The sequence below is a fragment of the Oncorhynchus mykiss genome, chromosome 17 (genome assembly GCF_013265735.2).
Source record: "Oncorhynchus mykiss isolate Arlee chromosome 17, USDA_OmykA_1.1, whole genome shotgun sequence".
NCBI classification, from domain to species: domain Eukaryota; kingdom Metazoa; phylum Chordata; class Actinopteri; order Salmoniformes; family Salmonidae; genus Oncorhynchus; species Oncorhynchus mykiss.
Window position 1 is genome coordinate 79,276,483 of NC_048581.1, and position 138,030 is coordinate 79,414,512.

General features: G+C 43.0%; 13 protein-coding genes and 1 pseudogene across 41 annotated transcripts; 10 read left to right on the forward strand and 4 right to left on the reverse strand.

Annotated features, from left to right (window-relative positions):
* Positions 1 to 818: 818 nt before the first annotated feature.
* LOC110493266 lies at positions 819 to 12,168 on the forward strand (annotated as a pseudogene).
* Positions 12,169 to 15,963: 3,795 nt separating this feature from the next.
* Positions 15,964 to 21,246, reverse strand: LOC110494643 (probable glutamate receptor). Its single transcript, XM_021569887.2, has 10 exons — positions 20,980 to 21,246; positions 20,719 to 20,804; positions 18,971 to 19,002; positions 18,664 to 18,843; positions 18,254 to 18,477; positions 18,044 to 18,141; positions 17,701 to 17,918; positions 17,320 to 17,539; positions 16,886 to 17,130; positions 15,964 to 16,768 (listed from the first exon to the last, which is right to left on the reverse strand). Exons 2-10 carry the CDS (start codon positions 20,786 to 20,788, stop codon positions 16,667 to 16,669), a joined length of 1,389 nt encoding a protein of 462 aa, XP_021425562.2. The 5' UTR covers positions 20,789 to 20,804; positions 20,980 to 21,246; the 3' UTR covers positions 15,964 to 16,666.
* A 791-nt stretch (positions 21,247 to 22,037) lies between these two features.
* LOC110494644 (bromodomain and PHD finger-containing protein 3) lies at positions 22,038 to 38,392 on the forward strand. 2 transcript variants are annotated; one of them, XM_021569888.2, is made up of 13 exons: positions 22,038 to 22,380; positions 30,160 to 31,729; positions 31,951 to 32,107; positions 32,211 to 32,342; positions 32,532 to 32,660; positions 32,780 to 33,092; positions 33,287 to 33,562; positions 33,722 to 34,267; positions 34,447 to 34,516; positions 34,625 to 34,701; positions 34,877 to 35,007; positions 35,490 to 35,644; positions 35,793 to 38,392. In XM_021569888.2, the coding sequence occupies exons 2-13, from the start codon at positions 30,210 to 30,212 to the stop codon at positions 35,986 to 35,988; spliced, it is 3,702 nt and encodes a 1,233-aa protein (XP_021425563.2). In that variant the 5' UTR covers positions 22,038 to 22,380; positions 30,160 to 30,209; the 3' UTR covers positions 35,989 to 38,392. The 2 variants fall into 2 exon arrangements, with proteins under 2 accessions (XP_021425563.2, XP_021425564.2); XM_021569889.2 differs by having other exon boundaries at positions 34,910 to 35,007.
* Positions 38,393 to 38,717: 325 nt separating this feature from the next.
* On the reverse strand, positions 38,718 to 44,529 carry LOC110494645 (vacuolar fusion protein MON1 homolog B). 14 transcript variants are annotated; one of them, XM_036948236.1, is made up of 7 exons: positions 44,284 to 44,511; positions 43,741 to 43,769; positions 42,933 to 43,033; positions 42,097 to 42,726; positions 41,165 to 41,957; positions 40,121 to 40,268; positions 38,718 to 39,744 (listed from the first exon to the last, which is right to left on the reverse strand). In XM_036948236.1, the coding sequence occupies exons 3-7, from the start codon at positions 43,015 to 43,017 to the stop codon at positions 39,523 to 39,525; spliced, it is 1,878 nt and encodes a 625-aa protein (XP_036804131.1). In that variant the 5' UTR covers positions 43,018 to 43,033; positions 43,741 to 43,769; positions 44,284 to 44,511; the 3' UTR covers positions 38,718 to 39,522. The 14 variants fall into 14 exon arrangements, with proteins under 14 accessions (XP_036804131.1, XP_021425571.1, XP_021425566.1 ...); XM_021569896.2 differs by having other exon boundaries at positions 42,097 to 42,771; XM_021569891.2 differs by lacking the exon at positions 43,741 to 43,769 and having other exon boundaries at positions 44,358 to 44,529.
* An 81-nt stretch (positions 44,530 to 44,610) lies between these two features.
* LOC110493267 (T-cell leukemia translocation-altered gene protein homolog) lies at positions 44,611 to 59,594 on the forward strand. 2 transcript variants are annotated; one of them, XM_036948259.1, is made up of 11 exons: positions 44,611 to 45,178; positions 45,324 to 45,410; positions 45,528 to 47,920; positions 48,368 to 48,400; positions 50,233 to 50,374; positions 53,894 to 53,991; positions 54,403 to 54,469; positions 58,015 to 58,131; positions 58,250 to 58,405; positions 58,567 to 58,656; positions 58,845 to 59,594. In XM_036948259.1, exons 1-2 carry the CDS (start codon positions 44,968 to 44,970, stop codon positions 45,380 to 45,382), a joined length of 270 nt encoding a protein of 89 aa, XP_036804154.1. In that variant the 5' UTR covers positions 44,611 to 44,967; the 3' UTR covers positions 45,383 to 45,410; positions 45,528 to 47,920; positions 48,368 to 48,400; positions 50,233 to 50,374; positions 53,894 to 53,991; positions 54,403 to 54,469; positions 58,015 to 58,131; positions 58,250 to 58,405; positions 58,567 to 58,656; positions 58,845 to 59,594. The 2 variants fall into 2 exon arrangements, with proteins under 2 accessions (XP_036804154.1, XP_036804153.1); XM_036948258.1 differs by having other exon boundaries at positions 45,324 to 45,378.
* Positions 46,742 to 53,017, reverse strand: LOC110494647 (glycerate kinase). 2 transcript variants are annotated; one of them, XM_021569902.2, is made up of 5 exons: positions 52,831 to 53,017; positions 50,722 to 51,100; positions 50,480 to 50,631; positions 50,182 to 50,357; positions 46,742 to 50,055 (listed from the first exon to the last, which is right to left on the reverse strand). In XM_021569902.2, the coding sequence occupies exons 2-5, from the start codon at positions 51,075 to 51,077 to the stop codon at positions 49,159 to 49,161; spliced, it is 1,581 nt and encodes a 526-aa protein (XP_021425577.1). In that variant the 5' UTR covers positions 51,078 to 51,100; positions 52,831 to 53,017; the 3' UTR covers positions 46,742 to 49,158. The 2 variants fall into 2 exon arrangements, with proteins under 2 accessions (XP_021425577.1, XP_021425576.1); XM_021569901.2 differs by lacking the exon at positions 52,831 to 53,017 and adding an exon at positions 51,354 to 51,501.
* A 6,988-nt stretch (positions 59,595 to 66,582) lies between the features above and the next one.
* LOC118936427 (twinfilin-2-like) lies at positions 66,583 to 74,100 on the forward strand. The gene is made up of 6 exons (XM_036948434.1): positions 66,583 to 66,592; positions 66,668 to 66,801; positions 71,142 to 71,267; positions 71,430 to 71,580; positions 71,735 to 71,854; positions 72,496 to 74,100. The coding sequence occupies exons 1-6, from the start codon at positions 66,583 to 66,585 to the stop codon at positions 72,669 to 72,671; spliced, it is 717 nt and encodes a 238-aa protein (XP_036804329.1). The 3' UTR covers positions 72,672 to 74,100.
* A 1,189-nt stretch (positions 74,101 to 75,289) lies between these two features.
* Positions 75,290 to 79,027, forward strand: LOC110494652 (cytokine-inducible SH2-containing protein). 3 transcript variants are annotated; one of them, XM_021569908.2, is made up of 3 exons: positions 75,300 to 76,641; positions 77,735 to 77,895; positions 78,086 to 79,027. In XM_021569908.2, exons 1-3 carry the CDS (start codon positions 76,622 to 76,624, stop codon positions 78,580 to 78,582), a joined length of 678 nt encoding a protein of 225 aa, XP_021425583.1. In that variant the 5' UTR covers positions 75,300 to 76,621; the 3' UTR covers positions 78,583 to 79,027. The 3 variants fall into 3 exon arrangements, with proteins under 3 accessions (XP_036804150.1, XP_021425583.1, XP_036804151.1); XM_036948256.1 differs by having other exon boundaries at positions 77,721 to 77,895; positions 78,086 to 78,979; XM_036948255.1 differs by having other exon boundaries at positions 75,290 to 76,641; positions 77,721 to 78,979.
* Positions 79,028 to 79,411: 384 nt separating this feature from the next.
* Positions 79,412 to 82,572, reverse strand: hemk1 (HemK methyltransferase family member 1). Of its 2 annotated transcripts, XM_021569906.2 has the most exons (12): positions 82,488 to 82,572; positions 82,219 to 82,314; positions 81,899 to 82,072; positions 81,677 to 81,768; positions 81,447 to 81,540; positions 81,066 to 81,203; positions 80,894 to 80,958; positions 80,750 to 80,799; positions 80,524 to 80,629; positions 80,333 to 80,428; positions 79,820 to 79,930; positions 79,412 to 79,704 (listed from the first exon to the last, which is right to left on the reverse strand). In XM_021569906.2, exons 1-12 carry the CDS (start codon positions 82,497 to 82,499, stop codon positions 79,641 to 79,643), a joined length of 1,098 nt encoding a protein of 365 aa, XP_021425581.2. In that variant the 5' UTR covers positions 82,500 to 82,572; the 3' UTR covers positions 79,412 to 79,640. The 2 variants fall into 2 exon arrangements, with proteins under 2 accessions (XP_021425581.2, XP_021425582.2); XM_021569907.2 differs by having other exon boundaries at positions 82,219 to 82,549.
* A 223-nt stretch (positions 82,573 to 82,795) lies between these two features.
* Positions 82,796 to 89,655, forward strand: nprl2 (NPR2 like, GATOR1 complex subunit). The gene is made up of 11 exons (XM_021569905.2): positions 82,796 to 83,361; positions 86,259 to 86,350; positions 86,660 to 86,828; positions 86,937 to 87,045; positions 87,131 to 87,267; positions 87,749 to 87,846; positions 87,988 to 88,024; positions 88,122 to 88,215; positions 88,304 to 88,421; positions 88,617 to 88,759; positions 88,912 to 89,655. The coding sequence occupies exons 1-11, from the start codon at positions 83,287 to 83,289 to the stop codon at positions 88,977 to 88,979; spliced, it is 1,140 nt and encodes a 379-aa protein (XP_021425580.1). The 5' UTR covers positions 82,796 to 83,286; the 3' UTR covers positions 88,980 to 89,655.
* A 4,681-nt stretch (positions 89,656 to 94,336) lies between these two features.
* LOC110494653 (ras association domain-containing protein 1) lies at positions 94,337 to 105,807 on the forward strand. 4 transcript variants are annotated; one of them, XM_021569911.2, is made up of 9 exons: positions 94,337 to 94,526; positions 94,660 to 94,791; positions 95,362 to 95,470; positions 97,769 to 98,147; positions 99,489 to 99,601; positions 103,592 to 103,699; positions 103,919 to 104,210; positions 104,348 to 104,463; positions 104,567 to 105,807. In XM_021569911.2, the coding sequence occupies exons 4-9, from the start codon at positions 97,790 to 97,792 to the stop codon at positions 104,744 to 104,746; spliced, it is 1,167 nt and encodes a 388-aa protein (XP_021425586.1). In that variant the 5' UTR covers positions 94,337 to 94,526; positions 94,660 to 94,791; positions 95,362 to 95,470; positions 97,769 to 97,789; the 3' UTR covers positions 104,747 to 105,807. The 4 variants fall into 4 exon arrangements, with proteins under 4 accessions (XP_021425586.1, XP_036804147.1, XP_021425585.1 ...); XM_036948252.1 differs by lacking the exons at positions 94,337 to 94,526; positions 94,660 to 94,791; positions 95,362 to 95,470 and adding exons at positions 96,814 to 97,156; positions 97,249 to 97,300; XM_021569910.2 differs by lacking the exons at positions 94,337 to 94,526; positions 94,660 to 94,791; positions 95,362 to 95,470 and adding an exon at positions 96,815 to 97,156.
* A 127-nt stretch (positions 105,808 to 105,934) lies between these two features.
* Positions 105,935 to 111,069, forward strand: tusc2 (Tumor suppressor candidate 2). 6 transcript variants are annotated; one of them, XM_036947904.1, is made up of 6 exons: positions 105,935 to 106,206; positions 107,863 to 108,103; positions 108,218 to 108,338; positions 108,459 to 109,191; positions 109,502 to 109,593; positions 110,223 to 111,069. In XM_036947904.1, the coding sequence occupies exons 2-4, from the start codon at positions 107,952 to 107,954 to the stop codon at positions 108,522 to 108,524; spliced, it is 339 nt and encodes a 112-aa protein (XP_036803799.1). In that variant the 5' UTR covers positions 105,935 to 106,206; positions 107,863 to 107,951; the 3' UTR covers positions 108,525 to 109,191; positions 109,502 to 109,593; positions 110,223 to 111,069.
* A 1,681-nt stretch (positions 111,070 to 112,750) lies between these two features.
* Positions 112,751 to 116,698, forward strand: LOC110494654 (hyaluronidase-2). The gene is made up of 4 exons (XM_021569914.2): positions 112,751 to 113,052; positions 113,592 to 114,574; positions 115,541 to 115,630; positions 115,899 to 116,698. Exons 2-4 carry the CDS (start codon positions 113,636 to 113,638, stop codon positions 116,295 to 116,297), a joined length of 1,428 nt encoding a protein of 475 aa, XP_021425589.2. The 5' UTR covers positions 112,751 to 113,052; positions 113,592 to 113,635; the 3' UTR covers positions 116,298 to 116,698.
* Positions 116,699 to 122,157: 5,459 nt separating this feature from the next.
* Positions 122,158 to 125,403, forward strand: hyal1 (hyaluronidase 1). 2 transcript variants are annotated; one of them, XM_021569915.2, is made up of 4 exons: positions 122,158 to 122,467; positions 122,720 to 123,639; positions 123,767 to 123,856; positions 123,942 to 125,403. In XM_021569915.2, the coding sequence occupies exons 1-4, from the start codon at positions 122,464 to 122,466 to the stop codon at positions 124,260 to 124,262; spliced, it is 1,335 nt and encodes a 444-aa protein (XP_021425590.1). In that variant the 5' UTR covers positions 122,158 to 122,463; the 3' UTR covers positions 124,263 to 125,403. The 2 variants fall into 2 exon arrangements, with proteins under 2 accessions (XP_021425590.1, XP_021425591.1); XM_021569916.2 differs by having other exon boundaries at positions 122,720 to 123,564.
* Positions 125,404 to 138,030: the final 12,627 nt, after the last annotated feature.

The window sequence follows — 138,030 nt, forward strand, 5'->3', positions numbered from 1 at the left end:
AGGGTTTCAGCCTAGTACTTTGAGGAATACTCTTGTATTTCCACTTTGTCTACATGCAACCATTTACCAGTCCAATTCCATACACAATGTGCAAATGACCATACTGCATGTGTGTATTAGCTACCACCTAGTTTCTCATATAGATTAGACCAGTATGATATGTTATGTTTAGTATCGTTACATAAGACAGAAGGTTAGCTAGTTAAGGCAGAAATGAAAGGATGGTGTGTTGGTTGGGGTGGATGGGTAGGTGTATGACAGGAACACCTAGCAACCCAAAGGTTGCGTGTTCAAATCTCATCATGGACAACTTTAGATAATTAGCTTAATTATTTTTAGCTACTTTCAACCCTTTCCAGAACCCTAACCTTACCCCTTTAACCTAAATCCTAACTTTAACCATAACCTTAACCCCTGTCCCTAACCCCAAGCCCCGCTAACGTTACCCACCTAGTTAATGTTAGCATTAGCCACCTAGCTAACGTTAGTACAACAAATTGGAATTCGTAATATATCATACCTATTGCAAATTCGTAACATATTTAACAATTTGGAATTCGAAACATATCATACGAAATGGGTGATGGACATCCACAAATGAATACATACCATAACATATCATAATCATTTGAGTGTCCTGGATTTTTGTTTACTATGTTTCATCTATCCCTGAGTCCGGGTTGATGAAATCGGTTATTACAGCTAATTTACTGCTGTATTGTTATGTTTATTTTCTTTACCTTTATTTAGCCAGGGAAGTCATTGAGAACACACTCTATTTTACAATAACGACCTGGATTCCATTCCTGTTCACTTTAATGTTGTTTCTCCCCACTCCCAAGTCCATCTATGAGGCGTGTGACGGGAAGAGATCTGAGATCTTCCAGCGCCATGCCGACAGTCGCTTTGACCACAGCTGCTGCTTCAGTATTTACCATGGCGACCATGTGGAGTCTCTTGACCTGGAGATGAGGCCCACACCTGGATTACTGGCCTGAATTACCCCATGGCTGGCATCAGTGCCGAAGACAGTCTGGCGAAGAGACAACGCAAAAGGGACCAATATCCTTTACTCTGTTACTGTGGAGCATGTCACTCGTAGGGCACCTGTGGCCTCATGAATGATTGGTGAATATAGACTATAGACCGCGCTAAAAGAGCAATGAATACACACATTTGACAAATAGAATAGGACATGAATATTATCAACCTGTGGTTATTTAATTAGATTAGGATACTTTCCAACATTAGTGAAAAATCATGTGAAGCAACACATGTAATTCCAGGGATGTCATGTCACATAGGATGAATTTCGATACACACTAAAAGTAATGTCTTGATGTCATTGGTCACTGGTCTCCGTGTCTCATCCTTAACTCTTATTCCACATGGTTACAACAGACTGTCACACCCTTTCCATAGAGAGCTTTTATTCTCTATGTTGGTTAGGTCGGGGTGTGATTTAAGGGTGGGTTATCTAGGTGAATTATATTTCTATGTTGGCCTAGTATGGTTCCCAATCAGAGGCAGCTGTTTATTGTTGTCTCTGATTGAGGATCATATTTAGGTAGTCATTTTCCCATTGTGCTTTGTGGGATCTTGTTTATGTTTAGTTGCCTGTTCGCACTGCATTGTCACCACGGTTCATTTATGCTTTATTTTGTTTTGTATTAGCTTAAGTTTCACTTTCATTCAAATATGTGGAACTCGAAGTACGCTGCGCCTTGGTCCGACCATCATTATTACGAACAACGTGACACAGACCTTCTCTGAGGCAGACAAAAACGGGGATGGCAATTGGAGAGGTTCTTCAGCTGATCCACAAACTCAAGGTGAACCTGCCCAGGCAGAAAGTCAGAGAGCTGTTTAAGGTAAGATCGTATTCAGAAGATCCAAGATCTGGGGTATCTCAATGTTTCTCATTACAATATAGTAGTTTTACAGAAGATAATTATACACTGCTCCAAAAAATAAAGGGAACACTAAAATAACACATCCTAGATCTGAATTAATGAAATATTCTTATTAAATACTTTTTTATTTACATAGTTGAATGTGCTGACAACAAAATCACACATATTATCAATGGAAATCAAATTTATCAACCCATGGAGGTCTGGATTTGGAGTCCAGACCTCCAAAATTAAAGTGGAAAACCACACTACAGGCTGATCCAACTTTGATGTAATGTCCTTAAAACAAGTCAAAATGAGGCTCAGTAGTGTGTGTGTGTGGCCTCCGCGTGCCTGTATGACCTCCTTACAACGCCTGGGCATGCTCCTGATGAGGTGGCGGATGGTCTCCTGAGGGATCTCCTCCCAGACCTGGACTAAAGCATCCGCCAACTCCTGGACAGTCTGTGGTGCAACGTGGCGTTGGTGGATGGAGCGAGACATGATGTCCCAGATGTGCTCAATTGGATTCAGGTCTGGGGAATGGGCGGGACAGTCCATAGCATCAATACCTTCCTCTTGCAGGAACTGCTGACACACTCCAGCCACATATGGTCTTGCATTAGGAGGAACCCAGGGCCAACCACACCAGCATATGGTCTCACAAGGGGTCTGAGGATCTCATCTCGGTACCTAATGGCAGTCAGGCTACCTCTGGCGAGCACATGGAGGGCTGTGCGGCCCCCCAAAGAAATGCCACCCCACACCATGACTGACCCACCGCCAAACCGGTCATGCTGGAGGATGTTGCAGGCAGCAGAGCGTTCTCCACGGCGTCTCCAGACTCTGTCACGTCTGTCACATGTGCTCAGTGTGAACCTGCTTTCATCTGTGAAGAGCACAGGGCGCCAATGGCGAATTTGCCAATCTTGGTGTTCTCTGGCAAATGCCAAACGTCCTGCACGGTGTTGGGCTGTAAGCACAACTCCCACCTGTGGACGTCGGGCCCTCATACCACCCTCATGGAGTCTGTTTCTGACCGTTTGAGCAGACACATGCACATTTGTGGCCTGCTGGAGGTCATTTTGCAGGGCTCTGGCAGTGCTCCTCCTTGCACAAAGGCGGAAGTAGCGGTCCTGCTGCTGGGTTGTTGCCCTCCTACGGCCTCCTCCACGTCTCCTGATGTACTGGCCTGTCTCCTGGTAGCGCCTCCATGCTCTGGACACTACGCTGACAGACACAGCAAACCTTCTTGCCACAGCTCGCATTGATGTGCCATCCTGGATGAGCTGCACTACCTGAGCCACTTGTGTGGGTTGTAGACTCAGTCTCATGCTACCACTAGAGTGAAAGCACCGCCAGCATTCAAAAGTGACAAACATCAGCCAGGAAGCATAGGAACTGAGAAGTGGTCTGTGGTCACCACCTGCAGAACCACTCCTTTATTGGGGGTGTCATGCTAATTGCCTATAATTTCCACCTGTTGTCTGTTCCATTTGCACAACAGCATGGGAAATGTATTGTAAGTGTTGCTTCTTAAGTGGACAGTTTGATTTCACAGAAGTGTGATTGACTTGGAGTTACATTGTGTTGTTTAATTGTTCCCTTTATTTTTTGTAGATAAATATATATAAAACAAAACCCAGCATCTCTTAACTAATTTGGAAGAGCTTGCGTTTCAGGTTTCCTTACATGGTTCTGCACACAATGTACCCACCAAATCGCTGTCATAACTCATGAGGACGACCTTAGCAGAATCACCAAATTTCTTTCCATTAAATATCCTGGCTGGTAAATTTAGTGTCACGATCGTCGTAAGGAGCGGACCAAAATGCAGCATGGTATGTGTTCATGATGATTTTTTAATTAAAGAAAGCACTGAACACTGAATACAGACTATACAAAACAATACACAACCATGACGCTATACTGAGAACTGTGCTGCCACAAGCAACTAACATAGACAATCACCCACAACCCACAATGACAAAACAGGCTATCTAAATATGGCTCCCAATCAGAGACAACGACTAACACCTGCCTCTGATTGAGAACCATATCAGGCCAAACACAGAAACAGACAAACTAGACATCCAACATAGAATGCCCACTCAGATCACACCCTGACCAAACAAAACATAGAAACATACAAAGCAAACTATGGTCAGAGTGTGACATTTAGAGTAATTTTTATCAGTGAATGTAACAGATTAAAGGCGTATTATTATAAACTATTTGCATTGTGAAAACTAATGCAAAATTGCTTATAATACCATTTATACTCCCAACTGTAATATTATCTTTCAAAGAAAAGGATTATTAAACATTTAAAAAACAATAACAAATTACGAATGCCCCCATCAGAACACAGTTGGGAACCACTGCCCTAGGCTACTTTTAAAGTCAGCAACAGGGTTTTACTGATGACAAGACTTTTCCAAACAGGTTTTATGGGTCAAATATCTTGACCTGACAACTTGATCTCCAATCCTAGCTTGGAGCTAGTATGAAGGATGTGATGTCGTGTGTCAGAGTTTCCTAGCCGTACATTGAGAGAGCGCAGGTTGGTCGCTGTACAGGAGGAGCACGCTAGAGGAAGCCCAGGGCATATGGCCACCGCTGAACAGAACAGATGGCTTTCATTGTAAAACTGTATGTGTTCAGCATTATGCTCCAGTAATCCATGCTGAGGCACTTTGAGTGCGGTTTGTTCCATTACATTACCTGTCTTCTGTCCATCTTAACTCCTCATGTCAAACACAGTTTTGTTTTGTGCCAGTCTGTGGCTGTGCAAGTAGAATGTATATTAGTAGTTGTGTTCTTTAGAGGATTTGTTTTCTGTGTTTATCTTAGACAAACAGTGACATAAATCTAACCAGCAGCAAAATCACCATCCCAGTCTAACCCTAAACCCAACACTTCTCATCCTAACCCTAAACCCAACTCTTCTCACCCTAAACCTAACCCTAAACCCTAACCCTAAACATGAACATTTTCTTTCCATTTTCATGGAGCAGACACAGATGATATCCAGGGTTTGTTAGCATTTGAAGAATTCTGCACCTTCTATAAGACGTGCAGATGACCTTGTCTGGTTCATGGAAATTGAACAGAAGGTCAAACTTAATTAAAGCAAAATACGTAAGATATTTTTTACGTTCTTCAGTCATTATTGCTCTCTTTTCTTCTGTTTCTGTTTGGTAGATGGCGGGTGTCACCAGAGATTATTGTCTGGAGATAATGGGTCAGTTTGAGCCATGTGCTCAAAACCTACAGAATATAGTTCTGGGCATCGATGGTGATTTTCATGACACAAGCACTTGTATCTTAAGTATCACAGCCCACAGAAATATCAAAATACAAAACAGAATGTCAATGACAGAAAGGTCACGCATCCCCAAGTCTTGCATCAGGTTTCACCAACCTGCAGGGGATATCTTAAACCCAGACCACCATCATGTGCACCAGGACATGACCCAGCCCATGTGTAACTACTTCATAGCCTCGTCCAACAACACCTACATGACAGGGGACCAGCTTCTGTCTGAGTCCAGGGTAGACATGTATGCCAACGTGCTCCAGGCTGGCAGTCGCTGTGTGGAAGGTAAGCTTAGGCACTATCCTGACCCTTTAACTGCCTCCCTACTGAAAACATTGCAGCGCTGTTCTCTTACCAGTATATACCATCCTCATCACTCACTTGATCTCTCACTCGATCACCCGATCACTCACCGTGTCTCTCAGTGGACTGCTTGGATGGACCAGACAGGGAATCTATTATTCATCATGGCTACACACTGACAAGATCCAAGATCCTCCTCAAAGACTTCATTGAAACCATTAACAAATATGCATTTGCAAAGAATCAGTAAGTACCTTCATTTTGTCACCATATCCAGCCCAGGTATAGATAGCAATACCAAACCATTCATGGGCAATTCACTTTATATTCCAATATGTTGAGCCCATAGAGATGGTTAGAGGATGCAACATTGTATCTGTCCCATTCTGGCGTATGTGAGAGCATGTGCAGCACCATTGCGGCCATCTCCATTTTGAAGTAGTCCATTTTCGTCTTCTACTACTTTTATGAGTTGGTAAACAAACTGTACACTGCCACGTAGAGTGTGTTATAACAGGTATAAAGCAAAGGTTGGCGATTTACTGCCACCTCCAGTTGTGGAATGTTTGCTCAAAAAGTATAATTCATTGGCTGATCACTCCTGATGACCTGGGTGGAATTGTGATCCTTCCTTAACCCATAGGAAGTCCAACCCAGTTGACTACTTAAATTGTGAAAGTCCTCAATGTCCTCATGCTAAAACACTAGAGTATCTATCTCTATGGCTGTGTCATACATCCCCAGGTACCCAGTTATCCTATCCATAGAGAACCATTGCACAGTGCCCCAGCAGAAGAAGATGGCTGAGTCTCTGATGGAGGTGCTCCAGGGCAAGGTGGACCTGTCTACAGTCAATATGAATGAATTCAGAAAGCTGCCCTCCCCAGAGCTCCTGAAAAGGGAAGTTCTAGTCAAGGTAGAGCCGTCTTTTTTTTGTCACTTTGTTGTTCAACCAATGGAAGCACTGAGTCATTTTTATAGCGACAATTTCCAAATCATGAAATGTTACCCCAATAAATATAACATTACTGAACATCTTCTGTTGAAATAATAAGTTAGGGAAAGAAGCTCCCAGCTAACATTGACGATGATGCAGAGATGGGGAATGTGTCGGATGAAGACCGTGGGGAAGACGAAGATGACATCCAGATGAACACAGATGTAAGACTGTTACTACTGTTTAGGCTAAAATAGACTGAGAGCAAAATATAAGTTTTGAGTAGAAATATCCCAGGACATTTGTTGTGTTCCTTAAGTTCCCCTAGGTGGCATAATAGCCCAATGTCTGGAACTTTTCAGGGGGGGGGTATATAAAGTAGCTATGTCTTATACCACATGATACTATCAGGTGCTCTGTCATAAGATGATGATGAAGCCATTGGGTATTCCATCAGACAGTGAGATAGTGGATGGCTGATAGCTGGTGGCTGTGTTTCTGCAGGGAGTCTTGCTTTGCTACCCAAAGTCCTTGCTCCAGCCAAACGCTCCACCATGCCCACAGACATTAGTTTCTTCTCCACAATGAGTCTGGATCTGATTACCTTCCAGACGATTTCTAGAATTCAGACACATTCTAACTGTTCTGATTGGGCCCAGAAACCGATGGGTTGGGCCAGAGCCAGAACATGCTTGGGTAAATTTTGAAAATGTGTCATTGGCTTTGATACTTTGAATGGTTAGAGATAGTCCAATTGCTGATGACTTTGTTTTGTACAACAGCCCATTTTGATGTCATCACAAACGACATCAATGATGGCAGTCTCAGACTGAAGTACGCAGCGAACATAGACTGAATTATTGCTCTGTCAGGCCGTCTAGAATCTGGAATAGGTTCTACTATTTCAGGGCAACACAGCTGGTACTGCAGATGATCCCAAACCCAAGAAAGGCAGCTTCAAATGCAAGGTCAGCTGATTCTCTCATACAACTCCCCCCTCCCCACCCAGTCTTCGCTTCACCACACCATGCTTTCCAATCATGTTTATGTAAATTAACATCTCTCCTCTTCACCATTCCCTCCAGCATGCAAATTAGTCTTTCCTCACCAGCGCAAATGCAAATCACAAACTCCCTTCAGCACCTTTACTAGTGTGTAAATGTAGTCATGATCATACACTCTCAGAAAAAAAAGGTACAGAATTGTACTTAAAGGGGTACAAACACTTGTCACTATAGTGGTGCCCTGTAAGGTGTGTCCATTGTACCATTAGTTATAGGTACATAATTGTACCGTTGCAGTTTGTACCTTAAAATAGCAAATAGTGTACCTTAAGGGACAAGAGAGTACCTTACTTACATATTGTCCACAGGTACAAAACCTCTACAGCCTACATCTGCTTTCCTGTGTGATTCCCTGGCAGTGTTCTACTGCTCTAACATCTTTCCATGCTCTGGTTAGAATACAAATGTCCCCTTCTGGAAGACCCTTGTTGCACTAAACGCTGACTGTTCATATCTTGTATTTAGAGGGGGGGAAACAAAGGTAATGTGTACAACAACAAGTAAATCCAATCAAACGTGACATACTATTATCAAACCATTTACTTTAACTTTGAAACTGGTGTGTTAGATTGACCCCTGTATCCAGCTATATCTGCCCATCCCCTATTCGCCCTCAGGAAAGGGAAGCCAATGAGGTTATTCCGAGCCCTATTTGACCTCTAAGTACACCAAGGCTGTCCGGGGTCCATGACATTGAAACACAAGGGGGGAGGAGTATCCATTTTCAGACAAAATAATTTCTTTGTCATTCAACATGCACAGCAATATCACAAGTTCTTTCAGCATGGGAGTCTTTCTACCTCCTGGTTGGCAGTGTGTGTGTGAACCTACACGTATGTGTTTTCTAGTTGGCAGTGTACAGTATATGACCAGTTGGCAAGTGTCTTCCCTCAATGAGAGCATTGTGAACCAGATCATGGCTCTGAAGCCAGCTCATTTGGTGTGCATCAACCAGAGACAGCTCTTACCGTGGGGACTCCAGCAACTTCAACCCACAGCCTTCCTGGAACACATGATCAGGGTCAGGGCAGGCAGAAAAGGTCAACACCGGGAAAACGGGAACAATCAAGAGGCAGGAACAGAGGAGAAAACGCTGGTAGGCTTGATGAAACAAAACGAACTGGCAACAGACAAACAGAGAACACGGGTATGAATACACAGGGGATAATGGGGAAGATGGGCAACACCTGGAGGGTGGTGGAGACACTCACAAAGACAGGTGAAACAGATCAGGATGTGACAACGAGAGAGAGAGAGAGAGGCAGGCAGCATTTCTCAGACAGTCGAAATCATGAATCAACTGGCATCATTTTTATGGATATAAACAAAGAAATGTCAATTGAAAAAAGGTAAAACGAAACGAAGTGCAGCTAATTTGCAGTCTTGTCAGCTTCAGTTTGAAGTTATTGTGTTAGCGCTGTTGTTGGCTAGCTCCTCTGAACAACAGTATCCTGACCAGTGGCGATTTTTAGCATGTAAATCTTGGTGGAGCAAAAAAAAAGTGGGATGCATTCCAGCAAAGCCACTACACAAGAGAACACTAAACAATACATTAATTGCACTATAACTGTGACAAACGGTACCCACAAAATGTTAGGGCCTAGATAAAGCTGTCCGAACAACAGTCCCAACATCTTACCACTGCTACACCTGGATATCAGCGGAGCCTTGGCTGGCAGTGAAACAGTTCATTCAGCCTCATTTACTGCATTAAAAAAACACTATGGCTGACTTGCTTGAGATGAGATGTACAAACTACGGCATAAGGAGGTGACAAGCAGATGAGAGGCAATCTGTAATTTCGATTAAAACATTAATGAGCGAGCTAGGACGGAAGTAGTCTATATAACTATTTGTTTAGCACTTTTGAAATATACAGCGATAGAAATCAGAACATGGGCCATTCTTACAGTGTTCTCCCTGTACACCAAGTCAGAACCGTAGGATAAATAAAGGGGGTATACAATGAAAGCTCTTACAATATTTGATTACTTTTCTCCAAAACAGGTTATAGGCTACATGTGCACCACCAAGTCAGAACAGTAGGCGAAATTAAGAGGGTTAAATAGACAAAATTATTAGGGTGAGGCACATGGGCAACAAACATCTTACTACACAACATATACTTAGTATTACTTTCTTAGCTACAGTATACATATCTCTCTGGCATATTACATAATTTATGCAGAAGCATACAATCCATTTTTGGACTCGCCTTGTTGTGCTGTGCTCATTTGAAAAGGAAGGTGGTCCTTCGTGGGTAAATTTTGTCATCAAAGTCTTGCAGTCTCTGCATTTATGGTATTTTCAAAACAACTGGAAACTCTGGGGGGGAAAAAAAGTTTGAATTATGATGACGTTATTGATTTTCAGGTCGTAGCTCTAGAAAGAGGACAGATTTACCATTCCGAGTTGGATGACTGTTAAAAAACGTATTTTCCCAGTCAGAGCTCATTTATTCCCGACTTCCCAGTTGTCTTGAACTCACTGAATTCAAGTTTTTGCAGTTCCGAGTTAATAGTTGTTTTGAGCGCGGCACAAATCATTTTTCATTGATAGTTTTTCCAATGTTGAATGTTTATAATTCTAAACTTGTAAAAGAGCCCCTTAATCCCAGATTTGGGACCACACAGCCACTCTACTGAATAGCAGGCTAGTGATTGCTTTGCAATGCTTGCAGTTAGCCAATGTCACTGATTCCTTCCAAATAACTTATTGTTGAATTTGCGATTTCCAACTTGTGTAATGTTTATGTCCAATGGCAAAGAGCACCGATACGTTTTATTTATAATTTCTCATTATTTCTCTACATATGACAAGGATTAAAAAGGATTTGCCAGTAGATTGTCAACTTGATTCATGATGATGACTGCTAGCTAAGATTTTAAAAGTATAATGTTGACATGATCAGTTCAATCAAAGCTACTGTATATATAATGTGATTTGACGTCATTGTATCTGTGGCCAATGACCTTGAGCCTTCTTGGATGGGCACTTCTAATGCAACTCTATGGCAGCACCCAAGGGGCTAGAATGTTCTATCTCTACCCTTAGACTTGGCGGTGACGTAGTGTCCCCATGAGTGACAGAACACTGAGCTAATCACGGTGCAACGTGTCGTGGAAATTCAGTACTGAGAGAGACTTGGTCTTGGTCATTTCTTCAAACAATCATCTTTATTTAATATCAATTAATTATTGCAATAATGAGACCGTCAGCCCACCAGTCTTGACTGACTGTTAGGCTGAGTCTAGCCTTTTCAGATGATGCAGTTTTTATATAGCTGACACCAAGATTGCTCAGTCAGAGACCCTGTTTGTATGCGGCTTTATTAAGTCAATGCTATATTTTTTTTATACATTGTTTGCGAACTGATATGTGACACGTTTTATTAATGCCAAAATAACATGCAAAACAGGCAAGTCACCCCCCAAAAATGTTTATTTTTTATTTATTTTTATGTGGGGCTCAAAACAGATGGGGCTCTGCCTTATTAGCTCATTGTTATGGATGTATCCAAATAAATGTCACTAGAAAACAGCTTAAACAAACTCAAATGCAGCTACTGTTATTCTGGCTGCACTGTTTGACGTGACTGTAAGTTAGCCGTGATTGGCTAGCTGGCAAGCAAGGAATAAGAACGTTGCCAGCCAGTACGGCAATGGAACATTTAGAACAAACGACTGGGACACGTCCATAGATACAGAACAAAAAGACTGAACATCTGGGTCGCATCTCTGGCAATCGAACCAATAGAACAAAGACCAGCCGGCTTGGGTAGCAACCCAAGATTTGTTTCGGGACTATGTCTTGTGGAAGGATGAAATAGTATGAATAAATTCATCAGAATAATGTTTTTAATTCAAATCTGTCAATCATTATTTGAATATGTTCTTAACCTGTTGTATAATAGTGATAATGCCCTCGAAGCTGCTGTTTGGAGAATATATTGGCATGATTTGCCAATTTATCCTCCAAACACTGGCTTCGGGGGCATTATCACTTAAATACCACAAACCCCTGAGGAGCCTTATTGCTATTATAAACTGTTTACCAACGTAATTAAAACAGTAACTTTTTTTGTTGTCATACACATGGTACATGGCCTGATACACCACGGCTTTCAGCCAATCAACATTCAGGGCTCAAACCACCCAGTTTATAATTGTACTTATAAACTGGGTGGTTCGAGCCCTGAATTTTGATTGGCTGACAGCCGTGGTGTATCAGGCCATATACCACGGGTATGACAACTTTTCTTTTTACTGCTCTAATTACGTTGGTAACCAGTTTAGAATAGCAATAAGCAACCTCCGGGGTTTGTGACATATGGCCAATGTACCACAGCTAAGGGCTGTATCCAGGCACTCCGTGTTGCATCGTGCAAAGAACAGTCCTTAGCCGTGGTATATTGGCCATACACCACACCTCGTGCCTTATCGCTTAATTAAAGCATATGACCAAACTGATTATAAAGTTTAACACTAGAAATATACAGCAGTTGTTTCTTGAGCTAAGGGTTTGCTGGCTGAATGTTACCTTCTGTGTTGCCCAGGTTTCTTTAACCCTACAGTGGAGGACCCTCTGCCAGGACAAAAGAAGACTCAGCTGGTGCTGAAGATCATCAGTGGGCAGCAGCTGCTGGTGGATTGAGGGGAGGTGAGACATATCTGACAACCTCAATTGACCTCTTTTTTTTGTTTTTTTTATTTTATTGAACCTTTATTTAACTGGGCAAATCAGTTAAGAACATTCTTATTTAAAATGACGGCCTACACCAGTCAAACCCAGACAATGCTGGGCCAATTGTGCACCACCCTATGGGACTCCCAGTCACAGCCAGTTGTGATACAGCCTGGGTTTAAACAAGGGCTGTGGTGGATGAATCAGAATTAGTTGGGTAACATAGATAATTAAGATCTCTCATCTGCATAATATGCTTTTGTGATATACTTGTTAGTAGAATATATCCCTTTGGACTCTGGTGTTGGCAGTTGCACTTCTTCCCTCAGCTGGGGCTCAGTCACTTGGGGCCCAGAGAGGGGAGAGGTCAGGCTTGTCTTTTACATGTCTCTGGTGCTATGCTGAACATCAGAAAGGGAAGAGGACAGGATGGAACATTGTTTTCATATGTGAATGTGTCTTTACCTATTCTTAAACCATGTGAAGGGATGGCGTGATTAATGGGGAACCAATTAATTGTCTCCACAATGTCCCTCCTTTCCCATTGGGGGGAGGTGTGTATGGCAGTGTCTGGAACCATTGTATGTCCTCTCTGATGTTGCACTTATCCTGGGATAGTGTATTACCTAGAGGCTCACTCCCCTCAGTGAGCTTGTCCAGGAGTGGGGTCAATAAGGGGTTTTACTTGAGAAGGGAGTATCTAGAGTTGAAAATTGAGTTATGCCATTGGATGAGTTGGTGTTTTTGTGCTATGAAGTACCAGGAACAAGATTAGAACCTCATTGTAGGGACCAAACTGAATGATCATTTATAGCGAATGTTATCTGGCTACGGGATACTCCTTTCCATTTATAAAGTCTTCCTTTGTGAACTGTTCCTAATATCTGTGGTCTGTTATGTTGACTGGGGGGGAGAGATATCTTCAATATAAAATATCTCAGTAGCCATTGTGTTGTCACTTTCAATGGTTCATTAGAAATGGTGCATCATTGAAAGTCATTGCTATTGCAAAGCTCTTATTATTAAAGATGTAGTGTAAGTATAACTCTCACTCGTGTGTTAAACTTAACTCTCCTCATTTGGTAATACAGAAATTAACCCCCACAGGTATCTGTAGTGACACCTCTAGTGCTGAAATGCAGTGCCTTAGACTACTGTGCCACACTGGAGCCCAAGGATACTACAAGGCATTTAGTCTTGTCACTCGTGTGTTGTATGTGAAGATGGTTCTTCGTTTTTTTTGTAGATTATTTATCCTTTTGTAGAGGTGGAGATTATTGGTCTGCCTATTGATTGCTGTAAGCAGCAGACAAGGGTGTTGGAGGATAATGATGAGCATTGACCTGACCAACCTTTCAATGCAGAGGGCTAAATCAGGGTCACACGGTGTGTGATAGTCTTAAACAAATTGACATTGAAACAAAAGTATATATCACACACACATGGTTATGGGCTTAAAAAATATAGACACCTCTACCATGTCAGATAAAGAGTTGAAATGTATTCCATTTTAAGTTTGCATCCCAATATTACACTTTATATACAGTACATAACAGAAGACTGAAATACTGTATAACAAAATTGTTTGATAGACACTGGATTTTTGGCATTTAGACAATTTATGTTTATTAATTATGAAATTATAACAAATATTAATAACATTCCACTCATGAGGCAATTAGATAATTTGACTGCAGGAAAGGGATCTATTTCAACAATTTATTTTCTGTTTTTTATTTTAACAAGATGCTCATTCAAGTAAGCATTTTGATGTTCTATTAGATTTCTGTTGAATGAAAAGCACGTAAAATTTTGTGGAAATGCAATTGAAGTTAATCGTCTTGTTCTTTCCCTGTGCCATTGCAGGGTTCTTGATGCCATTGATTGGGTCTCAATGTAGGCAGCAGCCTTTCTGAGTTTGATGGCCTTGAGATAGAAGCTGTTTTTCAGTCTCCCGGTCCCAGCTTTGATGCACCTGTGCTGACATTGCCCTCTGGATAGTAGCAGTGTGAACAGACAGTAGCTCGGGTGGTTCATATCCTTGATGATCTTTTTGGCCGTCTTGTGACATCAGGTGCTGTAGGTGTCATGGAGGGCAGGTAGTTTGCCCCCGGTGATGCGTTGTGCAGACCACACCACCCTCTGGAGAGCCTTGCATTTGAGGGCGGTGCAGTTGCCGTACCAGGCTGTGATACAGCCCGACAGGATGCTCTCAATTGTGCATCTGTAAAAGTTTGTCAGGGTTTTGGGTAACAAGCCAAATTTCTTCAGCCTCCTGAGGTTGAAGAGGCGCTGTTGCTCCTTCACCACACTGTCTGTGTGAGTGGACCAATTCAGTTTGTCTGTGATGGGTACGCCAAGGAACTTAACTTTCCACCTTCTTCACTGCTGTCACTTCAATGTGGATAGGGGGGTGCTCCCTCTGCTGTTTCCTGAAGTCAAGGATCATCTCCTTTGTTTTGTTGACGTTGAGTGAGAGGTTGTTTTCCTGACACCACACTCCGAGGGCCCTCACCTCCTCCCGGTAGGCTGTCTTGTCGTCGTTGGTAATCAAGCTCATTACTGTTGTGTCGTTTGCAAACTTGATGATTGAGTTGGAGGCGTGCATGGCCACGCAGTTATGGGTGAACAGGGAGTACAGGAGGGGGCTGAGCATGCACCCTTGTGGGGCCCCAGTGTTGAGGGTCAGCGAAGTGGAGATGTTGTTTCCTACCTTCACCACCTGGGGGCGGCCTGTCAGAATGTCCAGGACCCAGTTGCACAGGGTGGGGTTGAGACACAGGGCCTCCAGCTTGATGATGAGCTTGGAGTGTACTATGGTGTTGAATTCTGAGTTGAATTCTGAGCTGTAGTCAATGAACAGCACTCTTACATACAGTGGGGCAAAAAAAGTATTTAGTCAGCCACCAATTGTGCAAGTTCTCCCACTTAAAAAGATGAGAGAGGCCTGTAATCTTCATCATAGGTACACTTCAACTACGACAGACAAAATGAGGGAAAAAATCCAGAAAATCACATTGTAGGAGGCTGCTGTGCACTGGCAGCCTCCGAATCCCCCCCCCCCCCCTCCTCCCAGAACCATGGCAGTTATGGCCATCAGGTGAAGCCTGTACCCAATGCCTATGCGGCTGGGTTGGATGCGCGCTGTGTTAAGAAGCAGTACGGCTGGTTGGGTTGTGTATCGGAGGACGCATGACATTCAGCCTTCGTCTCTCCCGAGCCCGTACGGGAGTTGTAGCAATGAGACAAGATAGTAGCTACTACAACAATTGGATACCATGAAATTGGGGAGAAAAATGGGTAAAAAATAAAAAAGATGTATTGTTTTGAATGAGTTGTTTACTAGATGTGTTTACTAGAAACCATATGCTCATTCGACAGTACAAAATCGATGTTGATGACCTGGAATGATAATGTTATTTGATGTGTTTTAGTTACTCCATGTGATAGTAGTGATAGTGATAGTAGTCAGCCATTACAAGAATCACAGCAGTGAGCAGCATTGGATGAAATACACTCTAAACATATAGCATTACCTTGCTTATCTCTAGATTCTAGATGCTTGTACAAAATGTACCACCGTGATCTGTGCTGTCAGGTACACACGCAGGATCATTACAGGAGCCCAAACAAGTTTATTAGTATAATGTAATCACCTACTTTTTGACGTGTGTATTTTGATTTTTGCATCAAGATGCATGTATTGTAAACATAATGTATTACCAAGTGGTAAATAGTTCTGATTGAAACAGAATGGAACATATATTCATTATTAGACTGGTTTTATTGAAAGGTGTGCCGTAACTTTTACATCAACATCATTCTATGACAATGCTTTTTGTTGAGTTCTATAATAACCAAAACATTTAACTAACGGTTTTATAGTTTCAAAAGGAATGCGCATAATGTGTGCTGCCAATTGTACAAAAACAGTTAGGTTTACTTAGTATCTACAATATGTAAATGAATAATCTACTTTGAAACAAATGTATTGCATCATACAATTAATAGCAGTAATCTGTTCTCAGTATTTGTTCCGAACAAAAGTACTGAAATGTAAACTCTTTGAAACTGATCATTTTTCATAATTTACAGATGACTTGACTTGGATCTTCATGTTTAATTTCTATTTTTGCACTCCCCTTAAATATGTATAAATCAGTACACATTACATGTTTTGTAACAGTAAATATACATGTTGATTTTCTCAGTAAAATGCTCTGCTATCATATAATTATTTTTAAACATAGTACTTCAGTAGTATTGTTAATTTACTTCACTGTTTATGTATCACTCTGTTAATAAACATATCATATAACAGTCTGGAAGCCTTTCTGATACACTCTGTCTCACTGTGGTAGGTAGATAGTATTGAAAATAAGTGTACAAGCCATGACTCATGTCAAGACCTGCATGGAGACATTTGCTTTGTCAGGCTGTATATATTATCGTATACTATCGTGTCTCCTCATGCTTTTTCTTTGTCTGTTTCCTCACTTCTCTTCTCATTGGTGGTGGTGCCCCTGAAACGCTGACTCAGTTCTTCAGACAACACTGTGCAACATGATTTCTGTGGGGAGCAAATTGTATGGATGTTTAGAGAGATCTTGACCAGGAAATCTGCTAATCCATTCATATGAAATATTCACACAATGCTCCAGTGTTAAACCAGCAGTGACTAACTCACCCTCTGCTCACCAGCACCGTTCCGGGACTTGGCGGTGAGCTCCAGGACAGCCAGCAGCACCCCCAGTCCCAGGCCAAGGGCCAGCACCAGAAACATGCCCTTCAGGCTGTGGGGCTGCAGGGAGGAGGCCTTGGCTGGGTCTGCCATGCAGCTGCTGGCCCACCACTTACTGCGCAGGTAGGACAACTCCCCTGCCTCACTCAGCTGCAGGATGGCCACGCTCAGGTTCTTCAGCATGGGAGAACCTGAATGACACAAACAGTACCATTTGCATGTCAGCTGGCTTGTTGTCATAAAATCAGCCATAAGCCAATATGTGGATCGCATGAATATCTTGGTGCCTTGCTATTTTGATTTACAGGAACAGTTTTTAAAAGTTTTAGTCAATATGTGTTGCATGAGATCTCACTATCGGCCTAGACTACATGGCTCACCCAGGGTGCCTGCAATGCTGTACCCTCTCATGCCGATGACCTCATGGACACGGATCAGCTCACAGTGACGTGCCACCGCCAAGTCCAGTGACACAGACTCTCCAATGAAGGCAAAGTTGCCCTCCTTTGCCCGGCGAACACCCTCATCCATTGACGACACAAAACTCTTGGTTCTTTCCATGTGCTCATAGATCTTGCGGTAGGTTGGGTTATTAGAGTTCTACACCAAGGAAAAGAAAAACCATGGACAGAGAGGAAGAGAAAGTCAGTATGCTGCTGAGAGAACTGACAGAACTGAGACCCTGACACGTGAGCCTAATCCTTTGATGGGAAAAAGAGGGATATAGGAGGGCCAGGTGTGGCGGGGTACACTGGCCTCACCTTAAAGTAGGCAAGTGTAGAGGAGCCAGACAGGGTCCCATACTCAATCCCTTGCTGGTTGGCCAGGTCCTCAAACCCTTTCACCATCAGTGAATTGGAGTCTGAGCCCTGAGAGGTGCTGAGGTTGGAGAAATAGCAGGCCAAGAGGACCAGACCAAACAACCACCAGGTGCAGCAGATAATGCGTCCTGATAATGCTTTGGGGTGTGGACCGGTACCTGAGAATAAGATAAAGGAATACTAAATCAGAAGACCAAACCACCAAGCTCCTCCTAAGCTCTTATGTTGTACTGCTGTGGGTAAGCTATTGGTTGAAATGCCTGGTTACATCCCTGTTAGTTACCCTGTAAAGTGAGGGCTCCAGCGGTGTACCACAGACTGTGGCTGAGAGTGAAGCTGTTTTTCTCAGTCTGGGGTTGACTCCACTCACATGGGCTGAGTCTGTGTTGAAAGAGTTTTGTGTAACCGTCTTTAAATTCTACTTGTAAAAGGCTCCTGTCAGGCACACGATAAATGTATTTTCTGACGAAAGTTCATCACAATAACCACTCACCTGGCTACTACACAGAAGCAGACAGCAGTCCCCAGGTACGCAGCGAGGATCCCCACCCAGGTATCTACTGAGAAGGGGGTAAGGAAGTCAAAGAAGCCAGCCTCTTCTGAGATGTCTTTCCTCAGGAGAATACTGATGCCTGTCTGCATGAAGGGTTTGGTCATCCCCACAGCCTTCTCCCGGGCAGCAGTAAGGGTAAGAGGAGCAATCGCCAGGTCTGCCTCCTACAGGGACAAGAATATATATTAATATTTTATGGACTAGCACATTATACATTTGTTTTTTATCTGCATTAATAACATCACACATGGTTATAGTCACATCTGTACAGTATCTATCATAAGCAGATGTGTGAGTAAATTGTTTTTGTATTATAATCACCTATGTATGAAAATGCTAGCTTTACTCACCCCTCTCACCACCTCACCGATCATCCCGTTCCAGGCCCCACTCTCATCCTGCCTGCCATAGGACCCATCTTTCACCAGGTGCACGTTGTATTTGAAGCTCAGTTTCTTGGCCAGTTCAGACAGCAGGTCCATGCAGTACCCTTCCAGCTGAGAGCCTTTGGACATGGTGTATGGATCTTGCTGAAAGATGGGACACAAAGGAACCATTCTGATGTAATCATATTTATACAGCAGCAAATGTCTTGAATTTGAAAATAAAATGCTTTCAGGCAATAAAGTATAGTGTCAGAAACACGTATCTTACTACCTTTATTGTAGTGATTGTCAAGTCTGGTCGCACTGATAAGGGAAAAAAGATAGTAAAATATAGAGGTTATCTTGAGTCAGAGCACCCACATCCAAATGAAGTTGTATTTGAACATGTCCAATTACATCCTTAGTTAAATCAATTAGGATTCGCAGCATCTCAAACAGTGGAACATTTTTAGTGCTTTCTAAGAGCATCAATGCATCAATACATAATTTCAATTTAATAAAGGAATATACACATGAGGACAACAATGTACATGCTGACACATTGAAGAGACAGAGGAGAGGGAACCGGCAGCAGGCTTGAGCAGAACTTCTCCATCGGCATTGAGATATTGCCAAAGCGTCTTTCCAGTCCCACTGAGTTTTTCTTTCAGTCTGTGTGCAATGGGAGCACCTTCCAAATTTAGCAGGCAGAATCAAAGAGCTCTTTGTGTTGTGGCCTTCTTTAGGCCTTATACCCTAAGTCAGTGACCCCTTTGCAGATAGTGAGGGTGAATGTGGGGGTGCATTGATGCCTTCTTACTCATCACCACTGGTTTCCGGCATCCCAGAGATCTGGTCAATCTATTTTCCCTCTTGAAAATGTTGAAAACCCCCAAGATCTATTTACAGCCAAAAACCAGTTAGTGAGTTAATTCAAGCCATCACAAAGCCGTGGCACTATGGGGTGGGAGGGCAGTCTAAGAGTATCAAAAGCCTTGATTCAGGCTAAGGCCTCAGGGCTCCATCAATACCATAGGGCGATCCTGACACACACATCAGCTCCTCCTATTCAAAATATGACACACATACAAGCTCTCAATGGCCCTGTCACTATTTGGCTACACTTAAACACAAGGATTTTTGTGATCATGTCAGCTGGCTCTCTTCTTTTTCTATCAGAGTGGGGTATGGTGTGTGTGTGCCAGACAGGATGCGGCCCCTCACTTTGATGCCATGCCCAGCTGACAGTCACCCCATTTATGACTCGTCAAGGCCTGAGAAACTATACCACGTCAAGCAGAGAGGACATGAGGAGTCTGGCACCAAAATGAGCATATCCACTGTCACACTGCCACCAGACAGGGATACAAGTGCAACGACTGGTCCAACGGCTAAAGAAAAACATCTAAAGTACAGATACAGTATGTAATTTTCACATGAATTTAGCCTGAGTCCCAGTTTGTTTGTGTCATCATGCTAACAATAGGTGGACTTAGCTATGTTTCATAGGTTTCAAATTAAATGGACCCCAGCTGCCCAAGGTGCCCACACTGACTGATTTTGGACGATTTTAGTTATATATTTTTCACACAAATGTCAGTGAGCCACTCACTCAACATCTTTATAGGCCCTATACATTTCATTTTTAATTGTGGGATAATAATAATCTAGCAGTACATTTATGGGGGAAATGTCTCCTTTGGGTGTTAGGGGGCCCATCAACAGAATTTTGAAATGGGCCCCCAAATCGCTGTCTGCCCCTGATGCCAACTCCTTGTCACTCATTGTCATACCAAACAAATCTGCAATGTTCTGCTCCAGCTCTTTAGAGGTTATTAACAATAGAATGTTTTTCCTGTAACGCCAGACAATAACAGCATTGGGAAGAGCACAAACACATCTGGGACAAGGCTACGGTGAATCCCATGCATGTCAAGATTCCTGTTTTACACAATTTTGTTTGCTTAAGTGAAAGACAAACAGGCAAACCACTCACTGGGTTTCTAAGCACAGTAGGATGTATGTTAAACGTTGCATTACCTGCAGCACAGCTCCCTAGGGACAGTAGAAGCACCACGGTGCACACTACAACACCCTCCAGCACCCTCATGGTTTCACCTTTGATCCTAATGATGTAAAACAATCAATGTGATTGATATTACAAACTATTAAATTCAGAGAATAAAAAAACTCAGGGAATAAATTAAGGAATACAATTAAACAGCTGACAAAAAACACCCTAGGTATGAAGCATGGCATATTAAATCTATGACAATAAACAAATGAAAAATATCTCCATACCTGACAGGATTGTTAGCTGTAAATTCAGTCTGCTGTGTTGAACCTTCCAACTATAAACTGATCCTGATGAACTAGGGCAAATGATGATCAGAAATATTCATCCCAACACAACATAGTTGCTAAAACAGCCAATGGACTTTTTTTGTGGGTGGAGAATGAGATTTTAAAGGGGGGTGGGGGACAGACAAAGAGTTTGTCCCCTGTGAATGTGTCACTTAATAATATGTTTGGAAGATTCAAACATATCCAAGCCTGTATCACAGGCTGTTATAATTGAGAAAAAATCTTATAATCTGCCAAATTAATTGTGAAGGGTTTGAAGTCAGTCACCTGTCACCTATTTACAGAGCAAGGCTCCTGAACAAATAATAAAGAAAATTAAAAAAAAAAAAAAAACATTGACAAAGAAAGGGGATGGGAATGTGTGTAGTGTAAACAGCAAAGGGAGCTGGTTAGTTTGGTGGGGGGTTTTTTTTACCTTTATTTAACTAGGCAAGCCAGTTACAGTGGGTTAACTGCCTGTTCAGGGGCAGAACGACAGATTTGTACATTGTCAGCTCAGGGGTTTGAACTTGCAACCTTCCAGTTACTAGTCCAACGCTCTAACCACTAGGATACCCTGACGCCCCAGACCCGGCTATTCCTCTTACATGTCTAACTCTTGGCTGCATATATGTGGCCCCTTCATTAATCAAAATCTATTTTTTTTGTATATGCAATAAATTGTGACAAGTTAAGTAACCATGCAGAAAAAGGCTATGCATACAGGCACAGCCTACATTATGCACCTGGTTCACCTATTTTTTTAACCGTAACCAACGTATCAAAAGGAATACAACTTCTAAGCAACACTGTACTGGACGTAACAGGTGTGAAATACTGTTGTGCGTCGATAATGAAGTTAAGGCGCGCAAGAAATGTCGATGAGTTTTTCTCAACGATTTGCGCTAATATGTGCTCCCGTTGCAACTCGATGCAATGGGGTTTCTGTGTTGGCCAATCATAATCGAATGCGCCCTGTGTACGCGGCAAAAATAGGACGCACAATTGGCTGTGCTAGTTTTTTTTCCCCCAAAGGGGCGTATTTTTCAAGCCATCTTGACTGAATATCTAGCTAGCTACATCAACCTGACATATCTTACATAATTTTATGTAACAATTAGTGTATATATTTCCAGTTGAAAACGTCTAAATCACAGATATGTAACCAGGTCGAGTTTGAGCATTTGTCTGAAGTCACCATGGAGGACTGAAGTGCTGAAGATGACGCTGTCGCCCCTGAAATTACCGGCTAGCAATGCCCTAGCTTGTTATTAGGTCCTTTTCGGTCGTATTTCAACATTAGCTATCTAATATTACCTTTCTCTGGCTTGCGCATACCATAGGATCACGTTAAACAAGGTAAACACTTCCGACATTTTGGCTGACTTGTTTGTTTTTGCTTCATAAGATGTGGCGTTCGTCATGTCGAGCTAGTTATGTACAAGCTAGTTTGCGCTAACCTAGTTATACTGAAGGGTCTGTAGCCTGCGTACACATACGAGGACTCATATATTACGGCAATCTAGCCGACATGGCAATTGTACAGTTGTGCACAGTGTTAACCTGGCTATAGTGCCCCGGTTGTGCTGTTGCCATTGTTTTTATCGGTTGCGTATCAGTTCACAATAATAGTGTTGACTGCAAATGTTGTTGAACGGATAAAATGGCTGACAGTCGGGATACTCGGTTTGGTATTTAGCGCCCCGCAACCCAACTATATCTTATGTTCAGCTGTAAGCAGAAAATAATACGAGCAGTTGATTGGCAAGAAAAATACGTGTGCAATGGTCTCGAGACGTGATTGGATGTCGAGATGTACTCTCGAGTGTCAAGTTCGCAGGTTCTAAACTCTTGTGTAATACCAAATTACTTTTAGATTAATTAATAGCATATCAGAAAAACACTTGTTTTAGATTGCAGATGACTAGTAAAATCAGTAGGCCAAATATTTTTTGCTGTGTGGCTATTTTGTCCAGAAATAGAATGTAATGTTCATGTGAGTCTCTCTTGCAGACTGGCACCAATGATGTGTATTTATACACTCAGTGGCCAGTTTATTAGGTACAACCACCACATTCACGAAAATGGTTCGGTCCTACAGACGGTGAGTCACGTGTTCGTGACATGCTATATAAAGCATGCAGACGGGCATCAGGGTATTCAGTTACTGTTAATTAAACTTTAGAACAGCCTAAATGAGTGACCTCCAAATCAAATCGTGTAGACCTACTGGTGTACTTAAAAGCCCTTAACCAAAAATTCTGTTTTTAAGAAATATTTACTAAATAAACAAGTATTAAAAAGTAACTGAATAAAATAACAATAATGAGGCTGGTTACAGGGGGTACCGGTACCGAGTCATATGTGCTGGTACAGGAAAGTCAATGTAATTGAGGTAATATGTGCAGTACCAGTCAAAAGTTTGGACGCTTACTCATTCAAGGGTTTTTCTTTATTTTTACTATTATTTTTACACATGGAATCATGTTGTAACCAAAAAAGTGTTTGAGATTCTTCAAAGTAGCCGCCTTTGCCTTGATGACAGCTTTACACACTCTTGGCATACTCTCAACCAGCTTCATGAGTTAGTCACCTGAAATGCATTTCAATTAACAGGTGTGCCTTGTTAAGTTAATTTGTGGAATTTCTTTCCTCAATGTGTTTGAGCCAATCAGTTGTGTTGTGACAAGGTAGGGATGTGAATTGATTGCACCCCATCTATCGTCAAGAGTTCATACTACTAGGTGACCTAAATTGGGATATGCCCCGGCCGTCCTACAATCTAAGCTAGATGCCCTCAATCTCACACAAATTATCAAGGAACCTAACCTAACCTCTTCAAAGGGGGAGACACTCTAGACCCATGCTGTTACAGACCTATATCTATCCTACCCTGCCTTTCTAAAGTCTTTTGAAAGCCAAGTGAACAAACAGACACCAACTATTTTGAATCCCTCTGTACCTTCTCTGCTATGCAATCTGGTTTCAGAGCTGGTCACAGGTGCACCTCAGCCATGCTCAAGGTCCAAAACGATATCATAACCGCCATCGATAAAAAGACAGTACTTTGCAGCCGTCTTCATCGACCTGGCCAAGGCTTTTGACTCTGTCAATCACCGTATTCTTATCGGCAGACTCAACAGCCTTAGTTTCTCTAATGACTGCCTAGCCTCCAAACGAGCTTCAACGCCATACAACACTCCTTCTGTGGCCTCCAACTGCTCTTAAATGCTAGTCAAATTAAATGCATGCTCTTCAACCGATCGCTGCCCGCACCCGCCTGACTAGCATCACTACTCTGGACCGTTCTAACTTAGAATATGTGGACAACTATAAATACCTAGGTGTCTGGCTAGACTGTAAACTCTCCTTCCAGACTCACATTAAGCATCTCCAATCCAAAGTTAAATCTAGAATCGGCTTCCTATTCTGCAAAAAAGCCTCCTTCACTCATGCTGCCAAACATTCCCTCGTAAAACTGACTATCCTACCTATCCTTGACTTCAGCGATGTCATTTACAAAATAGCCTCCAACACTCTACTCAGCAAATTGGATGCAGTCTATCACAGTGCCATCTGTCTTGTCACCAAAGCCCCATATACTACCCACTGATGCGACCTATATGCTCTCGTTGGCTGGTCCTCGCTACACATTCATCACCAAACCCACTGCCTACAGGTCATCCATAAGTCTTTGCTAGGTAAAGCTCCGCCTTATCTCAGCTTACTTGTCACCATAGCAACACCCACCCATAGTACATAGCATACCTGTGGATGTATTTCAAGGCCTACCTTCAAACTCAGTGCCTCTTTGCTTCACACCATGGGAAAATCGAAATAAATCAGCCAAGACCTCAGGAAAAAAATGTAGACCTCCACAAGTCTGGTTCATCCTTGGTAGCAATTTCCAAACGCTTGAAGGTACCACGTTCATCTGTACAAACAATAGTATGCACGTATAAACACCATGGGACCACGCAGCCGTCATACCGCTCAGGAAGGAGACGCGTTCTGTCTCCTAGAGATGAACGTACTTTGGTGCGAAAAGTGCAAGTCAATCCCAGAACAACAGCAAAGGACCTTGTGAAGATGCTTGAGGAAACCGGTACAAAAGTATCTATATCCACAGGGAAATTAATCCTATATTGACATAACCTGAATGGCCGCTCAGCAAGGAAGAAGCCACTGCTCCAAAACCGCCATAAAAAAGCCAGACTCCGGTTTGCAACTGCACATGGGGACAAAGATCGTACTTTTTGGAGAAATGTCCTCTGGTCTGATGAAACAAAAATATAACTGTTTGGCCATAATGACCATTTATGTTTGGAGGTAAAAGGGGGAGGCTTGCAAGCCAAAGATCACCATCCCAACCGTGAAACACGGGGGTGGCAGCATCATGTTGTGGGGGTGCTTTGTTGCAGGAGGGACTGGTACACTTCACAAAATAGATGGCTTCATGAGACAGGAAAATTATGTGGATTTATTGAAGCAACATCTCAAGACATCAGTCAGGAAGTTTAAGCTTGGTCGCAAATGGTTCTTCCAAATGGACATTGACCCCAAGCATACTTCCAAAGTTGTTGCAAAATGGCTTAAGGACAACAAAGTCAAGGTATTGGAGTGGCCCTCACAAAGCCATGACCTCAATCCTATAGAGAATTTGTGGGCAGAACTGAAAAAGCTTGTGCGAGTAAGGGGGCCTACAAACCTGACTGAGGTATGCTAACTGAGTTACGCCAGGAGGAATGGGCCAAAATTCACCCAACTTATTTTGGGAAGCTTGTGGATGGCTACCTGAAACATTTGACCCAAGTTAAACAATTTAAAGGCAATGCTACCAAATGCTAATGGAGTGTATGTAAACTTCTGACCCACTGGGAATGTAATGAAAGAAATAAAAGCTGAAAAAAATAATTCTCTCTACTATTATTCTGACATTTCACATTCTTAAAATGAGGTGGTGATCCAAACTGACCTAAGACAGGGACTTTTTCCTTGGATTAAATGCCAGAAATTGTGAAAAACTGAGTTGAAATGTATTTGGCTAAGTTGTATGTGAACTTCCAACTTCAACTGTATATCACTCCAGTGTAAATTGCTAAATTGTAATTACTTCACCAGTATTGGCCTATTTATTGCCTTACCTCCTTACTTCATTTGCACACACTGTATACAGATTGTTCTATTGTGTTATTGACTACATTTGTTTATCCCATGTGTAACTCTGTTGTTTTTGTCGCACTGCTTTGCTTTATCTTGGCCAGGTCGCAGTTGTAAATGAGAACTTGTTCTCAACTTGCCTACCTGTTTAAATAAAGTGTGTGTGTGTATATATGTATGTATATATATATATATATATTTGTTGTTGTTGTTTAAATACAGAAGATTTGGTACAAGACCAAGTCCATATTATGGCAAGAACAAACAGCTCAAATAAGAAAATAGAAATGACAGTCCGTCATTACTTTAAGACACCAATAAAAGACTTGCTTGGGCCAAGAAACACGCTCAATGGACACTAGACCAGTCCAAATTTGAGATTTTTGGTTCAACTCTGTCTTTGAGACGCAGAGTAAGTGAATGGATGATATCCGTGTGGTTCCCACCGTGAAGCATGGAGGAAGAGGTGTGGTGGTACTTTGCTGTTGACACTGTCAGTGATTTTTATTTAGAATTCAAGGCACACTTAAGCAGCATGGCTACCACAGCATTCTGCAGCGATATGCCATCCCATCTGGTTTGCGCTTAGTGGGACTATCATTTGTTTTTCAACAGAACAATGACCCCACATGCTCCAGGCTGTGTAAGGGCTATTTGACCAAGAAGGAGAGTGATGGAGTGCTCCATCAGATAACCTGGCCTCCACAATCAACCGACCTCAACCCAATTGAGATGGTTTGGGGTGAGTTTGACTGCAGAATGAAGGAAATGCAGCCAGCAAGTGCTCAGCATATGTGGGAACTCGGTCAAGACTGTTGGAAAATAATTCCAGGTGATTCTCTCAACCATACTCACAGCTGGTTGAGAGAATGCCAAGAGTGTGTAATGCTGTCATCAAGGCAAAGGGTGGCTACTTTGAAGTATCTAAAATATATTTTGATTTGTTTAACATTTTTGCTTACTACATGATTCCATATGTGTTATTTCATAGTTTTGATTTCTTCACTATTATTCTACAATGTAAAAAATAGTAAAAAATAAAGAAAAACCCTTGAATGAGGAGGTGTGTCTAAAGTTTTGACTTTTACTGTACATGTAGGTAGGGGTAAAGTGACTATGCATAGATGATAAACAGCAAGTAGCAACAGTGTAAAAATTTTTTTTTTTAAATATGCAAATAGTCAATGCAAATTGTCTGGGGAGCCATTTATTTCATTGTTGAGCAGTCTTGTCTTATGACTTGGGGTTAGAAGCTGTTAATGAGCCTTTTGGACCTACTGTAGACTTGGTGCTCCGATTCCACTTTCCATGTGGTAGTCTGACTTGGGTGGCTGGAGTCTTTGACAATTTTTAGGGCCATCCTCTGACACTGCCTGGTATAAAGGTCCTGGATGGCAGGACACTTGGCCCCAGTGATGGGCCATATACACTACCCTCTGTAGCTTACGGTCAGATGCCGAGCAGTTGCCATACAAGGCGGTGATGCACTCGGTGGTGCAGCTGTAGAACTTTTTGAGGATCAGAGGACCCATGCCATATATTTTCAAACTCTTGCGGGAGAAAAGGCATTGTTGTGCCCTCTTCACGACTGTCTTTGTGTGTTTGGACCATGGTAGTTTGTTAGTGGACACAAAGGATCCATTCCACTATAGCCCAGTCGATGTGAATGGGAGCGTGCTTAGTCCTCCTTTTCCTGTAGTCTATGATCAGCTCCTTTATCTTGCTCAGAGGTTGTTGTCTCTCACCTCCTCCCTATAAGCTTTCTCGTCGTTGTCGGTGATCATCGGCAAACTTAATGATGGTGTTGGAGTCGTGCTTGACCACCCAGTCGTGCGTGAACGGGATACAGGAGGGGACCTTGCACTCACCCTTGGGGTTGGCCTGTCAGGAAGACCAGGATCCAGTTGCAGAGGGAGCTGTTTAGTCCCAGGGTCCTTAGCTTAGTGGTGAGCTTTAAATGTGCTATGGTGTTGAATGCTGAGCAGGAATGAATGAACAGCATTCTCACATAGGTGTTCCTTTTGTCCAGGTGGGAAAGGGCAGTGTTTGAGCTGTATGCAAATTGGAGTGGGTCTAGGGTGTCCGGGATCATGGTGTTGATGTGAGCAGCAGTGTGCAGCGTTTTCCATTCTGTTTTCCATGAGTTTGCCTACAACTCCAGCACCTGCGGAAAGTAGCTGGATGTGTGTATGTTCTTCAGTTTTAGCCATGACCAGCCTTTCAAAGCACTTCACGGCTCACATCAATACCACCATCCCGGAAACCCTAGACCCACTCCTAAGCGACTTTGAGCGTCGGTGCCAGGCTTGCCGGTTCCAGTATCTCAGAAATGGCCGGCCTCCTGGGCTTTTTACGCACGACAGTGTCTAGGGTTTACCGATAATGGTGTGACAAAATCCATCAATCTACACACAATACCCAATAATGACAAAGCAAAAACAGTTTTTTATTTTTAATACATTTGCCAAATTTCTAAAAACCTGTCACATTTACATAAGTATTCAGACCCTTTACTCAGTACTTTGTTGAAGCACCTTTGGCAGTGATTACAGCCTCAAGTCTGCTTGGGTATGATGCTACAAGCTTGGCACACCTGTATTTGGGGAGTTTCACCCAATCCTCTAAAGCTCTGTGGGTGGATGGGGGAGTGTTTCTGCACAGCTATTTTCAGTTCCAGGCTCTGGCTGGGCCACTCAAGGACATTCCAAGACTTGTCCCGAAGCCACTCCTGCGTCGTCTTGGCTGTGTGCCTAGGGTCGTTGTCCTGTTGGAAGGTGAACCTTCACCCCAGTTTGAGGTCATAACCTGCTCCAGAGCGCTCTTCATCAAGGATCGCTCTGTGTTTTACTCCGTTCATCTTTCCCTTGATCTTGACTAGTCTCACAGTCCCTGAAAAAAGTCCCCAGACATAATGCTGCCACCACTATGCTTCACCGTAGGGATTTCCGTAGTGATTTCCTCAAGACATGGCACTTGGCATTCCGGTTTCATTAGACCAGAGTCTTGTTGAGAGTCCTTTAGGTGCCGTTTGGCAAACTCCAAGCGGGCTGTCTTGCTTTTTACTGAGGAGTGGTTTCTGCCTGGCCACTCTACCATAAAGGCTGGAGTGCTGCAGAGATGGTTGTCCTTCTGGAAGGTTATCCCATCTCCACAGAGGAGCTCTGTTAGTGACCATTGGGTTCTTGCTCTCCTCCCTGCCCAAGGCCCTTCTCCCCCAATTGCTCAGTTTGGCCAGGCGGTCAGCTCTAGGAACCTCCCAAGAATGATGGAGGCCACTGTGTTCTTGGGGACCTTCAATGCTGCAGAAATGCTTTGGTACCCTTCCCCAGATCTGTGCCTCGACAATCCTGTTTTGAAGCTCTACAGACAATTCCTTCGACCTCATGGCTTGGTTTTTGCTCTGACATGCACTGTCAACTGTGGGACTTTTTATATACACAGGTGTGTGCCTTTCCAAATGTTCAATCAATTTAATTTACCACAGGTGGACTGAAGGATGATCAATGGAAACAGGATGTACCTGAGCTCAATTTCGACTCTCATAGAAAAGGGTCTGAATGCTTGTGTAAATAAGGTAGTACTGTTTTTTTAATAGATTTTCAAAAATGTCTAAACCGGTTTTTGTGTGTAGATTTGATGAGGACAACAATTAATTTAATACATTTTAGAATAAGGCTGTAACGTGGAAAAAGTCAAGGGGTCTGAATGCTTTCCGAATGCTCTAAAGATAGTTTGAAAATAAATATATCTCATTGGCTGGCACTGGAGAGTGGATTAGCTACAGTATGTTGATGAGTTGGTGTTTGACTGTTTCAAATTTACTCTGGTGGGTTTTTCTTATCTGTCAACTCCTAATGTGATATGTAATCAGCCTACATTTGAAATGTCATGAATGATATCTTCTAATTAGTTCCTCTATTGACTTACTGTGAAATTCTGAATTTAGCAGATTAGGTTTTTTCTTTCCTTCTTTTGCAGAACTCCGTCCTCCTCGCCCTCTCCAATCTAGAAAGCTAGTGCAAACCCCCATGAGGAGGCTGCGGAGGAGGGGATGCAGGCCAGGAGTAGTTGGCCTTGAGATGGGCAGGGGTAGAGGGAGGGGGAGGGGCAGGGACTCCAGTGTTCAGCTGCGGCCACCTTCCCCCTATAGACTGCAGCTATCTCCATCTAGAGAAACTTTGACCTATGCTCAGGCCCAGAAGATGGTGGAGGTGGACCTGGATGGAAGGCTTCACCGGATCAGCATCACCGACCCTCTGCCAGTCATCACAGAGGATGAGATGATGGCTCAGGACATTGTTGAGTGCAACAGTAACAAAGAGAACAGCGAACAAACCCAGAGCAGAGCCAGACCAGGGCGCAAACCTCCCAACCCAAAGGGCCGCAGGAGGGAAAGCAAAACCTCATCTCACCAGAGCCGACGTTCTGGCAGTCAGCAGTACACTCAAAGCCACACCAATTCCTCCCAACACCCTTCTCACCAAAGCCCTCTCCCCGAGCCAACCTTCCGCGTGCTTGACTGTCCGTGTCCTTTAGACACACCTCCCCTACCTGTGGCCTACTACCGTTTCGTAGAGAAGTCAGGGGAGGAGCAGGACTGTGAGGCAGAGTACGACATGGACGAGGAGGACCTGGCCTGGCTGGAGATGGTCAACCAGAAGAGGGTATCTGATGGCCACGCGTCCGTCTCCCCGGACACCTTTGAACTGCTGATCGACCGTCTGGAGAGGGAGTCCATCCTGGAGTCACGGAACCAGGCCCTGTCCCAGAGTGCCATAGACGAGGATGCCTTCTGCTGCGTCTGCCTGGACGACGAGTGTCTCAACAGCAACGTCATCCTGTTCTGTGACATCTGCAACCTGGCCGTCCACCAGGAGTGTTACGGTGTGCCCTACATTCCTGAGGGCCAGTGGCTGTGCCGCTGCTGTCTGCAGTCCCCCTCGCGCCCTGTGGACTGTGTGCTCTGCCCCAACCGGGGAGGTGCCTTCAAACAGACTAGTGATGGACGCTGGGCCCACGTTGTCTGTGCCATATGGATCCCAGAGGTGTGCTTTGCCAACATGGTATTCCTGGAGCCGGTGGAGGGGGTGAAGAACATCCCCTCAGCCCGCTGGAAGCTCACCTGCTACCTGTGCAAGCAGAAAGGCCGGGGCGCGTCCATCCAGTGCCACAAGGCCAACTGTTACCGGGCCTTCCATGTCAGCTGTGCCCAGAAGGCTGGCCTCTTCATGAAGATCGACCCGGTCCGGGAGACTGGGGTCAACGGAACCACCTTCTCTGTGAAGAAGACTGCCTTCTGTGAGAATCACTCCCCAGTCGGGTCACGGCGAGATGGGTCAGGTGATGAGGCGGTGGAGGGAAGGCTGGTGGGAGGCAGGGGGAATAGGGGTCAAAGGTCATACACTCAGAGCCCCCCGGCACCGCCCAGTAAAAAGACTCCCAAAGGCCAGAAGAAGAAGAAGAAGAAAGGAAAGAAGAGCCTAGCTGGTCAGACGACCCGTCGCTCTGCTGTGCCTGTGCTGCTGGTGCCTCAAATCCCCTCTCACAGGTCTGACCTCAGACACCCCTTCTGCTAACACACCACTTCCAGTAGCAGTAGTTTTCCTTATAAACTATATTTGCTTGTAGAAAGCACATGTTTGTGTATTTATTTAGCTTGTTTAATGTTAACAGTACAGCTGCCTTATACTATTAATACTATTAATACACCACCTATACAGTGGAAGGATGCCAATGTATGATTAACAGTTATTGCTATGTCGTAAACAGGCTGAACAAGATTTGCATTGGGGTTGCTGTCCAGAGGAAGAACCAGTTCATTCAGAGGCTTCACAACTACTGGCTGCTGAAACGTCAGTCCCGAAACGGCATGCCTCTCATCCGGCGCCTGCACTCGCATCTGCAGGCTCACAAGACTGCTGAGCAGGTCAGGAAGATACAGGGAGAGAGAGACCTAAAGTCAATTATAGATCTCATGTTGATGGTAAAATAGAAATTGTGAAGCTGAATGTGTGTGTGCATGTGTTCAGAGGGAACCAGATGAGAAGCTTTGTGCGGCGAGGGAGGAGCTACGGTACTGGCAGAAGTTGCGGCAGGACCTGGAGAGAGCCCGGCTCCTGGTGGAACTCGTCCGCAAGAGAGAGAGACTAAAGAGAGAGCAGGTACTGTTTCAGTCTGAGGACAAAATGTCAACATATTATATAATCCTGAGTTACCATCTGCATATACCGTATGAAAATAATTAACTTTTACCATCACTGTATCGTTCTTATGTCTTTCCTTAAATGACTCTGCACCCTTTTTATATTCCCTCTTTCTCTCCCCCTCTCTCTTTCTCTCTCTCCCTCCAGATGAAACTTCAACAGGCTGCTCTGGAGCTGAAGTTGACCCCAGCGTTAATACTGCTGCGTTCCACCCTGGACCAGCTTCAGGAGAAGGACGCAGCACAGATTTTCTCTCAGCCTGTCAATCTAGCAGAGGTTAGTAAGGTTAGATAAATGGGTCACTTTTTGCATTGATTTAAAATTCAGCAAGTAGTACTGCAGTTGTCTCCTTCTTTTCTTGAATAGTCTGTTCATTTGTATGTTTTTAATTGAAGGTGCCAGACTATCTGGAGTTCATCTCCAAGCCCATGGATTTATCCAGCATGCGTGCCAAACTGGAGGCCCATGCCTACTGCTCCACAACCGACTTGGAGGGGGACTTTAACCTCATGGTGTCCAACTGCCTGAGGTACAACTCCAAGGAGACCGCGTTCCACCGAGCCGCCTTGCACCTACGGGAGGTGGGAGGAGCCGTCCTCCGCCACGCCCACAGACAGGCGCAGAGCATCGGGTTGGACCCCAGCACTGGCATGCACCTCCCAGACTCTCCTAACAAGCATGGCTTCTACCAATGCACCTGGGAGGACGGTGAGCAGAGCACACCAACTGGGTTGGCCTTGGAATGGCTTCCTGTAAAAAATATGCCTTTTCACAATCGTAAAACACATAAGAAATAATTATTTATAGAAATTCAATCGCGCTTTTCATTGCAGAAATGAATTTTTCTCATCCTTCATCTCATCTACCTGTTCTCTCTTTTACGGCCTTTGTGTTCTGTACAGTGGACTCTCTCCTGGATCCAGACAACAGGCTCCACCTGTCCACAGAGGAGCAGCTGAAGGCCCTGCTGGAGAAGCTGGACATGGTGGCATCCATGCGCTCCAGTGGAGGACGAACCAAACGCATCCGGCTGCTACGTAGAGAGATCAACACGGTCACGCACAAACAACAGCGCTCACAATCGCACAACGGGAAAGAAGAAGAGGAAGAGGAAGAAAATGGAAAGAAGGACAATGTGGAGAACAGTCCTTTAACATCAGCCTCTACTCCGGGGAAAGGTAAAAGGGATGTACTTTGATTGTTCATGGGCTTGTTGCTGTCCAACTCTACTAGTTTTTCTGGTATGGATGTGTTAGTTTAATTAGCTAATGATTTTGCTGTTGTGCATTTCTGATTTTATTATTCTAACAAAGTGAATGCATGTTTCCTTCTTGCAGATGCCTCTCCACCAACACTAGAGTCTTCATGCCCAGCGTCGTCACCCCTGCCAGGCGATGCCCCACCTGAGCCACCCGTACTGGGCCTTGTGACCGCAGGGCGAAGGTCACCAGGGCGCTCTTACAAACGCCAGAGATCCTCGCCGAGTGGGGGAAAAAGGCAGAGTGATGATGATGCTGAAGTTGAGGAGACAGCGACACCGTGCAAACAGAAGGAGGATTCTGAAAAGTTCTCTCCTTCACAGACTCCCAGTCCCCCCACTAACGCATGTCCTTTGATTGGAGTTGGCCGGCGGACATCTGTTCTGTTCAAGAAAGCTAAAAATGGAGCGAGACTGGCAAAGATCAGAGCAGCTCAGTTACAGTATGTAGGGACCACTGAGGGTAAAACCAATGGATTGGACAGTTCCCCCACCATTATAAAACCTCCCAGTGAGACTGCCCCTCCCCCCACTCCCTCCTCACCGTCATCCCACCGCCTGAGGTCCAGAGGGCCCAGCTCTGACAGCGAGGGAGACAAGCCCCTCCCCCTTGTCAAAGTAGAAGGTAGATACAAAAAAATGTTATTTACATTTGCTCTGTCATTTCATTAAAGCTGTAGGCGATGAGTAATAAGTTATTACTTGTTATTAAGGAAACCATGTCTTTACCCTTTATTTGTGAGTTGCATAAGGGAAGAGAGGGGTAGATCATAATGATGACGTACAGAATTTGTATTCTACTAGGCTTTACAAATGGTCTAGGAAAGCACAAAGATGACTCCTCAGACATAGCATCCAATGACCAAAAACATAGGTGAGGATCCCACTAAACACATGATACTTCTGAAATGGAGATTGATTTCCAAGATGGATATGTTCAGAAATAACATACCTGTTTCCTTTGTTCTGTCTATGGATGAAGTGTCCCCCCGCCACCCAAACGCAGCCGTGGTAAACCAGCTCTGGCTAAAGTCCCAGAAAGCCAGAATGGAGGCTCAGGTGAGTGTGTTCAGGCACCACAGACCTTAGGGTCAGACAAAATAGCTCCAATTTCAACTTCCAGTAAATCGTGTATTGGCAAATATAGATTTAAACATTATAGTAAATCCTGTCAAATTCTAAAAATCATTTACAGAAAATAATTTTTCCATCTCAACCATTTCCATTTTTCCAGTTCAACATCCCACATCTTTGTGTTTGTGCTCAGGGGGAAGTATGCTTTTGCCCTTTGATAGTGACACAGAGCTCACACCACTTGACCTGGTCTGGGCTAAGTGTCGTGGATATCCATCATACCCAGCAATGGTGAGAACATGACTTCAGTCACTTATTCATTGCAATAAGAGGGTTGGCCTGATTTTCAATATTTTTGGGGGGTTGGCACAAGCAATGGTTGATAAGTTTAACCTTTTATTTAACTAGGCAAGTCCGTTAAGAACAAATTATTATTTACAATGACAGCCTAAGAACAGTGGGTTAACTGCCTTGTTCAAGGGCAGAACGACAGATTTTTACCTTGTCAGCTCGGGGATTCAATCCAGCAACCTGTCGGTTACTGGCCCAACGCTTTAACCACTAGGCTACCTGCCGCCCCGATGTAGTTCAGCGAGTTGGTTTTGCATGACTCGTTTCCCGAGGTGAGTGTAGTTTTCATTTTATGAGCAATGGAATGGTCTAAAATGTGCAAACCCTGCCCAACCGTGGCATCGGCCAATGCAAAACCAACTCGCCCATTGTTGTACCACAGAGACTAACAGGGTACATAAACTGCCCATGTGTTTCCCCAGGTTGTTGACCCAGACATGCCTCAGGAAGGGCTTCTTCACAATGGCATCCCCATCCCCGTGCCTCCTGGGGACGTGTTAAAACTGGGGGAGCGGAGGCAGAAGGAGACCGGGGAGAGGCACTACCTTGTGCTGTTCTTCGACACCAAAAGGACCTGGTAAGAAATTCAAGACGAGTGTTCTGCCTAAAGTTTAGTCTCACATTAATTAGCTAAGGCAGTTTTTTGGGGTAGTTGATGTGTGTGTCTATTGATTGCTTCTATTCTATGTTTTTGTGTTCTTTTGAACCCTCTTTCTTACTTTTAGGCAATGGCTGCCACGGGACAAGTTGCTGCAAATGGGGATGGATGACACGGTGGACAAACTGCGCCTGATGGAGGGCAAGAAGCCCAGTGTCCGCAAGTCTGTACACACGGCATACGACCGTGCCATGATACACCTGAACCACGTTATCAACCACGTCAAGGGGAACCTCACTTTCAACCCCTCCAATTTTATATGAAGGATTTTAGTGTCAGTCTGCAAATCCACAGCAAACTGTCTGGCTAGGACTGCTCAAACCCTCACCAATAACACCAATCTTCAGTGAGAAAATAACATTTTCTTCATTCATTTACTAGAAGGTGGACATGGAATTTGAGTGGTTCAATATACAGTTTTCTTAAATAATGAACTTTCTTCTCAAATAATGTTCCTATTGGATTGTCAACATTGCTGTACACCATTTTGCTATGGGGAAACTTAAGTTAACAATTCTAATTTAGAAAAATAAAAGCAAATGGAATGGACAACATTATTGGCAGGAGCTAATACTTTGTTGCCCAGCCTTTGGCTAAGTTAACTGAAAAAGAATTAGCTTGCTGCACCGTTCTACTGGCAATTTGTCCTACGCTTCAGCTGCAGACTGCTTCAATTCTTCAATGCTTGAGTGGTGCCGCTCTCTCCATAGGTTTTTAAAGCGATTCAGTTCTGGACGTATCACTGGCCACTGCAGAACAGTTCACTGTTTTATTATTGAAACATTCCTGGCTGCTTTTTGATGTGTATTTGAGTTGCTCTGTTGGAAGACCCACAACCTTCAACAGAGACTCAGTTTTTGGACACTGGGTTGAACATCGTACTCAAACACCTGATAATCTCATGATTTGATGATGTCTTGTACACATTCGAGGACCCCAGAGGCAGCAAAGTGACCCCAGGCTTTAAACATTTTTTTTTTTAAAGTTCAATGGGGCTTTCTGGTCTCTTTCAGGAGTGGGGTCTTCCTATGTTTACCAATGACCAAATGATGCATTCAAATAAAATAACACCCTCCCTAGACTCAAACATGGGGAAGGTGTGGGGTTGCTTTGATGCCTCTGGTATGTAGGGCCTTGAATGTTTACAAGGTGTTTTGGAGTACAATGTTCAACTCGGTGTCCAAAAACTGGGTCTCTTTTGAAGGGTGCGGTTCTTCCAGCAGGACAACAACCCAAACACACATCAAAAAGCACCGAGAAATGTACTGGAGTCCAGAGCTGAATCCCATCAAAAACCTATGGAGAGATCGGCACCACTCAAACATTACAGAATTGGAACAGTCTGCAGCTGAACAGTGGGCCAAATTGCCAGTAGAACGGTGCAGCAAGATCCTTTGTGGTGTTATTTTGCAGTCAACTTGGCCAAAGGCTGTGCGACCAAGTATTAGCTTGTAGATTCCAATAATGTAGTTCATGGTATTTTGCTTTTATTTTCAGAAAAAAAAATTGTAAACTGAAGCCCCCCCCCCCCCAAAAAAAAAAATGGTTCTGCAATGTTGACAATCCAATAACATTTGGAGATCAACATTTTCTTTGGTAATTTCAACTTATTTTAGAAGACTGAGAATTCTTTAAGAAAAGTGCAAGGGTGCCAATATATTTGGCTGCAACTACCTAAAATGAGTGATGATCTGATTGACTCTGACCTTTTTTTAGGGGGAATGTTATAATTTTGGAAATTGGGGGGAAATGTGAAAGGAGGAGTTCCTAAAAGACATGGATTTTAGGATATATATTTTTTAAGATAAAATCTGATTACTCATTGATTACTTTTTAGTACTTTACACAACCACTCTGTTGCAATGAGTCTAGTAATAATATACATTTTGTTTTAGCCAGAAGTCAATCAAGACAAAGAAAGTCATTGTATATATTTTATCCTCAAAGGGGAATTTGCTTGATTCAAAGCATATTCAGATGTGTCATTGAAATGCCATGCTTCTTATACATTTTTACACATTGATGCTATTTCTGGGTTTATTTCTTTTTTTTTTATATGAAATGGTGGTGGTGTGCTTGTTGCAGCTATTTGATGGAACAGGACTTTTGAATGTCTCGTCATGACTTAGGAAATGGGTCACTGCAACCACTTCAATAAGGTCAATAACTTGGGATTCCAGTCAGTGGCAAGATGGGATTTGCAAACCCTCCAATGACTTGAAAAGCACAATGTTAGTTTGAAATGGTTTGTAGATTGAGCTCTGAAGCCATAGGTATGAAGAAAAAAAAAAGAAAAAAACTTGGTTATGTGCATATGCATATTTGTATATATGTAAATGTCTGTGTTTATAATACACAAAGTAATTTAAGGAATGCAAAAAAAAAATCTAAATATTAGATTTTAATTTATATTGTGACAATTGAGTCTGTTATTTAAAAAAATAAATATTGAAAAAGATGTAGGAAGCTTTGTAGCTCTTTGTATCAATGTTTCCTAGTGGTCAGTTGGCACAAAACCCTGTAGTTGTCTAGGCATAAGTGCACTAGCCTACTAGCCTGTTTATTAGGTGGCTCAAAGGAGTTCTGGATCTTGCAATTTGAATTATACCGCAAGATCTAAAATCTGTCAAACAATATTTTCTCAAATAAATATTGTTTAAAACGGTTGTTTGTTTTCAGTCTTAATCTAACATGCAGTTATAAAATGACAAGGTGGTTTGTGCAACCTGGGATTTATTTAGGAACTCACTGAACATAAGTCAAATCGGGTAAGACTGAACCTCCACCACTCATGAAATAACACATCATAGTTGATCCCGGTATCCGCCGGGAGAATTTGTGTCTTTAAATAAAGAACCCCACAAATTGGAACTCTAATCTAGGATCTGTCGGCCGGACAAAGCATTTAGCCTTCAAGTACTTTACTCTGGTAATCCTCAAATAACGACTATTACAGTGTGGGGAGAAAATGTGGCTCACAGATGTAAAAATATTAAGGATAGAAAAATTTAACTGAATGTTTATTACCAGAGCATTATTTACAATCTAAACAAAGACAACATGCCAGTCAAACAATTGTATCAACTGAGAACAATGAACATGTAGAGAGGTGATGGACTCTCTACATGGACTATCCAGTCATCCAGACACATACAAGAGTGGTAATCCTTCCAATTCCAGTTGTCTAGAGGATGCGATTTCAAAATAAGACATTGATACATTTAAATTCTGTTCATCCCACCAATAACCAAACTTTTTAAAATTAATTTCCTATTTGTCATCCGGTCAACATTAAGGTTTCTAGCAATAAGTATGATGGCAAGGCAGTTGAAAAGAAATTTAGGAGTAGTTCTAGGTAGGCCTTCCTTTCATTTTTGTAATGTGCTACAGTGTCAATGACCACAAAAGCTTGAATTGCAATAGTTGTATGTAATGAGTCAGATATTATGCCTTCGAGAAGAGTTCTCACCTTTGTCACAATAGAATAAAACAATATAAAAACAATTAGATATTATTGAAAGTTCCACCACTAGCCAATTTTAAAATGTTTGCTTTCTCCTTACAGTTTTCCTGACTAAGTTGGAACCTAAAAGCACTAACACAGTTACTAAACATGCTTTCTTATAAAGGTACAGAAATAATAATAGAGTCAGTTTCAAGAAGGCAAGTCATCCTTCAATAGTCCAGTGGTAAAAGTTCAATGAAGTCCAAAAAGATGTAGGATGTGGTCAGTCCCTAACACCTCTTCTAGTAGAACCGGTGTATAAACTGTTGACAGAGCCAGGGCTAGATCAGCTCTATAGTAGAGACGCAAAGCCATTATCTGTGGAGTCCTGCTGGTCAGACTTGCGGGAGCTTTTGCTGGGGTTGGGCGTGGTTGAATACTTGGGTGGGTATCGGATAAAGAGACGGTCCTCCTCCTTCTTGATCCAACGTAGAAGCTTGGTTATTGCGTTAATGGCACGGGCCTTAGTCACCAAGGGGCTGAAGCAAGTGTACAACTCAAATTTACTTGTGACCTACAGAGAAATGGACAGAGCATGCAATTAGTTGACTTAGCAGGTCCATTTCAACTATTATTAATGGTCTATTCATTTAGGTATGGACTGTATACTGCAATTCAGCTCTTAGTTACCAATGTTCTACATCATGACAATAAACTAAACCTTAAATATATAAGTTTCAAATTCCTTGAAATTACTGTTGTGTTCCATTGAGCTGAAAGGTATGCAACATGAACGCTAGCAACAATCCATCATAGCTCAAATACTGCAATGTAAACTCAGGAACAGAATGCAAGTTTGTGAGACCCTAGTCTCCAGACTAAAACAAGCTTCAGTCAATAGACCTGCCCATAGTAACACTACGTGTATATTCCATGTGGGCGTGACATACCCAGGCCAGCAGGGTTTCCCTCTCTGCCACGTGGTAGATGAGCTTGAGGGGCCGGGAGGAGCTGTGGATGCGACTGTGCATGTAACGGTACAGGTCCAGCAGCCGCATCCTCTCCTCCTCCGTGCTGTAGGGAGCCTCCATCTCTGGGCTGAAATCAACAGCACATCAAACGTCTTAAACAAGGACAGGGCAAGACCTGAGACATTATGCAGTGTAAATATCGGCCAATTGTATACATCAGAAAGAAATTGCCATAGAACAGTGTGTTTCGAAAAATAAAACATGTTTGCTTCTCCCACTTTGATCATGCTGCTCTAACGTAAGTCAGACTGTTAGCGTTTCAATAACTCAGTGTGCAAGACACAGCATTGCATGGTGAGTATTTATTTTCCCTGTTTTATTAGATTTTGGAAGTTGGTTCTCACTGGTACAGCTGGTCTAATAAGAAACCCAAAGATGGCAATCAAGATAATTAAGAAATAATTGAAGTCATGCTTCGCTTACAGTGAGAGTGATACAATCTTATCAGTGTCATCGTGGATATCATGTACTTTCAATGCATATGATTCTGTAATGTTAATATGGTTTCCATGGGTTTGATGCCATTCCATTCGCTTTGTTCCAGACATTATTATGAGCCCTCCTCCCCTCAGCAGCCTCCTGTGCTACACATTTTTTATTTAATTTAACCTTTATTTAACTAGGCAATAAGAACAAATTCTTATTTTCAATGACGGCCTAGGAACAGTGGGTTAACTGCCTGTTCAGGGGCAGAACGACAGATTTGTACCTTGTCAGCTCGGGGATTCGAACTTGCAACCTAGTCCAACGCTCTAACCACTAGGCCACCCTGCCGCCCCACAACTCCCCTTTGACATTACTTTTTGAGTAATTATGTTTGTAGGCTAATCTTTCTGCGCATTAACACAGAACCACTATTTAGTTAAAACATGTAAGAAAGTAGTAAAAGGACAAAGACGTGAATAATTCATAATCATTCACTGGGTGAAGGTTACACAGGCACAATCAAAACATACCACCTACCTGGTGAACTGGGTGAGCTGCTTGTGGTTGTCTGGGACATCAAAGGGCTTGTACATGAAGTGCCTGAGGTCTGAGACACCCACCTGGCTCACGCTGTAGGAGTGGGCATTGGCAATGAGCCTCAGAGAGCTCTGAGCCAGCATGGCCAACTCTATCCTCCTCTTGCACTCTGCCACTGCATAAAAGGCCTCCTTATCCGTGGAGAGCAGCAGCAGACACACAGTGCATTCTGGGGGGTCCAGGTAGGAGATGTAGGCATAGAAGTAACAGTCAGGGTTAAAGAGAGGCAGGCAGATGGGAGTCCAGATCTCTCCAGCCTGGAAGGCAGAGGAGGCCCCAATGAGGTTGAGCAGTAGGTGGACATCAGCAGGCTCCAGCCTGGTGTCCTCAATCACCGTCTTCTCCTGGACAATGGTGAGCAGCTGGTTCTTGGCAATGAGGATGGAGAAGACCAGGTTTGGGGTGATGGCCTTCTGTAGGATCTGGCTGAGGGAGTCCCTGAGAGAGGAAGTCAGGGGCAAGCAGTGCACCGCTGCCAGCAGGAAGCTGGGGTCTGAGTCCACCAGGTTGAGGAGGCCATCCAGGATCTTCTCGGAGCCGGCCAGTAGTCGCCGCAGGTCATAGTTCTTCTTGTGTTCGAAGATGCGTGTGATGCTGGCCTGGGTGAGCATGCTGATGATCTGGTAGTAGACGTACAGCAGCTCAGCACGCAGCTGCTGCTCTGACTGACGGCTGCTTGACACAGACACCAGCACCAGAGGACCCTTCTGCATGAACACCACCGTGTGCCCGTCTGAGGGAAGAGTAGAGGTAGAGACACAGGGAAACATCATGATGTAAAGCTGTACAGAAAGAGCCAAGTATGATACAAAAACACCTATAGTAACTTATTGTCATAGTCAAGAATGTAAGGAAATTCTAGAAATGCTCACCTGAGTAGACAGAGCGGATCATGTTGTCACTACTCTGGACAAAGGACACCAGTGCCATCATGACTCCCATGGTGGACGACAGGGCCTCTTCACTGCCGTAGCGGGAGTAGATTGGTTTCCCTGCCTCACTCAGGACAAACACATGCTTCCTGTGCTGCCTCCAGCTCTCAGCCATCACGTCTTCATCACGGTAGGATGGGTGGGCCTCTGGGGCGCCAGTCTCTGAAAGTGTAGAGGACATCCCCTTCACTCCCATATCTTGTTCCTCCAGTTTACCTCTGGCCAACATAGTGACCACAAACTCCCCTGAGTCGTCCTGCACATTCTCAGCTGAAGATGAAGCCTCTTCTGGCACAGTCTCTGGTTGACCACCTGAACTGTTATGATATTCTGTCTTATTGCACTCATTGGTCTCTTCATCTTTTACCTGGTCAGGAGCCGGTTCTAGTTCCTGGTCAGGGGCTGGTTCTAGTTCCTGGACAGGGGCCGGTTCTAGTTCCTGATCAGGGGCTGGTTCTAGTTCCTGGGTCCCCTCCTCACCCATAGTATCTGATGGAGGTGGATTCTTAGGCTCCTCTAAAGTCACATTGGTGCCTTCGTCTCCTCCCACTGGCCCAGCAGGCTCAGGAACTGTGTGATTTTCAGAGGGCAGAGCAGGAGTGAGATCAGCAGAACCTGAAAATCACACAAATGAACTCAGTAAAATAATTACAAACACTGCTGATCCCCCTACTTACTGAGTGGAGGCATGTCAAGATCAGCTGGATGTCATTAAAGAGTAGCTAACTTTCATTATAGATTAGATATAACATGCTATTAGAAAGGCATTTCATTACCAGTTGACAGTGTGCAGTCAGAGGATGGATTCTCACTCTTTATCTCCTCCATCTCTCCCTTTTCTTGATTGTCATCTCTCTCCATGTTGACATCACAAACACTGTAAATTACAGAAAAGGAAGCATTCATTGGCATAGTCATTCATTTGATATTCAGTTAACAGTAACAGACATACTACAAAAGCACACCACTAGTGTTCGAGCTACGCAGCTAGCCACAAACTGGTAATGCAAGTAACTAATGCCCTAGATAGACGGACATGCCTAAAATGGGTCATTATGGAGTGTCAAAGGACATAGAGTAAACAAAAAATTAGGAATACCTTCCTAATATTAAGTTGCGCACCCCATTTGCCCTCAGAACAGCCTAAATTAGTCAGGGCATGGACTCTACAAGGTGTCAAAAGCGTTCCATAGGGATGCTGGCACATGTTGACTCCAATGCTTCCCACCGTTGTGTGAAGTTGGCTGGATGTCCTTCAGGTGGTGGACCATTCTTGATACACACAGGAAACTGTTGTGTGAAAACCCCAGCAGCGTTGCAGTTCTTGACACACTCAAACAGTGCGCCTGGCACCTACTAACATACCTGGTTCAAATGCACTTAAATATTTTGTCTTGCCAATTCACCCTCTGAATGGCACATATACACAATCAATGTCTCAAGCCTTAACCTGTCTCCTTCCCTTCATGTACACTGATGGAAGTGCATTGACACAGCGTTGGTCAGTCTATGTCATGGTAAGTGCAGGTGTTCCTAATTTGTTGTACACGCAGTGTGTGTTTAGTTTTGGTAACAAACACTCACTGACTGGCATCTTGATCAGATTAAAGCCCCTGCAGTAGGAACATATTTAAGTAACGTTAGCCGTTTGTTACTGGCAACAATAGCTTTTTTTACTAGGCTTTGAACTTCAACTTCATTTAACTAACTAAATGAATTTCCTAAAAACAGATGAAGCCAATGTGCATCGCTATACAGACCAGAAAACATCACAGTTAACATTAGCTCTAAATTAAAATGCCTTTGTCTAGCTAACTGGATTAATACGATTAGCAGGCAAAACAATTTTGGGCTAATGAGTTAACGTTACCTATCTAGCTATCTAACTAAAACTAAATTAAGTACATAACTAGCTAGATGATTTAGATGTTATTGCAGGCTAAAGCTACCCTCACTACGTAACATTCAGCTAAATACATTCCAGTACTGTACTTCCCAACCCCCCAGTTTGCCGAACACAATAAAGCAGCCAGCTAGTTAACTATAGTAGCTTTAGCAAATACCTAACGTTATCAATGTAGCTACAATACTAACACAACTTGAAATAATGTAACAAACACATTTTACGTTTGGCTATTCCGTTGTTAAATCATCTGGGGAAAGGTATAACTAACTGGTAAACAAGTTGTTTTTCCACTCACAACAGCACATCCATAATCCCAATGGTGACGGGATTCATTGTCCAATGATAATTTAGATGGAGCAAGTATTAAACCAATGAGGGGAGAAACTCCCTCTCCCACAGACAGGGTACGTTCCAGTGCGCTTTTTCGTTTTGTTTGTTGTTTGTTTACGATTCGCGCTGGTTGCCGTCAATGCGCAGCCATGTACAGACACGATTCCCTAAATCCAGACCAAAAAATATACTTTCAGATTTGACACAGAGGATTCTATTCCCCCCCTAAATGTAGCTAACTGTACCAAGAGCTAGCTATATGAGATACTGGTTATCTCATTATAATAGTACGGTTATTTGAATTGAAAAGTGTTTCGTGACATAACAGTAAAGCAAATATTATTGCATCTGTGACTGAACATTTCCTCCTCAATCTGTTTGACGAATGGGGTAATTTGAAACAGTCAGCGCATCACCCGTTGGCTAGCTGTTACGCGTTTAGCCCCTGTTCATATAGCTAACTATAGTAAACCTCAGTGGTTTAGACAGTTACTCGGCCTTGGTCATATTAGCTAGCTGGTTTAGATAAAATATGTTTTTTGACAAAGCATACATTTTGGGTGTTGTTTTATAAAATGGAAGAGCCCTGGGATTTCGAGTTTTTATCCCGCATTGTGGACGGGTTTGTTTCGTTTCTTTCCGAATTTGTTGACGACTGGCTTGCTAATGATATGAGAGTGTCAATATTCAAGATATTGTTTAGTTGGCTCGTTGTCAGTCTCATTGCCATCCATTTCGCTTGGAAATTTTACGGAAACACTGTGAACGATATGTATTACCGACAAGGTAAGTGCTAAACTAGATAGTTATTCATATTCGAATATTTGCCACCGTCATCACGTTTAGTTCTATAACGTTAGTTAGCTATGTCTGAAAGGCATGCTGCCATGAAGTGCTAGCTAGCTAACTTGTATTGCTTTCTAACGTTTAGGTACTGGTGGAAAGAATGGAGGCACACCTGACACTGCACCTCACAGGAGCGGATGGTAGGTGTCCAAGCATCCATGTCTCCCTCCAGGTACCCCCAAATACTGACTGTTATTCTCCCCAGTCACTATACAGTGTCGTTTATAGGTGTGAACCTTTCCTTGTCTCATATCAGTGAATGGTTGTGATAATGTTTTCTATCTGTCAGGGAGAGTGCGGCAGGAGACAACCTCAAGACACATCGTGAGTGACAGACAGGACATAAGTTGGACTACATACAATTTGCTCTCTTGTCTTATCAGACAGGGTTGCTGAGTAGACACAGACTTGCTAATGTTGTGCCTTTTCAAATGGACTGGAGTTCATTGATGAGGTGGGCCTGTGGAAGCTTCCTTTGAGCTGAAGAAGTTTCTCCTTGTTGGTTGTCATGACGATATAACGATATAAACACCATGTAATATGCTAAGATATTCTCTCATATGCCATATCTTTTTTAATCTCATATCTTTTTAAATTTAGCTCCTCTGGCTCATGTACAATTTTACCTCCTTTTATTGGAGAGACATTCAAATATCCATCTGGCTACATATCCACTGATTGATATAGATTTACATGAAATGTTATTCTAATCTAGACAGAATCTGGAGAGACTCAACAACAAATGCTGTGAGAGTTGTGGGTTGGTGTGACTGCAGTTATGTTCGTAACATATTGTATGAGTAAGGAGCTGTTCAGAGAGATGGTTTCTGTTTTTATTTTTGCTGGAGCAAGGCTACATAGTAATCCATGAAGATTGCGCTGGAGCAAGGCTACTGTGGAGAGCGTGGTCAGAGATAGAGGTCTTACATCAAACAGCAGCTTTCCTCAAATTCATATTTCTTATTATTGACAGCCTGAGCCCTCAATGACTGTCTTTTGATTGTTATGAAAATATAAAACAGTGAAGACTGGGGTGCGTTCAGTTTGATTGAACATTTGCTACATTGTTTATCTGTTTGTACTAAATGACACGTTTCCCCAAAACGTTATTGAACAGATGTTGCGGTAGGTTTGCTCTGTTTCGTGGGTCTGACAGGTTGATGCTTGAAGAAAGTGAGTGACGTATTTAAAGGTAAGCCGCCATGCTGACAGCCTTCCACAACCCAACCCCTCCCCGTTTTTAACTGGCCATTTAGAACAGTACCGTTTCCATTTGATTGAATGTTGGAGTATGTTTTTTTTGTACTGAACGCAGCCCTGTCTTCTGATTGCTGTGAAAATATTAAACAGTGAAGGCCAATAATGATTTTTATTGTCTCAGGTACAGGTTGGTACCTGTAGCAGTCCAATGGAGTAGGCACATTGATTGTACATTTTATGTTATGGTCTTGTGCAGTTGATTGGTACATAAATCATTTTGTTTAAAATTCTAATTTCCTAATGTTTTGTTTTTTTCATTGTCTAAAACGATGTCTAGCACACAACTTAGTCCAGCAGATAGGTGACATAATTCTTCCATTTTATGATACAAGTATCAAACTTGGTACACTAATACTAGATACTTTAAGGAACAGTTTAATATTTTTTTGCAGCCTGGGAAGCTTGTCAGTCAACCATGGTGGCTATTTTTAATAACATGTTAATGTTAATAAACCTGTTAGAAGAAAATAGAGTAAAATCATTCCAAACAATATCAAAATAACTCATTTATCTACCCACTATATTACCCCAGATATAGACAAATCTGATCATAAAGTACTCTTAAGACCTTAATAGGGGTCATATTGAGGTCACTTTGACCATAGTCCAGCAGCTTTGTGAGAAAATGATAGAGCCACCAAATTTCACACATTGCTACGGCATGTCTAAATAACTATTTTTGTAGTGCCATCGCAGATTTGGTCAATTACACCACCCTGGCGTCATTTCCAATATGGCCACTGAAAAATAGGCTAAGAAATCCAAGATAGGGAATTAGTTGGATAGATGTCACCAGGGGTATAATTCAATTCATTTAGACAAGAAGTTTCTGATTTTTTTCAATGTTACGAAGATGAAAATAGGCTGCTCTTGAAATATTTTTGACACGTTCATCGAAGGCAATATCAGGGTCCAGAGTAACGCCAAGGTCCTTCAGTTTTTATTTGCGATGACTGTACAACCATCTAGATTTACTCTGCTCTGGTCAGAGAGCAAGGAGACAGAGCCAAAGTTCACATATTTATTATGGACTTGTGGTTGGACATGGTAAAGTTGGATTTGTGTGTGGTTCTGAAACAAAGGAGAGACATAAGCAAGTTGCATAATGTAAAAAGGTGATAAGGATGATTATATTAAACAAGGAAAAGTATTACGTAACTAAAATATACAAGGAAATAGGAAATGTACTTTTAACACAACTGGAAAGAAACTTGAGTAACTGCTTGACAGGCTCATTCACACCTTGAGTTTCTATTTAAATCCTATCAGGGCAGTCCTGATAATTAGTGACAAGTGTGTGGCATTGAGAAAGAGTCAACAGGTGAAAATCAACTTGGTTGATTAAAGTCATCTCTGTAGTATTAGAGAGGAACATCCAAAGTGAGAGGGATAACTGGACCCAAAATCTGTCTTCTCCAGCAGGTGTTTTTCATTTTTTTCTCTCTGGCCAAGCAAGGCATTTTTGTATGGAGATCAATGAGTGTCGAATTTGGTGAACAAAATTCACCACTGAGTATAATAGGTTAAATCTGCAATGGCACTATAGCTAGACATCTTTGTTTAGACTTTTACTACGTGTAAAAACTGAAAGGTCTCCTAATGGGTTACCTGTCTCTCTCTGCTGGACATAATGCATTCCTATGTAGTTTTACCTAAAGTGATGTGTACAGGGCAGGTTTCCTGTCTTTTTTAATTGACAAAACAAATCATTGCAATCAGTAGACTTCAGGGAACACTCAAATTACTTTCTAGAGTGTTTACATGTAAAACTATTGGAACTAGTCATGGAAAAATTCATTTGACATGTTTTCACCACAAGTTTAAAGGATAAGTATATAAGGTGTTTGTGAGCCATTTTGTGTTTTCCAGACCCTCTCAAACATTTGAAACCATCATTGGGCTGTAAGTACCATTTTAATTTTATGGCGACATGTCCAAGTGAATCCTGTCCAATATGGCCCCATGCAGCTGGTTATTGGTCATATGGGAAATGGCAGCCAGGGGGGTAATGGACCAAATCTAATGGCACTATAGCCAAGAATAACATAGACATGCCCCAGCTGTGAAATTTCTTGGCTCTATCAACAAGTTCAAAATGTTTTCCTGTAGTCATTGGACTAGGGTCAAAATGACCTCAATATGACCCCCTTGAAGGTCTTAATAGTATGTTATTGTCTATGTTATTTGTGGGGTTTATTTAGTGGGTAGATAACATTACAAAGTAATTTACATATGATTTGGAATGACTTTACCCTATTTTCATCTAATAGGAAATCAGAATGGCAGCCATTTTATTAGACTGCATCCAATCTTCAAAAATGTTCCTTAAGGTATCTAGTATTAGTGTACTATGTCTGATACTTGTATCATAAATTGGAACATTCTTGGGTATATTTGGTTATCCGCCTGACTAACTGCTCTGTACAGAAACAATCTCTTCACAAATAACACAAAAGTACACTATTTACTGTATTTATTCTTATCATAGACATAACTGATTGCTGCTTTTTAAATTAAACATGGATCTCCAAAAGGGCTTGCTGGAAAGAATATCATGGGCATGGTCAGCTTTGAAAAGCTGCTCTCTGAATATACTCAGTCTGCTCTGTATGGATTCATACTGAAATGTGTAATTGACAGCTTTCATACCCTTGTCTTCATCAACGACCAGACACAACTATGGGGATTGGTGGGATGAGCAGCATGTGCACATCCATCACATTGGTACCTGTTAACCCTGGTAGGAGCAGCCGCTGCCCACCAGACAGGCGTGAAAAGAAGGTGAAGGAATCATTGTTGACGAGGAAGCCATCAGGGTCGAGCCCCTGTGCTCGTGCTTCTTTGCCAAGCCCCGCGTCTGTGACTGCCCCTGCTGCCTCAGTTGGCCCGTCCTGACCATCGGTCCCACCACTCAGAAACAGGGGACCCTTCGGAGGGAGCTCCATGCCTGCCAGCTCAAGCCCTACTCTCAGGGCCAGCTCCTGGTTCCGCCCACCACGCCCCTTGCCTGTCAACTGCACAGTGGGCTCTCCCCCAGCCAGCAGACAGGTGGCTCCCCAGCCCTCCACCCGGCCCTCACCAAGCACCTGCATAGCACGGCACAAGTCCCAGCTTTCCACGCCTGTCTCGGGCCCCAGCTTCAGAATCTCAGCAGGCAACTCAGGAGGAGGCTCGTCACGGGAGCAGGCAAAGCGAGCCAGTAGACCATAAAGGCGAGAGACAGACTGTACGTTCCCGCACACCCCTGGCGACAGCACAACTGGACGGAATCCGAGCTCCCGCGCACGTCTCCCTGCGCATTCCAGAGCAATGCTATTGGAGCCAATCACAGCATTGAGAACATGTGCCGCCCTGTCTGACTGCTCTCCAGACTCCTCCCATCGGGGAGCTGAGCGTCCAAGCACCTCTTTCACCGAGACAGGGAGAGAGGAGGACAGCCCGTAACGTTCAAGGATCGACCAAATCTCCTCAGGCCACACCTCAGTCCACACTGTGGGACCACTGGCTATCAAGTCCAGGGGATCTCCAATTACGTCAGACAGAACCAGGGCCACCACCTGTTATAAAATGTTAACAGGAACATTTTATTTGACCAAATACAACCAAAATGTAAAGCTAATGTGCAAGAAGTTCAGGTCTTTGGGTAAAAGTTCTATAATGAGCTAGTACAGTTGTGCTCTTACCTGAGCAGGGTGAGCGCAGTGTGCAAGTCCTCCTCCTTTCAAAATTGACAGGGCACGGCGTACAGAGTTAAGCTCCTGAATGGTGGCACCAGCACCAGCCAGTCTACGTGTAACATCCTGTTTGTCTTGAAGAGAGATTGGTGGGACTGGTGCAGGCAAGAGTGCAGACCCTCCTCCTACACACACACACAAGGTATGTACATATTTATGGGCAACCTGTAGCTTCAGTGATTCAAATTGAGTAATGACTAGTTTGTGTGGCATAGTTACATGATTTAATAGTTTGGTATCAGTTTACCTGAAATGAGTACAAGCAACATGTCATTCTCTGTTAGTGTGCTGACCAGCTCCTTGATACATTCGGCTGCCCTCTGGGCATCAGCATCTGGCAGGTTGTGTTTAGCTCCCTCCATCACTGTGATGCGACTTCCATCCTTCAACAACATCTGGCTGAGGTGGAAGTAAAACAGATTAAGAATTAATTGACCAACCAAACCCATCCCACCCACAAACAATCTGGTTCTAGTGTGAGTTGCTTACTCTTTCCCATGCTGCCGTATTGTCTCCTGAATGCCGTGTGGCACACTGATCACTCCTCTCACCAAGTGGTCCCCCACTATCCTCTCTGCCTCGGCAGCCATGCCCAGCACAGCTTTGCCAAAGCCTACCAGGTGAAGGTTGTTCTTTAGCGTGAAGCTGCGTCCATTCACTAGGAGGGTGTCTCCTGTACGCTCCAGACCCCGCTGCATCACAATGTCTGGTTGCACAGCTTCGATAGCTGTAGCAAACACCTCCCGTGCTCGCATGTCCAGTGACATTCTGCAAACTATGGCTCGCCTCACCCCCACAGGGGCCAGTAAAGATAAAGGCCGATACAGGGACACAACACAAGCCATCAGGCTGTCCTTGCAGGGAGCACCTAGCGGACAGGAGAGAAAGGGCAAAAACCATGTTTCTCGATCACAGGATGTACTGTAAATTATGACCACCCCCTTTGCTGTTTCTGCTGTTATGATTTTACTGGTCATTTACCAAAAGGAGGACACCCAAGAGAATCCATATAGGTCAACTTTGTCACTTGCCTTGAGATGCCCACCAAACATGTCGGATAACCCCATAGTCTCTGCATTTAGTTGACAAGTCATTGACTGAATCGTACAGAGGTTGCCTACCTGTACACCGGGTATGGTGAACCTGGATTTCCTTTGTGCTCCGTGTGCGAGCTGTGTATTGCTAAGGCAGTATGGCACACTAAGGCAGTGTGGCAAAATCTGGACAGAGCTCAACTCAAGTTGAATGTGTACCCTATGTGTAATGATTGACTCAAGCCTGACCATAGGGCAGGAAAAGTGAGCAGTCTGCGTGTTTGTCTTTTTAGATGAACAAATCAGCTACTACCCAGGGTCAAAACACACAGCAGTATTCAATTTGAGCAACTAGGTATTAAAAATATTGACTGGAATGAGGATAGATCCACCTTGTGGCAGGGTGGATGAGTGCTGAATATTCAAACCTCACTCACATACAGCTAACTGCCAAAATAAAGGAAACACCAACAAAACATTTCTTAATAGGGCGTTGGGCCACCACAAGCCGCCAGAACAGCTTCAATGCGCCTTGGCAGATTCTACAAATGTCTGGAACTCTTTGGAGGGATGCGGCACCATTCTTCCATGAGAAATTCCATAATTTGGTGTTTTGTTGACGGTGGAAACCGCTGTCTTAGCGCCGCTCATAATTGGGTTGAGATCTGGTGACTTGACACACATACATCCTTTAAACCTGATTATGTTTATTTTGAGACCACCCTTAAAGTAAATGATGGGGAACGGAAATAGTTATACGGAATTTTTTCAATCTCAATTTCTGTAGGTGACCATGCTATTTAGAGGATTGGTCAACCCAGAGATTGAAGATACACACATCTCGGCATGTTTATTTCACGCTTGGGAATTCTGTAACATTAGCCAGTGATGGCAGACTAAAAGCATAGCATGGGATGTTAATTGCTTAATTAACTAATGGAAACCACACCTGTGTGGAAGCACCTGCTTTCAATATACTTTGTATCCCTCATTAACTCAAGTCTTTCATTTATTTTGGCTATTACTTGTACGTCACTAACGTCAAGATGGGAAGCACAGTACACAATTTGCTTCCATGTGCTTATCACCTGTCGTTGGCTAGGCTATCACCTGCAAACTGGTAATGTGATGGGGAGGCAAATGTCTCTCAATGACAACTACCACCACTAAAAAACAAGACATTTCTAGTTAGCCATTTAAACCATGTTCTCGGAGCTAAACGTTTTCAGTGTATCTGAAAATGATTGGATAGGTATTATGGGAATACCCCACCCCACCCTCTGATTTGATATGTGGATTTTGCCCTGGAGTGTATTCAGTTGCAGAGCGTTTTGTCTTAAATGCTTCCATTGCTCTAAAGTGGGGTGAAGTCCCCGGGTTTCCTTCAAACTTATTTTAGACATATTTGTTTTAAGAGGAAGACTGCGGAACTACAACTTGTGTTTAACAAAACATAACGAGTTTAGTGTCAGCGGTTTCTGTTGCAAATCGTTTTGCAATCGGCGTAATGAATACATCCCAGGGCTAGGGGTCGATTTACATAACCCAATGACTTCAAACCCACCTGCATTGCTACTTCGGTTACTCTGTCTTGACAGTCAGAGCACGTATTATTGTATGACTGATAAGTAGTTACAATTATTGTAGATGTGAGAATTTCTCTGCTCCCTTTTTGTCTGTCTCCAAAAGCGTTATGATTGCGTCTTCCTTGTTTATAGTCTGTGCTCTTATGGTTGTGTGCGAAACATGAACTGACTGTACCGCGATAGCTGTTGTATATCGCGAGAGTTAATACGCGTGTCTGTGGAACTTGCGGGTAGCCGACGTATGGAAAGGCGGTGCTTTTACATGACTCGTGTAACAAGTGTACCAGGAGGTCTTTCTTTACAGTTTTTGAAACACACAGTTCTATATATTTTTTTCTTCAAATAGTAAAGCTCCTATTTTAAAACCACATAAATAGATGATCAGATAATAGATTCAAGTAGAAAACGAGGGTCTGCGCCCCCTCAAAGAGCCCATCATGAAGCTGACGGACAATGTGCTGCGGAGCTTCAGGGTTGCAAAGGTTTTCCGAGAAAATTCAGACAATCAACTGTTTTGATTTCAGCTCAAACGGCGAAACCATTATTTCTAGCAGCGACGATGACTCCCTGGTTTTATACGATTGCCAGGATGGAAAGTAAGACACGCATTGAATTCATATTAATCGACAGTTTTTTCCCCGAGCTGCCTGTAGGCCGACCCCTGTGCTGTAACTAAGATCTGCTCCGTTAGTACTAGTGAGGCCTACTGCGGTATGCAAATTCCTCGGGCTCGAGTTAAGACACGATCGAGAGTTTGAGCGGATGCAGGTCTGGGTTGTTAGCTTGGTAACAAAACTATCAATTGTATTTAATCTTATTTCCCACAAGCGTGTAGTTTGTACATTGTGGAGGTAGAATACATAACAATATTTAACAATTGTATGTGCTAGTCGAGGTTAGCACTATACGTTGCTGTTTTAACCGCCCGTATTATGATTGTTATTGGGATTTCAGAGGCAGTTGGCTTTGCTAGAAGTTTCTGTGCCAGCAATCTAACATGGTTCCTTAAATGTTTTTCCTCTCCATCCTGTGCTGGTCCAGACCCAAGCGGACCCTCTACAGTAAGAAGTATGGAGTGGATCTGATCAGGTACACACATGCAGCCAACACCGTGGTCTACAGCTTCAACAAAATTGATGGTATGTTAGTGAGGCGATTTGTGATCAGTTGGCCTTATCTGTCGATAAGCAGTTGTCCATGTAACTCTGGCCTGGCACATTTCAGGAGTGTAATATTGTATGTATATAGAAGATTGATCATGGGGATTTCCTGACAGGGCCTGACCTCGTTATTCTCAGCCTGGGGCGGCCATGCTCACCCTGGTCTGAGGTAGTTGTTTGTACAGTTTGAGGGTCCGTGATTCTGCCCGATAAAGGAGCTAACTGTACAAGCCACTGCCTTGCCTAGGGTGGTGTCTACTCATCCGACCTGCCCAGTGCCCATCGCCTCCAGGATCGGAAGCTCTACTTGCTCTCTAGTTGTCTATGGTGATGAAATGGAATGCTATGCTGTCTTCGGCCCATAACCCCATGCCTTTATGATAATTGCAGACACTATCCGGTACCTCTCCCTCCATGACAACAAGTACATTCGGTACTTCCCCGGACACAACAAAAGGTGAGGATTGAGACCGAGAAACCCAATTATCTGAGGGGTAGTTTAGGCTACATTACTGTACTATTACTTGAGTATTGTTTTTTTTAACAGAGTTTGGGTTTATTTTATTTTTACAGGGACAGTGTACATTAATCAACGTTTCAGTAAAAGTGCCAGTTTTAGCCAGCCGGCTAATTTTCAACCGCAGTCCCTGGGCAGGTTATTAAAAACAATTACAATATAGACAATCATTGAGCAGTGAGCACACGCAGAGCAACATAGGACAAGCAAGACGTAGCATACAGACAGAGCAACATAGAACAAAAAGCAGCAAGACAAAATTCATAAAAGCAACAAAGTGTTTCCACACCTCACAAGCTACAGACAACATGGAAATCGGCAATACACCACTAGGGATTATGATCACAAGACATCAGGTGTTTCTCTCAAGGTAAATGTTTCTGTACCTTTAACATGAATGTTTCAGAGTGACGGCTCTCTCCATGTCCCCTGTGGATGACACGTTTATCTCAGGATCTTTAGACAAGACTATGGGACCTGCGGTCTCTGCCAGGTGTGTTCCCTTACTCACTAGGTCTTAGAGGTTGACACAGCAAAATGACGTTGTCATGAAGCAGGACTGCAGATATTGCGATGGACGAGATGCACAACTTTGCTTTCACAGTCACACACCGTATCTGCACATGTGCATGAGTTCACTTCACACTTTTTACAATGTGGTAGCCACGGGACCAAAACAGCAGAGAAGTTGAGCCTTGCGCTTCAAAGCTGTTTGCTTTCTACGTCATATCACAGAGTCTACCTTGACCACTCCTTGACATTGCAGATCAATTGACTCTAGATCAGGGATGTAAACTTGCCACTTTATGTGATAGTCACCTTTTTGATCTCAATAGGTCATCCATGGGAATATTGTAGATCCGTTAAAGAAAGTGCATATATCACCATTGAGCTATAAAGTGCATATATCACCATTGAGCTATAAAGTGCATATATCACCATTGAGCTATAAAGTGCATATATCACCATTGAGCTATAAAGTGCATATATCACCATTGAGCTATAAAGTGCATATATCACCATTGAGCTATAAAGTGCATATATCACCATTGAGCTATAAAGTGCATATATCACCATTGAGCTATAAAGTGCATATATCTCCATTGAGCTATAAAGTGCATATATCACCATTGAGCTATAAAAGAGGCACAAACAAATCTTCTCCCTGGGAGAATCTCAATTGCATACTCCTTGCGTCCTCTCCTTGCCTCCTTCTCAAAACCATTGGAGAAGGTTAGAGGGGTGGGACCTCTGGATATCTCATCCAATGGACTTTGAGGAGAGAGAACGCACGGAGTATACAATTGAGATTCATTAACGTTACCTTCTCTGGCGGCTATGTCATCACGCACTCCACGCAACAAACTTTGTTCCCGGCTGGAAAATTTGGAATGCAACCTGTGTTCGAAATGATGCTGAGGTTATAGTTGATAAGAAGCAAATTATAGTTGCACGTATGTTTCAATAGCGCAAATTATTACACACACAGTTATTAACGTTAGCTAGATACGTTAGTATTTAAGCTGGCAACTGAACATTACCACCCGCCAATTTTAAAAATTTATTATTTCACCTTTATTTAACCAGGTAGGCCAGTTGAGAGTTACAATTGCGACAAGCTAGAGCAAAGCAGTGCAACACAAACGACAGAGTTACACATGGAATAAACAAACATACAGTCAATAACACAATATAAAAGTCTATATACACTGTGTGCAAATGTAGTAAGATTAGGGAGGTTAGGCAATAAATAACCCATAGTGGTGAAATAATTACAATTTAGCAATTAAACACTGGAGTGATAGATGTGCAGAAGACAAATGTGCAAGTAGAGATTTTGGGGTGCAAAGGAGCAAAACAATTATAATAACATGGGGATGAGGTAGTTGGGTGGGCTATTTACAGATAATAATGGGGTATGTTTCTCATATTGAAATGAATGCTGAACACAGAATGAATCCTTACGCATCTTACAAATAGAATATCAGAGCGTGATGTCAGATATATATCAGAATGAGTGCTGCATCCAATAATATCACGTGTGACAGCGGTGAGCAGCCAGCTGCATCCCCCTAACCAGACATTAGTCTACTCAGCTGCTTCTCTCCAGCCCTGGTGGGAGGATATAGTGACAAAGGGGGCGGTTGAAATGAGTGAGAGGCACAATTTTTGGTGCTTCTTGCATTGGAAATGTATTGAATTCTGCTTCTATCACGCTATACCACAATAAACACAGTTCAAATGACGAGACTCTGACCATTGAGTGCTTTTCAAGTGACAGGTCGGTGTGAAATCTGTAGTCCATCTATGTATCAGCACATCAGACGGCTTCCTACACACTAAAGCGAGGCCGTTTTGGTAATAATATAGGCTAATGGGGCGTGGTTGGGCCAGTAACCGGAAGGTTTTAGGATTGAATTCCTGAGCTGACAAGGTAAAAATCTGTTGTTCTGCCCCTGAACAAGGCAGTTAACCCACTGTTCCCCGGGCGCCCCCCCGCACCTCTGATTCAGAGAGGTGAGAGGTTGGGTTAAATGCGGAAGACACACTTCAGTTGAATAAGTTCAGTTGGACAACTGACTAGGTACTAGAGGTCGATCGATTATGATTTTTGATTATATGCAACATACTAGTTAACCTAGTAATATCTTCAACCATGTGTAGTTAACTAGTGATTATGTTAAGATTGCTTGTTTTTTATTAGGTAAGTTTAATGCTAGCTAGCAACTTACCTTGGCTCCTTGCTGCACTCGTATAACAGGTGGTCAGCCTGCCACGCAGTTTCCTTGTGGAGTGCAATGTAATCGGCGTCCAAAAATGGCGACTACCGATTGTTATGAAAACTTGAAAATCGGAGAACCTCTACTAGATACCCCCCTCTCCCTACAAGATAGATGGGCTGTTTGTAATAGGTGAATTACCCTATATGAATACAGCCGTACACACCGCTGTCTTACCAAAATAATGCAAACTAAATGCTGAAAGTAGTAGCCTTGTTATTCATGCATACAAACAAATACTATATAGCAGTCGAATGCAAACAGAACAAAGCAGCGTTACCAAGTAGACCTAGTAAACAAAATATTTGATCGATAAAGGAATGACACAATCTATATTTAGGCTAGTTGCGTTACCGTTGGAGATCCAGATAACCAGAACGCAGTGAGCTGCAGCCATGCTCAAATAGGCCTAAAGGCCTTTGAAAATCATGCCGCTCATGAGTACAGCAACACGTTGTGATATGGCACAATACACTTCTGTGGATTACATTCGAACCCTGTAATCATTTAAGTAAAGCCAGCCCACCATAAACATGTTTCCAGAGTATTGAGATTGTTCAAATATGTACTTGTCATTCCCTGAAAATATTCAAATGATATGCACAAAATAAGTCATTTTTGGAACCTTGCCAGTTTGCATCCCTGTTCTAGATGTAGTGTTGCGTTGGATGAAATGTATTTCCTGTGACTCTCTGTCACTACCAGGGCCTGATGCACCTCCAGGGGAAGCCAGTTTGCTCCTTTGACCCTGGGGGTCTGATTGTTGCTGCTGGTGTGAACTCTGAGATGGTCAAATTGTACGACCTGCGATCCTTTGACAAGGTAACAGTAGTTTTCAGGGCTTTCTGTTTTATAGTTGTATGTGTATTGAGAGCTGTGAATGCAGGTCAGTGGTAGATGGTTGTCTTCAGAGTAACTGTTCTTGTTGGCTTCTCTATAGGGTCCTTTTGCTACCTTCAAGCTACAGTACGACCGTACATGTGAGTGGACAGGACTCAAGTTCAGCAATGATGGGAAGCTCATCCTTGTCTCAACCAATGGGGGTGCTCTCCGCCTCCTCGATGCCTTCAAGGGCGCTGTGATGCATTCCTTTGGGGTGAGAGATAATACGCATTCATCTGGACACTTAAAACCTAGACGACGCTGTTAGATACTTAATGCAAAGACTCTTGAACTGACATACATTTCACAACAAGAGCAAGTTGCCCAAGAAGTAAATGATAGGCCTATACTTATAGACACTCCTCTATCCTACAGGGCTACAACAACAGTAAAGCTGTGACGCTGGAGGCCTCCTTCACTCCTGACTCTGTTTATTATGATTGTTAAGTCCACAAGGAACGTGAGGTAACAGGCTCTATCTTCTGTAAAGTAAGACATGAAAGTTCCAATTGTCTTCTTATTCTACCATAGAACAATTTGGTAGTAATTATTTTAAACTGCTAATTTCACCTAACCTGGAAACATTACACACACTAAAACAGTTGTTAAGCTTCCTCTTATTTTTCCGTGGTCTGACGCTGGTTGTGTCTCAGGCTCTGAGGATGGGAAGATCCACATGTGGAATGCAGAGAGTGGGATGAAGGTGGCTGGTCTGGATGGGAAGATCCACATGTGGAATGCAGAGAGTGGGATGAAGGTGGCTGGTCTGGATGAGAAGATCCACATGTGGAATGCAGAGAGTGGGATGAAGGTGGCTGGTCTGGATGGGAAGATCCACATGTGGAATGCAGAGAGTGGGATGAAGGTGGCTGGTCTGGATGGGAAGATCCACATGTGGAATGCAGAGAGTGGGATGAAGGTGGCTGGTCTGGATGAGAAGATCCACATGTGGAATGCAGAGAGTGGGATGAAGGTGGCTGGTCTGGATGAGAAGATCCACATGTGGAATGCAGAGAGTGGGATGAAGGTGGCAGGTCCCATCACCTGCCTTCAGTTCAACCCCAAATTCATGACTTTTTCTAGTGCCTGTTCAAACATGGTTATGTTGAAAACACACAATCTCACATACAGAATGCTCAGTAAATCTGTTTTGTCCTCTGCAGGCATTCTGGCTCCCCACTATTGATGATTGATTGAGAGAGCGAGATGCTATAGAAGCCACAGGCAACGTGAGATCCCATTTAAAACCAGCAGGCGTCAGCACATCCAGCTCTTTGTGTGTGTGTGTGTGTGTGTTGCCAATTCAAGTTGATTGTAAATATGTAGAACTTCAGGAATATAAATGGTCAGATTGTTGTGTTCTTTTTATACTTGTAACATTAAATGTTTTATTTTTTAACAAGTGTTGGACTTCTATGTGTGTCTTCCTAATCAGAGGTTGTTTACCTCCACCCAGTCAGTGAACCACACGGCATCATTAGCACTAGCAGGCTAGTCTAACCTAGTATAGGACAGCTGGGGTGTATTTGTTCAGACCAAGACCGTAGCAAACCGTTGCAAAACGTTTTGCAACAGACTTTACTCCAAACTGAAATTGTTTTAGCAAGAAAAGAGTTTCATTTGGACAAATTTGGATATGTCCCTACCCGTTTGGTTCCTAGTGAATACACCCCTGGTGATTTATAATGTACTACCACAGTGCATTCCTAATATGAAGTTTGTTTGTAGACTTGTCTCAACTGACAGGTTAATATCAACAGGAGGGTGTGTTCAGCTGGTGAAGTGTTATGTGTCTATGCCTAACCTCTGTTAACAATCTTAGGGTCACACATTATCAAAGATTATCTGTTATATTGACAAGATTGTCGCATGACCGCTCTAACAATGGAAAAACACATCCTCAAAAATGTAAGGCATGCGGGACGATGCGAGGTCAGGTGGGACCATTTTAGCCAATGAAAGGGCAGATGTTGTTGCCGAATTGCAATGTGCATCCACTTATTTATTTCGTAACAACCTAACAATAATTATGAAACGTATATTGAAGAAGCTTCACCGAGGCACATGTGCAATTACATTTGTTGTTGAACAAATTAGAATTCCTCTGGTTTTATTTTCGTGGGAAGATTTTGGACGGAGTAAACCCTTTTCCTCTAACGACCAATAGCTCTTCCCGAACCCCTCAATACTTGCCCAGCCTCTCAAAGAACAGTGCACATTACTGAAGTTATGGATAAATTATGACAAGGCAAGCAGGAACATGGGAATGATTGACCAACCAAGTCAAGAGACTGGTCTCAATGGGATTCCCTGTCTAAATAAAGGTTAACATGCATTTAATGAAGATGGAAATACGTCAAGGCTTAAGGTGTGAATCAACAAGTAAGCACGTCCCCACAGTTTAATTCACCCTCCCGTGATAAAACCACAATATTTACTTGAAACTGCATTACCACTGTCTTCTTGGAAAGGAGCATGTCTACCCCTGAACAAGGTCAATTGGCAGCAATACTCTGAAACCTGCTGCTTGAAGTCACAGATGACAATTTAGTTAAAGTTATGTGCAACAAACTAGGTAGAGGTCAGTGATTGAAGCAGTCATGCTATTCTTGGAAAGTGAGAAATTACAATCTACAATGAATGCAAAAAGGCGCTTGAGGTTCCTAATTCCTAATGGTAAGTCTGAGGTATTTCAGGAAATTCAAACGTACAGTTCTTGAAATAGATTCTAACAGTGGGTCAGTTTCTCAGAATATTGAATTAGGATGAAAATGTGTTTTTATTACTGTGTCCCTAATTAGATGTTGTCAACCACTTACAGTGATCGTAGCTCACTACAACCAAGTTGTCTTCACAAAAAGATGCATCTATATTCATCATTTATAACTAATTACTTCTATTCCGATCAAAAAGTAGTCCATGAAGTACATGCTCTCAATGTTCCTAAGAAAAATATATTGTCAACAAAATCTGTCATAGTCTACAGTGGATTATATTACATCTGCATTCTTATAGTTTGGTTTCGTTTTGACTTTTGTTTGATATGCCAACACAAAATCCTTCCTGGCTCGTTCAAGAGACAAGCGTGTGCGAATTTGCTAGACTAGTGGAGGATGTCTAGTTAAATCCTAATTGCACGCACAAAATGTCCAGATAAAAAGTTAACAATTATGGGAAAACAGAATCCAATTGATGAACAGGATTTCACTCAACACATGAGTGTTTTGATCTGGATTAAAAACATTTAAAAAACCGTTCCCTGGACATACAGTAATAGCACATAAACTGGGATTGAATGCAGTTGATACTCATTGTGCAAGAAGCATGGGATTGATGTATGATCTGAATTATTTTCAGTATTAGACAAACACACACCATCGAATGGCCTGCAGCAGCTGAACTCAAGTCATCTGTTTATATCACAGGGGCCATATAGATTTTTGTACCAGGGCCTTTGGTCTAATTCACCATCTCATTCTCTTAGATAAACTAAAATGCTTGGGTTTGCACAAAGGCCTTGGAATTGGTTTTCTGAGTAATAATTTAAATCAGAGTTAAAAAAGAGGCCATTAAGTTCAATCACTTGATGCTGCTAGTTTCAACACTTGGACCATTGTTATTCTTCATTGTTATTCTTCATTGTTGGTAACTGCATTAACACAAATGTTCCCTTGTGACTGACTGTGTGCCGTACACGTCCATTAAACACATATCTCTGCAGTCTTTGTCAATAGTCTTCAGTCCTCCATTTACTTATCTCCACCACTGAACAGTGCACCAAATTACAATCAAATATTGTTGAAAACAGTTTAACAGAAATGTCACTTGGTCAGGGGCTCAGGTGAGTGTGGTTTTAAGGTTTTCCGGTCACTAGTTTGTCTCTGAAGCTGACCCTGGTGGGCTGGGGGTGGGGAGGAAGATGGACAGGCTGGACAGTCAGTATCAGCTACATTTGGGAGAGAGGGGATTAGGTTGCCTCTCTGAACACACATGATCCTGCTGTAGTTACGCTAGCTGTGTCCTAGTCATACTGTCACACTCACTCAGACCAGTGCTTAGTCATACCGGCTTTATCAGTGCAGTTATTGCTTTAGGTTACCCCATTGTGTGTCTTTTTTTGGCTGGGCTAAATCTCCATCATCTGCTCTGGTACTTGGCTTGGCTCTACCATCTCTGTCTCTCAACCCCCTTCCCCCCTACAGCACACGACGGGTGGGACATACTTTGTGCTGAACTGCCATGTTTCTGGTTCTCGTTGTGATGCCAGAACTAGGGGAGTCCTTGGCCAGGGCAAGGGGTGGAGCTATCCGCCTCATCCAGGACAGTGAGTGACCCAGGGGACAGCGGTGTAGTCAGGTTGCAGGGGCAGGAGGGATCTAGGACGGGAGGGTCTTGGTAAGGCAGCGCAACAACATTTAAATGAATTTGATGTCTTGAATGATTTATCCTGAATTGCCAGTGTTATGTGATTAAACTGATCTAACTGTGTGTTTTGTATGATGATGTGTGTATTTGTGAAAGTGTGTGTGAGTTATCCATGTTGTTCACTGTTCTGCTGTTCAGTCACTTGATTGTGTGTATGATGCTGGTGGAGATGTCATTGAGTTGAATAAAAACAAACATTTCACAATGTGTTTGGTCAGATGATGCATTCAGTCTGTTGAAAGGGATTGCAAGAGAGACTGACTGCTTTCCTCAACTTTGTGATGGTGGGCAAGTTGTCAAGGTTTACAGTGCCTTGCAAAAGTATTCAGACATTTTATTGTGTTACAAAGTGGGATTAAAATGGATTGAATTGTCATTTTTTGTCAACAATCGACACACAATACTCTGTAATGTCAAAGTGGAAGAAAACTTGCAATATTTTTAAAAGATTAATTAAAATGTAATAACTAAAATATAGTCGTTGCTTAAGTATTCAGCTCCTTGAGTCAATACGTTAGAAACAAATCGAATCAAATTGTATTGGTCACATCTGCCAAATACAACATGTGTAGACATTACAGTGAAATGCTTACTTACTTACAAACACCTTTGGCATCGATTACAACTGTGAGTCTTCTTGGGCAAATCTCTAAGAGCTTTGCACACCTGGATTGTGGAATATTTGCCCATTATTCTTTTCAAAATTCTTCAAGCTCTGTCAAGATGTTGGGGATCATGGCTAGACAGCAATTTTCAAAACAAATATGTTGTTGTAATATTTGTATTCTGTATATTTGTATTCTTCTTTTCACTCTGACATTTAGGTCATTATTGTGAGACTCTACAATGTTGTTGATCCATCCTCAGTTTTCTACCATCACAGGCAATGAACTCTATAGCTGATTTAAAATCACTAATGACCTCATGGTAACATCCCTGAGCAGTTTCATTCCTGTCCTGCAGCTCAGTTCAGAAGGACGACTGTATCTTTGATGTGTCTGGGTGGTTTAATACATCATCCACAGCATAATTATTAACTTGACCATGCTTAAAGAGATATTCAATGTCTGATTTGTTATTGTTACCCATCTACCAATCACTGCCCTTCTTTTTGAGGCTTTCAAAAAGCTCCCTGGTCTTTGTAGTTGAATCTGTGTGCGAATTTCAATACTTGACTGAGGGACCTTACGGATGTTGTATGTGTGTGGGACAGAGGAAGGGTTAGTCATTCAAAAATCACTCTTCACAAAGAGTAAGTCCATGTAAATTGTGTGATTATTTTTTAAACTACATTTTACTCCTGATCTAATTTAGGCTTGCGTCAACAAAGGGTCTGAATACTTACGCAAATACTTTATTTTAGTTCAGAATAGTTTTTATCAAAAATACAACTTGGATTTATCTTTCACTTTGACATTACAGAGTATTTTGTGTAGATTGTTGACAAAAAAAGTAAATTCAATCCATTTTAATAACACTTTGTAACCCAATAATGTGAAGAAATCCAAGGGGTCTGAATACTTTTGCAAGGCCCTGTATATGATCCAGTTGAGATATCAAGTTATGTTAAATTCCCATTCAGAAGGGTTAGTGGAAAATATAATCTGAGCCCTCACTGGGCTCACTGTCTAATGATACTCATCATGACAAAACCTGACTGTTGATTGCACCTTATGAGTCGCTAACAGCACCTGTAGCAGAAACTCACTTTAGTCAGGTAACATAACATGATTAGGTGCAAGGGGGCTTCTTATTTTCTGATAATCTTTTCAGGGTAGCTTTTCAGTATAAAAAACACAACAATAAGCAGCCAGTTACATGCATGAAACCACTGTGGAGATGTTGATCCAGGTGTCAGGCATAACACTCAAATGGCCAGATCTCTCACACACTGAGATGTTCATAGGTCCATCCATGAGCTGTCACACAAAATAAGTCTAACATTCATTAGACATGATGATTTATTTTCCTCTATGTGCCAGACTATGCATGTGTGAAACATACCACGAGACAACAGGTTGGCCTGTGAGGTTATACAGATATTTAATGAAGTACATCTGGGATGTTTACATATTTTTTTAGGACATCTTGTGGGCCTACTGATGCACTGTCTGGTCCATCAGTCAAACTGTAGATATCTGAGACTGTGACTGATATGGGTGTGGAGTCTGGCTCTAGTTGGACTGTCTCTGGGTAGTTTACGGGGTGGTGTCTAGTCTGATGTCTGGGCCTATCTCCAGGTGGTGTATAGGCCAACAGTTGGGCAAGTATGCAGATGGGGTACAGTGGTACTGTCTAAAGTTTCTCTGGACTGTTTTTTAAAGTATGTTTGAGATCTCCTGTCTGTCTCTTGCTTTTTGGGCCTGTCACTGCGCTATTGAGCTATTTGGAGCTGTCTCTGAGCTGTGTGTCTGGGCACTTGTCTTCATGTGTTGATCGTCTGTCTGTGATTGGACTTTATGTGTTGATCGTCTGTCTGTGATTGGACTTCATGTGTTGATCGTCTGTCTGTGATTGGACTTCATGTTGTTGATCGTCTGTCTGTGATTGGACTTCATGTGTTGATCGTCTGTCTGTGATTGGACTTTATATGTTGATCGTCTGTCTGTGATTGGACTTCATGTGTTGATCGTCTGTCTGTGATTGGACTTCATGTTGTTGATCGTCTGTCTGTGATTGGACTTCATGTGTTGATCGTCTGTCTGTGATTGGTCTTCATGTGTTGATCGTCTGTCTGTGATTGAACTTCATGTTGTTGATCGTCTGTCTGTGATTGGACTTCATGTTGTTGATCGTCTGTCTGTGATTGGACTTCATGTTGTTGATCGTCTGTCTGTGATTGGACTTCATGTTGTTGATCGTCTGTCTGTGATTGGACTTTATGTTGTTGATCGTCTGTCTGTGATTGGACTTTATGTTGTTGATCGTCTGTCTGTGATTGGACTTCATGTTGTTGCGGAATTCTATGCGAGTGTGTGTGTGCATCTCATCTGTGACCTCATTTTATAGACCTGGTTAATTAGTGATCTATTTCTAGTAAATAACACCAATGTGTCATTTTAAACACAGCGTCTCCGCTGTCGTCATGCATGCCAAAGTTAGTGACCCTGGATCATTTGACAACGTTCTTTTCCGATCTTGTCAATATTATTGAGAGAGAATTAGCTGAGTGCACAATCGAGGACTGCCATGTAGGTTACTGTCAATCATTGACAGGCTCAACTCATTAAATGGTCCCTATACACCAGTGAGATGAATAGGTCCTGAGACTTGATGAATAGTTCATTGATGTGTTGAGACTCATTTAAGCCAAGCACAAGAGTAGGGGAAAGATAAGCCACAGAAGAGGCTTCAGTGCATGGAGTAAAAGTGATGAAAAATGATATCACTGCAAAAAGAATAGCATTGGCTGGACTACAGTGGCTTCGGGGGACAGAGAAGGTGTTTTTGCGTGTGTGTAAAGGACGTCACGCTACTTGCTTAGCCAGTACCACTTCCTTCTGATTCGGCTCACACCAAGACTCAAACCCAGGACTCTCTAGCACACATGACTGTCTTCCTTAAGCATCTCATCAGTCTGTGCCATATAAAAAGTTAGCTATTCAGTGGCGACACTTCAGGCTGAGGAGTAAGTTTCACACATCACCATGTGCTTCGTTTACCCCTCAAACTTACTCAACAACGACCTTAGTGCTACTGTAGATCTGAGACAATTGGCACCACTGTAAAGGATGTCACGCTGCTTGCTTAGCACAACTTCCTCCTGATTAGGCTCACACCGAGGCTCGAACCCAAAACCTCTGCTTTGCTAGTACATGTGACCACCCTCCCAAAGCATCTTTACCAGTCAGCGCCACAAGAAAAGCTAGCTATTCAGTGTCACAAGTGGGGACACTTCAGGCTAAGGAGTAAGTTTCACACATCCCCACCTGCGTGTATGTGTAGCTGAGTAATAATGTTTAAAGCATGGGTCAAGGTGTGTAAGGAGTTGTACTCTGTTTTTCAGAGTAGCTGGTGCTGGGGACATTCAGAGAGCCGGGACAGAGCTGAGACCATGACTATGACCACTTCCTACTTCCTCTGCTGGACGACAAGGAGCCCTGCTACATACTATACCGCCTCAACTCCCAGAACGCACAGGGATACGAATGGATATTCATCTCCTGGTCTCCTGACCAATCTCCAGTATGTGTAACTGTGCAACCAAGGTTATTATAGTACATGAAAACTGACACTAAAAAAGGTACAACAATTGAAAAACAATTTAGTAAACTGAAATAAAGAATTTAAACTAAAAACATAAAAAAACGAAGACTATACTGAAACTATTATCTTTGAATGCAAAACTAAATTAAATAAAATAAAAACCATCATAAATTATGTTTAGTTTTAGTTTCTTCTAAACTTTGGTTAAAAATCGAATGGAGTTTTCGAGCTTCTGAATCTAGTGGGTAAATGTTGCCAGTGGATGTCGATGTTTCAAATGAGCCCTGCTTGTGCATCACTATCCCTAGCTATCACTAGCTAACAGGGAAGAAATCTTAGGTTGAGCACGAAGCATGACTGGGCCAAGATAGAACAGCTTCTGAAGTTGTTGGAGCCGTTCGTAATCCTCACCGACCAACTTCAATCTGACAGCCAGTCGCTGTCTGATGTGGTGCTGTGTCTTCCCAACCTTGAGGCACACTTGCATTCAACTTATGTTGCAAAACAGTTGGCACAGGTCCTCCTGAAGTCACTGCATGAGCACTTCGCATGTATACTGAATTCTCTGGCAGCCAACTTTTATCCAACCCCTGCATCAGCTTGCCTGATGGACCAAAGTGTGTCTCTGGCACTTCGCTCAACAGAGATGTAGCCACTGATGAGGGAAGCAGAGTCTTTTGTACATCAGCAAATCGGATAGTACAGCCGTGAAGCAGCAGGATCCCAGGAAGATGCAAGCACGATGACTCGTGTAAGCATCTTGACCGCAGTGCTTCAGAACAATATCTTCCTCACATCAAAGATGGTGTCTGAGGTCACTGTCCGGGTAGCAACAGACTAGCACAGCATGAGTCATAATATCCATAAAACCTAGTGGTCAAACATGGAAATGGTTCCAACCATTTTTCCACAATTCATTTTTTCCATGTTTTGTGTAGATTTAGCCTGGCTTGACGTTATTATAATCATGTAAATCTCTCTAACACAAGGTTACTTTTATCAATATATTCACCTGTATTTACCCCCAAAAATTGAAATTCAACTTAGCTGCTAATGTGGCCCGTGTGAGCTGGGGAAATACCTGGAAAAGGTAAAGGGTGACATGTTTACAGAGTCACCTCTCTAGTTCTGTCAGACAAGGATGGCTGTTTATCCAAAGCTGTGCCCTGTGGCACTGGATCTGGTTTACGCCCCTGCATCCAAAGCGTTCATAGAGACAATATTCTCTTTCCGTGGACAACTGGTTTCTCAGGATTGAGAAACCAAATGACCACCTCTCTGGAATGCAGAAGATAAACCAGAAAATCCTGTTTGGTTGAACGGAAACACACACACGCTGGCTAGCTGTGAACTGATAGATTTGTGAAGCAATGTTGTATTGCTTATGTTTTTGCTGTTGTTGCCGCTGTTTTCATTAACCCTATTTGAAGGGGTTAGTCAGTGATATATGTCAAAACAAATCACATTTTATTTGTCACATGCTTGTAAACAACAGGTGTAGACTAATAGTGAAATTAATACTTATGGGCCCTTCCCAACAATGCAGAGAGAAAAATAATAACACAAGGACTAAATACACATTGAGTAACGATAACTTGACTATATACACAGGGTACCAGTACAGAGTCGATGTGCAGGGGTACGAGTTAATTGAGGTAGATGTGTACATATAGGTAGGGATAAAGTGACTAGGCAACAGGATAGGTAATAAAAAGTAGCAGCAGGGTATGTGATGAGTCAAAAGAGTTAGTGCAAAAAGGGTCAATGCAGATAGTCCGGGTAGCAACAGACTAGCACAGTATGAGTCATAATACCCATAAAACCTAGCGGTCAAACATGGAAATGGTTCCAATCGTTTTTCCACCATTCATTTTTTCCATAGAAGATTTTAAAATGACTTAAAATAAGGTATGTGTTTTGTGTAGATTTAGCCTGGCTTGAAGTTATTATAACCATGTAAATCTCTCTAACACAAGGAGACTTTTATCAATATATTCACCTGTATTTACCCCCAAAAATGGAAATTCTACTTAGCTGCTAATGTGGCTATCCTAAAGAACTACAAATGTCATGATGATCTAGATGAGTCTGCCAAATCGAGGCAAAGGTAAGAACCTCTGGATTAACTATCTAATGTTCGCTAAATGTAGTAATAAATAAATTGACAAAATGTATTTAAATGGACAATTCTGTGAACTGTCTTGTGCAAGTTTTACAAGGTTATCAGAACGTTACGCCAGGGTAAGTCTAAACAGCCCTTATTTTAAGTGTTCTAAAAAAATAAATGAAAATGAATGGTGGAAAAACGATTGGAACCATTTCCCTGTTTGACCGCTAGTTTTTATTGGTATTATGACACCTCCACTGTGGGGCTCTATTGGTTAACTATTTAGCAGTCTTATGGCTTGGGGGTAGAAGCTGTTCAGGGTCCTGTTGGTTCTAGACTTGGTGCATCGGTACCGCTTGCCATGCGGTGGCAGAGTGAACACTCTATGACTTAGGTGGCTGCAGTATTTGAAAAATGCTATACCGCCTGGTAGAGGTCCTAGATGGCAGGGAGCTCGGCCAAGGTGATGTCCTGTACGCACTACCCTCTGTAGTGCCTTGCGGTCGGATGCCAAGCAGTTGATACAGCCAGTCAAGATGCTCTCAATGGTGCAGCTTTTGAACTTTTTGAGGATCTGAGGGCCAAATCTTTTCAGCCTTCTGAGGGGAAAGAGGCGTTGCCGTGCCTTCTTCACTACTGTGTTGGTGTGTGTGGACCATGTTAATTCCTTAGTGATGTGGACAACGAGGAACTTGAAGCTCTCAACCCGCTCCACTACAACCCTGTCGATATGAATGGGGGCGTGCTCGGCCCTCCATTTCCTGTAGTCCCCAATCAGGTCCATTGTCTTACTGACGTTGAGGAAGAGGTTGTTATTCTGGCACCACACTGCCAGGTCTCTGACCTCTTCCTCCCTATAGGCTGTCTCATTGTCGTCAGTGATCAGGTCTACCACTGTCGTGTCATCGGCAAACTTAATGATGGTGTTGGAGTCGTGCACAGCCCGACAGCATCGATGTGGATGGGGGCCTGCTGGTTGGGGGCCTGCTGGATGGGGGCCTGCTACATAAACATAACATGTCAAATGTGCCATGACCTCATTTGTTGTTTTTTCCTCTCTCTTTCTGTCAGATAAAGGTACTTTCACTAAAGGTAAAAAAGCATTTGATTGGTGTAAACATGGGCAAGAGAGTTTCCTTCCACCATATTTCTTGCACCAGTCTTGGCGCTTATCTTTTAAATCCAAGTCAAATTAGGATTTATTTATAATTTAAACCTAACCAAACCTATGTAATGGCCATGGAGTTGATTGACGTCCTCTAGTTGCCAAAAGCCTGTGTTAGCATGGGCAGCTCCATTGAGGATTCACCATTTTGATTTAGTCGACTTCCACCTTCATTGGCTGATCCCTCCTAATAATCCAGTTGGCATGACCTGATGACCCGGTTGGAGTCATGATAGTGTAGCTGGGTCAGCAGGAGGGATCAAACAATGTATTTTACTCGTGAAGAAGAAAATTGACCATTTCAAGATAGAGATGGCCTCAATGGAGCTGCCCATGCTTTCAAAGACGCCATCATGACACAGATAGAGATGGCCTCAATGGAGCTGCCCATGCTTTCAAAGACGCCATCATGACACAGATAGAGATGTGTTATTTATTTTCAAGTCTCTGGTCCTGGCGATTGTATTACTACTCTCAAGTAGCAAGAAGGGACAGCCCCCCCAAAATAACTATATAGGCCTACAATGCATAATAGGCTACTTCCTGTCCCTAACACTAACACTAAAACTAAATAATACAAAAACAAAATATAAATGTTTTTATCAAACTGAAATGAAATGAAAACTAGCAAATCAAGTCTGAAAACGAACTGAAACTAAACAGAATATCAAGTTAAATCTCAAATGAATAGAAATAAAAAATTAATATTAAATCACAAAACTATAATAACCTTGTGTGCAACACACACATACTCTCATGTTCACAATGAAGTCCTTTATCTACTTCCCCAGAGTCAGATGAACTCGTGGAAACCATTTTTATGTCTCTGAGTACAGTTTGAAGGAAGTTGCTAACTAGAGCTAGCACAATTGCTAGTTAGCATTGGCTAATGAAACTACCTCTAACATCCTTCATACTGGACACAGAGGCATTAAAATGGTGTCCACGAGTTCATCTGACTCTGGGGAAGTAGATTCATTTCCAAAAACCTGTAGTATCACGTTAAGTAATAATGTATTGTGTCTGTGTATATGCTGCCCCCATCAGGTGAAAACAAAGACCAGTGTAGAGAGTAAGAGCCAAACACTGCAGGGCCTTGCTTACCCACTGCAGGAGGATGCCAAACGGGTTCTACAACAACTTGCACAGAAACACATCAACTACATTCAGCTGGTGAGCCATATAGAAATGCCATTAGCCAACCAAATACAAACGATTGATATCTCTGGCGGCCACAATCTCAGCGATAATAGCCATGTATTCTGACCCAAGGCACACTGCCTGAGCCATACACAGTCATCTCAGTGGTAGCTGTGTAATATGTGTGTGTTGCAGAAGTTGGACACAGAGAAAGAAATTATAGAGCTGGTTCATTTCGACCCGACAGAGGCCCATGAGCTGCCTTGTAGGGTTCCACGGATACGCCCTGACACCTCTTCTACCCTCTATAAACACTCCCATGAAGGGGATTACTTGGAATCTGTGGGTCAGTCTCAGTCATTGATTTTCTGCCCTGATCATTCTACTCTCTCTCTCTCCCTTCATTCAATGAAATAAAAATGCAATGGTGCACTATTATAATATCATAAATACTGAACAAAGATTAGCAGGTCCAACCAACCTCTTTCACTTCCTCTCAGTGTTCATCTACTCCATGCCAGGTTACAGCTGTAGCATTAAAGAGCGGATGCTGTACTCCAGTTGTAAGGGTCGACTGCTGGATGAGGTGGAGAAAGATTACCATCTGGAGGTTGCCAAGAAGCTAATCAGCCGAAATTCAGATATTGCATACACAATGTGGTCTTTGTGTTTTTACAATATTGCTCTGTGCCTGAGTAGAAGTGCACATTTACTCCGTGGTATTATATTTACTCTGTGTTATTACTTTGTTGTTGTAGTTACTTTGTGTTATTGTATTTACTCTTTAATTGTATTCACACTGTGTTATTGTATTTACTCTGTTGCTACTCTGTGCTATTGTGTTTACTATGTGTTATTGTATTTACTCAGTGTTATTGTATTTACTCAATGTTATTGTATTTACTCCGTTATAATATTTACTATGTGTTATTACTGGGAATTATTGTATTTACTCTGTTGTTACCATGTTTACTGTGTTATATTTATTATGTCTATTGTATTTACTGCATGTTATTGTATTTACTATGTTATTGTATTTACTCTGTATTATTACGGTTTTACTGTATGTTAATACTCTGCGTATTGTATTTACTCTGTATTATTAATCTGTGTTATTGTATTTACTGTGTATTATTACTCTGTGTTACTGTGTTTACTCTGTGTATTGTATTTACTGTGTGTTATTAATCTGCATATTGTATTTACTCTGTGTTATTGTATCAACTCTGTGTATTTACTCTGTGTTATTGTGTCTGTGTGCAGATGGAAATTGACAATGGGGATGAGTTGACAGAGGAGTTCCTGTATGATGAGGTTAATCCTAAGCAGCATGCCTTCCAGCAGGCCTTCGCCAAACCTTGTGGCCCAGCAGGGAAGAAAGGCAGTAAGCGCCTCATCAAGCGTCCAGCGGATGGGGAGGGCAGGCTGGAGAGTTAGAGAGAGGGAAAGAGCTTTGTCATCACCCCAGCCCAAGCCATCCCCAGCCCTGCCCTCAATCCTCATCCTCCTGTTGCCATGCCATCTGGCAGCTTGTTTGGCCACGAGGAAGGAAAAGGAGAAGAACATGGACAGATTTCTCCTGTCATTTTTATTTTTACCTCCCTTTGCTTGTCATTACTGTACATGCTATTCATGAACATCAACAATAGGATAAAACTAAGGAAATCAATTTTTTTCTCATTCTCTCTCTGTGTCACTCTTAAAAACCTTACACATACTGTTACGTTCCCCAGTTTCTGTGTTGTTGTGGGTTTGTATGTGTATGTGTGTATTTCAGGAAATAGAATCCTGGATTCCTCAAGCAGCTGATTGGTCGGCCCCATCTCTGATTGGAGCTCTGACCCCTCCCTCTAATCAGGGGAAACAGCTGGCTCTTCAATTACCAACTCCTTCTCCAGCTTGATAAAAGTCAGTGTTCCTTTGTCAGAAAAATAGCTTATTTTTATGTCCTGTGTTGATTTGTTGTGGCAGTCTGTAAAAGTTTTGTGGATATTATTTTGTAGGCGCTCCTTCCGAGGTATGTGTATGCCAATAGGACTTAGTGTTTTTGGTTATTGAAATTGTTCACTAAGTAGTAGTAACTGTTCTGTTTCATTTGTTCCGGGGCAGAAGGGGAACGCACCTTGGGAGTGTTTAGGCAAGAGGCCTGCGGGCACACATAACCCGTAGTATTTCATCTGTCTATGCACACTAGGTAATACCCCTGGTATTTTGGTTAGCGAGCCAGTTGGTGCTAAAGGTTAGGTAAGTAGTGGGAAGGTAGGAGAGGGGACTCTTTAACTTACTTTCTTTGGTTCCGTCCAGCCCCTTTTCCCCCACCTTACCGTGTTTTAAGGAATAATCAATTCCCTGTAACGGTATTTTTCCCCGCACCTACTATCGCACTTCTTTTTTTTCACTCCACAGGGAGTTGAGATGTAGCAGCGTGTTGTGTTCCCTCCAAGGGGCATACGACACACACACACACACACACAGACGGACAGACAGACGGACTGACTGACAAACATGAAAGACCAATGGATGGTCTTACAGATGCCTCAGCCAAATTTCTCTATTGCAAATGTCACATAGATCTACAGAAGAAGCCTGTCCATCTGATGTGTTGTCCATAGGTTTAAACAATTCAGGTAACTTTACCCAAATTCCCTGTTTTTTTCCCCTGGAAATCCTGGTTAAAGGTTTCCTGGATTTCCTGCTTATTCCCTCGTGACTCCAGGAATCTTCCAACCAGTTTTTCTGGAAAACCAGGGCAGGACTTTTGCAACCCTAGTTATTACCTTGCGTGTTGTCACTAAATGTTTAGCATCAAACATGTTTGTAAAAACAGATGATAATGAGAGGAATTCTAAATAAAATGTAGATGTTTTTCAGTATGTTTTGTCTTTTTCTTATCACTGAAATGATAAGTAAAAAAAAACAACTGCATGGGACCGATGATGCATCATTACAAGAGAGCCTCTTGTGGCAGCTATTAAAGGACACGCAGAGGGGACAGGGAGGGCACTTCTGACTAGACTACTATAGGCTGCACCCCTGACTGGCCTGTTGAGGAAGCAAATGACCATGTTTTAACATAAGCACAGATTGTCAATATGCGCTGGCAGCCATGCATAAATACCACAGAGCTTAGAGCCTGTTAATTAAGATCTGCAAGGAATTCCTTAATTTAAATAGTGAGTAGCCTAATAGCCCACATGCCTTTGAGAGCAGGTTAATTAAAACATCTGACACTTTTTACACATGTAGACTAACATAAGGTAAAGGCACCCCAAAAATCCATAACTATTGACATATTACACATTTCTTCAACAGTGTACTGTCATTTAATACTGGTCCCACACACAGTTCCAGTTTCGTACTGCTACGGGCCTGATTCAATCATCAAGCCCTTGATTAATTGAAACAGGTTTATTACTGCTGGTCAGAGACAAAAGCCTGTACGTGTGTTTCCAGCCAGGTCAGCCCAGCTGGAAGACTAATTCAATAACCTTTCCAACAGTTTGTTTCAAAGCTTGCCTTACTCTACTGAACAAGTCTGTCACAAACAACGAGCCATTTGAGTGGCAAATTAATGTTAGGCCACCACACCAGACCTAACATCACATTTTGTGCATCAAAGCGGGGACCGAGAGGCTGAAAAACAGCTTCTATCTCAAGGCCATCAGACTGTTAAACAGCCATCACCAGCATTGAGTGGCTGCTGCCAACATACTGACTCAACTCCAGCCACTTTAATAATGGAAACATTTATTACATCAATTTATCACTAGCCACTTTAAACAATGCCACTTTATATGTTTACATACCCTACATTACTCATCTCATATGTATATACTGTCCTCTATACCATCTACTGCATCTTGCCTATGCCGTTAGGCCATCATTCATTCATATATTTTTATGTACATATTCTTATTAATTCCTTTACACTTGTGTATAAGGTAGTTGTTGTGAAATTGTTAGGTTAGATTACTTGTTAGATATGACTGCATGGTCGGAACTAGAAGCACAAGCATTTCGCTACACTCTGCATTAACATCTGCTAACCATGTGTATGTGACAAATAACATTTGATTTGATTTTGACATTTGTTTATAAGCAGGGGTGAAAGTAAGGCGGTATGGTCCAGGCAGAATAAAGTGTGGTACGCCATACCAGTTAAAAGTAAGTCTATCACAATTAAAACAACAAGCCCAAAAAACTACAGGCTATTATACCATTATTTGACATTACTGCATATCAGCCGCATGAATAATTAGCGAATTGACTGGAAATCGGTTGGTATACGCTCCAAATTGAGTTGTGGTTTGAGGAGAACACTAACATGTTGCCAAGGCAGAGATGCGTGGCCGAAACGCCCGCGGACAAGACGGAGCTGAGTGGCCGAGACCGTGGCGCGCGTGGACATCCGTGGATGCATCAATTCAGCTACAAGTGTAGGCCTAATGACTTTGTCAATGGGTCAGTGTCGCTTAAGTTTTTTTCCAACAATAATTTCGTCCTCCAGATTAGATGGAGGTCATATTGTATTTCTGTCTCCCCTTTTCGTAGGCTAATTATATATGGACCAGACATCGTTTTTATTGATCTGTTTGTCAGTGTCAGCAGAGTAGGCTCCCATGTATATTTTATCATATAAAAAAAGAGTGCGCGCACTTGGATATCCCGTACCCGTAAGAAATTAAATCTACTTTCACCCTCTGTTAATACGTATTTTCAGCTGACGAATGTCTATATTATTTGGAAAAACCCTATTCGTTCCGCATACCCATTATTCTAGTGACTCAATTCCCAGAATGTGTAAAGGGCTGGCTGCAGGTCTAGTGGGCGGAGATAATCGCACCGATTCTTGGAAAGTGATTAGGGGGAAGGTAGTGTTGAGGTCCGATTCCTGGCAGCAAGACCGAAAGACTGAATTACTATGATGAATTTAGACTCACCAGGAACGAGCTAAATTTGTATTTATTTTTACACTGGCATTCACAGTAACAGATTTCAAATAATAAAATGTGGACAGGCTCGGTGGCGGTGCGCATGACGTCAGAAGCTCCGGTGTACTGAACAGTTCTCAGAATAGAATCACAGAGTATAATTCTTGGAATTGGTTCATTTTAAAAGCCGAACCCACACACCCTCCCTCACATACTAAGAACCCATTTTAGAGACAACACTCATCTGCTGCTCTGTATCCTATATTTCTACATTTCACATTTATTTTAGTGCTTTTGAATGAGTTTATTCATTTTCGGATGCGTCTCTATTCACTGAACATTTGCGTGAGACATTAATTAGAATAAAATAATTACATTCCTTTGTATAGACCAGCTATATTTTCGTAAAAACCGCTGTGGAATTAGACTATTGTGGAATATTGAAGACTCACCGTCATGATTCTTTGTGTTCAAGGGTAAGTTCACATTCTTTTGTCCCTGTTTGATGTGACATTTCATGCTTTGATGTTGATATTCAAAATCAAATGACAAAGACATTTAATTCAATAAAAATTCTAGGTCATTCTTAGAATTCAGAAATAATTCAATTACTGTCAATTCCAATATTTAAATTCCAAGAACTCAATTCCCAATTAAATATTATCACTAACAATTGCACAAATTCTGCTGTGCAGATAGCCTAGCTATACTGTAAATAGAAATATACAAGTTGACATTTAAAACAAATCCTGGAATACATTTGATACTAGGTTCATTAATTCTAATAATATTAAATTCCAAATAAATTCCAAAAATGAAATGTTTTTACAATTCCAATTCAAACAGTCCAAACAGTTTAAATTCTAATCCAATTAAAAATCCATAACATGAAGATTGTTTAAATTCGAATTGAATTCAACAGATTTTCCTCTTCATGCGTGATTTCAAGAATTTTATTGGAATTACAAATTAAATTGGAATCGAACCCAACCCTGTTGTGAATTCATATATTATAATACTTCCATTTGAGGTCTTGTAAAGCCCCCCCCCCCCCCCCCCCCCCCCCAACATAACATTAAGGCCAAGGGTGGACTGGCCATCTTGCATTTCAGACAAATGCCAGATGGGCTGGTCCATTTTCAGCCCATCGGGCCTGTCTAACTTGTTTTTTTTGTGTGCAGAATTACAATTACTTGACTAATAATGGGGGCCTCTGTAAAAAAATTGTCCGGTGTGGGGGCCCGGAGGGGAAAAATTGTCCGGTGTGGGGGCCCGGAGGGGAAAAATTGCCCGGTGTGGGGGCCTGGAGGGGAAAAATTGCTCGGTGTGGGGGCCTGGAGGGGAAAAATTGCCCGGTGTGGGGGCCTGGGGGGGAAAAATTGCCCGGTGTGTTAGCAATGCCAGGGCAGATTTCTTGTTCAAGTCCGCCCCCTGATTAATTAGCCTATGACAATATTAGGACTTGTCCTTTAACAGGATAGTGGGTAATGTAATGAATGATTCACCTGGTTGTTCCCTACTGTCTCCTACACTTGTCCTGTGCTCATTGTTGTAGTCTCTTGTTTACAGCCCCAGACCACTGCTGTCTGGCAGCCCCACAGAGGGCCCTGTGGGCATGCGGACAGGGAGCATCTCCTCACCTCACTGCCTTCACAGCACCCCTCCACAGTGGGACCCCACGAATGATCTGCGCACCATCGCCAAAAACTTCTTCTACCTTGATACCTCAGGTAATGCAAATCGAATTTCCAAACTGTAAACTCCTCCCAACAGGCTCCCTGAAACCCTTTCATGGTTTTAATGTTTTTGGTAACAATAACTACTTGCATTTCAGTTCGTCCAGTCGACTGCTTACTACAGGATTACTAAAATCTAAACCATTGAATAAGTTAATAAACTTTGACCTCTCACTCTTTGCAGGCTGGTACTGGGGAGCCATCACAGCAAGTCAGGCCCATGCAGCTCTCCAGGCAGCGTCAGAGGGGGCCTTTCTGATTCGAGACAGCAGCCATCCCCTGTACATGCTGACCCTGTCTGTTAGGACTGCCCGTGGCCCCACCAGTATACGCATCCAGTACAGTGGAGCCCGGTTTCTGCTTGACTCCAGCTCGCCAGCCCGACCCAGCCTTTTGTCCTTTCCTGATGTGCCTAGCATGGTGCAGTACTATGTAGGACCAACAAGGAAGGTACAGAAGGGCAAGGTGGAGGAGACTCATGGCACACAGCCCGCCCAGAGGACAGTTCAGGAGAGCACAGTAGTGCTGAAGCTCAAGCGGGCCCTGCACAAGCCCCAGGCCTTCCCCTCCCTCCAGCACCTCACACGCCTCACCATCAACCGCAGCACAGGCTGTCCGGACCAGCTGCCACTGCCACGCCCACTGGTGCGCTACCTGCAGGACTACCCCTTCCATGTATGAGGGTCCTCAAGTGCTGAATTAAACAAAACAGCTCAACTAAACCTTGAGGAGCGCTGTCAGTAAGAGGTCCCTGGCAGCTGGAAACAACATCACTGCACTGGAAACTAATGGAGCCACATCAGACATACGGTTGGTCATGAGACCATGTTTGGGAAAGAACCTTCCAGAAAATGGTGCCTGGTTTTGGATTTCTCAGAGGGAAGTGGGGTTCTGTGTACCACCCCAATTCACAGAGGTGATTGACTGGAAAACACATGGTGCTAACTGTAGTGTATCCTCGTGCTATGAGGGGTAACATTTTCTTTCTGTTTCTGAGCAGTGAATTGCTTTTCAGTCACAGATGTAAATTGTTTAATTTTTTGTTTAGTCAACATTGTCATTTTTTACCGCCCCGACACTGTAAAGGGACACTGTCCCTTTTTTTTATTAAAACAATATTAAATTAGTTATACTGCTCCTGTCTTCAATGTCCCGTTGTCTTTTGGTGGGTCAAATGCCACAACGAGCTTTATAGCCTACATCCACAGAAGAGAAAATGGGTTGCGTGGGCAGTGTGCCCAATCTCAGTTGTTATCTGAAGCGGTCTTTATAACATAAAGAGATTAAACCCCCTCGGGTATAAGTGTGTACACAGCAGAATCGACTAGGCAATATAGGCTGGATTCAATGTGCCTTTGTGTAAGAGTGAATCTGAGTCAGCAGCCTAGTCAGCAGGGAGGGAGAATCCCTTGATTCGTAGAACTACTGAATGCCTTCTGTGAGGGTGAAATTCTGAGAGGGAGGGTTCTAAGAAAAGCCTCTCAGTAATTACCTTCAGCCTACTACTCGCTCGGTCACTATCACCCTCCTTTATTGCCACACAAACACACATTAGCACCTACAACGTCCTCAGGTATAAATGAAGCCCATCTACGATATGTATACGTGCGTGTTTGTGAATTTCTACATTATTTGAGCTCAGTAGTGTGTACAGTACGTGGCAGATGGATGGTGGGTGTTGAGGCTGTAGCAGGCTGGTCTGAAGCCAGTGAAACAGGATCCATATCTCACACAGTCTCTCAGTCCTGGTCCTGGTCCTGATCTGTGTTGCACTCCTTTTTTTGAAGGATGCAGAAACGAGGCCTATAAGCGACAGAGAGAATATGAATCAGGCGTTCAATATGAATACATTTCTTGATCGAAGGTTTTGAAAATGTAGTTATTTAACAAAGATATAGCAGTCTGATTTACTCCTGACCTGTCAGTAATGTCACGATGCGTGTGCAAGTAGTGTAACTCTTCAACACTTTCCTCTACCCACTGCTGGATGAGCTGTGGATGACGTGGGTCCACTTCCAAGTATACACGACTGCAAGACAGGAAGAAATGAAAACACAGTGAAGTGAAACTTCTCAAACCATTGAAAAACAGAGAATGAAGTAGTGAGACCTGCTTTACAATAGATACAACAGAGTGACTAGACAGAAAGCTTCTTAGTGTGTGCCACCAAACGGTACATCTAAAATAATATTGGCCTACTGTGGATATTCCCTTAAAAACAAACACTGTGGCCTGCATAAACACTTCCAATACAGTTTGGAGCTCCAGAACTGACTTGAGTTTCACCATATGGATATGATGAGCGGTAAGGTCACTAGGAACAACGGGGGGAGGGAAATTATAGATAGCAATGATACATTCATATTGACCAATTTCAAGCGTGTGATTATATGTTATGTTCTAGATGCAGAAAATACACCCAGTGCCTTACCCATGGTTGGATAAGAGCTTTGGAGCCAGAGTCAGAATGTGTCTCATCACCTGCATTCCATCTTTCCCCCCATCCAGAGCAGCATGGTCCTCAAACCTGAGGATGTCAGCACAGAACACTGTAGTTCATATACCTCCATTTGAACTCGAAGTGTGCGTGCATTTGTGTGTGCGTGCGACTGCTCGTCTCACCTGAGGATTTCAGGTTCAAGTGATATCATATCCTCTGAGAACAGGTACGGAGGGTTGCTGACCAAAACGGAGACTGGACTGCACATGCTCACAATTATGTCTGCATCTAGAACATAACATAAAATCACACACTTGAAATTGGTCAATATGAATGTGACATCTGTATGGCTTATCTTCCTTTACCGATGTTATAATATCCCTCACCCAGCATTCCTATTGACCTTACCTCTCATCACATCCATATGATGAACCTCAAGTCGGTCCTGGAACCCCAAACTGTAACATACAGCCAATCAGGTTGGCACATATTCACAAAACATGAATTAATGTTGCTAATCAAAATCAGCTAATCAAAGTAAAATTGGTATACCTGTGTGAGTTCTCTCTTGTCAGATCCACAGCATCCTTGTTTTTATCTAAAGCAATCGCTCTGAGCTGAGAGAGAGAAACTCAAATATCAGTGTTGTTTGAGTGAAGGGGCTCAGAGATCAAGGAACATGATATGAAAGAAAGGGAGAAAGTAAAAGAGGGGGAGAGCACACCTGTGGGAGGCTCTTAAGTAAACTGAGGGAGATAGCACCAGAGCCACAACCCACTTCCAGGCACCTGAAGCTGGTCTCCTCACTTAATCCAGTCCCCTGCTTCATCTGGAGATCTGTAAGCACTAAGCCAACCAGCTCCTGCACAGACAGACAGACGTGCAACCATAGCTTGACAGAAGATCATGTCTCTGCAATGGAAATTCTGGCGACAGTCACAGAATGAAATATTTAAATGCGCTCTTATCACAAGAGATGATGGTCCCTTGTGTTTCAAACAACTTGTTTTATAGTATGTGTAAGTGACTTACCAAGTTAAATAAAGGTTAAATAAAAAAGTGTACGTACGTGTGTGTGTGTGTGTGTGTGTGTACTCTCCCGCACCTCTGTTTCAGGCCGGGGGATAAACACGGGAGGTCTCATCTTCAGTGTCAGATCTCTGAAGTCCCACTCTTCAATCACATACTGCACTGGCATTCTGAACACACAGCACATTTCACATGTTCACGCACTGTAGGCTACACTTTCCAATTAAATTCTTAGCTTTCAGAGACAGAAGAATAGGTCAAGTGCACCGTCACTGACTAGCACGTTAAGACTAAGCTTGTATGTACCTGGTGAGACGTCTGGAACAGAGCTCCCATGTCTGCTCTGTCTGTTCTTGTGTCAGGAATTCAGCCAGCCTGTCCTGTCCAATGCCCTCTAACTGCGAGGGGAAGAGGTTGAGGGTTAGATGATTCCTTCAGTGAGAGACTGATAGACCGAGAAGGATAAAAGGTGGAAAGGTGAACATGGAAATTATTTGCAAGGATCATATTTTGGGTTCAGAAACTCACTGTTTTAGCACCAAGCAAATGTGCAATGATGTACTGGCTGGAGAGATGTGGCTCTGAGACACCTCTTTGCTGGAAATGGTCTGTCCATAACTTGACAGCTTGCTCCACCGTGAGCCTGCTAGCTGTAGGTAAGGCTGGGACGCATTCAGCCACACACGGAGACGTGCACAGCCACTGGAGGAAGGGAGGGAGCGAGACAGCGATAGAGAGAATATTACGAGGCTTCATTCAATAATGAATTCCAGTTGTTTATACTGTAAACAACGCACTTTCCTTGCAATCCACGTGAAACACTTTACAGGAAAAGCATCTTAATTTACCTTGTGTCCAATAAATCCGTCTTTAAGTGGTTTAAAGCAGTTATAAACCTCCTTCAATGGTCTTCGTAATCGTATCCACATGGTATTCCACTTTCTCTTGACAGAAGACCAACACGTGAAGCAGTTGACATAAAGAAGGTAAAAAAAAATGTAGCTAATATGAAACTCAGAAATAATCGTTTGACTATATTAATTAATATTGTGTAAAACCAGCTGAATGTGGTCTAAGTAAGTTGACTGTACTAACTATTAAATACAAAATAACCAACCATTTCAATCATTCATTAGAGGTATTCACTTCCGGGCATCCTTCCTTTTTTCAGAATAATAGTGCATTGGATTAATTCATAAATCCTTCCAAAATAAAAGTGAACTGTATTATGTCGATCCATACAATTAGGATGAAGTTAAATTAAATTATATTTTTAAGAAGAAAATTGCAGTACATGCATCAAATTAATTCATACCTGATCTACATTTATTTAACATGTACTATAAAGATTTAATTTCCCAAATCTGACATCGATCGACTTGTTTGGCGTGTCCTGGAACGTACCCATCAGTAATGCGCAGTACGGGTAAATTATGTTCGGGAACTCCACCATGTTTCATCGATAGCGCAAGGTTGTTGTTAGCCATATAGCTAGCTAGCATACCACTTGTTCGATTGTATTTACGCTGTGGTATATTTTTTGCATGACATTTAAACAGATCGGTCGTCAATTGTAAGGAAATACAAGAGGATCCAGTTGTATGTTTACACATTAGCCAGAGAGTTAAGTTAACTAGAGATAGCTGGACTAGCTAGCTAGGGTAGACTGTCAACAACAACCCTTCCCTGCTCTGTCAGGAATTAGGAGTCATCATAGCTACTAGCTAGCTACAGTAACAAGAGAGTGATTTACAACCACTAGATAGATACACAGCTACTGTAGGTCTTCAAAAAATACGTATCTTCAATTGAGCATTCACATTGTCTGAGAACGGAGTAAGAGATTGACGCAGTTGGAGTTGCTTTCTTTCTTTATTATACTACCTGAAGTTTAAAGTCCTTTTTACAACGTCTTCATGGGGATGAGTCGAATAGAGTGTATATTTTTTAGTGAGTTTCACCCCACACTGGGACCAAAGATTACTTACCAGGTAGGTGTACAATATGTTTCGACTGTTTTTGCAACGAGTGTCAAGCTAACTTTCTAATCAAATTGCATTTTATTTGTCACATGCTTCGTATACAACCTGGCGGGTAGACTAACAGTGAACTGCTTACTTACGGGTCCTTTTCCAACAATGCAGAGCTAAAGATAAGATCAAAAATAGAAATAGTGACGCAGTGAATAACGGGTAAATATAACATGGCTATATACAGTGGTGTAAAAATACTTTAATGTACTACCTAAGTAGTTTTTTTGTGGTATCTGTACTTTACTATTTATATTTTCTTTTTCAACTTTTACTTTGCTACAAAATAGTGTTCTTTTTACTCCAGACATTTTCCCGGACACCCAAAAGTACTCTCTACATTTTGAATGCTTAGCAGGACAGGAAAATGGTCCAATTCACACACGTATCAAGAAAACAACCCTGGTTATCCCTACTGCCCCTGATCTGGTAAACTCACTAAACACAAATGCTTGGTTTGTAAATGATGTCTGAGTCTTGGGGGGTCCCCTGGCTAACGATAAATACGTTTAAAAAAGAAAAACGGTGAAACGGTCCTCTGGTTTGCTTAATATAAGGAATTAGTAATTATTTATGCTTGTACTTTTAATACTTAAGTATATTTAAAACCAAAATCTTTTAGACTTTTACTCAAGTAGTATTTTACCGGGAAACTTTTACTTGAGTCATTTTCTATTAAGGTATCTTTACTTTTACTCAAGTATGACAATTGGGTATTTTTTCCACAACTGGCTATAAATAGGGTTTAGAAAATAACATGGCTATACAGGGAGTACAAGTACTAAGTCAATGTGCAGAGGCACAAAGTAATTGAGGTACCTATGTACTGTACTGTACATACAATGCATTCGGAAAGTATTCAGAACACTTGACTTTTAACACATTTTGTTATGTTACAGCCTTATTCTAAAATTGATTATTAACTGGGTGGTTCCAGCCCTGAATACTGATTGGCTGACAGCTGTGGTATATCAGACCGTATACCACGGGTGTGACACAACATTTATTTTTACTGCTCTAATCTAAGTAGGCAAGTCGGTTAAGAACAAATTCTTATTTACAATGACAGCCTACCAAAAGCAAAAGGCCTCCTGCGGGGACGGGGATTAAAACATGTATATATTCTCCCCCGATTTCTCAGTTTGGCCGGGCGGCCAGCATTAGGGAGAGTCTTGGTGGTTCCAAACTTCTTCCATTTAAGAATGATGGAGGCCACTGTGTTCTTGGGAACCTTCAATGCTGCAGAAATGTTTTGGTACCCTTCCCCAGATCTGTACCTCAACATGACCCTGTCTCGTAGCGCTATGTACAATTACTTCGACCTCATGGCTTGGATTTTACTCCGATATTTACCACAGGTGGACTCCAATCATGTTGTATAATCGTCTCAAGGATGATCAATGGAAACAGGATGCACTTGAGCTCAATTTCGAGTCTCATACCAAAGGGTCTCAATACTTATGTAAATAAGGTATCTGTTTTTTATTTTTAATACATTTGAAAACGTTTAGAAAAACCTGTTTTCGCTTTGTCGTTATGGGGTATTGTGTGTAGATGGATGAGTAATTGTTTTTATTGAATCCATTTTAGAATAAGGCTTTAACGTAACAAATGTGGAAAAAGTCAAGGGGTCTGAATACTTTCCGAATGCACTGTATAGGTAGGGGTAAAGTGACTATCAGCAGCTTATGTGGTAAGTGTGAGTGTGTGCGTTTCATCAGTTTGCGTGTGTGTGTTGGGGGTGTCAGTAAGTGTGTGTGGGTAGAGTCCAGTGTGTGCATAGTCAGGTAAATAAATGCAAGTAGTCCGGGTAGCCCTTTGATTAGCTGTTCAGAAGTCTTATGGCTTGGGGGTAGAAGCTGTTCAGGGTCCAGTTGGTTCCAGACTTGGTGGATTGGTACCGCTTTCTGTGCGGTAGCAGCTAGAACAGTCTGTGGCTTGGGAGGCTGGAGTCTGACACTTTTTTGGGCCTTCCTCTGACATCGCCTGGTATAGAGGTCCTGGATGGCACGAAGCTCAGCCCCAGTAATGTACTGGGCCGTACTCACTACTCTGTAGTGCCTTGCGGTCGGATGCCAAACAGTTGCCATACTGGTGATGCAGTTCGTCAAGATGCTCTCGATGGTGCAGCTGTAGAACTTTTTGAGGATTTGAGGGCCCATGCCAAGTAATTTCAGTCTCCTGAGGGGGAAGTGGCGTTGTCGTGCCCTCTTCACAATTGTGTTGGTGTGTCTGGACCATGATAGATCCTTAGTGATGTGGACACCGAGGAACTTGAAGCTCTCGACCCGCTCCACTACAGCCCTGCCGATGTGGATGGGAGCGTGCTCGTCCGTTTCCTGTAGTCCATGATCAGCTCCTTTGTCTTGCTGACATTAAGAGAGAGGTTGTTCTCCTGGAACCACACTGACAGGTCTCTGACCTCCTCCCTATAAGCTGTCTCATTGTTGTCGGTAATCAGGACTACCACCGTCGTGTTGTCGGCAAACTTAGTGATGATGTTGGAGTTGTGGGTGTACAGGAGGGGACTAAGCATGCACCTCTGAGGGGGCCCCTATGTTGAGGGTCAGCATGGCTGTGTTATTGCCTATCCTCACCACCTGGGGGTGGGCTGTCAGGAAGTCCAGGATCCAGTTTCAGAGGGAGGTGTTCAGTCCCAGAGTCCTTAGCTTAGTGATGAGCTTTGAGGGCACAATGGTGTTGAACACTGAGCTGTAGTCAATGAACAGCATTCTCACATACTGTAGGTGTTCCTTTTGTCCAGGTGGGAGAGGGCAATAAAGATTGTGTCATCTGTGGATCTTTTGGGGCTGTGTTCTATCTTTTCCCATCTTTCTATTGTGTTCTATCCTCTCCAGGTTCCAGAGGAGTACATATCCCGGGAGCTCTTTGACACAGTACAGGTGTACATCATTACCAAACCAGAACTGCAGAACAAACTCATAACTGTGTACGTACACTTGGGAATTTACATTAGGATATTCTTATTCATGGTCCAATTTAACAACAGGTCTTATTTTTCTCTCCTCTTGTGTCTGTTACTTGAACTAAGTGAATAATTTATTTGGGCTGCAATTTTTTCCTTTCCTGTGGCGGTCCTCACAAGAACCAGTTTCATCATAGCGCTTGATGGCTTTTGAAACTGCACATTTTCCGAATAGACTGACCTTCATGTCTTAAAGTAATGATGGACTGTCATTTCTCTTTGCTTATTTGAGCGGTTCTTGCCATAATATGGACTTGTCTTTGACTGATGTAGAACGGCCATGGGGAAGAAGTTAATTGGTTGTCCGGTGTGCATCGAGCACAAGAAGTACAGCCGTAATGCTCTGCTCTTTAACCTGGGCCTTGTATGCGATGCAAGGACCAAGACCTGTGCCCTTGAGCCAATTGTCAAGAAGCTGTCAGGGTACCTCACAACGCTGGAGGTAAAAGGATCTCCCTGGAGGCTAGTGCTCTTTTTCAAAACATCACAAGATCTGAATGTCTTATGGGATATATAGGTCAAAGTGTTAATATTTCTCTTTATTTTGCAGCTGGAGAGTGGGTTCATATCGAACGAGGAGAGCAAACAGAAACTGCTACCTATTATGTCCACCTTGTTAGAGGAGCTAAATGCTACCGGAGCCTGTACCTTACCCATCGGTATGTGTGCATTTGTACACAGCAATGTGTCAGATAGTCTTTTCTCTTTCTCTCACACACCATTCGTTTCCTCCCTCTTATTTAGATGAGTCCAATACAATCAACCTGAAGTTGATTGAGCAGCGCAGGGACCCTCTGATCGTGCAGGAGTACGACGTGCCTGTCTTCACTCAGTGCAAAGACCACTTCATCAAATCCCAGTGGGATCTCACCACTCAACAGGTAGGTCTTTCTGCCACACCGACAGTGGCTCACACAGATAGACCCACACCTCATCCTTACCAGAAGCGTACATACAGTGTGGCTGACATCCCATCAAGGGTTTCAGAGAAACAATGATTTGTCTATACAGTACCAGTCAAAAGTTTGGACACCTACTCATTCAAGGGTTTTTCTTTTGTACTATTAAAGCTGTCATCAAGGCAAAGGGTGGCTACTTTGAAGAATCTCAAATAGAAAATAGATTTAGATTTGTTTAACACTTTTTTTTTTGGTTACTACATGATTCCATATGTGCTATTTCATAGTTTTGATGTCTTCCCTATTATTCTACAATGTAGAAAATAGTACAAATAAAGAAAAACCCTTGAATTAGTAGGTGTGTCCAAATTTTGGACCAGTACTGTGCAATGTCATCATGCACCTGTCTCAGATTAAAGCGCTGATGAAAAATATGTTAGAAATGTGTTGAATTCTATTGTAGATCCTGGCCTACATTGATGGGTTCAGGCATATCCAGAAGATATCTGCAGAAGCGGATGTTGAACTTAATCTAGTCCGGATCGCCGTACAGAATTTACTGTGAGTGCTTTAAAACTGGTAATATGATGCAACAGATAATGAACCCATTGGAATAGATTCTAAGAGAACATTCTTTATGATGAAACAACATTTCCCTATGAAACCATGGAATGGATTCTAAGAGAACATTCTTTTTCACAGGTATTATGGTGTTGTAACCTTGGTATCAATATTTCAGGTAATGAAACCCTCAGTAACAATACCTTCTTCTGAAATGTGGTGTGTGTGTGTGTGTGTACAGTCCTGCTAACACACTGTATGTTGTGTCTCTCCAGTACTCCAATGTGTACTGCACAACCCCTACAGTCCAGAGCCTGATAGATGACAGGTCCATTCAGGAGGAGTGTCTCAACTATGTCACCAAGAAAGGTAACAGCCAGTTTGGAAGTTGTAGTCAGAACAAGTTAGAATTTGTTACAGTGAGTGTATGATAAGTTCTGCTGTCTGTGTGCTTCAGGACAGAAGAGAGCCTGTTTAAGGGATGTGTTCCAGCTGTACTGTGGTCTGACTCCAGGCACCACAGTTCGTGATCTTTGCTCCCGCTACTCACAGCAGCTGCAGAGGGTAGATGAGAGGTGAGTTATTAAGCATCCATGTTGACTCATGATGTTTATGTGGTTGACATGGACCTCAATGTCCATATTGATTTATTTATTTGTCAGGGACCATGTACAACATGCCATTGCACCAGATTTAGCTAGATAGCTAATCTTCATCTACGTGGAGAAGTGTAGAGAATAGTGTTGTTGATATCATGTGATGCTCAACAGGAGGCTGATCCAGTATGGACTGATGAAGGCTCTCATTCGCCGTCTGCAGAAGTATCCTGTTAAGGTGACACGAGACGAGAGGAGCCGCCCACCACGCCTTTACACTGGTTGCCATAGTTACGACGAAATCTGCTGCAAGACGGGTAGGTTAAGGCATTTATGATGACACATTACTGGTTTTATAGTGATGACGTGTTTAGGAAGATTAATCATTACAGAGGGCTGGATAAGTATTTTGAGAAATCGTTCTATACTCTGTAATCTCTCATGGCAGCGCCTTTCCCTGTATTTGCAGGAATGAGCTACAAAGAGCTGGACGAGCGCTTGGAGAATGACCCCAACATAATTGTGTGCTGGAAGTGATACCCTGGCTTAATCAGCAACCACACTCACTTTGATAGAGAAAGCCATCTCTCTAACAAAGACAGACAGACACGAGGTCCGATTGTACTGAAACAGAGGCCTCCTGCTCGTCTCTCATCTGACCCACACAACTGCCTGCTGTCCAGGAGACACAATGTGGATCAACCTCGGCCAAAGATGCCTTAGAAAAGTCAGTTTATCACTGTTGTTGTCTGTGGACTTCATCCGAAATGTTCTGGAAATTATCTGTGCATTCAAAGGCTGAGACATGTAGGAATTTATATACTACTAGTATGTCACCAATGTCACCTGTTATCATCCTCAGGTTTTTCCATACAGACTTTGAATCAATCATTGTGGGATAGTTTCATTCAGAACAATGAATGGAATAATTTAAAAAGACCACAAAAATGAGGAATGTGGCAGGTAGCCTAGCGGTTAAGAGCGTTGTGCCAGTTCAGAGAACATTCGCTAGTTCAAACTCTTGCGCCGACTAGGTTAAAAATCTGTTGATGTTCCCTTGAGCAAGGCACTTAATCCTAATTGATCCTATAAGTCGCTCTGAATAAGAACATCAGCTAAATGACTCAAATGTAAAATGTGCTTATTAATGTACCAAAAAATGATAATACCAACTCCTTGCAATAATAAAGATGCGTTGTTGATTTGAATGAAACACAGTCAGACAATGGGTATCTTGCTCACTTCACCTACAGAGCCTTCAGAAAGTATTTATACCCCTCAACTTATTCCACATTGTATTACAGCCTGAATTCAAAATGGATTCAATTGGTTTTGTTTCTCACCCATATACATGCTGTTTTTTCAATAAATTTGATAACATTTCCAAAAGCATGTTTCACTCCCGTTATGATACTCTTAACCCCATAATGTGAGTGAAAACATGTTTTTAGAAATGTTAGCTAACTTATTGAAAATTAAATGCAGAAATACAGTCTCTAATTTACAGAAGTATTCACACGCCTGATCTCAATACATGTTAGAATCATCTTTGGCAGTGATCACAGCTGTGTCTTTCTGGTTAAGTCTCTATGAGCTTTGCACACCTGGATTGTAGAATATTTGCACATGCTTAAAATAATTCTTCAAGCTCTGTCAAGTTGGTTGTTGATCATTGCTAGACAGCCATTTTCAAGTATTGCCATAGGTTTTCAAGCCAATTTAAGTCAAAACTGTAACTAGGCCACTCAGGAACATTCAACGTCGTCTTGGTAAGCAACTCCAGTGTATATTTGGCCTTGTGTTTTGTGTTATTTTTCTGCGGAAAGGTGAATTTGTCTCCCAGTGTCTGTTGGAAAGCAGACTGAACCAAGTATTCCTCTAGGATTTGTTTTTTTTTTTTATCCTAAAAAAGAGTATACTCATAACATGATGCAGCCACCACCATGTTTGAAAATATGAAGTGGATACTCAGTAATGTGTTGTGATGGATTTGCCCCAAACATAACACTTTGTATTCAAGACAAAGTTAATTTCTTTGGCACATTTTTTGCAGTTCTACTTTTGTGCCTTGTTGAAAACAGGATGCATGTTTTGGAATATGTTTATTCTGTACAGGCTTCCTTTTTACTCTGTCAATTAGTTTACTATTTTTGAATAACTACAATGCCGTTGATGCATCCTCAGTTTTCTCCTATCACAGCCATTAAACTTTGTAACGGTTTAAAAGTCACCATTGGCTTCATGGTGAAATCCCTGAGTGGTTTCCCTCCTCTCCGGAGTTAGGAAGGACGCCTGTATCTTTGTAGTGACTGCGTTCATTGATACACCATCCAAAGAGTAATGAATAACTTCATCATGCTCAAAGGAATATTCAATGTCTGCTTTTTTCATATGACCCATTTATCAATAGGTGCCCTTTTTTGCGAGGCATTGGAAAACCTCCCTGGTCTTTGTGGTTGAATCTGTTCACTGCTCGACAGATAATTGTACATGTGGGGTACAGAGATGAGGTAGTCATTCAAAAATCATGTTGAACACTATTATTACAGTCCATGTGACTTATTAAGCAAATGTTTAGTCCTGAACTTATTTAGGCTTGCCATTACAAAGGGTTTGAATAGTTGTTGACTCAAGACATTTCAGCTTTTCATTTTGTATTAATTTGTAAAAATGTTTAAAAACATATTTCCACGTTGACATAATGGGGCATTGTGTGTAGGCCAGTGACACAAAACTCAATATATTCCATTTCAAATTCAGGCTGTAAAACAACAAAATGTGCAAAAAAGTCGAGGTGTGTGAATATTGTAATGGGATCATCAACTAGCGCATGGTTGGGGGGCCAGAACATGATTACAAATAACTTGTAGACTGCAAATTGACCGCAAGAAGCCCAAACAGATATAATATTTGACAAAACATGCATGGGAAGACTTGGGAACAGATTTCCTAAATGAAAATGACTTGTAGCTGATTTCCTGGTGTTTTTACAGTTTTTTAGGTCCAACAATGAAAATTCGAAAGAAATATGTTTTTTTTACTTGGGGTGTGGGGTGGGGTGTGGGGGGGTATAAAACTATTTGGCCTGCGGGCCACCAGTTGGGGAACCCTGGCCTAGTTGTTACAGTGTAGTAGACCCACATGTCCTTTGTCTCCTTCTACAGGAGAGATAGAGAAGTACATTAATGGAAAATGGCAGAAGGTTCTGTCTGAAGGTGACTAAATTGGACGGCCAGGTGCTGAAGGAAGACTGCCAAAGGAAATATGACTTCAACAACTTCAACAAGAACCAGGGCTTAAAGGTACAGTAGTCTCAGCCAGTACTGGCGCTTCTGACAAGAGTGGCCTCTGAATCCTAACTATCAAAACTATAGCTCAGGAAGAATGTCTGTTCAGATCATTGTCCTTCAAAATCTTTTCTTATCTCCCCTCCGATTAGAAGACAGATGAGGTATCCAGGCTTTGTTTTGACTGGTGTTTTCTCTTACTATTATTTACATGATTGTGTCTCCTTCCTGAACATACGTGAGGATATAATTATGAGCTCTGAGAACTGTGCAGGATAGCATAGGTGGTCTATCAGACAGACCACAATGCAGACAATAAAAGTCTAACTCAAACTGAAACTTATTTTCTGTGTAGCTGTGGTTTCCTGACAGAGGTGTTAAGAGACCAGCTGGCCAACCTGGTGGAGCTCCAGCGCTTCCTCAGTCACCTCACTGTCACAGACCCTGCCCCTCCAAAGAAAGACCTAATCTTGGAACACACACACACACACACACACGCCAGGGTTTCCGTTAGACGCCTTTTGCCTATAAAATAGATTAAAAGCCGTTTAAGTGAAGTTGTAACTGAGGGGCTGCATATTGTACATCCCGATTTCACACTTCAGCACCAGTCTCTCACTCCTTGCACGCTGCCTTATGTGCATCAAATCACATTTTATTGGTCACATACACATATTTAGCAGATGTTATTGAGGATGTTGCGAAATGCTTGTTCCTAGCTCCAACAGTGCAGTAGTATCTAATATCTAGTATCAGCATGCATCTGCTGCTGAGCAGAGAGAGAGGAGAGAAAGTTAAAGGAAAGTTAGAGAGTATGCCTACAGTGAAAGGCCTACCAGAGGAATGTCCTTTGAATGGAGAACTTTTAATATTGTAGTGGACAAAGATGAGAAGAAAGTAGGTATGACCAAATGCAGGCTACTGTGCAACTCGCTATTCAGGTAGGATGCAATTTTGAAAAAAATTCATATACAGTGCCTTGCGAAAGTATTCGGCCCCCTTGAACTTTGCGACCTTTTGCCACATTTCAGGCTTCAAACATAAAGATATAAAACTGTATTTTTTTGTGAAGAATCAACAACAAGTGGGACACAATCATGAAGTGGAACGACATTTATTGGATATTTCAAACTTTTTTAACAAATCACAAACTGAAAAATTGGGCGTGTTTGTTGTTCGTATACTGTTCTTTGTATGACATTTTAATATTTGATAATTAACCAATGATATTAGGCCACTTTTGGCCATGATTACAGACACCTGTGTATTTTGACACTATATAAACGAGTCATCCCGCACTGTTTGTGTTTATACCCTGATGAAGACAGCTTGGCTGTCGAAATGTTGGTAATTCAATTTTTGCATCTGAGCTCCTAGAGTGTGCGGCTCTCTTTTATTTTCAAGTTATCTACTCCGCTAGCCAGCACCTCGCCTAAATAGGTGTGCGTTTCTTTTTCTTCTAGGAAGTTTACATACACCTTATCCAAAAACATTTAAACTCAGTTTTTCACAATTCCTAACATTTAATTCAAGTAAAAATCCCCTGTCTTAGGTACGTTAGGATCACCACTTTAATTTTAAGAATGTGAAATGTCAGAATAATAGTAGAAAGTGATTTATTTCAGCTTTTATTTCTTTCATCACATTCAACTCGTCGTGTTTGGAGGACAAAGAATGCTGAGTTGCATCCAAAGAACACCATACATACTGTGAAGCATGGGGGTGGAAACATCATGCTTTGGGGCTGTTTTTCTGCAAAGGGACCAGGACGACTGATCCGTGTAAAGGAAAGAATGAATGGGGCCATGTATCGTGAGATTTTGAGTGAAAACCTCCTTCCATCAGCAAGGGCATTGAAGATGAAACGTGGCTGGGTCTTTCAGCATGACAATGATCCCAAACACACCGCCCGGTCAACGAAGGAGTGGCTTCGTAAGAAGCATTTCAAGGTCCTGGAGTGGCCTAGCCAGTCTCCAGATCTCAACCCCATAGAAAATCATTGGAGGGAGTTGAAAGTCCGTGTTGCCCAGCAACAGCCCCAAAACATCACTGCTCTAGAGGAGATCTGCATGGAGGAATGGGCCAAAATACCAGCAACAGTGTGTGAAAACCTTGTGAAGACTTACAGAAATGTTTGACCTCTGTCATTGCCAACAAAGGGTATATAACAAAGTATTGAGATAAACTTTTGTTATTGACCAAATACTTATTTTCCACCATAATTTGCAAATAAATTCATAAAAAATCCTACAATGTGATTTTCTGGATTTTTTTTCTGATTTTGTCTGTCATAGTTGAAGTGTACCTATGATGAAAATTACAGGCCTCTCTCATTTTTTAAGTAGGAGAACTTGCACAATTGGTGGCTGACTAAAAACTTTTTTGCCTCACTGTATTCTTTACTATCTATTGCATCTTAGCCGCTCTGTCACTGCTCATCCATAAATTGTATACTTTATATTCTCATCCCATTCCTTTACTAGATTGTGTGTATTAGGTTTTGTTGTGGAATTTGTTAGATATTAGGTTTGTTGTGAAATTGTTAGATACTGCTGCACCGTCGGATCTAGAAGCATTTCGCTACACTCACAATAACATCTACTAACCATGTGTATGTGACCAATAAAATGTGATTTTACTTTATTTGTCTTACAATTAAACATCTTACTCTTACTTGTCGATCCTAGAGATATGGAACAAAATTATGTGGGACAATATGTGTGGAAGGCCATTGCAAGTATCAAGTGAAGGAAACATTCAACTCCTCTGAGAAGGACCTGAGACAACAAGCACTCAGGTAATACTGAGTCTGGTGACATTAGTAAAGGGACGGAATGAGACCAAAATCCACAAGGGAGAATGAAACCTTGGAGGGGATTCAAGACCTGCCATTGTGCATATCTGTTACAATCTATTCTCTGCTTGCATAGGAATCATCTCTGCTAGGTTGGCCCAGACCTATAACCTGGATGTGATGGAAAGTTTGATCCCTGAGAAGCCTATGTGTGGGGAGGAGGCTTCCAAGAGACACTCCGTTACCAGGGAGAATGGTACTGCCAGAGGTAGGACTGTTCACACTGTAGCACTACAGGGAAATGTTTCTACTTGAATAAATATCAAACGAATGGTGCTGCTACTTTTCTCTAAATCTGTTACTAGACTTGCAAAGAATGTGTTGATATATTACAAGAGATTGTACTCAAAAGACCATGAAAAAACATTACACCCCATGTGTTCAAGAGGTTCTACTGTGTAGCCCAAAGCAGCTGAATGAGATTATATGTCAGGGGTGTCAAACTCATCTTCAACAAGGTCTGGAGGGCCACACTGAAAATTGGTTGTATTTCCTTGCCGTCAAAATTAGCAAAAGATAGACCCTCTATCCAGTGTTTTTTTGATACTCTCTGACTGTCTAGCTTTCATTTTGGTTATTGTTAACGAGCTGGACACGTTCATGACTGTATAAATGTAAGTCCATTACATTTTTACACAGTTTTGATTTTGGTTTTAGTCATTTGAAAGTATATTGAGTTTATATTGAGTTTTATGTTTTACTCAGACCACCTGCGGGCCAGATTGCGGGCCATAAGTTTGACACCCGTGTTCTAAGTGTTGCTGCTCTGTGTTTGTAGGGAATGCCAGGTGAAGCACTGGGCCAAACACAAGGCGGCCTGCCAACTGATGACTGAAGCCACAGAAAAGCTCCAGAAGGACTTGACCATAACTCCCGAAGAGAGAAAGGTGGACATCAGCAATATATTGGACTGAATTTTTTTATTTCACCTTTATTTAACCAGGTAGGCAAGTTGAGAACAAGTTCTCATTTACAATTGCGACCTGGCCAAGATAAAGCAAAGCAGTTTGACACATACAACGACACAGAGTTACACATGGAGTAAAACAAACATACAGTCAATAATACAGTATAAACAAGTCTATATACGATGTGAGCAAATTAGGTGAGATAAGGGAGATAAGGGAGGTAAAGGCAAAAAAAAGTGTGATGGGAGAGAGAAGAGAGGTCTTATGTGGTGACAAGTCAATGGAAAGATATTCGCCTATATGCAATTTGGGATGGGATTTGAATGTAATTGTTATGGTTTTGGACTGTTAATGTTAATCTTTTGAGGTTTGTCTGTCTCAATTAAATTCCGACTTCTAGATTGTATTAATGCAAACGTTGACGGCTCCCGGGTGGCGCAACGATCTAATGCACTGCTTCTCAGTGCTTGAGGAGTCACCACAGACACCCTGGTTCAAATCCAGGCTGTTTCACAACCGGCCGTGATTCGGAGTCCCATAGGGCGGCACACAATTGGCTCAGCGTCATCCAGGTTTGGCCGGTGTGGGCCATCTTTGTATATAAGAATTTGTTTTTAATTGACTTGCCTAGTTAAATAAAGGTAAAACATTAATTTAAAAAAAAATATATATATATATATATATATATATATATCAAGCAGAGTTTATATCCCTTTGATCTCAGACGTGATATACCCCTTTGATCTCAGACTGAGTGGAACTCACAGGTTGAACCTGGGAAGGAGCACAACTCAAGACTTGCTAATTAAATTGTAATAATGGGCTCCTCATTAGCTTGTCATCTTACAAGTTGTTTAGCACATTTTTTTGACAATTCTAACAATTAAATAAGCCTATGCGTCTGTCATAGATGTGAAATAGAAAAACGTTTTACAAGAAACTCCAAAGTTTGTGGCCTCATGTTTTGACTCATCATCATGGTCAGTCATCCTGGGATCAGAATCTGCCCATTGTTCAGGTAACTGCACGGTATCCATTTCACTGGGTAGTATTTCAAAGTAACTTTACCCACTTGATTGTTTAGACTCTGCACGTCTTGAACAGTAAAAAAGGGTGTGCCTGTGAAGTTCACAAGTTAACTGACAAACATATAACATATACTGTCAATGGATGATTAGTAAATTATTATCCTTAATGTAGTTTTTATTTGAATGTCACTAATAAAATAGCATACAGATACACAGTGTTCAATGGCGATGGAGGGCTGGGGGATTTACACACACACACACACATCTTCCGCGCCCGCTCTACTGTTCAAGACTCAGAAGCACCCCCTATGTGAAAACATTCCGGATGTCAAGAACAGTAGTCTGCTCTTCACTTTCTCGTCTTTCTCTAATTTTCTTGTCTTGTTATTGCGTCACATGTTGGGGTGTCCGAATAGGGCGATGGGGTCGTTATAAAGTAAACGCGCTGCTGATAATCTCGATTTTTTTTTCGAATTGGGGTATTTCCGTTAAGTAGCCAATAATACATTGTTTCCAGACCAGACGCGAAACTGCCCACCTCTGCTCCGTTATTCGTAATAACTTATATGGAAACTTGGTACGATAGAAGAACATCAGGGGCGAGGCATCGGCCGCTGCGGGGTGGATCCCTGATTTGGTAAATTGTTAAACTTTCAAAACAAGTCTATAGCAAATTTTATGAATTATGTGAAATAGGCTCGAGTCGTCCCTTGCTTCTTGTGTTTCTAGGCTACCCCCTCCTCCCTCATACATCTTCATCTGTGATGCTAAACGGCTGCATGTAGGCCTGATTTACAATTATTATTCACGACATGTTTGAAGCAGAATGTTGGCGATTTATTCGATTATATAATCTGACATTTGATCGTATGCAAATTAATATAACTAGTTATCTTGGTATTTAATAATAGACGGCAACGTGCTCCGTTATTAAAACAATAAAGAACAGGACAATTATTTGTTTTATTATTATTGCCGATTAGACCACTTTATTGATGCAGCAAATGGCAAATTATATTAAAGTACTAACACAGATCATTTTATGTCTAGGAACAATGACTTCATTCATACTCAGTAGGCTATTTTATTTAGTTCAAGCCGTGGTTTCTATAGTAAGGGAAGCATAGCTGTATGGGAAGTTCTCCCCACATTTGAAGGCTAGCAACAATGTACTACTGTAGGCCAATGTCCTGTCCATGAGTTGGTGCTTCATGATTGGTGATGCTGGATTGTGTATTATTGTTTTTAGTCACAGGTGTGATGATTGCCTATGAGTGAAGAAGGAACTGAAGCTGTGACTAACAGAATGTCTTGGGGTGAGTTCATTGAGCTCCGTGAGTTGAGGCTGCATGACAATGACCGGATAGAGCTGACCTGCTGCGAGGTGCCTCGCTCACCACCTCGCCTGGAGCGGGCCAATGCCCTGCGGATCAGCCCAGGGAAGGTCCCAGAGCTGCTCAGCCGGGTGGGCATCATCCGACTGCTGGGGGATAGCCTGGACCCACGGCTCACAGATGAGAGGGGAGAGGGACATGACTTCCAGCCCTGCAGCCATGCCCAGCCCACCTGGTGTGACCTGTGTGGAGACTTCATCTGGGGACTGTACAAACAGAGCCTGCGCTGTGCCAGTGAGTCTGCCTTCTGCTGCTGCACAGGATTGACTTGCATGATAATGATTAGGATTGTATGTCTGCATACATGTATGTCACAGGCAACCGGTGGCACCTTAATTGGGGAGGACGGGCTCATAGTAATGGCTGGAACGGAATGAATGGAATGGTATCAAACACATGGTTTCCATGGAGTGAATGAAATGGTGGTTGATACCATTTAATTCACTCCAATCCAGACATTATTATGAGCAGTCCTCCCCTCAGCAGCCTCCTGTGTTATGTAGGCCTATGTGCGTGAGTGTTATAGGGTTTAACTATGGCTAGCCTTTGAGAATGTGTTTCAAGGTTATCCCACTTCTGACACCAATATAATGAAACGGGCAAGGAGTGTGGCGCGAACCCTCGACCCTCTAGTCCGTAGACATAGAAAGCATGGTAAAGAGGCAGAGTTGATTTCCGCCTGTGCAAACCAGGGTCCTACAGTATTATATAGCTTGTTTGTGTGTGCATAGGATATACTGTATGTGTTTGTTTATGTATATGCTAGGCCATATAGCTTTAAGTCATTGTTTCTCAGATGGACTAAATGGGCTTTTTGTAAGATGGGCTCTATTCACAGGCTTTAATGAACAGGCTTTAATGAGGAGTTTCTGCAAAGAGGGACATTACCGTTCCCAGCAGCGACGAACCAGCTGAGAACCAAACCGCTCGCTAAAACCCTGTTTTAGCTCTGGAGTACTTGGAAAACTCCCAAATTCTGTCAGCTGTTGGCGGCAGTCTATTCCTCAGGGCATTAAGATGGATCTAGTGTTTTTTTATGTCTGTGTAGGTACATGCATAATCTTCAAAGTTTACACTATGAACTTCCTTTCCTCTGGCTGAAACCGGTTATGTTATGTGTGGCCATTACATGTGTGGAGAGAGAATTGAGAAGTGTAGCCTGTGTCTGAAGTGTATGGGGAATATACTGGTAACATCTCATGAATACACCTGTTTATGTATGGGGAATATACTGGTAAAATCTCATGACAACACATGTTTATTTGTCAAATAATCCCTCTACTGTCTAGCAATACTTGTCTGATCATGTCCTGTTTGATTAGTTAGTGACCAAATTGAAGTAATATTTTTAGTCTGTGACTAGTTATGTCAAACGTGTAATGACTCCATGTGGCCAGTGGAGGACAGCAGATAAATTAGAATCTCAAAATGTCCCAAAACTGGAGGGAATTGATGTCCTAAATTGAGTAAATGGAAGTTTCCGTGCCAGTGCTCAACACTTCTTTTCATAGCTGACATTTCCTTACATCTGTGGAGAAGGCACAACTTTGATTAATCACTTATCTTTTCTCACAGATTGCGGATTCACATGTCACTATCGATGTCGACCTCTCATCCAATTAGATTGCAGTTTGGATCGTGGCTCCACAGTTGAACAAACATGTGCTGTAGAGACTGATACAAATGTGGTAAGAACCTCATGATCTGATGTATGCGTGTCATTTCATTTGTTTTCTCTACTCAACCTCTCATTCACCGGCCATGTCGTGTGTCATGACCACCACCTATCCACTATTCAGGCCATACTCTTTGTGGTGACATGGTGTCTGCACACTCTCTGTAATCAATCACCCTAGTCTTCTTTTCTTTCTATTCATTTTTCTTTCTATTCCATGATCCCCCTGTGTCAGGTTCTTTCAGTTCAGGTCCTCTCTCTCACAATTCCCTTTGGCTACAGTACCCTATCTATGGGCATCAATCATTTATATGTATTTTATTTGTATTTTTAATTAACCTTTATTTAACTAGGCAAGTCAGTTAATTAAGAACAAATTATTATTTACAATGACGGCCTACCCCGGCCAAACCCGGACGACGCTGGGCCAATTTTGCACCGCCCTATGGGACTCCCAATCACGGCCGATTGTGATACAGCCTGGAATCGAACCAGGGTCTGCAGTGCCTTAGATTGCTGCGCCACTTGGGAGCTAGTCTTATCTGATATATTTATTTTTCTCTAAAGTGGTGCTGTTCTCTGTAGAATCCTAGGCCTACATATGTCATGCAATTGTCATGTTATGTGAATCCCCTATGCTCTGCTATCATCTGAATCCTCACATGATTTTCATCGTCTCACGTCGCATTTATTATTGGCAGACAGGAAAAGGGGGGAGGGGTATGATGTCATGGGAGTTCTAATTTTCCCTCAGCGCCCAATCATGGCCGTTTGCGCTGGTTTTGTGTATTTTCTAATCTCAACTGCCTGGGTGGGGCCTCCGCGGTCCGGGGAGAGAGATGGAAAGGCGGGGGCTGGTCCCGCATCCTGTTCTCTGCTTGTCTTGAGAAACCGAAACGTGGCCAGATTGAACAGGAAACCGACAAAAACGTGCTTTAGAACGTTGTTGAAGTATATAGGGAGATACTAACTATACTAGCAGTCTGAATACGCTACACACTATCTGTGAATCTCAAGTTGCTGTAGTTACTACATGTTTATTACAGCGGGATACATTTTAAGATATAAATTGTTTTATTAAACGGGAAACTACGCCTATTAGTGCTCCAATCAAAGCAGAATTAGATACAATTTGAGAAATTGTAGCGAAGTCTAATCGCAATATCGTTCCAGAGTCTAACGTTACATTGCAACATTTTGATCATGCAAGACGCGGTCAGTGGTTCGGATAAGAGCCCATCCTTCGGGAAGACGTGGGGCAGCTCCACCAGTAGCGGATACTGCAGTGGGGACTCGGATTCTGAGTTCGAGCAGTACTTTACTGCTCGCACATCATTCATTTGCAAATCCAAGAAAGAGAAGGTAAGAATGATAATTTTATCAGGCAGACAGGACTATGTCAATTGCCTACCAAGCTGTTTCCATTTAGAATATTTCTGTTTAATTAAATTTTTTATTTTCACCTTTATTTAACTAGGAACGTTCTTATTTACAATGACGGGTTACCCCGGCCAAACCCAAACGACACTGGGCCAATTGTGTGCCGCCCTGTGGGACTCCCAATCACGGCCGGTTGTGAGACAGCCTGGAATTGAACCAGGGTCTGTAGTGATGCCTCTAGCACTGAGATGCAGTGCCTTAGACCGCTGCATTATTCACTAATAGCGTGATTGCTGTAGTACCCCGAGTAACTCTACCATGGCTCCTTTAAAAATAATAATAATTGGGATCTGCTGTATCTCTCATATAAAACACGTGTAAAACATTTCACTTCAGACCCGTGTTCAATCCCAGGCTGTGTCACAGCCGGCCGCGACCAGGAGACCCACGAGCCGGACAATTGGCCCAGCGCCGTCCGGGTTAGGGGAGGGTTTGCCTGGCCGGGATGTCCTTGTCCAATTGCGCTCTAGCGACTCCTTGTGGCGGGCCGGGCACATGCACGCTGACTACGGTCGCCAGCTGTACTGTGTTTCCTCCGACACATTGGTGCTGCTGGCTTCCGGGTTAAGCAAGCAGTTTGGCTTGCTTAACATCTATATTACAATGATGACTCTTACACCCTGATGCTGAGAACCACTCACAAATTAATGTTAAGTGACGTACCCATGATACTGTACCTCTAGTTAAGTTTCGGAACACAAACACACTAGTCATGTATCCTACTGTTCAGTGTTCTACTCTCACATCTGAACAAACATTACACTTACAAAGCTTGCACACACAAGTCTGCATACAAGCCTGCACACATATATCCGCAGGGTTTGAATGAGTAATGGCAAAATATAATCATGTCTGATTAACTAATATTTCCACATCATCTTGAATGTTATTATACAGAGTACAGTACAAAGTGATAACGTCACCGTGAACATTAGTGACTCCTTAGTAGAATGAGTTGGCTCTCATTTTGTGATTGCCTATTTAATAATTAACTGTAGGACATTAACTCAGCAGCCTTTCAATCTGCATTAGCATGTAGGTTATTGATCTGGTTTATTGATCTTTTTTTCACAGCTTGACATTGCTTTATGTAGTTTTGTGTGCCATGAATTCTGGGCAGCTGTGGCCATTCATTTCTCCAATGTGTAAACATCAGCTAACTCTCCGCATTAGGAACATGATTAGTGGGATAAACAACACAAGAGCAATATAGTTTTGAATGGCACCATTCCTAAAGAGTTATTTATTTGTCCCTGTGATTTTCCTACTGATTTAGTTATTTTTCTTGTGATTTTGCCCCAGAGGAGAACTCATGTTGGGTACTGATGGTAGCACGAGCCATGGAGATTAATGGCTATTGATCTATGGATCATCCCTCCCCCCTCCACGAAAAACAGCTACTGTTGGTCCCCTAATTCAGTGTTTCCCAATCCTGGTCCCCAAGTGCCTCCAACAATACAGAGTTTTGTTGTAGCCTTTGACAAACACACCTCACTCAGCTAATTGAGGGTTTGATGATTAGTTGACAAGTTGAATCAGGTGTGCTTGTCCAGAGTTACAGTAAAAATGTGTACTGTTGGGGTACCTGAGGACTAGGGTTGGGAAATACTGCCCTAATTGATGCGCCTACGTTTTGTGCATCATATGTCCTGAATAACATCCTCACACAGGAAGCAAGAACGCACCACTAGACACCGGAAGTGCATACATGTGGTGGATACCGTGTGTCCATACCAGACATCTCAAGCGGGCGGGGGATATTTTTTTTTACATGAACACAGCATTAAAGAATGCAGCTCAAAGCCGTTGCAGACATTACAAACAGCTGCACGTTCCCCCATGGTGCCTCCCTCTTCAGAGATAGGAGTTCAGGAACTAGGATTGGTCAGCGCTGACATCATTGTGCTCCACTACTTCCCTATTGTAAGCTATGGCTACGTTGACACTTGACAGGAAGTTTGGAATCTGATGCAACCGGTGGTCATTTGTGAAGGAAGGAGTGGAGCTTACAGGAAGTTAGCACTGTGAAGCATAGGTTGCTATTTAGCACATTTACCAACTCTTCATTATACAGCAGCAACAAGTCCTGAAAAAGCAGTAATGCTGTTTCTCATTCAATACCATTTTGACTTACACCAGTCTAGTGCTTCCTTCCTCTCAGCTACTGCGGGAAAAAACCCAGCTTGTCCACCTCTGGGAATTTTCATTTGGGCTGATTTTCTTAACTAAATGTTTAGTTCAATTGGTCGATATGTCGTGCCTCCTTAACTGTCCCTCTAATCAATTTGAGTTTTTTTCAATATGAAATGTTGTGGGGTGTTAGTTTGCCCCCATTAGGCCCACATAACACATTTCTTACAGGCATCATTTTAGATGCAACACATTTAAACTTGGCTTAAAGTGGTAGAACACAAAAGACTCCCAAGATAACCCTTTTTGTCTTTAGGAAGATGAGAGAGAAAGCAAAATGGAAAGAGGGCTTTTATAGCTGCTTCGACAATTAAAGTGTAGCCAATAAATGGCTTATTGAAATATTGACTCCCTTTTCTATCTCTCTGGTCAGGATGAGCAGGTCAAATGTGGGAAGCAGCAGGAGCTGTCAGGCACAGAGATCCAGCAGAAGGTGAAGGAGTACAATGCTCAAATCAACAGCAACCTCTTTATGAACCTGGTGAGTACTAACAAGTTGCCCTTATACCATTGTAGTAACATTGTAATAAATCTAGTATACCATTGTAGTAACATTGTAATAAATCTAGTAATTCAGTAATTGCTCAGTTACAATACTGCAGAATTACCCCAACAATGTAATGTCTACTATGCAATAACATGTTGATAATGTGTGTTAATGTTACATTTTATGCCAACATTTCTTCATTCTCTTCAACAGAACAAAGATGGCTCCTTCACTGGCTTCATAAAGGTCCAGTTCAAGCTGGTACGACCTGTGTCAGTTCCCCCACCAAGAAAGGGTACTGCAACACAGGATGGTGCGGGCAAGAAGAATGGGGGAGTAAAACGTTGCACCTCTTTCTACCTGCCCAAGGATACATCTAAACACCTACACATCAGCTCCCGGACATGCGCTCGTGAGGTCATCGAAGCCTTGCTAAAGAAGTTCACTGTGGTGGACAACCCTGGAAAGTTTGCCCTGTTTGAGCGCACCGAGCGTCATGACCAAGGTAAGCCTACCTCTGTGACCGGTTTTGTGGCAGCACAGGTCTGTTCTTTGTTCTGCATTGACATCACATACAGTAGATAAATACAACGAGGTGCAATACAGTTGATTAATTATATTGTCCTCCTGGATTTCTCTCAGTGTTCCTACGTAAGCTGCCTGATGACGAGCGTCCACTCGAACTGCGTCTGTGTGCTGGACCCAATGAGAAAGCCCTCAGTTTGGTATTGAAAGAGAATGAGACTGGAGAGGTCAACGTGAGTATTGAGCATGCATTGGGCATTCATTCTCAAACCAACATGGCCATTTCACATTGTGCAGCATACACTAATGCTCTGTCTCCCTCCTTTCTCTGTCCAGTGGGATGCCTTCTCTATGCCAGAGCTCAAGAACTTTGTCCGCATGTTACAGCGTGAGGAGGAGGAGCATGTCAAGCAGATTTTGCAGCGCTACGCTCTGGCCCGCACCAGAATGCAGGAGGCCCAAGCTGCTGCTTCCATCCCTGGTGGTTCCTCCGCTAGTGGTTCTACCCCTGGCTGAGAAACATGTCGCCTATGGGACAACCTGCACCTCTGACTGACAACCATCACAAGATGACCAGTCATCACTGCATCCAAAGATCCCAGAGAACACAAGTGGACACCTCCCTCAAAGGAGGAGAGTGAAAGAACGAATGAGAGCGAGAGGGCGCATGAGAGCAAGAGGGCAAGCGCGTGTGAATGTGAGAGCTATCAGAAGTGCCGTACAGCTGGAGAGAGTCTGTTGATAATGAGAGTTGAGAAACAGTATATGAAACTGTGGCTGATGAGAGACTGGCTTTGTCCAGTACTGCCTCTCATTATGGGGGCGCCATTTCACTATCCTGGGTGAGCTACCTGGTTCGTAGCGTTTATCTCATTATTCTTGCTGGCAGTAGGGTCCATAGATTATATCATTTATAGCTTTGGGGTAACGATCAAAGATAATTTTGAGACACCTGAGTGGGGTAAGCCATATCAAAAAGCTGTTTAAATCCCTTAATGCCAAGCAATAAGAGGGTAGCCAACCTACTAGCTAAGACAAATGTTGAACATATTCAGGTGCTGTCTGCCTCAGTATCTCCAGACCCAAATGCTAGTCAGAATAACAAGCAATGGACATTATGGGCCAGGTAGGTACCCCAGGTTTCCATTTGACCCCAATGTCTGCCACATACCTCTTGCACATCCGTACTGTGATGGATGTTACTCTTTTTGCTGTCCCTTTATGAAACTGAGTGGGAGTGCCCCATGTGTTGGGTGCACTGTGAATGTCAATTGAGAGAACAATCCCCAGGTTGATTTAAATGATAGGGGAATCTCATCCTCCAAACACTTTGAACTGGAAGCTGATGATTTTTATGGAATGTTTGTTTGTTTGTATATCTTTTCATGTTCTTTATGAGATTTTAAACCTAAAACAACAGAATAATAGAGTTGAGAATTGGATTCATATTATCAGTACATGTCTATATTGCTTGAAATAATACCTTGACTGTCAATTATTCAAAAAAAAAAAGTTTTTACATGTCCAGTGTCAATATATTTTTTACAAAACAATAATAAATTAGCACTGTTCACATTAAATAAGATATCCTTCACTGTCTCTTGGTGATGGGGGTATTCCATTGGGATGATATTCGTTTACTAAATAATGCTATCCTCACTTGGCAGTTATGGCTAGTTGCGAGTATATGGTTTGCGGTCCAAATACTTAAAAGACACTCTTCCACTTACCCTCGCCTTATGCCCTTGGGGGATACTCCGTCGCCATCTTGGCGGGTGGTCCAAATGATTAGCCAAGCAAGGGAAGTTTGCAACGTAAGGACCTCAGGCATCGTTTTCATTGAATTTTGCGAGTGTATAATTATGTTAATTCCGGGGTCTGAAACTCCCCATAATTCAATTCGCGACGATTGTACATCCGCTAAAAAAAGTCAGCGAAAACTTAAAAACAACATCAATGGAGAAGGCAACATATAAGTAAGTAAAAACGAATGCAAATAAGTTTGAAATTGTGCTACTAATGCACATGACGGCACAAACACGTCTCGTTAAAAGCAAATATGTTTGGTTATCTTTTGAAAATTGTAGATAAAAACATTTCCCTTCCTCAGAAGTTCCAGCTAGGCAGGCTAACGTTAGTTAGTTAGCTAGCTATCATACAGTAGGCGTATATCAATAATGATATATTTAATATAAGTAGACACGCAATCATAATTGACTGTTGCGCATATAAAGCACCCACAAGTACCTGTGGCTGAAAACACAATCATCGCGGGATGAACGAATGACGAATTTCCATTAAAAAAATAATTCCTGCCTCCTTTTTAATGTATTTATTTTATTAACAACAAATTAATACAGGAAGTACATGTGGGAACACAAGTATATATACATAATATACAATGGACAATGGGGCTAGGGGGTACAATATCACATTATACAAGGATCTTAAGGGACATACATACACTCCTTATTCTAACAGCTTTTTGTTAGTAGAGTATTTAATTGTCTTAAAATACAGTTCAATTTATTTTTGTAAGGTTAGAATGTGTTTTTTTTGTTTGTAAATGTACATTTGTCAATATGAAATTTGGCCAAAAGAATAATGAAATTAATTACATAAATGTTTCAGCTTATTTCTATCGTAGGTAAAGAATTCAAGCAGTACATCTCTCCACAATATTGTAAGATCTTCATAAATGTGTTCAATTATAAATCTACTGATGTCTTGCCACAGTTTTCTTACATGAATACAATGCCAAAAAAGATGCAACACAATTCCTGCCTCCCTTGCCCTGCAAATGTCTACTTGTCAAACGTCATGAAACGTCATCAAGTGTCCACTTAATTTGAAAACTGAGGGGATAGGGTGTGTCTTAAGTGTTTGGACTGCAAACTTTGACAAAGATAATGTTACTATTATTTCCTTGTGATGGTGTACAGAGTTAGTAAAGGATATTGTGCAAACATCTACCTACATCCTCTCTGTACTGGCTAGAGGTACATTGTTTATGTCACTCATGCGCAAGCTCAGCTGACCAACGGTGCGGTTCTTTCGATCGTTTAGACCATACGTGACGTATGGCGTGATTGTTTTTTGAGATCTGTACTAGCTAGCCAGCCATTTTAGCTATTTAACAACAACAGTGTATTTGATCAACACTACCTTATTCCAAGGACGAATAGAAGTCACAGCTAAAATAATGAATATGTTACTGTAAGTGCTGTCACCATAATACACCGCTAGCTAACGTCAGCTTACCTTGCTAATTGTTAAGTTACTAGGCTAGCGTAGCAAACAGCCGCTGAGATAGTTATCTAGCTTTGGTTGATGCATTTTAAAAGCTTAATTAATTTACTATATTAAGATAACTTAGTTTGCTATTAACTGTAATTTGAACAGTGTTACGTTAGCTAGCCATCTTGGCCAAGCTGGTCAACGTCGTTCGCTAACTACTATAACTAGCTAATGTTAAGTTGACCGTTTGAATGCCAACTAGTTAGCAAGCTAACCTAGGTATTTAACTTGCTAGCTAACTATTGTTTGGCCTATGTGGTAACATCAGGCTAGCTATCGCAACAGCTTGTGTGTTTTATCAGCAGTGCCTATGGCATAACTGTTCTTGTTTTCAGATCCAAACCAGGAGACAACTGACTGTCTGTACAGCTCATATACTCGTTGCCTAGGGGGTTTCACAGGGGATAATGTCCCATCACTGAAGATGGGAGGCAGTGGGTCCAAGGTGAAAGGTGCTTGGCCATTTGCTGGTTCAGGAGCTGGAGGTGATTCAGGCAGTGAGGGGCAAGAAGACCAGTCTTTGACCCGCCTCAAAGGGACCAGAAAAGCAACCCCATTTATTTTCACAAGGAGGAGGTAATGTTTGCTAAATGCAATATGTAGCCTATATGATATGTGATCCTTAGTGAAATGCTTTCCAATACCTGTTTTTTTTTGTGTGTGTGTGTGTGTGTGTGTGTGTGTTGATAGCTCTCTTTACTATGATGAGGATGGGGACCTGGCTCATGAGTTCTATGAAGAGACTTTGGTGACAAAAAATGGCCGGAAGAGGTCCAAGCTGAAGAGGATTCAGAAGAACCTCATACCTCAGGTACGCTGATTGGATGATCACTTGAGAGTCCCAGACTCTGTTTTGGAAAGGTTCCCAGTTACCCATGGTTCTTGTTCTTGTTTATAATTACTCTTGTGGGTATTGTTATCTTTTTTGTAGGGAATTGTGAAGCTGAACCATCCCCGGATCCATGTAGATTTTCCTGTCATCCTCTGTGAGGTGTGAATCACATTGGGCTGGTCTAATGTGGAAAAGATGTCAGTCAAAGGCTGCCCCGCACTACGACTGCTCCATCTTGAACGATGGTGTTCCTCTGAGAAGATGGATGAGATGTCTGACTACAGCTGTGGACAGACCACTGAAGCTATGTTGCGGAGAGAAAGGGGAGGCGGATAGATGTTTTGGTGAAAGATGGAGGATAGAGTAAAAGTACTGCCTTTTGTGACATGTAGAGAAGTGTGTGTGTGGGAGAGAAAGGTAGCTCAAGATAAGGGAAGGTTTATGAATTCCCACAGTACATGTTGACCATTTTCAATTTGATCATATCTATGTCTGCCCCTGTGATTGGAGCCAAGACCTGCACTAGTGAACTTTTAATGTAAATAAAAAAATAATCTGTCTGAGTTGGAAATACTTGAATAAATGGTTTACCAGGCTAAAAGACTGAGGCATCCCCTGTTTTTATGAAGTCCACATATGGTTCAGAGTTTTGTTCCACAACAATGTGGTCACAATATCAATGGTTTTGTATTCTGCAATTTAAAGACTGATTGGCTCAATTTACTAGTCCTTCTCTTTCTCGTTATCATAATCCTGGGAAGCTGTTGGTGAATATTTTTTTTCTCTCTGCTGTATTTCAGTTTTGGCACCAGGGGGCAGTGCTCTTGTACAGGTGGGTCTCATCATAGGTTTGATTCTGTAACGTTTTTGGGCCAGTCATCTTTTATGCCAATTGACTTTGAATAATTTAAGATCATGACATATGTCTAGCTGTTTATGATAAAGTGAAGTACTTTATATACATATTGAAGGTTTGGGGGAAAATATTCTAATGATAATTTGTACAGTATCTAATGGTTCATGATCATGACATATTGTCTGTTTCAGTGTTGTTTGCTCTCTTGTAGCATACGGCTGGCTATGGGCATAATGGCCATCTCTGGCCCCTGTAATTGTACGGAATGTGGTTGGGTGTGTTTCAGGGCCAGGGGTCAGACTGATGTAATTCCTCCTTCATTCCTTCCTTTGATGTTCTGTAGAGCAACTTCCTCTGAGATGGGTTACTCTCGAATGGGTGAGGCTTGTTTATGATCATAAATTCCTAAAGCGTGTTTTAGTCATACTGATGGATTTAGCAAGAAGAGTAATACATCCAAATAGCATACTGTAAGCAATTTACATGGTGTGATGGAAAAAGGTGTGTGAGGGTGTAAATATGTACATTTCAGTTGCATCATGACATTTTAATTTATTTAATCAGAAAGTCCCATGGAGTTCAGAAGACCACTTTCCCAAGGGAGACCTCAACCTGGCATACTTTCAAATGCCATAGGCAGTTTATGTAAAGTATGTGAATTCATGGGTTGTTGGTGTAAAAATATATTTTCATACATCTCAAAGATAAAAATTAATTTTATAAAGCCATTTCCCACATGATCTACAAAGTTCAAAATGTAACCTGTTTGAGTTCCAGGCTATTATACAGTCCTATGGTCCCTCTGATTTTTAAAGTGCTTGTGTATGATGAAGGTGACAGAGTGTGTTTCCAGTTCCCCACATTGTTATCACTTCCTGGAGGTGCCTGAAGGCTGATGATGTAATGTCCAGGAGTCAAGGGTCAAAGGGAAGCACGCAGGATGGAGGGAAACTGCCCATCCCTTCTCGTCCCTCACTCTCTCTTTGTCTCATTCACACGCATACAAGCAGGTGAGTCAGCAGAGCTTGGAGAACAAACAGCGGAACAGCATCAACTGAGTGACCCCCCACAGGATGAGACCTCACCTCACTTCCAGGGTTTTTTGTCTATCATGTGCTCTCAGATCCTCCACGTTACATGCACCCTTTAGGCATATGTTTTGTTGGACTTTGCTTCTAACTATTCATTTAAAAGCTTTCAACCCCAGCCTGCTCTAAATCTTTCCATGATCTTGGCAACATGACAGCGTGTGGTACTTGGTTGGTTCATTTGAGCCACTGCCAATGGCCATCTCATCTGCCTCAAGCGGAACATCTGCATGCCAGATGTCTGTGTCCAGACAGAGTTTAAATGCTACTAGTCCTAGAGATATACCATGCTTGCTTACATGAACTATGGGTTATTCTGTAACACTTTATATTATGGTGTAGCCTACTTACAATTATTTATTAAGGGGTTTAAACTGTCAATTATAAGTGTATAGATAGTTTATGAATATGTAATGAACATGAAGTTAAAACATTGGTTGCAATTGTATGCTTGTCATTTAACTGTTTGGCCAAAAACTGTATATGAACTCAAATGGTCCTGTGTGGCTCAATTGGTAGAGTGTGGCTTTTGCAACGCCAGGGTTGTGGCTTCGATCCCCATGGGAGACCAGTACAAAAATGGATGCACTCACTACTGTAAGTCACTCTGGATAAGAGAGTCTGTTAAATGACTAAAATGTATTAAACTGAGAACTCAAACTATAGGCATGGCATTCTCAGTATGTTGGGAGGGTCTATTCCAGGCTTCCTCAATAGGCGGGCCGCAGGTAATTTTTGTTGTTGGATATTAAATACTGTAAAATCACGAGGAAATCGGCTCAGTGGTTTTTATTTAGGACATCTGTTACGAAGTATTCCCACGCATAAAAAAGTGAGGCATATGTGATCGTATCCCAATGTAAACAAGGTTTGAAGTTATGTTTTGTCAAATAATCTGTTTGGGATTCTTGTGGTTAATTTGCAGTACAAATGATTTATAACAATGTTCAACCCCCCGACAATCCTTTCAAGGGAAAACCGGCCCATGACTGAATGTAATTGGGACCCCTATTCTATGCCGTCAACAGCTATTAAATCTAGATGATGCAACAATATACACTATATATACAAAATTATGTGGACATCCCTTCAAATTAGTTGATTTGGCTATTTCGGCCACACCCGTTGCTGACAGGTGTGTAAAATCGAGCACACAGCCATGCAATATTCATAGGTAAATATTGGCAGTAAAATGGCTCAGTGACTTTCAACATGATACTGTCATAGGATGACACCCTTCCAACAAGTCAGTTCATCAAATTTCTGCCCTGCTTGAGCTGCCCGGGTCAACTGTTAAGTGCTGTTATTGTGATGTGGAAACGCGTAGACGCAACAACAGGTCAGTTGCAAAGTCGTAGGCCACAATCTCACAGAACGGGGATGCCGAGTACACTCTCCCCTGAGTTCCAAATTGCCTCTGGAAGCAACGTTTGCACACTAACTGTTAGTTGGGAGCTTCATGAAATGGGTTTCCATGGCATAGCAGCCTCACACAAGCCTAAGATCACCATGCACAATGCCAAGTGTCGGCTGGAGTGGTGTAAAGCTCGCCTCCATTGGACTCTGGAGCAGTGGAAACACATTCTCTGGAGTGATAAATCATGCTTCACCATCCGGCAGTCTGAAGGACGAATCTGGGTTTGGTGGATGCCAGGAAAACGCTACCTGCCCCAATGCATAGTGCCAACTGTAAAGTTTGGTGGAGGAGGAATAATGGTCTGGGGGTGTTTTTCATGGTTCAGGCTCTTTAAGTTCCAGTGAAGGAAAATCTTAATGCCACAGCATACAATGACATTCTAGACGATTCTGTGCTTCCAACTTTGTGGCAACTGTTTGAGAAAGGCCCTTTCCTGTTTCAGCATGACGATGCCCCGTGCACATAAAACAAACAAAGTCCATACAGAAATAGATTGTCAAGATCGGTGTGGAAGAACTTGACTGGCCTGCACAGAGCCCTGACATCAACCCAATCAAACACCTTTGGGATGAACTGTAACGCAGACTGCGAGCCAGACCTCTTTAATGCTCTTGTGGCTGAATGGAAGCAAGTCCCCGCAACATCGAGTGGAAAACCTTCCCAGAAGAGTGGAGGCTGTTATAGCAGCAAAGGGGGGACCAACTCCATATTAATGCACATGATTTTGGAATGAGATGTTCGACAAGCAGGTGTCCACGTACTTTTGGTCATGTGTATTGCATCTGTTTTCAATGACCAAATTGGAAACGTTTTGGACTGACTCATTCTGAGTGTTCAATTGACAAATTAAAGGAACTATTTTCAATTAAAAACGGGAAAGAAATATTAACTGGAAAGAAATATAAATATAAGATATTAAACCTAGGTTAGTTCAATTTTGTTGGTGTCATACAATATATTAAGAACCACTTGACACGCCTACAGTACAAATATCATAATTGTACGGTTTAGTTCGCCACTCCCCCCTTTTCATGCTGAATGGAACATCCTGAAGTGGTCCAGTCTCCCGCTAGTCTAGGGTAGGCGTTTCGTGCAACTGAACGGACAACAGTACTAGGTTTACGGTACACTCACTGTCGTTTCAAGTTGTAAAGTACAGTAATAATACACGCCAGTGACATAAATGAAGTACCAGTGTTTTTACCTATTATTGCAGGGATCACTTAAAGTTTGTTTCATTCACTTTTCTCCAACTTATCTTGAGGAAAGACAAACGTGGCTTGGAATATAGCAGGACTCCATCTTTTGGGAATGCTTCCTCGTTTCTGTAAAGTATGTTTTTCTATTTTCTTTTCCACTAATTAAAACTTCCTCATGGGTAAAAGGTGGGTGTTGTACACCCACAGCAAAAATGTAAGGGTGTGTTTCCCGAGACAAGCGTCTACTGCTTTTTCAAGTCCACTGCTGCTAAATACTGTTTCCCAACAAACGGATTACTTTCAGTAACCTAAAACTTTCACTAAATATTAAATTCATCATCTTCATGAAAAGTAGTATTGTTTCTAGGCTTGTCATATACAGTAGGCTGCTTGATCTTCATGCATTATTCATAGAGGCTTTCACGCGGAATACAATGAATTAAACCAGCTGAACTGTTCACACCATATTATCCCCTTTATTCATAAACCCAGTGTATGTCTTGAACCTGTGGGGAAAGTCAGCCCTCTATTTCAACTTTTATGGTCATGGAGGTACCCAAGTAATTACAGTTGGTAGCAAATCTGAATCTATTGATTAGAAATCCCAAATATAATTTGTGATGTTCACTTCAATTTACATTTCAAATAAGTTAATGTAATTTATCTTTACAGGACAGGAGAGCAGAGTGAAAAGATATTCATTCCCCACAAAAGTCATGTTGTACTGGACTGTACTGCCTGATTGGAAAGTATTGTTGTTGGTGACTCTTCTATGGGACTGCTGCTTCTGTGCTGAGGAACTGAAGCCCACAAGATGGCCACTGTATCCCCAAAAGCCTCTGGTCCTGGCCTGGAATGCCCCGACGGAGGACTGCGGCCCGCGGCACGGTATCCATTTTCAGCTGGAGCAGTTCCAGATTGTGGCGTCGCCCAACGAGGGCTTTGTCCGCCAGAACCTCACCATATTTTACAAGGACCGCTTAGGGTTGTACCCCTACTATGATGAGCCTGATGGTACAGCCATGAACGGTGGGCTCCCGCAGATTGCCAGTCTCACTCAGCATCTGGAGAAGATGCCGGAGGGCATTCAGAATTACATACGTGAACCAGGGGCCAAGGGACTGGCAGTTATTGACTGGGAGGAATGGAGACCACTGTGGATCCGCAACTGGGACTTCAAGGATGTGTACCGCAGACAGTCACGCCAGCTGGTGGCTGAGAAGAACCTAGCTTGGCCCGCAGAGCGTGTGGCTAAGGTGGCCCAGCAGGAGTTTGAGATGTCGGCCCGGAAGTTCATGCTGGAGACCCTGAGGCTGGCCAAGAGCCTGCGGCCCAACCAGCTGTGGGGGTTCTACCTATTCCCAGACTGCTATAACCACGACTACAGGATCACTCTGGAGAACTACACAGGCCGCTGCCCTGACGTGGAGGTGGCCCGGAATGAAATGCTCAAATGGCTGTGGACTGAGAGTACAGCCCTCTTCCCTTCCGTCTACATGAGCACAGTGCTACGTTCTTCGCCCTCTGGGCGCCAGTTTGTCCGGAACCGGGTGAAGGAGGGGATGCGTCTGGCATCAGGGGGAGACGGGCTGGCACGTCCTGTCTTTGTGTATGCCCGGCCCACCTACGCCAACGTATTGGACCTGCTGACAGAGGTGAGGGGCTGTTTCACTGACAGTCACATAGTACTAACCAGGAGCACTTATCCTACCTAGACCTTTAAATAATATAGTTTTTTTTTAAAGTCTTTGTATGTTTATTGGGTTGAGACAGATGGAGGTGAAAGGTATGAGAGAGAGGTTGCTGAAAGAGCACTGGAACAGATTCAAATCCATGCTGGCTGCAGAACATCATACATGTCCTCCAGAGGCAGTGGCTTAGACAGATAGGCCACCCCAGGCCACCTACCTAGACCTTTTGATCAGACTGTTTACCATTGGACAGGAAATCCATCCTGCATATCATATTCCAGCTCAATTCAGTGAGAAAGTAGTCAAGGAGTTGGAAGAATAGTTTCTGTTAACCAATATCTACAGCCTATAAACCTACCCTAATCCTACCCTAATAGAATCTTCATCGGGATTTGAATGATGATTCCGATTCAGTTAATATTTTGAGGATTCAATGAGTTTTAGTTTGAAACCGTTTCATATTTTTTCTGAATACTCCCTCTTTAAAATCTATTTAATCAATGGGTGTGATTTCTAACTGCTCTTTTGTGTGGTGTGTCTGTGTGTGCTGGTTTGATTGACCCTGATTCACAGACAGATTTCTCTCTGTCCTTATCTGTGCCTGCAACCCTTTCCTGCGCTATCAGCAGGCACTCCAATACTACCACTCTTTTGTATGTGTGTGAGCAGGATGGGTGTTGGACATGTTACTCGCTAACACTCCATAGTCCATTTCCTTAGGGGGCATGAGCAGATAAGAGGTGGTCATACACAAGGTCTATAGGGTCCAGTTACCTCTCGCCCCCTCTCACGCTCAACAATACTAAGTGCATGTGGTTAATTCTGGTTCTATTTCCACTGGCTGATTTGTGATGACTGTGCACGGTGTGCTTTTTGTGACAAATCTGTACTCCTATAGTCAAGATTTGTAATGATTTCATCTCTCTGCAGACGGACCTGGTCTCCACCATCGGGGAGAGTGTGGCTCTTGGGGCCGCAGGCATCATCCTCTGGGGAGACCATGCTTATGCAGGCAGCAAGGCAAGTGTCCACACAATGACATCGCTACGAATCATTGAATGACCAAATCACAGGACCTCTGACTGCTTGTCACAATATCATAGTCAATCATGTCACACACTTGATGATCAGCTGATTATGAGTTGTGTTTTTGTAGCAGCCCCTCTTCCTATGCTTTTTGTTATTATGATGTGAAATGGTTTGTAGTGGACTGTAAGCTTCATTTAAATTGGAGAGACGCAGGAACAACATCAATCTTTCAACTCTGTGTGTGTTTTTCTCTTTCCAGACCAGTTGCTTCAGTCTGAATGAGTACCTACAGGGTCCGCTGGGCAGGTACCTGCTCAATGTCTCCACGGCAGCAGAGCTGTGCAGCCAGAGGCTGTGCGGTTCCCAAGGACGCTGCCTGCGCAGACACCCTGACACTAACGCCTACCTGCACCTCAGCCCCCTCACCCACAACATAGTCAGCCTGGAAAATGGCAAATTCAAGGTTCAAACTCTAGGTCAGCTTGGGGAAGAGGAGATAATGGGCTTTCAGAGAGAGTTTCAGTGCCAGTGCTATAGTGGCTACCAGGGAGAGGGTTGTGGCCAGAGAGACCCCCTACAACAGAGAGGTATCGCACCTTCAGTCATGGGGACATGGGTTCACTGTCTGCTCCTGCTACTCCTCACACTCCTGCTCTGACTGATTGCATACATACATAGTTCATACAGCTACATTTAAAATGATTTAATGTGTATTGGTATACACATGACATTATCTACACACTTCCACAAAATGCACAAACATTATATACATACACTGGGACAAATGCAAATGTATTCACTGGGGCCCAGGATGCTGTAAAGTTGGTGAATCTATGATTAGATGGTGGAACACTGTGGAACACGTACGTAGAGTTATGGTTGTTTGTGTGTTTTGATTTTTTTGATACATTGGAGGGCTCGCTGGAAATAACTTTGTTTACATTGCTCTCTCGCTCTTTCTCAGTCCCAACAATATATACAGTGCCTTGCGAAAGTATTCGGCCCCCTTGAACTTTGCGACCTTTTGCCACATTTCAGGCTTCAAACATAAAGATATAAAACTGTATTTTTTTGTGAAGAATCAACAACAAGTGGGACACAATCATGAAGTGGAACGACATTTATTGGATATTTCAAACTTTTTTAACAAATCAAAAACTGAAAAATTGGGCGTGCAAAATTATTCAGCCCCTTTACTTTCAGTGCAGCAAACTCTCTCCAGAAGTTCAGTGAGGATCTCTGAATGATCCAATGTTGACCTAAATGACTAATGATGATAAATACAATCCACCTGTGTGTAATCAAATCTCCGTATAAATGCACCTGCACTGTGATAGTGTCAGAGGTCCGTTAAAAGCGCAGAGAGCATCATGAAGAACAAGGAACACACCAGGCAGGTCCGAGATACTGTTGTGAAGAAGTTTAAAGCCGGATTTGGATACAAAAAGATTTCCCAAGCTTTAAACATCCCAAGGAGCACTGTGCAAGCGATAATATTGAAATGGAAGGAGTATCAGACCACTGCAAATCTACCAAGACCTGGCCGTCCCTCTAAACTTTCAGCTCATACAAGGAGAAGACTGATCAGAGATGCAGCCAAGAGGCCCATGATCACTCTGGATGAACTGCAGAGATCTACAGCTGAGGTGGGAGACTCTGTCCATAGGACAACAATCAGTCGTATATTGCACAAATCTGGCCTTTATGGAAGAGTGGCAAGAAGAAAGCCATTTCTTAAAGATATCCATAAAAAGTGTTGTTTAAAGTTTGCCACAAGCCACCTGGGAGACACACCAAACATGTGGAAGAAGGTGCTCTGGTCAGATGAAACCAAAATCGAACTTTTTGGCAACAATGCAAAACGTTATGTTTGGCGTAAAAGCAACACAGCTGAACACACCATCCCCACTGTCAAACATGGTGGTGGCAGCATCATGGTTTGGGCCTGCTTTTCTTCAGCAGGGACAGGGAAGATGGTTAAAATTGATGGGAAGATGGATGGAGCCAAATACAGGACCATTCTGGAAGAAAACCTGATGGAGTCTGCAAAAGACCTGAGACTGGGATGGAGATTTGTCTTCCAACAAGACAATGATCCAAAACATAAAGCAAAATCTACAATGGAATGGTTCAAAAATAAACACATCCAGGTGTTAGAATGGCCAAGTCAAAGTCCAGACCTGAATCCAATCAAGAATCTGTGGAAAGAACTGAAAACTGCTGTTCACAAATGCTCTCCATCCAACCTCACTGAGCTCGAGCTGTTTTGCAAGGAGGAATGGGAAAAAATTTCAGTCTCTCGATGTGCAAAACTGATAGAGACATACCCCAAGCGACTTACAGCTGTAATCGCAGCAAAAGGTGGTGCTATTAAATATTAACTTAAGGGGGCTGAATAATTTTGCACGCCCAATTTTTCAGTTTTTGATTTGTTAAAAAAGTTTGAAATATCCAATAAATGTCGTTCCACTTCATGATTGTGTCCCACTTGTTGTTGATTCTTCACAAAAAAAATACAGTTTCATATCTTTATGTTTGAAGCCTGAAATGTGGCAAAAGGTCGCAAAGTTCAAGGGGGCCGAATACTTTCGCAAGGCCCTGTATCTCTCTCATGCCTGCCTATTCTTCCCACCCCCCTCCCCTTTCCTTTCTACAACCCCTCCCCTTTTAAGTTGTAATTTTCTCATGATCCCAGTTTGTGTGGTAGTTTTCAGTTTATGATGTATGTGCAGGTTTGTGTTATGTGTGTGTGCCAAAATGGGACAGATGCACTTGATTTTTTTAATAGCACAAAATTGTACTTAGTGCCTGACCTTTGACATTTTTATCTTTAGTTAAAAGTTCATATTTATATGAATGTATTTTCACACAAGAAAAAAGCTTTTGTTATTTTATGACAAATGTTATGACAAAAACAAGACTACTATTTTCTCTCCAGAATTGTGCATCTATTTTACTGTGTAATGTGTTTCAATCTTTCAAAATAAATCAAAGCCTTAACAACATCCAATACAAATCTTGCAGATGCATCACTCTTGCTGGTCACTCTCTCTGGTCACTCTCTCTGGTCACTCTCTCTGGTCTCTCTGGTCACTCTCTCTGGTCTCTCTGGTCACTCTCTCTGGTCTCTCTGGTCACTCTCTCTGGTCTCTCTGGTCACTCTCTCTGGTCTCTCTGGTCACTCTCTCTGGTCACTCTCTCTGGTCACTCTCTCTGGTCACTCTCTCTGGTCTCTCTGGTCACTCTCTCTGGTCACTCTCTCTGGTCACTCTCTCTGGTCTCTCTGGTCTCTCTGGTCTCTCTGGTCACTCTCTCTGGTCTCTGGTCTCTCTGGTCACTCTCTCTGGTCACTCTCTCTGGTCACTCTCTCTGGTCTCTCTGGTCACTCTCTCTGGTCACTCTCTGGTCTCTCTGGTCACTCTCTCTGGTCACTCTCTCTGGTCTCTCTGGTCACTCTCTCTGGTCTCTCTGGTCACTCTCTCTGGTCACTCTCTCTGGTCTCTCTGGTCACTCTCTCTGGTCACTCTCTCTGGTCACTCTCTCTGGTCTCTGGTCACTCTCTCTGGTCTCTCTGGTCTCTCTGGTCACTCTCTCTGGTCTCTCTGGTCACTCTCTCTGGTCACTCTCTCTGGTCACTCTCTCTGGTCACTCTCTCTGGTCACTCTCTCTGGTCTCTCTGGTCACTCTCTCTGGTCACTCTCTCTGGTCTCTCTGGTCTCTCTGGTCTCTCTGGTCACTCTCTCTGGTCTCTCTGGTCTCTCTGGTCTCTCTGGTCACTCTCTCTGGTCTCTCTGGTCACTCTCTCTGGTCTCTGGTCTCTCTGGTCACTCTCTCTGGTCTCTCTGGTCTCTCTGGTCTCTCTGGTCACTCTCTCTGGTCTCTCTGGTCTCTCTGGTCTCTCTGGTCACTCTCTCTGGTCTCTCTGGTCACTCTCTCTGGTCTCTCTGGTCTCTCTGGTCACTCTCTCTGGTCTCTCTGGTCTCTCTGGTCTCTCTGGTCACTCTCTCTGGTCTCTCTGGTCACTCTCTCTGGTCTCTCTGGTCACTCTCTCTGGTCACTCTCTCTGGTCTCTCTGGTCACTCTCTCTGGTCTCTCTGGTCTCTCTGGTCACTCTCTCTGGTCTCTCTGGTCACTCTCTCTGGTCTCTCTGGTCTCTCTGGTCACTCTCTCTGGTCTCTCTGGTCTCTCTGGTCTCTCTGGTCACTCTCTCTGGTCTCTCTGGTCTCTCTGGTCACTCTCTCTGGTCTCTCTGGTCACTCTCTCTGGTCACTCTCTCTGGTCACTCTCTCTGGTCTCTCTGGTCACTCTCTCTGGTCTCTCTGGTCTCTCTGGTCTCTCTGGTCACTCTCTCTGGTCTCTCTGGTCACTCTCTCTGGTCTCTCTGGTCTCTCTGGTCACTCTCTGGTCTCTCTGGTCTCTCTGGTCACTCTCTCTGGTCTCTCTGGTCACTCTCTCTGGTCTCTCTGGTCTCTCTGGTCTCTCTGGTCACTCTCTCTGGTCTCTCTGGTCTCTCTGGTCACTCTCTCTGGTCTCTCTGGTCTCTCTGGTCACTCTCTCTGGTCTCTCTGGTCACTCTCTCTGGTCACTCTCTCTGGTCTCTCTGGTCACTCTCTCTGGTCACTCTCTCTGGTCACTCTCTCTGGTCACTCTCTCTGGTCTCTCTGGTCTCTCTGGTCACTCTCTCTGGTCTCTCTGGTCACTCTCTCTGGTCACTCTCTCTGGTCACTCTCTCTGGTCACTCTCTCTGGTCACTCTCTCTGGTCACTCTCTCTGGTCTCTCTGGTCACTCTCTCTGGTCTCTCTCTCTGGTCTCTCTGGTCTCTCTGGTCACTCTCTCTGGTCTCTCTCTCTGGTCTCTCTGGTATCTCTGGTCTCTCTGGTCTCTCTGGTCTCTCTGGTCTCTCTGGTCACTCTCTCTGGTCTCTCTGGTCACTCTCTCTGCTTTGTTTCTGGTGGATCCAAAAATCACAATGTACACATATGGGCTATAGGCCTAGACCCTTCAAACTCAACTCTGGACCTCGATACCAGTTCCACTGCATTTTTTTCATTGTTACTCTCTAATCAGGGACTGATTTAGACCTGGGACACCAGGTGTGTGCAATTAATTATCAGGCAGAACAGAAAACCAGCAGGCTCCGGACCTCGTAGGGTAAGAGTTGGATACCCCTGGCCTAGACCTTAAATACAGGCTACTTTTGAGATTGGATTTGTCTGGCACAACCCCTTCCCCCCTATAATTGTCTGGTGCTGCCAGCCAAATGTTCTTTTCAGCAATACACGTTTCCAGGAAGCTGACACATGACCTAACATTATGGAAAGACCCTGCATGTTTATAGAATTCTGAGGGCAATTCTCCACTGATCTATATATCTTTTAAAAAAGTTTTTTTTTTTGACATCCAAATTAGTGGGTAATAGGCTACCCTCCCGATTTTGGGGTCAAATAAAACTTTGTCTGAAGCATTGCCTTACTGTAGCCTAGGCCACAACACCATATTTGATTTAACAGCCCTCCTCTACCATAATTATAGGTTTCCTCTAGCCAAAATTATTTTGGTTCCTTTGAAGTCTTCAGCAACAGATCCTGAAGTTTTATAGGCCTGTGTGTTTAGACACATTGCAGATAGCCAGGTCTGTTAAAATGTTAATGCACAGAGCCTGTTTATTTTAATTATCTAATTCATTAATTAATTATCCAGAGTGGTGCAGCGGTCTAAGGCACTGGTTCGAATCCAGCCTGCATCACATCCGGCTGTGATTTGGAGTCCCATAGGGCGGCACACAATTGGTCTAGCATCGTCCGGGTTTGGCCGGGATAGGCCATCATTGTAAATAAGAATTTGTTCTTAACTGACTTGCTTAGTTAAATAAAGGTTAAATAAAAATAGTAAAGATCATTCTGTAGGCCCATTCTGAGAGTAATACTCATTTATATAATACACTATTTTCACGAGATGAATGGGCTATAGTGGTTCCCAACCTGTCCTGTTCCGGGGACCACCAAATCACTGTAAAAAGCTCTCGAGGACCACCATTGGTGGAGTCGCAGAATTTGCTAAACAAAAAATATTTTGGTGGTCAAATGTTATCCATTTTTAGCAGTAAATGTAGCACATAATAATATAATAATAATAATTATTATAATATTATAAACTATTATAAACTATAATAATTATAATTGTTTATAATAATAATAATAATTGTTTATAATAATAATAGTAATTATTATCATTATAAACCATTTGCATCATGAAATTGCTTATAATACCATTAATACTCCCAACTGTTATTATGTCTGGAAGAAAAAATATATATTAAAAAATTAATCTAAACAATTTCGCAAACCACCTGCAGCACCCCCGCGGACCACAGGTTGAAAACCACTGGGCTACAGTAAACTAAGCATACATTGGCTTGATATTTCAAACTCGCAATTCGATTCACAAAGGTGATTCAGAGCGAAATACATTTGTTCATGTATCTTTAACGAATGTCGACTGTATGAGAAAACGTTCTGCCTCGTCCTCTTTTGATTGGTGCTTGGAAAATCTCTGGTTTTTCAAGATGCACTGCATTTAGTTCGCGTGGCACAAATGGTGATCCGAATTTGCACTTTGTGCAATAAAAATAACAAAGTCCGAACCCCAGGCATAGCGGACGACCTAAATCCAGCGCACCTACTTGTTTCTCCAGACCGTTTTCCTTCCTCTTTCTTACTTTGAAAAGAGAAGTTGGCTATCAGCAGATCATGCGATAGCATACACTTTTCTCTATAGTCAGTTGACTTGTATAAACCAACTATTTGCCCACGAAACCGATGATATGGGTAAGTAGACTAATAAGGAGCTGTTATTGTGTGATTTTGACTTAGCTAAGTAATGTGTATGCAGTGCATATTTTCATTAGATTCCCTCATTAGATTCCCTTAGCACACTCCAAGTCATGTGACTTACTTCCTCACAGTAAAATAGCAGACTGTAGAACTTGAATCAGTATGTACTGACTGTGTCACTCAGGCACACTGCTTTTATTTCAATTTGGCAAAATATGGTATAAAAGTTGTGTTTTCTCTCTGCAGGTATAAAGTGCATTTTCCCTGGGGCGCTGATTCTTTGTGTGAATGTGGCCAGTATTGTTCTTAGCAGTGAGCATGAAGCAGGAGCACTCCCCACACTGTCCCAGCTGCCCTTCCTCACTGTGTGGAATGCCCCTACAGCCCAGTGTAAGAGCCGCTATGGGGTGGATCTGGACCTGGGAGTGTTCAACATAGTGAGCAATCAGAACCAGAGCTTCATGGGTGACAACATCACCATCTTCTACAATACTAAACTGGGTCTGTACCCAAGATACAACCAAGGAGAGGCAGTTAACGGCGGGGTGCCACAGAATTCCAGCCTGCTGGAGCACCTGAGGGCTACCTCTGAGGACCTCCGGACCTACATGCCTGACAGAGACTTCCAAGGGCTGGCTGTGGTGGACTGGGAGAGCTGGAGACCACTCTGGGAGCGCAACTGGGAAGGCATGAAGGTTTACTGGGAGGGGTCCAGGGCCCTAGTGAGGTCCAAGCACCCAGACTGGAGCCCTGCTCAGGTGGAGGTGGTGGCCCGCAAGGAGTTTGAGGATGCAGCACGGGCGTTCATGGAGGGCACCCTAAGGTTGGGGGAGCAGGAGAGACCCAAGGGGATGTGGGGCTTTTATGGCTTCCCCTCCTGCTATAACTACTACAAAAACACAACATATAACTACACAGGGGAGTGTCCTCAGATAGAGTTGAAGAGGAATGATGATCTGTTCTGGCTGTGGAACGTCTCCTCTGCCCTCTACCCAGATATCTACCTGGATCTTGGGATGCGTGGTCTTGGCAACGGCATCCTCCTCTACACACACCACCGTGTCATGGAAGCCATGAGAGTGGGCGCGCAGGTAACCCCCATGGTCCCCCCTGTGTTTCCGTACGCCCGCATTGTCTACACTTACTCTCTGGAGTTCCTCTCTCAGGCAGGTACCCCCTTGTTCAGTATGCTGTTCTGTACTGCCAATCCCTATTGTCTATCAGTGCAATAGTATGAGTCTAAGACTGTTATGGTACGTGATACATACTGACCCCTGATTGCTACTTTGTTAGGAGGTCCTTGTCCACACGATTGGAGAGAGTGCTGCTTTAGGATCTGCAGGGATCGTACTGTGGGGAGACAATGCCTACTCCAAATCTAAGGTACATTACAACTTCCAATTTGGTCCATTACCTGCATATGCAAACACACACAAATAATGATTATTTGTCATTTCCTGTTTTCCAGGCGAATTGTGAGGCAATCAAAGACTACCTGGATGAAACCCTGGGCCGTTACTTGGTGAATGTGACCACAGCAGCTACTCTGTGTAGCAGGACGGTGTGCTCCTCTCAGGGCCGATGCCAGAGGAAAGACAAAGTCTCCCGTGCCTACCTCCACCTGGACCCCAGTGCCTGGACTGTGGTGCCTGAGAAGAGGCCAGAGGGAGGGCAACGCTACAGGGTGCTGGGCCAACTGAAGCCACGTGAGGCTGTGTACATACAGACCCACTTCCAGTGCCAATGCTATCCTGGCTGGGGAGGTAAACACTGCTCCAAGCCCCTGTAATTCTGATCGAGACAATCCCCTTGTGTTTAAAGGAGCATCGGTTACATTACGTTACTCTACATTACATTACGTTAGCCCACTCTGATTACTGTACTCACTCTTATGGGACACATTATACCCAGTCCTGAGCCAATAGAGTATAGAAGTATAACAATTATACCCAGCGTTGTTGCATTCGTGACCCTCATTCAGACTCCCCCTGCTCAACACCAATCTGCCTCTGACCACTCCAAATAGGTGGGTTACATGTTACCAGTTGGATGAGTTTACTAGTGAGGGATGAAGTGATATGATATTATGAACAGTTTATTTGTAGATCACTGAGAAAGCTAGGAATAAACCATAGTTGACATTGACATTTAAGCACATGTCTCTTTAGAAAATAGTTTCCAGACATTTTACAAAAGTAGAAATGTAATCTTGTTAAATTACAGTTTATGACCTGGGATTATTCCTATTGGTTTCAAACACGTCACAGAAAATCAGTGGTTAAGCTTGAATCCTTAGTTGAAACAATAACAAAGGGGTCATTCCGCCTCTGTTTCGGTATTAAGCTGAGGGATGGGCCTTTTAGAAGTGTAACCATTCTCAAATTTATAGACAGAGCTATGGATGCACGGACTGACCATCCATAAAATCAAAATGATAGTTTTAACCATGTTTTTGATGCTATACAGTGTTTACACTGTTTACCAACATTGGAGTAAAACAACATATTTTGAGTTCTGATGGGGTATGCGAGTTGAGCTAAGCTCACGATGCATTTACACGTTATATTCTTCAAGAATCAATGGGTATATATCATTCATTAGTCCAACAATGGATGTAGCAACTAAGGATTCTAGCTTTAAAATAATGCTTCATTTCGGGACTTTTAAGTTTTTAAAGCTATTAGAGCTAAGGAGATCCACACCAACTGGAGTGGTGCTTGACAGTTTCAGCTGTTAGCTAATGGCAAAGTGATTCTTGAGCACCACAAATGTACTCAGAAATGGACTAGAACCCCGTGGGCGCATATGTGACTCATTAGAAATGTGATGTAATGTACTCATGATTGATACTGTATGGATGAATGTATTGTCTACCAGATACTTCAACTGAAATGTTTTTGAATTTTACATTCAATAAATGATTTCACTGGCATATCTGTACTAAAAAAATCACAATAGGAAGTGGGCTTCAACCATTTCAGCACAGCTGCATGTGATATCCCAACCTCACACCACAGTGGACCTATTATGGATGCCTTGTACCCACACTCTCATTTAGAAAGAACATGGTTATTTCTATACTTGTGTATGAGCTGTTAGCAGAGGAGCAGCATGCTGAGCTCTGACAGGATTCCCTGGGTTTCCTACTGCAGGTCTGTGACCACCAGGTGGTGGTATGTAATAATTAAACTGAAACAAGAGCTTACCCAAGGCTTTATATGTAGCTACTACTGGTCACCACAGCTCAGAGTGGATTAAGTGGCTCTTTGCAAAAGATAATTGGCCCACAAAAATGTATGGATAATTTCATGCCTCAGTTTTGAAGAGCTCAAAATATGAGTGCTTATCCACATTATTGAACTAACAGACACTGACAGACACTGTCTCGGTGTCTTCTTAGGAACATGTGGTGACCCTGATGCCCTTGATTGATTTTCACGCAGCATGTAAGACCCTTTCTCTTCTGATAGCTGCTGTTTCAATGTGGTGTGGTTGGCTGTAATTTGGCTTTCTCCCTGGAGGATGGGCTTGCTCTTTCCCACTTCCCTCTTTATCACAGCAGATTGGATTGGGGGGGAAATGAGAAAGATAATCAAAGGCTGCTGTTTCCACACACTATTATTCCCATATATGGAAACTAGGAATATATAGGAGCCTTTTAGAATCATCAAAACTGTGGTTTTGGCCTGCATTGACTTGAATTACACATGACATTGTGTAATTACGCAATGATAAGTAAAAAGATGAGAACATCTTAATGTTACAACAGTCATAATAACAATTTGAATGCAACTGTAGCTGTTATATTTTCTCCTTTTCCCATACTCCAATACTGAATAGAGCTGACCTGTAGCCTTCAGGTAGATCAGCTATAATGAGAGGCCACTGTGAGCGTTATCTGGCTCCTGCTAGAAACACAACTCTCCAAACAATTGGCCCTCTCTCCCACTAACTAACCCCTGTCTGTCAGTTCCAGTGAGCCGGGCCCTCACTCTCCATCTCTCTATCCTCTAATCTCCACATTTGTTCATTTTGGTGTCTCGCTCTGTCACCCCTCTGTGGTCACGCCTCCCCCTCCCCTCCCCTGCCGCTCGGTCTAGAGATTGTCTCGGTGGCTCTTGGTATAATAAGTGGTTCGTCACACTCTCTGTCAGTGTCCTTCAAAAGAGTCAAGACTGATCAGGCTTCATAGAGGTCTGATGTTCTTCTGTATCTCTGTAAGGATGTGTTGTCCCTTATATGTGTGAGCAAGTCTATGTTTTTGTTCATTGATTTTTCACTGTGGTAGGGGAGTGGGAATCAAGTCAAGTTTATTTGTCATATGCACAGGATACACATGGTACACAGTACAATGAAATCAGAACCTGTTTGATGTGGTTGTATACCAACTGTGACCACACTGGCTCTGAATATATTTGACTAATGTCTTCCAAAATTACAGTACCAGTCAAAAGTTGACACACCTACTCATTTCAGGGTTTTTCTTTATTTTTACTATTTTCTACATTGTTTAAGAAAACTAGAAAATAACACATATGGAATGATGTAGTAACCAAAAAAGTGTTAAACAAATCAAAATATATTTTATATTTGAGATTATTCAAAGTAGCCACCCTTTGCCTTGATGACATTTGCCTTCTCTCAACCAGCTTCACCTGGAATGCTTTTCCAACAGTCTTGAAGGAGTTCCCACCTATGCTGAGCACTTGTTGGCTGCTTTTCCTTCACTCTGCGGTCCAACTCATCCCAAACTATCTCATTTGGGTTGAGGATGGGTGATTGTGGAGGCCAGGTCATCTGATGCAGCACTCCATCACTCTCCTTATTGGTCAAATAGCCCTTACACAGCCTGGAGGTGTGTTGGGTCATTGTCCTGTTGAAAAACAAACGATAGTCCCACTAAGCACAAACCAGATGGGATGGCATATTGCTGCAGAATGCTGTGGTAGCCAAGCTGGTTAAGTGTGCCTTGCATTCTAAATAAATCACTGACAGTGTCACCAGCAAAGTACCCCCACACCATCACACCTACATGTAATTACACTTTTGTTGTTACTACATGATTCCATATGTGTTATTTCATAGTTTTGATGTCTTCACTATTATTCTACAATGTAGAAAAATATTAAAAATAAAGAAAAACCCTTGAATGAGTAGATGTGTCCAAACTTTTGACTGGTACTGTATATTTACACAGTACCACAGAAGGCCAATGCACTCTTTGTGACCGTTTCACAGAAATAAAACTCATGAGCTCTCCTGTTTCTAGGTACACGGACACAACAGATGCTTGATGGAGGCTGAGGTGTTTGTGCAGACTGTCACACAAAATGTTCTCTGACACTTCAATAATAATATATCCATCAAATGTAAGAAAATGACATCAGGACATAGAGAGAGAGAGGGGGGGGGGGGGGGGGGGGGGGGGGGGCGTGGTGATAGAGGTCACAATGTCCTATTTCTCTGAGATGGGGCTCTGATTGCACTCACTTCACTGAATGGCCATTTCTCCCTCTGAGTGGCAGACAGACTCTATCTGGCTGTTGTGCATGTCATATCAACGCAATGCCTGAATGCAGACTGTTTCAAGATATTCACTTTCTTTATTCATGGAAGATAAATGAATAACCTTGTATAAACTCTCTCTCAGGGGTATGACATGAGAGGAGTGTGTATCTCTGCGCGTGCAGGTGTGTGCACATGGGTTTGTGCGCCTACCTGTGTATGTGAGTGTGTGTGTGTGTGTGCGTGTGAGTTGAAGATTTGCTGTCTCTGCAGTATGTGTCCTGATGAGAGGTGACCTGACAGACTGTCACATGTGACTTCTCCACCGATGAGCAGCTCTGTTCTCAACCCCTCCACCCCTGCCAGACCCCATTAGAGCTCGGTGAACACCACCACACACAAACACACACACACCAAGGTTAACCCCATGGACCTTCAGCCAATGAGGGAAACTTGCACTTTTCAGATAAGTAATTTATTATGTAATTCATTTAAATGTGATTTATTTTTGTAAGCAGATAATCCATTTCAGAATTTTCATTTTACTGAATTTTGATCTAAACTCATTTGAATAAAATGTTTTCTCCATATTAGTCTGGGTAATGAAGTGGATCTCCGAAGAGAGATGCTTTTGTTATGAGAGGAGGCTCTCGGTAGTGGCACAATGAAGGAGAAAACTGACATGCTGGTCACCTCACAGTGGGGAAATGCTGATTGGATTGTAGATGGGAACCAGTGAAGAATAAGAATAACTACATGTAATTTGCTACAAAATAGGAAGAAAATATCTTATCATCAGTCTCTAGTGACACCTTAAAATACCACTCATCTCATACAATTGTATGCACACAATCATATGTAAACGACTGTAAGATGGCTGCCATTGCAAAAGTTGAAGGGATCACTGCAGCTACCTCGCTTTCCAACCACGATGGCTGCCAGTGCAAAAGGGAAGGGATCACTGCAGCTACCTCGCTTTCCAACCACGATGGCTGCCAGTGTAAAAGGGAAGGGATCACTGCAGCTACCTCGCTTTCCAACCACGATGGCTGCCAGTGTAAAAGGGAAGGGATCACTGCAGCTACCTCGCTTTCCAACCACGATGGCTGCCAGTGTAAAAGGGAAGGGATCACTGCAGCTACCTCGCTTTCCAACCACGATGGCTGCCATTGTAAAAGGGAAGGGATCACTGCAGCTACCTCGCTTTCCAACCACGATGGCTGCCAGTGTAAAAGGGAAGGGATCACTGCAGCTACCTCGCTTTCCAACCACGATGGCTGCCATTGTAAAAGGGAAGGGATCACTGCAGCTACCTCGCTTTCGAACAACGATGACTGCCATTGTAAAAGGGAAGGGATCACTGCAGCTACCTCGCTTTCCAACCACGATGACTGCCAGTGCAAAAGGGAAGGGATCACTGCAGCTACCTCGCTTTCCAACCACGATGACTGCCATTGTAAAAGGGAAGGGATCACTGCAGCTACCTCGCTTTCCAACCACGATGGCTGCCAGTGTAAAAGGGAAGGGATCACTGCAGCTACCTCGCTTTCCAACCACGATGATTGCCATTGTAAAAGGGAAGGGATCACTGCAGCTACCTCGCTTTCCAACCACGATGGCTGCCAGTGCAAAAGGGAAGGGATCACTGCAGCTACCTCGCTTTCCAACCACGATGGCTGCCAGTGTAAAAGGGAAGGGATCACTGCAGCTACCTCGCTTTCCAACCACGATGACTGCCAGTGTAAAAGGGAAGGGATCACTGCAGCTACCTCGCTTTCCAACCACGATGACTGCCAGTGTAAAAGGGAAGGGATCACTGCAGCTACCTCGCTTTCCAACCACGATGACTGCCATTGTAAAAGGGAAGGGATCACTGCAGCTACCTCGCTTTCCAACCACGATGGCTGCCATTGTAAAAGGGAAGGGATCACTGCAGCTACCTCGCTTTCCAACCACGATGGCTGCCATTGTAAAAGGGAAGGGATCACTGCAGCTACCTCGCTTTCCAACCACGATGGCTGCCAGTGCAAAAGGGAAGGGATCACTGCAGCTACCTCGCTTTCCAACCACGATGACTGCCAGTGCAAAAGGGAAGGGATCACTGCAGCTACCTCGCTTTCCAACCACGATGACTGCCAGTGCAAAAGGGAAGGGATCACTGCAGCTACCTCGCTTTCCAACCACGATGGCTGCCATTGTAAAAGGGAAGGGATCACTGCAGCTACCTCGCTTTCCAACCACGATGGCTGCCATTGTAAAAGTTGAAAGGATCACTGCAGCTACCTCGCTTTCCAACCACGATGGCTGCCATTGTAAAAGGGAAGGGATCACTGCAGCTACCTCGCTTTCCAACCACGATGGCTGCCATTGCCAAGTGTTTTGTGTTCCTTTTTCAAACAGTCTCTGAACATTAATATCAACCTGACAAATGTTGCGTTAGCAGAAGATAGAGCAATAGCGATCCCATGTGTTGGAGGGCCTTAGCACATACCGTGCTTGGAGCTGATTTCAAATGAACTACATCCTGACACTTAGTGGCCTTGCCTAGGCCCTGGGGACCTGAGAACCTAGTCTAAGAAAAATTTGACCAAAGTTTACAACAGACAGCAAACAGTTCTGTAACATCTCTACTCTCTCCTATAATACGTATGCTATGTCTTTTAAAGAACTGTGTCTTTTGCTATGTCTTTTAAAGAAGTGACAGAGAGACAACGAGAGGAAGAGAGAGAGAGAGAGAGACAGGGAGAGACAGGGAGAGAGAGAGAGATTAGAATAATGTAATTTGCATATTTCTATACCCATATTTTTTTAAATCCACAATTCAGTCAAATTGTGTCCATCTTCTTATCATATTTTTTATTTAATTCTTGGAGATGTAGCTTGCCTTGTGCTTTTAATTAACTCAAAGCCCCACTAAACATGACTCTTAGAGAAAAATTCATTTTTTGAGCATAGAATAAACTTTTCTCAGTAATTCACTTTAATTAAACACACACACACCACCTCTCCCCTCCCACTCACCCACACACTATAGACATGAATACACATCCTTATATAAATTCAGTCTTTGTACAGGAATCCCAGGAATGCCTGTTGTTCGGCCTCAACAGAAATGTCACGGTTACATTTTGTAACCTTTACTAGAGAACGTTATCTGCTCTGATAGTGAGGCAGAGCTGGGACGGGGACCACGGCGATGCGATTGGATTTGAAAGGTCCCCGTCGGAGTCATGCCCGCGGGCTATCTCCCCTTCACAGTTCAGCAACACCAGCGCTACGGCAGGCCGTCCACACCACACACCACTCTGTAAAGTTACAAGGATCTAATCTGTCCCAGTGTATCTGCGTCTCTCCACACACAGCATCAGGCTGGGGGAAGATGGTGGGGATAGAGGACGAGGGATGGAGGATGGAGAGAATAGAGGAGGGTTGGAGGAGGATGGAGAGGGATGGAGAGGATGGAGAGAATAGAGGAGGGTTGGAGGAGGACGGAGTAGGGATGGAGAATGGAGTAGGGATGGAGGATGGAGAGAATAGAGGAGGTTTAGAGGAGGATGGAGGAGGATGGGAGTAAGGATGGAGGATGGAGTAGGGATGGAGGATGGAGAGAATAGAGGATGGTTGGAGGAGGATGGAGAGGATGTAGAGAATAGCGGGTTGGAGGAGGACAGAGTAGGGATGGAGGATGGAGTAGGGATGGAGGATGGAGAGAATAGAGGAGGGTTAGAGGAGGATGGAGGAGGATGGGAGTAGGGATGGAGGATGGAGAGAATAGAGGGTTGGAGTAGGAGGGTGGGGAGTAGGGATGGAGGATGGAGAGAATAGAGGGTTGGAGGAGGATGGGAGTAGGGATGGAGGATGGAGAGAATAGAGGGGGATGGGAGTAGGGATGGAGGATGGAGAGAATAGGAGGGTTAGAGGAGGATGGGAGTAGGGATGGAGGATGGAGAGAATAGGAGGGTTAGAGGAGGATGGGAGTAGGGATGGAGGATGGAGAGAATAGGAGGGTTAGAGGAGGATGGGAGTAGGGATGGAGGATGGAGAGAATAGGAGGGTTAGAGGAGGATGGAGGAGGGTGGGGAGTAGGGATGGAGGATGGAGAGAATAGAGGAGGGATGGAGGAGGATGGGAAATAGGTATGGAGGATGGAGAGAATAGAGGATGATGGAGGAGGATGGGGAGGAGGGAAGGTGGATGGAGAGAATAGAGGAGGATAGAGGAGGATGGGGAGTAGGGATGGTGGATGGAGAGAATAGAGGATGGTTAGAGGAGGATAGAGTAGGATGGGGAGTAGGGATGGTGGATGCAGAGAATAGAAGAGGGTTAGAGGGGGATAGAGGAGGATGGGGAGTAGGGATGGTGGATGGAGTAGGGATGGAGGATGGAGAGGATAGAGGAGGGATGGGAGTAGGGTTGGTGGATGGAGAGAATAGATGAGTGTTAGAGGAGGATGGGGAGTAGGGATGGAGGATGGAGTAGGGATGGTGGATGGAGAGAATAGAGGAGGGTTAGAGGAGGATGGGGAGTAGGGATGGAGGATGGAGTAGGGATGGTGGATGGAGAGAATAGAGGAGGGTTAGAGGAGGATGGGGAGTAGGGATGGAGGATGGAGAGAATAGAGGAGGGAAGGGGAGGATGGGGGATTCTCTGTCCATATTCTTCCTTGAGGTACACCATTCATGCAGGTATACGTCTCAGTCCACTCCCTTTTACACACTAGGGGGCAGTAGTAGTTAATGTAACTCAACAGGTGAAACTGGGCGCTGATATTCTCAATATTTTACTGCATGTGGATAGTCTCTCTCAGTCGTGCTGCCTGGGCGAGGTCCCTACTTGCATTTTCCCAGCCATTTTGGTTGCTTGTCATGTCTGTGTGATGTATTCACCACTTCATATTTCATATACCAATAAACCCTACAATACTTCAACATGTTATCTTATGGTGACCTTACACATTTGTGTGGCTCAGTTGGTAGGGCATGGCATTTGTGTGGCTCAGTTGGTAGGGCATGGCATTTGTGTGGCTCAGTTGGTAGGGCATGGCATTTGTGTGGCTCAGTTGGTAGGGCATGGCATTTGTGTAGCTCAGTTGGTAGGGCATGGCATTTGTGTGGCTCAGTTTGTAGGGCATGGCATTTGTGTAGCTCAGTTGGTAGGGCATGGCATTTGTGTGGCTCAGTTTGTAGGGCAGGGCATTTGTGTGGCTCAGTTGGTAAGGCATGGCATTTGTGTGGCTCAGTTTGTAGGGCATGGCATTTGTGTGGCTCAGTTGGTAGGGCATGGCATTTGTGTAGCTCAGTTGGTAGGGCATGGCATTTGTGTGGCTCAGTTTGTAGGGCATGGCATTTGTGTGGCTCAGTTGGTAAGGGCATGGCATTTGTGTAGCTCAGTTGGTAGGGCATGGCATTTGTGTAGCTCAGTTGGTAGGGCATGGCATTTGTGTGGCTCAGTTGGTAGGGCATGGCATTTGTGTAGCTCAGTTGGTAGGGCATGGCATTTGTGTGGCTCAGTTTGTAGGGCATGGCATTTGTGTGGCTCAGTTGGTAGGGCATGGCATTTGTGTAGCTCAGTTGGTAAGGGCATGGCATTTGTGTGGCTCAGTTGGTAGGGCATGGCATTTGTGTAGCTCAGTTGGTAGGGCATGGCATTTGTGTGGCTCAGTTGGTAGGGCATGGCATTTGTGTGGCTCAGTTGGTAGGGCATGGCATTTGTGTGGCTCAGTTGGTAGGGCATGGCATTTGTGTGGCTCAGTTGGTAGGGCATGGCATTTGTGTGGCTCAGTTGGTAGGGCATGGCATTTGTGTGGCTCAGTTGGTAGGGCATGGCATTTGTGTGGCTCAGTTGGTAGGGCATGGCATTTGTGTGGCTCAGTTGGTAGGGCATGGCATTTGTGTGGCTCAGTTGGTAGGGCATGGCATTTGTGTGGCTCAGTTGGTAGGGCATGGCATTTGTGTGGCTCAGTTGGTAGGGCATGGCATTTGTGTGGCTCAGTTGGTAGGGCATGGCATTTGTGTGGCTCAGTTGGTAGGGCATGGCATTTGTGTGGCTCAGTTGGTAGGGCATGGCATTTGTGTGGCTCAGTTGGTAGGGCATGGCATTTGTGTGGCTCAGTTGGTAGGGCATGGCATTTGTGTGGCTCAGTTGGTAGGGCATGGCATTTGTGTGGCTCAGTTGGTAGGGCATGGCATTTGTGTGGCTCAGTTGGTAGTGCATGGCATTTGTGTGGCTCAGTTGGTAGGGCATGGCATTTGTGTGGCTCAGTTGGTAAGGGCATGGCATTTGTGTGGCTCAGTTGGTAGGGCATGGCATTTGTGTGGCTCAGTTGGTAGGGCATGGCATTTGTGTGGCTCAGTTGGTAAGGGCATGGCATTTGTGTGGCTCAGTTGGTAGGGCATGGCATTTGTGTGGCTCAGTTGGTAGGGCATGGCATTTGTGTGGCTCAGTTGGTAAGGGCATGGCATTTGTGTGGCTCAGTTGGTAAGGGCATGGCATTTGTGTGGCTCAGTTGGTAAGGGCATGGCATTTGTGTGGCTCAGTTGGTAGGGCATGGCATTTGTGTGGCTCAGTTGGTAAGGGCATGGCATTTGTGTGGCTCAGTTGGTAGGGCATGGCATTTGTGTGGCTCAGTTGGTAGGGCATGGCATTTGTGTGGCTCAGTTGGTAGGGCATGGCATTTGTGTGGCTCAGTTGGTAGGGCATGGCATTTGTGTGGCTCAGTTGGTAGGGCATGGCATTTGTGTGGCTCAGTTGGTAGGGCATGGCATTTGTGTGGCTCAGTTGGTAGGGCATGGCATTTGTGTGGCTCAGTTGGTAGGGCATGGCATTTGTGTGGCTCAGTTGGTAAGGGCATGGCATTTGTGTGGCTCAGTTGGTAAGGGCATGGCATTTGTGTGGCTCAGTTGGTAGGGCATGGCATTTGTGTGGCTCAGTTGGTAAGGGCATGGCATTTGTGTGGCTCAGTTGGTAGGGCATGGCATTTGTGTGGCTCAGTTGGTAAGGGCATGGCATTTGTGTGGCTCAGTTGGTAAGGGCATGGCATTTGTGTGGCTCAGTTGGTAGGGCATGGCATTTGTGTGGCTCAGTTGGTAAGGGCATGGCATTTGTGTGGCTCAGTTGGTAGGGCATGGCATTTGTGTGGCTCAGTTGGTAGGGCATGGCATTTGTGTGGCTCAGTTGGTAGGGCATGGCATTTGTGTGGCTCAGTTGGTAGGGCATGGCATTTGTGTGGCTCAGTTGGTAGGGGCATGGCATTTGTGTGGCTCAGTTGGTAGGGCATGGCATTTGTGTGGCTCAGTTGGTAGGGCATGGCATTTGTGTGGCTCAGTTGGTAAGGGCATGGCATTTGTGTGGCTCAGTTGGTAGGGCATGGCATTTGTGTGGCTCAGTTGGTAAGGGCATGGCATTTGCAACGTAAGCGTTGTGGGTTCAATTCCCATGGGGGACCAGTATGGAAGAACTGTATGAAAAATATATCCACAATCTACTCTAAGTCTCTCTGGATAAAAGCGCCTGCTAAAATGTAAACATTGAGAGTTCACACGTTTAGAGCTCATATATGGTTATTGAGTCTCTTTTTTATTGTGGACAATGCAGTAAATACTTTGAAATGTTGTCTTTGTCAGCATGTTGAAAGGTCAGAATGGATGCCAGCCAAAATAAAGGCCTCCAGGAAAGGATTCCTGTGTCGGTAAAATGTCGGTAACTTTCCCAAAAACCCTGGTTTTCCAGAAATCCTGGTAGGAATCAGGTCTTTCTGCTTTTTACCTCTTGAATCCGGAATCTTTTAACCAGGATTTCTGGAAAATCTGGGAATTTTAGGAAAGTTAACAGAAATTTGCAACCATAGACCGATGAAAGCACTTCCGAAAACCTCTAAGCACTTCCGAAAACCTCTAAGCACTTCCGAAAACCTCTATGCACTGAACAATGAAATAATCTTCCTCTTTTTTACAAATTACAGCACCTGGTATTCCAGGCAGTCTCCCATCCAAGTACCAACCAGCCCTGACCCTGCTTAGCTACCAAGATCAGGCATGTTCTCACCAAATTGACCCATTATCTCACCGAATTACAACATTGGCTCTTCGCCGTACCCTGCCACAAGGAGTCGCTAGAGCTCGATGAGCCAAGGAAAGCCCCCGGGCCAAACACTACCCTACTACGGACAGCACTGTCCTATGGGGCTTCAGGTCACAGTCGGCTATTCTTTCTCTTCTTCTAAGCGTTAGTACATGCTTAACTGAATGAGAACAGAGACAGAATATAGAGGCTGATGACTGGTTGCCCTATGCTGGGCAGCTGGCATCGACCCCACCCCAACGCTTTTAAAATTATAAACTTGTATTAGCTAACAAAACATGCCATTGGAACACAGGAGTGATTGGGCCTCTGTACGCCTATTTAGATATTCCATAAAAGATCAGTCGTTTCCAGCTACAATAGTCATTTACAACATTAACAGTGTCCACACTGTATTTCTGATCAATTTGATGTTATTTTAATGGACAAAGCATTTGCTTTTCTTTCAAAAACAAGGACATTTCTAAGTGACCCCAAACTTCTGAACGGTAGTGTACCTGATCAAGTGCTAGAAATATGTTTTAGCTGTTATCCTCATAATTCCAGTGGAGATTTGACTTTCAATGTATGTTTAGAGATCAAACATTTTTAAACACACTAGTATGCAATATTACACAACAACTTGAAAACAACAGATACCACTGAACATTTGAAATTCACAGAACTCAGCTGATTCACTGAAGTATCCTCATGTGGACCATGAACATCTCTAAAACGGTCTAATTTGGTTATGACTGCTGCAGTGTTTCTGCTAGAGAGTGTTATGTTGTGGCTCCTGTGTGTGACTGTGTGACATTATGTCTCCTTGCTGTTGTTTCAAGAGGCTGCTGTTAAATGGGTCCTTGCTATCCGGGAGCTCTAACGTCACCCATTAAAGTTGACATGTAAGATGATTAAGGTAGAGGTTAAGGCTAGAGTTTCGGGTAGGGACGTCTCGAGGACCCCGGATAGCACTAACCCTGCATAATGCTGCCTCCCAGGCTGCTCTACTCAGCCATCTTCCAAATCCCTGATTTCTGTACCTGTTTCCTAGACAACCGACTGCCGTTTAAAGGGGCAGTTCTGCTTATTGACCGCATGCCCTTGACCAGAACCGCACTCACACTTGAAGCTGTGATTAGACCCTTTTTTATGGCACTTCAGATCCTTGTGGAAGGATCGGCATAGCGTGGCATTCCATGCAAAACACCCTGCACACTAATACAAAGAGGTAGGGTTTATCCTGTGTCATCTCAAGTTGTCTGAGCGAGCTTATTATGGTACTGTAGGCTTACTGCGGTTCTATTGCTTTCTACATTCACTATCATGTTCATTTAAGTGTGTGTGACAGTATACCAACACATGGTATTACTTGATGACATCTACACCCTGTCTAAAATGACGACAATATCACATTGCCAGTGGGGGATATTCAGCCCCTCTTCTATCCTCCTGTGGAGATCTCTCTCTCTCTGTCTCTCTGTCTCTCTCTCTAGCTTTGCTTTCTCTCCTTATATCAACCAAGAGTCTGATGTCTTAATCTGGCACTCCATAATTTATTTCCCGCTCTTAATTACTATGCGATGGTTCTAACAGGTAAACCCAGTCAAGCAAGACTAATGGGATTTCTCCCCCCAGTGTCGCAGGCAGCACAACTTTACACGGTCAGGAACAACCACCTCCATGTTGGGTTTAACTATACTGAACAAAAATCAAAATGTATCATGCAACAATTTCAAAGATCTTACTGCGAAGCGCTCACTAAACAAATTTGTGCAGAAAATTTGAGAGAAATATGTTTTTTTTTGTGCGTATGGAACATTTTAGGGATCTTTTATTTCAGCTCATGAAACATGGGACCAACGCTTTACATGTTACGTTTGTATTGTTATTCAGTGCAGAAAGTAGCATGAAAGAGAGAAGAGACAGATGGAGGAATGCAAATGATATGTGTCAGGATGAGATTGGGCTTTTGTTTTGATGGCGCTGCTCTG

What these genes read in the sequence shown, in the direction of transcription:
- LOC110494644 (XM_021569888.2), top strand. Translation starts at nt 30,210, where the DNA reads ATGAGGAGGCTGCGGAGGAGGGGATGCAGGCCAGGAGTAGTTGGCCTT. An exon ending in AGCCTGTCAATCTAGCAGAG is followed by an intron (nt 32,661 to 32,779) that starts GTTAGTAAGGTT and finishes TTTTAATTGAAG; the next exon opens with GTGCCAGACTATCTGGAGTT. An exon ending in AAGCCAGAATGGAGGCTCAG is followed by an intron (nt 34,702 to 34,876) that starts GTGAGTGTGTTC and finishes CCATTTTTCCAG; the next exon opens with TTCAACATCCCACATCTTTG.
- hemk1 (XM_021569906.2), bottom strand. An exon ending in ATTTGCTTGGTGCTAAAACA is followed by an intron (nt 81,769 to 81,898) that starts GTGAGTTTCTGA and finishes TTCCCCTCGCAG; the next exon opens with TTAGAGGGCATTGGACAGGA. An exon ending in TCCCCCGGCCTGAAACAGAG is followed by an intron (nt 81,204 to 81,446) that starts GTGCGGGAGAGT and finishes CTGTCTGTGCAG; the next exon opens with GAGCTGGTTGGCTTAGTGCT.
- LOC110494652 (XM_036948255.1), top strand. Translation starts at nt 76,622, where the DNA reads ATGATTCTTTGTGTTCAAGG. An exon ending in ATGATTCTTTGTGTTCAAGG is followed by an intron (nt 76,642 to 77,720) that starts GTAAGTTCACAT and finishes TCATTGTTGTAG; the next exon opens with TCTCTTGTTTACAGCCCCAG.
- LOC118936427 (XM_036948434.1), top strand. An exon ending in GGATTACTTGGAATCTGTGG is followed by an intron (nt 71,581 to 71,734) that starts GTCAGTCTCAGT and finishes ACTTCCTCTCAG; the next exon opens with TGTTCATCTACTCCATGCCA. An exon ending in CCATCTGGAGGTTGCCAAGA is followed by an intron (nt 71,855 to 72,495) that starts AGCTAATCAGCC and finishes GTGTCTGTGTGC; the next exon opens with AGATGGAAATTGACAATGGG.
- LOC110494647 (XM_021569902.2), bottom strand. Translation starts at nt 51,077, where the DNA reads ATGGCTTGTGTTGTGTCCCTGTATCGGCCTTTATCTTTACTGGCCCCT. An exon ending in GTTGCTTGTACTCATTTCAG is followed by an intron (nt 50,358 to 50,479) that starts GTAAACTGATAC and finishes GTGTGTGTGTAG; the next exon opens with GAGGAGGGTCTGCACTCTTG. An exon ending in ACTGCGCTCACCCTGCTCAG is followed by an intron (nt 50,056 to 50,181) that starts GTAAGAGCACAA and finishes ATTTTATAACAG; the next exon opens with GTGGTGGCCCTGGTTCTGTC.
- tusc2 (XM_036947904.1), top strand. Translation starts at nt 107,952, where the DNA reads ATGGGAGGCAGTGGGTCCAAGGTGAAAGGTGCTTGGCCATTTGCTGGT. An exon ending in TTTATTTTCACAAGGAGGAG is followed by an intron (nt 108,104 to 108,217) that starts GTAATGTTTGCT and finishes GTGTGTTGATAG; the next exon opens with CTCTCTTTACTATGATGAGG. An exon ending in AGAAGAACCTCATACCTCAG is followed by an intron (nt 108,339 to 108,458) that starts GTACGCTGATTG and finishes TCTTTTTTGTAG; the next exon opens with GGAATTGTGAAGCTGAACCA.
- LOC110493267 (XM_036948258.1), top strand. Translation starts at nt 44,968, where the DNA reads ATGGAAGAGCCCTGGGATTTCGAGTTTTTATCCCGCATTGTGGACGGG. An exon ending in CGATATGTATTACCGACAAG is followed by an intron (nt 45,179 to 45,323) that starts GTAAGTGCTAAA and finishes TCTAACGTTTAG; the next exon opens with GTACTGGTGGAAAGAATGGA. An exon ending in GCACCTCACAGGAGCGGATG is followed by an intron (nt 45,379 to 45,527) that starts GTAGGTGTCCAA and finishes TCTATCTGTCAG; the next exon opens with GGAGAGTGCGGCAGGAGACA.
- LOC110494653 (XM_021569911.2), top strand. Translation starts at nt 97,790, where the DNA reads ATGAGTGAAGAAGGAACTGAAGCTGTGACTAACAGAATGTCTTGGGGT. An exon ending in GCAACCTCTTTATGAACCTG is followed by an intron (nt 103,700 to 103,918) that starts GTGAGTACTAAC and finishes TCTCTTCAACAG; the next exon opens with AACAAAGATGGCTCCTTCAC. An exon ending in CACCGAGCGTCATGACCAAG is followed by an intron (nt 104,211 to 104,347) that starts GTAAGCCTACCT and finishes GATTTCTCTCAG; the next exon opens with TGTTCCTACGTAAGCTGCCT.
- LOC110494643 (XM_021569887.2), bottom strand. Translation starts at nt 20,788, where the DNA reads ATGAGGGTGCTGGAGGGTGTTGTAGTGTGCACCGTGGTGCTTCTACTG. An exon ending in CTACACTTGCCTACTTTAAG is followed by an intron (nt 17,540 to 17,700) that starts GTGAGGCCAGTG and finishes TCCTTGGTGTAG; the next exon opens with AACTCTAATAACCCAACCTA. An exon ending in ACGGTGCTGGTGAGCAGAGG is followed by an intron (nt 16,769 to 16,885) that starts GTGAGTTAGTCA and finishes TGCTCCCCACAG; the next exon opens with AAATCATGTTGCACAGTGTT.
- LOC110494645 (XM_021569890.2), bottom strand. Translation starts at nt 44,395, where the DNA reads ATGAATCCCGTCACCATTGGGATTATGGATGTGCTGTT. An exon ending in GATCCGCTCTGTCTACTCAG is followed by an intron (nt 41,958 to 42,096) that starts GTGAGCATTTCT and finishes CTCTTCCCTCAG; the next exon opens with ACGGGCACACGGTGGTGTTC. An exon ending in GGGAAACCCTGCTGGCCTGG is followed by an intron (nt 39,745 to 40,120) that starts GTATGTCACGCC and finishes ATTTCTCTGTAG; the next exon opens with GTCACAAGTAAATTTGAGTT.
- nprl2 (XM_021569905.2), top strand. Translation starts at nt 83,287, where the DNA reads ATGGGGATGAGTCGAATAGAGTGTATATTTTTTAGTGAGTTTCACCCC. An exon ending in GACCAAAGATTACTTACCAG is followed by an intron (nt 83,362 to 86,258) that starts GTAGGTGTACAA and finishes TATCCTCTCCAG; the next exon opens with GTTCCAGAGGAGTACATATC. An exon ending in ATCGCCGTACAGAATTTACT is followed by an intron (nt 87,847 to 87,987) that starts GTGAGTGCTTTA and finishes TCTTTTTCACAG; the next exon opens with GTATTATGGTGTTGTAACCT.
- hyal1 (XM_021569915.2), top strand. An exon ending in CTCTGGAGTTCCTCTCTCAG is followed by an intron (nt 123,640 to 123,766) that starts GCAGGTACCCCC and finishes CTACTTTGTTAG; the next exon opens with GAGGTCCTTGTCCACACGAT. An exon ending in ATGCCTACTCCAAATCTAAG is followed by an intron (nt 123,857 to 123,941) that starts GTACATTACAAC and finishes CCTGTTTTCCAG; the next exon opens with GCGAATTGTGAGGCAATCAA.
- LOC110494654 (XM_021569914.2), top strand. Translation starts at nt 113,636, where the DNA reads ATGTTGTACTGGACTGTACTGCCTGATTGGAAAGTATTGTTGTTGGTG. An exon ending in TATTGGACCTGCTGACAGAG is followed by an intron (nt 114,575 to 115,540) that starts GTGAGGGGCTGT and finishes ATCTCTCTGCAG; the next exon opens with ACGGACCTGGTCTCCACCAT. An exon ending in ATGCTTATGCAGGCAGCAAG is followed by an intron (nt 115,631 to 115,898) that starts GCAAGTGTCCAC and finishes TTCTCTTTCCAG; the next exon opens with ACCAGTTGCTTCAGTCTGAA.